At 33.6% G+C, this 144,179-nt stretch overlaps 1 protein-coding gene across 1 annotated transcript; it reads right to left on the bottom strand.

The window, feature by feature from the left end:
- Positions 1-45,865: 45,865 nt before the first annotated feature.
- Positions 45,866-140,840, bottom strand: LOC139863581 (uncharacterized). The gene is made up of 6 exons (XM_071852200.1): positions 140,780-140,840; positions 139,639-140,673; positions 139,416-139,541; positions 47,004-47,112; positions 46,583-46,730; positions 45,866-46,510 (listed from the first exon to the last, which is right to left on the bottom strand). The coding sequence occupies exons 1-6, from the start codon at positions 140,838-140,840 to the stop codon at positions 45,866-45,868; spliced, it is 2,124 nt and encodes a 707-aa protein (XP_071708301.1).
- Between the last annotated feature and the right edge of the window lie 3,339 nt (positions 140,841-144,179).

Raw genomic sequence — 144,179 nt, 5'->3', positions numbered from 1 at the left:
ATATGTTCCTTGGGTAAATATGCAGTAATAGAATCCCACCATTCCATTGCTTCACCCTTGAGAAGTCTACTCGCAAACAGTACCATAGATTCAGGCTCACAGAAACATGCTTCCAACGCTCGTTCTACTTCTCATAACCAATTGAGTATCACTGTAGGGTTTGTGTGACCGCTGTACTCAGGAGTTTTGCAGTCTAGAAACTGTTTATATGTACACTTCTTTCTCGTCTCGGGAATTTGAAAAGGGTATATCATTTGATTTGGAAATGCCTGGTTTAAACGGGAATGGCATTGCGAGGTTTTGATAGGTGGTTTGAGGAAACTGTGACTGAGAACTACCACCGGCTTGAGTATAAAAGTTAGGAGGAAAGGTTGTGTTTAGCGCAGTGGTATTAGGGTTCCATTGCGCCCATTTTTGTTCCAATTCCTTAATTTTCTCCTGAGCTTCTAGTAATCGACTTTGAAGGTTTATAACTTCCTGTGAGGTTTCCTCTTCCGATGACACATGTCCATCTTCATCGGGAGCTCGGAAGGTTCCAGTTTCGGGGGCAGTGGGGCCAGTAGCGTTTGCTTCATTATCTGCCATTACTGCACTACCACAACACTCACACCAATGTTTAGTATAAACTCGGTTAGTATTAACAACTAACACATAACCTGTCCTAATACTCATTTAACCCATTTCCAGCATGTTATGTTTGACATGACTCTACTAAGTTTGGGAACATGACATTTAAATCACAATGCACATGCTGCCAAACTAAGCTCTGATACCAACTTGTGACAATGCTATTTTTTTAAATACGTGGCGGAAGCATTTATTTATTAATTACCAAATACACTTTAACAGTGTCACGAAATCATAACAAAATACATGTTTTAAACGGAAAAGACATAATTACATTCGGTTTACAAAAGAACACAATTCATATGATAAAAGACTTCATCAGAGTTAAACACTGTCAAACATAACATTGGCATGCCCGTCTTCTCCCAAAAGCATTATCTACAAAGCTACAACCTACAGGGAGGAGATGGAGGGGAATTAGCACGAAGCTAAGTGAGTACGACTAACTACAGACAATAGTATACAGGAATCGTCATACTAATCATGTCACAAAATCTAACACACAAACATCACCCAAGTGCCGTCTACAGAGACTATGGCAGCTCGACCAAACCATTAACCACCAGCTGATCGGACTGGGGCTTACCAGAAGTTCCTCTACCACCGTATTGTATATATATAATCCACACACGACGGACGCGTCATTCACATATATATATACCATGATTGTCTAGGCCACCACATGAGGAACCCAACCTGTAGGTAGATCTCTCCTACCGAGGCCACCACACAATTGGGACGCACTGGACTCCAACAGACAAGCATCAACCAACATACAGTCATCACAATGTACTAACACCAAATACCAACACTTAAGCACTTAACAACTGGTTCACCAACCGTACGAGTAACACCCTCACTCATACATTTGAGAACACTCAACCGCATGGGTGACAACTTACTCGTATGTTTGGTCTATGACTGAGCACCCATCAATGGATTAAATGATCTGTACGGTTCATCACACGCGTGACCAGTGACTCGTACGAGTCACATCTCAACCGTACGTATCATTTTAACCAAAACAATAGTTCTCCATATCTACTCACTCGCATGGTTCATGACAAGGTTGACCACCCCAACCGTACGAGTGAAGGCTCACTCGTGCGAGTGATTAAGAACAATAGCAGCAGTTGTTTATACGGGTTTCCACTCAAAATTTACAAAATAAACATCAATACATACAGTAAATTAACACATATCATCATATATTCACTAAAGGATAAGCCTACATCATAAACTCAAACAATAACGACACTAAACGAATACAAAACAAGACATACACAATAAAATCCATTCTTCTGACCAAAATGAAGTTTGATATAGCTTTTTAAAACCTTATCATTGTAAATTAAACTTCAAGACAAGTCCAACGATAGTTTATTCATCGAAAACGAATTTACGGTTTGAAAGTTACAGCCTTTTTAATTTTACCAAAAACTGACCAGTACTCACTCACGCGGACGAGACCTCACTCGTGCGAGTGAGTCCTCAACCGTGTGGTTGAGCCTCAAATGCATGGTCACTCGTACGAGTGACCTGTCAGAAGTGTGGGAGCTGTTAGAACATTCCAGATCGGTGATTTTTGCCATTTTGGCTCAAAAACTCGATTTTTGCAAGATCTAACACCAAAACCACTTCCAAAACATCATATAAACTATATAAAACATATTTCTAACATCTATTGAACATATCAAACACTATAGATCAAGAATCAAGCTTAATTTCATCAAAAACCCATATGAACACAAAAACCTAATTTGAGCAAGAATCACTACATGAATCTATGAGAAGCTTACCTTAAAATGATCACAAAATCACAGAGAACAAGAAGATATGTTTAATTTGAGCTCTAGATCAAAGATTCAAGATTAGGGTTTGATTAGGTGAAGGAGATGAAGGTACGGTGTGTGTGTGGAAAAATCTAGAAATGGGAGGAAGAACACAGTACACTAGCCACTTAATTTAGGTAAATTCCTACACTGTGCGATACACGGGTATTTATCAATTATCTAATAACTTTCGTACATCATTTGGCAACCCAAACAGAGTCCAAATTAAATAAACAAACCTGTTCTGTGACCCTTGTCATAAACTGGTCCTAACCACATCATCAAATAATAAAAATGTTAAATTGAAATAAAATCATATAATAACACAATATAAACTTAAGGGCAAACTAGTAATCTTACAACTAGGCCCACTTGAGGATGTTACAATAAATTTGAGTGAATTCATAGGTTTGTATTCAACATATAATCAGTTTTATAAACCACGATATGTAATCCAAAAAATAAGTATCAAAAGTGTATGCATTCATGAGCACTCGATATATGAAGCTTAACACCACGAGTAGTATACAACTACGTGATTTTCTTTACCCTATATCGTAAACACTGACTAAGTGTATTGTGTACAAAGTAATAAAAATCACAGTATGTAGTACTGAGGCTGTCAAACCTAACGGATCCATCCCTATGATTCGCTTACAAAAGTATTTAACATATTCGAGCTAAGGGATTTTTAGTCTGAACTCATGCATTTCGTATATTAAAATATCGTGTCTAAAATGTAAGTAGTTTCAAAACAACATGTATCTCTTCCCAAAAGTTTATAAAACAGTAAAAGTGGGACTGTGAACTCACCTTGAGTGCTCAAAAAGTAACGCGGTAAGCACAAGTAAAGAAGACGGTTACAACCGTGTAAAGCAACCTAGAGACATGTTTAGGTTGTCACATAATTCTATGTAATATAGATGTTGATTCATAGTATTAGTTGTCCTAATTGCTCATACCAACTCAATTAAGTAGTAAAAGTCAACACATAGTCAATAAAGCTCATGCCAGTCAACAAAAGTCAAACTTGGTCAATGATGGTCAACCTAAGTCAAACACATCAGTAGGTCATGTTACAATGGTCATGGAGTCAAACTCAAGTTAATATACAAGTTTCAGACCTCAGTTTATCGTTACAGTGTTTCTAGCATAATTGTCTTACGGTTTCATGTCAACGATACACAAACAATAGGACATAAGTCAAAATGTATATAACCTGGAAATATGGCACTTGGTAGGTGTTTAGATCATTCATTTACCTGGAAATATGATCATATTTTTGTTCATGATACGTGGTGTTCATGTCGAGACGAGTTCCCATTGCCTGTTGCAATGTTTTCCAAAATCTAGAAGTAAGCCGGCTGTCACGGTCGGAAATAATGGATACATGCACACCGTGTCGAGAAATCACTTCCTTCAGAAAAATCTGTGCAAACTTTTCCATCCTATTCGTTTCTCTAATCGAAAGAAAATGAGCAAATTTAGTGAGACGATCTACAATAACCCAGATGGTGTCATAACCTCCCACAGTTTTAGGTAGCTTAGTGATGAAATCCATGGAAATACATTCTCACTTCCATTGGGGAATTTCCGATTGTGTCAGCAGCCCTGACGGTCTTTGGTGTTCAGCCTTGAGTTTAGCACATGTCAGGCACTTACCATCATAAGTAGCAATGTCAGCCTTCTGATTAGGCCACCATTACAGCGCCTTAAGATCTTGATACATCTTGTAGGAACCAGGGTGAATCGAATATCTTGACTTGTACGCTTCATCTAGCACAAGTTCCCTTAATCCACCAAATTTAGGTAACCAGATTCTATTAGAAAAGTACCGAATTCCATCTTCTCTTGTGACGAATTGTTTATCTAACCCTTTGATAGATTCAGTGACAATGTTCTCGACCTTCATGGCCTCGAGTTGCGCATCACGTATATGAGAAGTAAGATTCGTACGTATAGTCATATTCAGTGCTCTAACCCTAAGAGGCTTATCTATCTCTTTCCTCATCAGAGCATCAGCTACAATATTCTCCTTATCCGGATGGTAGCGAATTTCACAATCGTAGTCATTCAACAATTCCACTCAACGTCTCTGCCTCATGTTGAGTTGTTTCTGATAGAAAATGTGTTGTAAACTTTTATGGTCGATGTAGATTTTACACTTAGTACCATACAAGTAGTGTCTCCACATTTTCAATGCGAAGACCACAACACCAAGTTCTAGATCATGTGTTATATAGTTTTGCTCGTGATTCTTCAATTGCCTAGAGCCATAAGTAATTATTTTGTTTTGTTGCATCAGCATGCAACCAAATCCTTGCCTTGAAGCATCAAAATATATAGTGAAATCTTCAATTCCCTTACGTAAAGATAGTATTGGAGCAGTAGTCACTTTCTGCTTCAACATTTGAAATGCAAACTCATGTTGCTCGGTCAATTCATGTTTCTTAACCTTGTGAGTTAATGTGATTAACAGTCGTGCAATAGTAGAACAACCTTCAATAAATCTTTTGTAGTAACCGGCTAGACCAAGAAATTGCCGGATTTTTGTTGGCGACTTAGGAGTTTCCCAGTTTCTGACCGTCTCTATCTTTGCAAGATCAATTTAAATACCATTGACACTTATAATATGACCCAAGAATTGGACTTCCTGCAACCAAAAACCACACTTAGAAACTTCGCGTACAACTGCTAGTCCTTGAACGTTTTTTAAAACCAAACGCAAATGTTGTTCGTGCTCTTCTATGTTCTTTGAATTCCACAAAATGTCATCAGTGAATACAATAACGAATTTATCAAGGTATGACATACACACAAGGTTTATGAGATCTATGAACACCGTTGGTACGTTCGTCAAACCAAATGGCATCACTGTAAACTCATAATGCCCGTAGCATGTTCTAAACACCGTTTTGGGTATATCAACATACTTCACTCTCAACTGATGATAACCTGATCTCATGCAATCTTTGAGTAGCAGTTGGATCCTTATAACTGATCAAATAAGTCGTCGATCCTAGGTAGTGGATATCTATTTTTCATTGTCAACTTTTTCAACTCTCGGTAGTCGATGCAAAGTCTTATAGATCCATCCTTCTTTTTCACAAACAAGACTGGAGCTCCCCAAGGTGAAGAACTCAGCCTGATAAAACCCTTATCCAAAAGTTCATGCAATTGACTGGACAATTCTTGTAGTTCTGGAGGTGCAAGTATGTAAGGTGCACGTCAAATCAATCTGAAATTTAACTTCACGGTGAGGTGGAAGACCAGGTAACTCTTCCAGAAAGACCTCAAGAAAATCTCTAACAACCGGGACATCTTCGGTGTTCTTAATCACTGGTTCAACTTTGCTCACATGTGCCAGAATTGCAAGACAACCTTTTCTCATGTACTTTTGGACCTTCAAGCAATTAATGAAAAGCAACTGTGTACTATTCTTCTCTCTGTACACCATCAAGATTTGCCGTCTGTAAGAGGAATTTGAATATCCTTCTGGTTGCAAACAACCTCAATTTTGTTGTTAGATGACTAGTCCATTCCAACCACAAGGTCAAAACTTACTAGTTTAATAGGTATTACATCTATAGCAAAAGTCTTAGCCACTAAGACTAGATTACAACCGCGATATATCGTATCAGCTCACATCAAGTTACCATTCCCCAGTTCTATAGAGTACACGTTGTCTAAGGAAGATATATGATTCTTGAGGTTGTGACATAAATCCTTAGATATAAGGCTTCTATCAGCACAAATGTTAAACACTACATAAGAAGTATGATCGTTGAGTAAGGACGTACATGTGACTAGCTTGGGATCATCACAAGCTTCATTGGAGTTGCTGTTGTAATCGGGGTGAGTTATAAGTTTTGTCTCGCATCGGTGGGGGAGGAGTACGAAACACCCTTTATGAGGGAGGGTGTGGATACCTCTCCTGGTAGACGCGTACTGGAAATCAAAAATGTGAGACCGCGTATGGCTGAATGATAGGTAAGTCAGAGGTCCAATCACATAATATCTACTACGGGTTGCGCGAATCGTTACAGGAAATTCAACCTCTAAAAATATACCAGCAATGAGTTTTGATGCATGGTAACTAGTAGTAAATCGTAAAGATTTTAGTAGTGATGAGTAGTACTTAGTAGTGGTAAGTAGTAATAAGTAGCATTAAGTAGTAGCTAGTAATGACAAGTAGTGAGAGATAGTTATCAGTCGTGGCAAGCAATGAAGAGTGGTGTTGAGTAGTGGTTAGCAACGATAAGTTGCAAGGAGTAGAGGTATGAGATGTTAAGTATGTCCAAGCAGTGTCTTCGTAGTGCCAAGTAGTGATCGGTGGTGATGGACAGTGTTGAGTAATGACGAGTTGTGACGTGTATACGTGCTATCAATAGGTCATAATAACAATTAATTCTCACAGTGTATGTCTCTAATCATATTTGAGATTATCGAATTTATATTCTAAGCATATCAAAATAAACTACTTGACTTGCTTCCAATTCCCTATTTTGCAATGTTCGAACTTCTATATGAGTTACCGTAATATAATCCCGATCATTATATTACCCTAACTCATATTTCCATTTGACATTACTCCATAAGTTCAAGATAGCGTGATAAACTTAATACAGTTTAGGTTTTGTGTCGTGCGTATGTACGGTTCGTGATATAATATGTTTAGTCCAAGTCCATATCAGTATAAGTATAAGTGTGTATATGTATATGATATAATATGTAGACATGCATGCAACACAGTAAAGCAAATAGTGTAAGCATGGCGTATAATGATCAATCAAGTAAGCAGTTATAGACTAGACCCACTAATGCGCCCTACAGTTAGACACACTAATACATCCTAGTTCCCTATAACCATTAGCTCTGATACCAAATTTAATACCCCGTCAAATCCATTAACGGCGATGTTAACTCTGGTCCCAGTGCATGGCTTGACTTTTATGTAACAGCAAAGTTCTACAGTAGAAATAAAACATGCAAAACGGGTCAACAATAATGTTGAGTGAATCTACAGTTTTAAGTAAGCAATACAACATGTTAAAGAAACGGTTTTTAGGAAACGTTTATCAGCATAAGACCACAAAGGTTTAGTATCAAAAGTTTTTAAACAACAAATGTCAAGTTTTAAACTGTTTGTAAACAACAATGTCAATTTTCAACTGTGTGAGGTAACAAAATGTTTTGTTTCTCCTGCTTGTAAACCACAAGTTTAAGTTACCAAACATAACGTATGAGACCACCAGACTTCGTAAGTATATATAATCCAATGAGCACTTGAATATAAAGCTTTAACTCCACGAATAGTCTACGACTAAGTGGTTTCCCTTTACCCTATAGAAGCATACACTTGATCATGTGTATATGTGTACGAAGTAATAAGCACCACAGTAGTAGCAATGAGGCTTTCAAACCTAACGGGTCTGTCCCTATGATTCGAGGTTACGTAAGTAATTAAGATATTCAAGCTAAGGGTTTTCTTGGTCAGAACTCATATGTATGAAATTTAGTACTTGTGTCTAATTTGTAAAACAGTAGTAAAAATAGTTTGATAGTAGCATGTATCTCAGCCCAAAAGTAAAAGTGAAAATGAGAATGTAGACTCACCTTAAGTACTCAACAATTAACGCGGTACACACAAGTAAAGAAGACAATTACAACCGTACAAAGCAACCTAGATACATATATAGGTTATCACATAAGTTTATGTAAAATAGGTATTGATCCATAGTATTAGTTGTCCTATTGCTCATACTGACTCGATTAAGGAGTAAAAGTCAACAAAAGTCAACAAGTGCATGCAAGTCAATAAAAGTCAAACTTGGTCAATGATGGTCAACCTAAGTTAAAAAAAACTCAGTAGGTCATGTTATATAAGTCATGGAGTCAAACCAAAGTCAATATACAAGTTTCAGACCTCAGTTTATCGTTACAGTGTATCTTGCATAATTGTCTTACGGTGTCATGTCACCGATGCTCAAACAATTCCACATAAGTCAAAATACATACAACCTGGAAATATGGCACTTGGTACATGTTTAGATCATTCAATTACCTTTTCAAAAATGTACGCCATCATGTCATATCATTTATAGATTTGTATATATCATTCAATTTGCACATAACAGTTTCTGCTCGCCCATCAGTTTTATAACATTTATCATTTATTCTATAAAATGAAAAAGACACATGGTCAGTGGGAGATAATCCCAAACATCTCAAATTTTAAGTGGTAAAAAGATCTAAGCTTTTGATTTATCCAATTTGTACAGTTTTGCAATTAAAGTCGGATGTTCTGATTTAGATAGATTCTAGACATAGAGTGTTACGACCCATATAGCATACAATGCATAAGGTTTCACATGTTGACATACAAATGTAATTTGTTTTTTAACATCCAAATATTAACATATCAGAAGGCCAAGTCTCAAAACAACTTCTATTCAACTAATCATAACGTAAGCATAACATAACGAAAATCCATGATTCTTGAGCATAAAATAAATAGTTTTTCGAGAGCTTTTCAAATATGGAATAATATTTAATAGTTCATAAGTCCAAGTTTCTATCAGATCAAGTTTCAAATTTGGGATTTAACCCTAACACACAAACCGAACAAATTATCGACTAAAATCATACATACAAACATGGACTTGAGCAATATACACTAAATACATATGTAATCATCAATAAAACTGAATTAGAAAGCTAGAGTTACATGTTTTATACCTCAAATAAGCAAATTGTTTATATTAATGTGTAGAGAAAGACGCGGGGAACAACTTTGATCAAAGAAGCACAAGCTAATTCTCAAAAATTGATGGTGATTCAAGGGGATGAGTATGTCGACTTGTTTGGGGGGGTTTTTGGGGCTGATTGGAGTCGTGGAAGGGGTGGGAGAGGAGATAAGATTTGCAGTATTATTTTTAATGATTATCTAGGGCTAGGTTTCCTTATATAACTGTCCAATTAAACAAGTGGGCTTGTAGACTAAGTAATGGACTCCCCATGGGGGATGGTTCGACCGATGGGCCCCTTTAGGGGTGTCCATGGTCCTAGTCACTAGATAATTTCCTTGGTGTTCCGTTACGTGTCGTTAGCCGAAAACGCGAACCTGAATTGTTAAACGTTTAATTCTCGCATTTTAATCTATAAAAATTCTAATAAATTGTAAGTGTCTTAAAACATAATAATTATATGATATAATCATTAAAAGTGAATTACGTTACATTTTGGCTTGCTAGTTCACTAAGTGTGGTTCGTTTCTAGTTGTCGTTAACCAAAACAGAATTCCCGGAACGTTAACAGATCGTTTAAACAAATCCACTAAGTTTAATTTACTAAAAAAATTAATAAATTAATTATATTTTACTACGTTGATAATTATTAAAAGAATTATAAATATTTACTATGAGCATTTCGTTAATTCGAAAAACAACTTTTGCAGTGATCAAAATCGTATCATTTTATTCGTATTTCAATATCTGAAATAAGTTAATTGATTAATATATAATATTATTAATTATAGTAAGCCTCAAAGGATTAAGTATGTATTTATTAAGTTAAACACATAAATTCAAGTAGACATCGTTAAGATTAATTAACAGAATGTTAAATAGAAGTAATGGAAAAAGTAGGGTTGTTACACAATATGCGTAGAGTGGGGCTATCAAACCCTACATATATGTCCTTATGATTCGCGCTTACATATTAACATTTTCGAGCTAAGGGTTGTTTGGTCTGTAACCCATGCAGTACGTATTTTAAATAATTGTGTTTATAATTTAAATCAATTTCAAAATATCATGTACTCTCATCCCAAAAGTTTGAAGCACTAGAAAGTGTTTCTGTGAACTCACATTCGATTGCACAAATAAGTATAAAAAAATGACAAGTAAGCAGAAAACCTTGACCCTTGTACTCAACCTAGAGATATAAGTTGGTTAAATTGTGTCTAATGAATTTGGTCGGGTCATAATGTAAACATGATCCTATTGCTCGAGTCCGACACACAAAGTTAACAAAGGTAAAAAAAGTCAACCAAGGTCGACAAGGTCAACACTAATATAAAAGTCAACCTAATAGTCATCTCAACCTTTTCAGTAAGACACGACATAACCGTCCCAAAACAATCAGTCATATCTCACAAAATAAAAATATAAAAATTCTAAAAATCTCCAGATCCATAGATCATCCAATTATCTTTCTAAAAAGTTACACCATCTAATTGTTTGCGGAGAAAAGTTACAAACAATACACAACACAAGTATCTGCACGCGCAGACAGAGCAAAATATTCATAATTAAATCATCGTGACTCAAAAGCTTTAACTTTCATTTGGAGAATTTTATAAACATCTCAAATTATCACCAGAAAAATAATGAAAGCAATTGGTTTAGTCAATTGGTAGAGTTTATTCATTTAAATTAGACCTTCATGTTTTGACAACAATTCAGAAACATAACATGATTTTGCACGGAGCATAACTTGGTCATAAACATGTTGAAACTAATGGAAAAATCTTCCATTAAAGTCTAGCTTCATTAGTCAAAAGATGAGATTTTAATTCCATACTCACATATTTTATAAGCAGAGGTCGGATTTAGACGAGTATAAAACTACTAATTTTAATTTAACTATAACTCAATAACCGTTTATCGAAAACTTAATTGTGATACATGAAAAATTATCTACTAGACAAATCGAATCCAAAATTAACGCGATTTCTACAGGAAAACTTAAGCATATTTCATGAAAAATCTAAATATGAACATATAACAATCAGATTCCAACATGTGCTTATCTAATTCAAAAAATTCAAATACGAATTTTATATAAAAATCACAAAACATTAAGTTAAAAGCACAAACACATACATACAATCGTACTCGAGCCAAGGACTAATCTATACTTTTAGTAAGCAACAAAATCAGAAAAATAAAAGTTAGGATTTCGAGTGTATACCCTAGAGCAAAATTGAAGATAGTAACGCGTAGAGGAGAAAAAGAGACACACGGATCCTTAATCAATATTGTAATCAAGCAAGTTTTTGATGGTGATTTGAGGTTTGAAAGATGTCGATGATGATGATGATTATGATGATGATGATGTTGGAGATGAGTTCGACGACCACAAGGGAAGGAAAAAAGGAAAAGATGCAGTTAATTATTATGGTGGATTATGGACTAGGTTTAGATTAATTATCGAGAGAATTAAAGGCTTGGGCCAAAAATAAGTAAATGGAAACCCCATGGGAAGGGGGGTTGGCCGACCATGGGCTAGGGAGGGAGTCCATGAGCTTTAATTTGCTAGCTAAATAAGTGTCGTTAACTGAAATCGCAAACCGAAAAGTTAACTGAATGTTTAAACTAGATTTCTCGGGTCCTAAAATTAGGAAATATCTATTTAAATAAAAGAATCCAAAAACTCATAAATGCAATTATTAAAATTAATAATTGGTCGTTTCATTGTCATAAATGACGTTTTTTTTTTCCGGTGGTCAGTAACCGTAATGTTTTCTCGCGTTTTCTAAGTACTTCTAAACCAAATAATACAATCACGGAATATGTAGCACATATTAATCTAGAATGTCTACAAAAGATCACGTATGAATTCATATTATATAAATATATATCAAGTAGAATTCAAGTAGCGTCTTTAAAATATTTAACGAAGAGCTAACGGAAAAAAGTAGAGTTGTTACAATATGTTTTTGTGATCATACTCAATTTTTACAAGAAAACTCACAAGGAAAAAAGAAATAAAAAGGCATTTCTGGATCAGTCAAACACGCCATTTTGGCCTTTGCTAAAAATGAGTCATTTCAACCTAGCGTGTTTCGACTCGTGATCCAATCTACCAGAACCACCCATGTTGCCACTTCTTCATTTTATCGAAGCTTCAAAATCCACATCATCGAAATTATTGTGCAACCTTAATGAACAGGAATCTTCCCTCATCTTGTTTTTCCTCCCCAACTTACCAACATCTTTAACCGCGTCATTTATAAACCCCGCTTCCTTTAACTTTTCCTTATTCAATTTTACCCAATCCCAACAAAATCCATTGCATGATACATGTTAGAAATCGGGTATAGATTGACTGCCGGATTCATTCTTGAATCGTGTAATCACTGTCTCTATAAAGTATTTCGACCCTATGATTGCCTTGGTTGCACGAAATCTTTACAGGGATAAGACAAGAACGCAATCAGTGTTTTTGGCAATGAAATCACTGATCAAATTGTTAGAGAGTATGTGTATTTTCTGTTTATATGTTCATTATGAAAGCAAAAACATATTCCTATATTTATAGGAAGTGAAAAAGGTGCGAGTGAAAGGACGCAACCTTTCAATGTAAATATGCAACTTTTCAACGAAAAGATGCAACTCTTCATTTACATCTTTTAGAAATAACATCACTCTTCATTAAGAGATGTAACCATTCGTGGTTACCTTCCCATGAAAAGATGTAATTTCCAATACCTTATTGAATTAACTCGAACGAGCGTGCACTCCACACTCTCCAAACTCATCATTGAGCTTAATTCGATAAGCCTTTGCTTTCTAGTAAATCCCAATTAACTAAAATAATTGTTGATAATACTAAAATCACCAACAAATCCCCCCATTTTAGTGTAATCCTTGATTTACTAAAATAATACAAACAAACAGAACAAACTAATGCATAAATGAAAAGTTTCAGAAATTGAATTTTCACTTAGTATAATATTTACGAGAATTCGAGTATCAGGGTGTTTCAGAAATTGAACCCTTCCACTCATATGAAAACTATAAAATATTATACACATCAGTTTCTTACATATCCCTAAGACAATCTTGACACTATTATAAGCCATGTGTCCCAATCCTTCAGTGAACATATTGGCAGCTAAGTCCAAAGCTCCATTGAAGCGGTAAAACTTCATGTTCACATAGGTAGCTCTTTTAGTCTTGCACCCGCATATGCAATTTTTCAAAAGAACTATTAAGAAGTTAAACTTCAACCTAACTCCACTTACGGGTCTAAACACATACTTTGGGATCAGTATATTTATGTGTTTCAATCTTCAGAAAGTAAGCTTACCTCATTGAATTCAGCACCTAGCGTTGTACTAGAAGGGAATTGGGCGTCTCACTTTGGAAGATTTAATGGACTTCTTCAATCCTATAACATTAGCCAACTTGTGCGCGCTTCCGGCTAATGCTTTTATCAAATGATCTTGTCAAATTTTGTCGTGACCCAACAAAATCCATAGAAATCACTTTATTCCTGATCAATCCACCAAATAAAGTTTATCTAAGGAAATAGTGTCTATACTTTTCCTTGTACATTTAACTATATGCCTTAGCTAACAGATATCCCAAAATTAGAGATCTAAATGGACATTACTATCTCTTTCGACTTCAATCAATTTCCCTTAGTAATCCTTTAATCCAAGGACTTACTAAATTCTTATTATATCATAAGAAACACGCGTGTACTCAAAGTTAATTGATTGATTAGTCATCCACATGTCCACTTTCAAATTCCATCAATGTAAACCTATAATTTGTACACCCTTGATAATGTATTCCCTTTATCCTTATGTACACAATTATTATCATTACATTGGATAGTGAGATTATAGTTATAAACATACCTTTGTCAATCCACTTTTAGAACCAACAAGTAATGACAACAAGTTTATAATATCAATAATCTCAACAACAACCTTTTGATCCAAGATACCTCATCTATACCAAGTGTAAAATCCAACAACTTGTAGATGTAAAATTCTCTCGACCAATAGTAAACTCAATACAATTTTAATATGCCTTAAGGATTCACATTGTGAACTAAACCATAGTCCATGGTAGGATTTTACAAGTATTAAAGTACTTGAGTCACATCACAATGTAATACTGTGACGATCCGGAAATTTCCGACCAAATTTAAACTTAATCCCTATATGTTTCCAACAAGATAAGCAAAGTTCGTAATGTTGAAGTCTCAAAAACTTCGAACTGTGTCCATGCATGCATTTGACCTTTGAACTGTTCATTTACCCTGTGACTGTCCCCGACGATTCACGAACAACTTTATTGTAAATAAATATGAATATTGAATTAAATATTCGAACATGTTATATGAATATTACATAATTAATAACAGGTAATGATAATATAATAAATGTAAATACAAGTTTAAATATAATTATAAATATTATTATTATTACTTTCATAAATATTAATAATAATATATGTATTATGATTATTATTAATCCAATATAATAAATAGATATAAAGTTTGATATATTTAAATGGTTATCATTAATACTACTAGTATTATTGTTATCTTTATTAATATCATTAATATAATTACTATTAGTATTAGAATCAGTATTAGGAATATTATTGCATATATAGATATGAGGTGTGATAAATAAATTGTTATAATATAATTATTACTAATGTTATTATTACTAATAATATGATTAATAAAAATATTAGTAGCATTATAATTAATATTATTATTATTAGCAAATTTTATTGTAGGTATTATTATCATCTATAATATTAATAGTATTATAAAGTGTTATAATTATTATTTATAACATTGGGAGTATTACTATAGTATAATTATTAATTAATAAGATGGATCATAATTTATAAACACATATATATACATATGAATATATAAATACATGTACATATATACAAGCATATCAAATCAGATACATATATATATGTATATACGCAGATAGTTATACAGCTACAAAATATATAAAGCAATATTTGGTTAGATTAATTAATACAGATTAAGATATATACCAGATAATAGATATATAACAGATAAATAAATAAACACAGTTTTATTGCAAGCAGATATATTACGTGATACTGATATAGCGAGTACTAGTTAACCATCACAATCAATTTATCTTAGTTCCTGCTCAGAATCTGTACAATATTTATTCTATATCGGATTCATTTCAACTAAGAAACAAATTCTGTTAGAAAATCCCTGTTTGCTTTTAGATTTTTCTTGTTGTTATTGTTTCTGTTTTTAGTGCTATCTGATGTATTATGAGACGACAACCAGTTGTGTTTTATAAATAAATCCATTTCATATATTATGAAATCAGTATATATCTTCTACCATTATCAATTACATATTCAATTGGGGAATTTAAAATAGAAATTTTAAAAGGAAACCCATGCCGTTCTCTGTTCTATTACCTTTTAACCAAAACATCGAATTTAAATCCCACTTCAAAATGTAACAATGTAGAGTTGTTAGGATCCTTTCACTCCAACTATCTGCAAAGTATCCAGATCCAATTCATTATATCAAGCTTAAATTTTGGAGTCAAAGTTATTGTATGAAAGTCAACGTCTTTGTTCTTGTCAAAAATTCGAATTCGTTTTGATAGCTTCAGTCAAATTGATGATTGTGAAAGTTTCTATGAGTAATTTGAAACATATTTTGTATTATAATCTTTGTTCAAAACGTCCTAGAAATTCAGATGTGAATTTGAGTCAAACGTGTTCTTCACAAAAGGCAGTAACAGGTTTCTTTTAAGTTTCTTTTATATTTTTTTGGTCTGTTGAATCCAACCCTCATTTCTAATTGTATCTATATCATATCCTACATCATTCCTAAGCTCTTGTTATGAATTTTGACTTCCTGGTCGATCTTATTTTGTGAAGAAGATGAGTAAATGGTGAAAAGAAAATATGGGTTTATATTTAAACAAAGGGGTATTAAAACAGAAATAAATAAGCAGCAGAATGGAAATAGGACGATTAGGGGTTTTCGAGAGGTTGGGGGTTTGATTCCCTGACGGGGCAGTGTATTTTTTTTTAGGCCGAATTACTTGAAGGTAGTTTCATTTATCATTATTATCATTATTATTATTATTAGGTGTATTAATGATTATTATTATTATCATTCTAGTTGTTATTAATTAATATCACTAAAAATTATTAGTATTAGTATTAAGTATTGGTGTTATTATTATTAATATTGTAATTATTATAATTATTATTATCATAAATATAATTAGTATAACCATTATTATTATTATTATCACTAATATTATAAGTATTATTAATGTGTTTACTATCGTTAAAGTTATCATTTATGTAATAATATTATCATTACAAAATTTAAGTAAAGTATCATTTTATTATTATTATTATCAAAATTATCTTTTTTCTTAAAAATTTAACATTTATTAAAGTGTTACTTTTATTAAAATTATCATTATAAAAATTAACATTATTATTATTAATATTACTATCATTATTATTATTACTATCCTTAATTTAGTATATTTACAATTATTAATAAATTTTCTTTATATAGCAATATATTTATTACACATAACTCAACTATATTAATACTTTTATTGGTTAAAATTATATAAAATAAATACATTTAATTAAATAATGAAATATATAAGTATAAATATAAAAATCATATCACTAATAATAATACATACAATTGTTCAATTACAATTATGTGTGTTAATATATATACCAATGTTATAGGTTCGTGAATCCAAGGCCAACCCTGCATTGTTCAGTTTCGTCATATGTATTTTTACTACAAAATACAGTATTGTGAGTTTTATTTGCTCCCTTTTTAATTGCTTTTGCAATATATATTTTTGGGCTGAGAATACAAGCGCTGCTTTTATAAATGCTTTACGAAATAGAGACAAGTGATTAAAAATAATATTCTGCAGATTGATGTGCTAGGTAATTTAGTTACATGTTATAAGAGCATGTAAGCGCGAATCCTAAAGATAGATCTATCGGGCTTAATACCCCCATCCTGTAGGCTGCACTAGACATAAGAGTTAGTGGGCGGATGTTTAGTACTTCGAGGATTATTTATACACTTGCGAGTGTACGTATCTATTCTTTGTGAAGATGACTTATTATATTATTGTTAAGGTTGGTTACTAAGGCCTCAACATAAGCAGAACGGTTTTATACACTTGTGAGTGTACATATATTTATAAATGAAAATCTTGTGGTCTATTAATATATTGAAATGATTGTTATGATAAACCTATGAACTCACCAACCTTTTGGTTGACACTTGAAAGTATGTTTATTCTCAGGTATGAAAGAAATCCTCCGCTGTGCATTTGCTCATTCTAGAGATATTACTTGGAGTCATTCATGGCATATTTCAAAAAACGTTGCATTCGAGTCGTAGAATTTATCTAGATTATTATTAAGTCAATTATAGTTGGATATATTATGAAATGGAATGCATGCCGTCAACTTTCGATGCAAAAAAAGTTTGTCTTTAAAAAACGAATGCAATGTTTGTGAAATGTATCATATAGAGGTCAAGTACCTTGTGATGTAATCAACTGTTGTGAATCGTTTATAATTGATATGGACTTCGTCCGGATGGATTAGGACGGGTTTCTACTGTTGGTATCAGAGCGGTGGTCTTAGCGAACCAGGTCTTATATTAGTGTGTCTAATTGATAGTTGTTTAGATGCATTAGTGAGTCTGGACTTCGACCGTGTCTGCATGTCAATAGTTTTGCTTATCGTTTTTGTCAAAAATCATCTGATTATCATCCTTAGGAAATTACCTGCTCATTATTCTTAGTCTAAGACACGTTTTACTGCAATGACTACATGAATAGTGTATAGACAAAATTCATATATTAGCGTATCTGTTACTGTAGACCTTGCCTGATATCTCTGGTAAATTTTACCGTAATTTAAGGGATCCTGGTACTATATATATATATATCTATGCATATTATGCATTGAGAATACATCCAACTATCAATTGTTGTCACTAAACTCTTCATACCAAAAATCTTTTCTATGATCGCGTAAGATGACCTCTACGAATCGACCACGTTCCTCTGACTCCGAAGACAGCGTGACAGGAGCACATCAACCAATCAACTACCGTGATTACTGGATAAAATGGGGGTGGATTCGCGACATACTCACCCTATGGAGAAGGAAAGAAGGTACTCCATATCATGAACCGAATCTACCACCTAACCTTGGAGTACTCGACCCGCTCACCGGAGAACCTGTTCGCAACACCGTTTATACCCTTTTTGCAAGAATTTTTCGTCTTGAGGCTACCATTAACGGAACTAGAGAAGATATCCGACCTCTACCTCACACTGATAACCAACCAGGGTTAGCAGAAGAAATTAAAGAACTCCGAGCTCGAGTGTTAACTTTAGAGAGCACGGTACACAATTTGCAAGCACCAGCAGTATCACCAACACCAGTAACATCACCAGCCTCAGCACCAACATCACTAATACCACCAACAATAACATCCGCGTCACCAGCTTTGACATCTCATTCTGTACCTCGAGTATAATCATCGTTCTACATGACGTTCTACATCATTTATCTTCATTCGACATAGCGATTATGTAATCCCTAATGTTTTAGAGATTATATATTCTTGTTCTAACGGTAAATCAAATGAGTTTAATATCATATTGACTCATTAAATCCATGATTACTCTGAAGAAAATATATATGTATATATGTTTTCATAAAGATTGTAATTAAAAATTCTTTCGTACAAACTGTTAACGGTGAAAATATTTTCACGGGTAGGTAATACCCGAGGAATATTTAGATTTCACATTAATAAGTTACATTGTACATTCTTCGAATCTGATTCAACCGTCATTTACTATCCTACTTACATCCACAGATATATGTATCCGTTCACCGTAGAATAACCATTTTTATTCAAATTCATACTTGGATTTTGATTTATCAGAATCCAACAAGTGGCATAATGAAGAAAACATTGGACAAAATAAAAATTTGTTAGAAACAAACAAATTAACTATGAGAAAATTTGTTAAGAATCCACGCTAATTGTTCCTAGCTAACTGTTAATTCCGTATTACCTTTTATTTATCGCAATTTTAATTCTCACAATTTTATTTATCGTCATTTAATTTTTGTTATTTATTTTACGCATTTTAAATATCGGGACACGTATACAAGGTTTTGACATATCATATCGACGCATCTATATATATTATTTGGAATAACCATAGACACTCTATATGCAGTAATGCTGGAGTTAGCTATACAGGGTTGAGGTTGATTCTACAATAATATATATAGTTTGAGTTGTGATCGAGTCTGAGACATGTACACGGGTCACGATACGTATTAATTAATTCGAATATTATATATTAAACTATATATGAATTATTGGACTGTTAACTGTGGACTATCAACTGAGGACTACCAACATTGGACTATTAAAATGAATTAAAATATTGATTATAACATATGAAACTAAATAATTCTTCAAGTTTGCCACTTGATTTCATCCTAAACTTCATTTGTATCTTGGCGATTACAATCTGCGTTCAAACTTTTCATGATTCTTGAAAACACCTCAATCGAGAGGATGAACCAACCGCACTTCATCTACGGAAGAAAAGATTGATGCATATAGTTATGCACCTGAAAACACTCAGAACCTGAGTAAAAGTTTAACACGTATCTGTACTAATTCCTTTGACATTGCTATTACCGAAAATAACGTTGCAATTCTTTTTCAAATTAGCTAATTTTGTCACAGCTCCAGCAAATTAACTTCGACTCTTCATTCGAATTTGCTTTATTATAACCTCGATATATAAGTTTGCCTTTCAATATCGTTACCAGAGAACCGTTTATTTTCCATCACATTAGCAGTAAACTTATCAACAACTTTGTTGAACATACCTTCTGAAAAATCATTATATTATCGAAATCCTATCATATAATCATCTGTATCTTATAACAATGATTGTTATACCAAGTACCGAGAACAAGCAATCAGTATTTTGAAATCGCGAGGCGTTACTATATCAATAGTTATAAGTATACATATAACATTTATCTCTTAGAATTATGATCTTCCATTTTGAAATTCTGAAAAAGCACTTAGTCTACAAATCAATACTTCAAATTCTGAAAACTCTGAATACAGCAGCAAAAACTGTACACGACCTTAACAGTCGAAGGTATAAAGATAAAGAATAATTGTGTTTGCAAAGCTCAGAAAAGTTGAAACTGGAAAACGGATTGAGCAAACCATGAAGGAGGCTGTAGACAAATCACAAGGACAAAACTTGTACATAAAGAATCATGATGATTTTGTTTCTGATGAAATCTTTAACGAATACCTTACTCCTTAACCACTCTAAATCATCGTGAATGAATTTCTTCATCACAATTTGATTCTAAAATCCTAAGATATCATCGTATCTTTCTTTATTAATATCCTCAATATTTCTGAAGATAGCTTCATAAATATTCTTATCCGATATTACTTATCTCTCTGCGCTATCTGTATCACATCATAAAGGAAACTGTTTAATTTCTATGTTCTGTAAACCTTCGAGTTTAATATATGAATGTTTTTAAACTAGTGTTGAGAACTGATGTATGAGTTAGTATAATATAATGATACTTGATCAACGTGATTATATTACAGTAAGTCATGCTGAGTTTCTAATGGAACGTGATGATTCACAGATTATAACATCATCATGTGTCATGTTACACGACTCTTACATTCTATATAATATATAAACATATCAAGAAAATAATTTCTTGATAGTTCTATCTTTTCTCTTAAATCCTGGTAATTTAAACAATCAAGATCGTGCTATCACAATTTCTCTCTTATAACGTTAGTCCTGTTCATTCGAAACTTCATACCTACGAATTCTGGATCATTACTCGCTTTACTAAAGGTCGAGAGGAGAATAAAAAGGCAAAGAGCTCCAAAATATAAGAGAAAATATAAAGCCCAATAACAACATGGATGTTACAAATCGTGGATATTAATACGAATAGCAATATAAAGACTCGGGAGAACTAAAAACACTATAAACCTAAGAGCATAGTAGAAGTAGACAGATTCCTCAGGTGGTAGATGAAAAAAGAGAATGACAGATATGAAAGTCAGGAATATATCCAGAATTAAAACTGGATGAAGCATATTGACTGATAATTTGGAAATATGGATTAAAGTATAGAAAATAGGAGTGGTGAGAAATATTGGAACGGAAAAAGTAAATTTATAATGGAAACATCCGACAGAACAATTGAGGCAGATCATCGCATTTAATTATAGAGATTCTAATTTCCTCATTTACCGAAGAATCAGATCTTATAGATTTCAAAGATTTTTTTTTAAATCCCTTGAATTTCGGAATTCAACCGAGACAACGTCAAAAGTTAAAACGAACCTTATTTTCTAAATTCAAACGTGACTACGTCAAAAGTTAAATCTCTATCTCAATCTTTTTTGACAGCTTCACTCGTACGCTTCACATAATCGAATCGTTTTATCTATATTGATAAAACTCTATTTATCAGCTCATATTTGTCATGAAAACATTCCTATTGTTAGCCATGACCACCTCACTCAAAATTTCGGGACGAAATTTCTTTAACAGGTAGGTATTGTGACGACCCGGAAATTTCTGACAAAATTTAAACTTAATCCCTATATGTTTCTGACAAGATAAGCAAAGTTTGTAATGTTGAAGTCTCAAAAACTTTGAACTGTGTCCATGTATGCATTTGACCTTTGAACTGTTCATTTACCCTGTGACTGTCCCCGACGATTCATGAACAACTTTATTGTAAATAAATATGAATATTGAATTAAATATTCGAACATGTTATATGAATATTACATAATTAATAACAGGTAATGATAATATAATAAATGTAAATACAAGTTTAAATATAATTATAAATATTATTATTATTACTTTCATAAATATTAATAATAATATATGTATTATGATTATTATTAATCCAATATAATAAATAGATATAAAGTTTGATATATTTAAATGGTTATCATTAATACTACTAGTATTATTGTTATCTTTATTAATATCATTAATATAATTACTATTAGTATTAGAATCAGTATTAGGAATATTATTGCATATATAGATATGAGGTGTGATAAATAAATTGTTATAATATAATTATTACTAATGTTATTATTACTAATAATATGATTAATAAAAATATTAGTAACATTATAATTAATATTATTATTATTAGCAAATTTTATTGTAGGTATTATTATCATCTATAATATTAATAGTATTATAAAGTGTTATAATTATTATTTATAACATTGGGAGTATTACTATAGTATAATTATTAATTAATAAGATGGATCATAATTTATAAACACATATATATACATATGAATATATAAATACAGGTACATATATACAAGCATATCAAATCAGATACATATATATATGTATATACGCAGATAGTTATACAACTACAAAATATATACATCAATATTTGGTTAGATTAATTAATACAGATTAAGATATATACCAGATAATAGATATATAACAGATAAATAAATAAACACAGTTTTATTGCAAACAGATATATTACGTGATACTGATACAGCGAGTACTAGTTAACCATCACAATCAATTTATCTTAGTTCCTGCTCAGAATCTGTACTATATTTATTCTATATCGGATTCATTTCAACTAAGAAACAAATTCTGTTAGAAAATCCCTGTTTGCTTTTAGATTTTTCTTGTTGTTATTGTTTTTCTGTTCTTAGTGCTATCTGATGTATTATGAGACGACAAGCAGTTGTGTTTTATAAATAAATCCATTTCAGATATTATGAAATCAGTATATATCTTCTACCATTATCAATTACATATTCAATTGGGGAATTTAAAACAAAAATTTTAAAAGGAAACCAAGGAAACCCAGGCCGTTCTCTGTTCTATTACCTTTTAACCAAAACATCGAATTTAAATCCCACTTCAAAATGTAACAATGTAGAGTTGTTAGGATCCTTTCACTCCAACTATCTGCAAAGTATCCATATCCAATTCATTATATGAAGCTTAAATTTTGGAGTCAAAGTTATTGTATAAAAGTCAACATCTTTGTTCTTGTCAAAAATTCGAATTCGTTTTGATAGCTTCAGTCAAATTGATGATTGTGAAAGTTTCTATGAGTAATTTGAAAAATATTTTGTATTATAATCTTTGTTCAAAACGTCCTAGAATTTGAGTCAAACGTGTTCTTCACAAAAGGCAGTAACAGGTTTCTTTTAAGTTTCTTTTATATTTTTTTTTTGGTCTGTTGGATTCAACCCTCGTTTCTAGTTGTATCTATATCATATCCTACATCATTCCTAAGCTCTTGTTATGAATTTTGACTTCCTGGTCGATCTTGTTTTGTGAAGAAGATGAGTAAATGGTGAAAAGAAAATACGGGTTTATATTTAAACAAAGGGGTATTAAAACAGAAATAAATAAGCAGCAGAATGGAAATAGGACGATTAGGGGTTTTCGAGAGGTTGGGGGTTTGATTCCCTGACGGGGCAGTGTATTTTTTTTAGGCCGAATTACTTGAAGGTAGTTTCATTTATCATTATTATCATTATTATTATTATTAGGTGTATTAATGATTATTATTATTATCATTCTAGTTGTTATTAATTAATATCACTAAAAATTATTAGTATTAGTATTAAGTATTGGTGTTATTATTATTAATATTGTAATTATTATAATTATTATTATTATCATAAATATAATTAGTATAACCATTATTATTATAATTATCACTAATCTTATAAGTATTATTAATGTGTTTACTATCGTTAAAGTTATCATTTATGTAATAATATTATCATTACAAAATTTAAGTAAAGTATCATTTTATTATTATTATTATCAAAATTATCTTTTTTCTTAAAAATTTAACATTTATTAAAGTGTTACTTTTATTAAAATTATCATTATAAAAATTAACATTATTATTATTAATATTACTATCATTATTATTATTACTATCCTTAATTTAGTATATTTACAATTATTAAAAAATGTTCTTTATATAGCAATATATTTATTACACATAACTCAACTATATTAATACTTTTATTGGTTAAAATTATATAAAGTAAATACATTTAATTAAATAATGAAATATATAAGTATTAATATAAAAATCATATCACTAATAATAATACATACAATTGTTCAATTACAATTATGTATGTTAATATATATACCAATGTTATAGGTTCGTGAATCCAAGGCCAACCCTGCATTGTTCAGTTTCGTCATATGTATTTTTTACTACAAAATACAGTATTGTGAGTTTCATTTGCTCTCTTTTTAATTGCTTTTGCAATATATATTTTTGGGCTGAGAATACATGCGCTGCTTTTATAAATGCTTTACGAAATAGAGACAAGTGATTAAAAATGATATTCTGCGGATTGATGTGCTAGGTAATTTAGTTACATGTTATAAGAGCATGTAAGCGTGAATCCTAAAGATAGATCTATCGGGCTTAACACCCCCATCCTGTAGGCTGCACTAGACATAAGAGTTAGTGGGCGGATGTTTAGTACTTCGAGGATTATTTATACACTTGCGAGTGTACGTATCCATCTTTGCGAAGATGACTTATTATATTATTGTTAAGGTTGGTTACTGAGGCCTCAACATAAGCAGAACGGTTTTATACACTTGCGAGTGTACATATATTTATAAATGAAAATCTTGTGGTCTATTAATATATTGAAATGATTGTTATGATAAACCTATGAACTCACCAACCTTTTGGTTGACACTTGAAATCATGTTTATTCTCAGGTATGAAAGAAATCCTCCGCTGTGCATTTGCTCATTCTAGAGATATTACTTGGAGTCATTCATGGCATATTTCAAAAAACGTTGCATTCGAGTCGTTGAATTTATCAAGATTATTATTAAGTCAATTATAGTTGGATATATTATGAAATGGAATGCATGCCGTCAACTTTCGATGCAAAGAAAGTTTGTCTTTCAAAAACGAATGCAATGTTTGTAAAATGTATCATATAGAGGTCAAGTACCTCGCGATGTAATCAACTGTTGTGAATCGTTTATAATCGATATGGACTTCGTCCGGATGGATTAGGACGTGTTTCTACAAATACTCTAGACCTTGCTTAATCTTTTCACCACCATGCTATATTGGTCACTTGATGTAATCACATACATCATACCATCAATTTCCAAAGCATACCGGTATTTGAAAACAATTAAGCAACATCTAATCTTCATTTCATATTAAAACATATTTGTTTTACTAACTTATACAATCTTGATGAACCATCAAATGGTTTGTGGACATAACTCACATGAAAAACCCATATACATAGATCATACTACCAATTTCCATAGCATAATTCCACTTTAATACCATTCGGGTATTAGTAGACGATTAAGCAATTTGAAAACCAAATTCTATGTTACTCCGTAACAAATTATTCAACCATAATTCATTTTTAATCTTTGAATGGTAACAAAAATGACCGACATCCAATAATGAAGGTTATATACTCCGCATGAGATTAAGTCTGTGTTCTAACCATGCATCCATTTAACCAAATTAATATGTGGTAATCCTCTAATTACCAAGTAATTTTGGTTGTTAGGTGCGCTAATTCACCCACTTCAAACGATGATTTAACATGCCATGCATGTAATTGTTACACATGTGCCAATCGTCACCAGCACCGGCACAATTTAATTTCATTAACGTACTCCTTTATGGAATTACTCACCGTTAAAGATGAATTACTCACCGTTACAGATTTCGACAATCACGTAAGAATTGTCACAAATAAAAGTTATCGAAATGATGCTTACAATTAAAACCAATGGTTTTTCACAATCAATGGTTTTCCAGAACCAACCGTTACATCTCTTGCGTGTATACTTCAATATCTTGTATGTAACAAAATATTAACTTCCACATACATTGTAAGGTGTTTTTATTATTAGTTAATTTTCAACAGAAACCTTATATTATAGGGGATGATTCTCATACACATTTTTTTGATCCTCACACACCTATTTTAACATTTTGCTCTTCTAATAATATTCAATTGGTGTGTGAGGATCAAAAAAGTGTGTGTGAGAATCATCCCCCTTATATTATTATAAGAAGCACCACTCAAAATGCATTTGTTGGTTACCCTCATCCAATAAATTATTCAAAAGGTTTATTCTGGCGGAGAAACCCTGACTCCGTGTGACTATGTCAAGTTGCAACGAAACCCTCATCCAATAAATTATTTGTCGGTTATGGTGGTTGCAAGTTGCAACGGACCGATATAAACCCTCATCCAATAAATTATTTGTCGGTTATGGTGGTTGCAAGTTGCAACGGACCGATATAAACCATTTCTTTGGTCTCAAAATTCATCAAATTTTACTTACAAACTATTCTTTACCCACAACCACTAATTATCCATTTTTCACATGTAGCAGTAACCGGCAAAGTGTGTCGTATTATAAATAACAAAAGGATAGTTCCGAAAAGTTACCTCTAAATCGACCGTTGTGTCATGACTCGATTCCTACGTAAAGTAAGCCTCGCCATGGGATGTTTCAAACAAGCCACGCTTGATAGTCAAGTAGAAACATACAAATCATCACCGTCAGTCGGAATCACCCTTTTCCCAAACGGATCTGAAACTAGTGGCCCACTTGTTCTTAATTTCTCCAAATAGTTATGCTTCTTATTAAATGAAGTTCCATAACCAGATTGCTCTAATTCATGGTTGATAGTGTCCGCGTATAATCACCACTCTACAAAATTACCCTCTTGATGAGTCCTTAACAAGATCTGTGATTATCCTTGAATGATAAGAATATGATCTTTGGAACTCTCTTATGTTTGAAAAAACAAAACGTCCTTCAGAAGTCACATATTAAGACAAATCAAAGAGATTCCATTGATATGTTACGTTCTTCAATTCACAGATTCTTCACCCATAGTTATTACAAATACTTTATAGATTTGTTAGAAATCGGGTATAAATTGACTGCTGGATTCGTTCTTGAATCGTGTAATCACTGTCTCTATAAAGTATTTCGACCCTACGATTGTCTTGGTTGCACGAAATCTTTACAGGAATAAGACAAGAACGCAATCAGTGTTTTTGGCAATGAAATCACTGATCAAATTGTTAGAGAGTATGTGTATTTTCTGTTTATATGTTCATTAAGAAAGCAAAAACATATTCCTATATTTATAGGAAGTGAAAAAGGTGCGAGTGAAAGGACGCAACCTTTCAATGTAAATATGCAACTTTTCAACGAAAAGATGCAACTCTTCATTTACATCTTTTAGAAATAACATCACTCTTCATTAAGAGATGTAACCATTCGTGTTTACCTTCCCATGAAAAGATGTAATTTCCAATACCTTATTGAATTAACTCGAACGAGCGTGCACTCCACACTCTCCAAACTCGTCATTGAGCTTAATTCGATAAGCCTTTCCTTTCTAGTAAATCCCAATTAACTAAAATGATTGTTGATAACACTAAAATCACCAACAATACATCGGTACAATCTCAAAACAATCTAGCATTGGATGTCGATATCGTCGTTCAAAAAAATCTCAAAACAATCTAGCACGCCTCGACAATCGTTTGACGGAACAAACAACTCCGGCCCAACCGAAACAGGAGTATCGACACATGTATTCGGCCCGATAGCAGGCCTAACCGAAACAGGAGGCAGGTGTCTTTCTAAACACTCTATATTTAAAGTTGAATGTATTGTTACGAATCAATTATTACATCCTTCGTATTTTTCAATTACTACTTTAATTATAGTTATGTAACGAAGTGCTTTGTTGTCCCGAAGATATATACAAATTAAGGTGATTAATTTCTACACAGCTTTAATGATTAAAGTTATATCTTATTTATATGTTATTAATTAAAATATATAAATTATGTTGTGGTGTAGATACCCTCGATGATATAGATATGTTGTCCTGCATTTAGACTTAGAGATTCAAATATTTGAGACTAATGATAGATTTATATGACATATTCATATATATTTTAATAGGTCGTTGGTTAGTTCTCATAGAATTTATCAAAGACCTCGACAAGTTGTCCCGAAGATCTATCCAGATGTACCAAGAAGAAATCCTAGGTATCTGTATAATATTAATTAATAATAGTAATTATATGACAATACTTATAATTTAACTTAAACTGCTAAGGAGGTCTCTGATTTTGTTCTAGTATGCGTTCAGAACACTATAAAATAATTTTCATTTCTTGACACTTTCATTATTTTTAACACTTGTAACACATTAATAACTTGACATATTTTTGACACCTACAAGTACCAGTAAGTTGGTAGCATGGAAAAATATGATGTCAAAAATTTTAGTGTCAAAAATTTTAGTGTCAAAAAATGTAGTGTCAAAATTTTTTGAAATGCCATTAACTTTTTGACACTTTTAAATGTTATTGGGTTTTTGTTTTTGACGTTTTGAAGTGTCAAAAAATTTGTGACACTTATAGATGTCAAAAATATTACAAATTATTCACATGTTAAGGCGTTAAAAAATAATTGAAGTGTCAAAAAATAAAACATTTTTTGTAGAGGAACCACAAGAAGAAGAGAAGAAAAAGGGGTTAAGGAAGTGTGTTAGGTCATATTTTATTGATGTGATTTGTATTCCTAATCCCCTATATGTACATGGTGTCTATCATCTATAAATAGACAACATCTCTCACCATTTAGAGCTTAGCCATCACATAAGCCTTCACAATTAACCTGTCTTCACAATTAACCTCACCCTCACACCTTCACTTTCACACACTTAGCATATTCTCTCTCAACATTGTACACACCTCACTTTATCAATTGTAACTAAATGTGATCTATACTAATTGAACTCAGATCTTCATACTTACTGCTACACTGTTTTACTTACTGATTCATCTACCTATACATACATATCGATACATACACATACTGTTACATCACAAATCAACACGAAATCATGAATTGAAGCAGAATACGTACCTTACATGAGGTATCAGAGCAGAAGAAGCTCTCCTTCATCGATCCAGATCAAATTCACACTTTTATTCATCGATTTCCGCTTCTGTTCTTCATAGTTTGACCAGAGTTGACCAAATCAAGCATCAACAGATTCAGCTATTATTAGAACGAATTGAAACCTTTTTTAGCTTTCTAATCATCACATATACCTTCGTTGATCAATATATCTCTGCTGCAAATCGAAATCAGATCGAAATCTAGAATTATTTGCTCGAAAAGTGAAACAAGCAGGTTTTGGTTCATAGATCGATTTGAAATGATTTAGAGGATTCTGTAAACGTACATGTGTTATAATTCATCTATAGAAGCTATCTAAATCATCAATTTCTTCGTTAAAACATTACAGATCAAAAGCACAAATTCAAACCAAATTTTGGCGCTAATTGTTCATCGATTAATTCACTGTTTTCATGTGTTTAATTTGCTGATTGCTGTTAGATTCTTACTCAGGAAGTCTCGGAGATTACTTAGCTCGATTTTCAGCCATAAACAACAAAGTTTTGAAGTTTTTAGCCGAAAACATCATCGGAAACTTCATACTTTCGCCGGAACCTTCATCTGAAAAATAACCGAATCATCACACGCTCAAGTACACGGTTCATTCAATTAATGCTGAAACGTACTGATTCTCATACGAGTGGTCGAGTGATTATACGATTGAGGATACGAGTGACTGAAAATTGAAAGATTAAAGGTTAAACGTATGAGTAATTAGAACTTTACTGATGATGATGATGAACTGTACGAGTAATTGATTTGGTTTGCTTAAACGTACGAGTAATTGATTTGGGTTGCTTAAACGTATGAGTAATTGGGAACTATGGTTCATCGTGATTTGATTTGGGGATGAAACATCGGCTGTATTTGATTTAGAAGTGATACTATGTGTGGTTTTATTTTGGTTAACAAGGCAATCTGAAACGAACTGTTTTAAAGTTTCAAGAGAAGAATATTTCCGAAAAATAGAACAGCTCACCTGGTTAACACCCTTGTTCATGATAGAAGTTACCCAGGTTCAAATCTGCACAAAGGCATTTTATTTTTGATAATACACATTGACAACAGCAGGTCCAAGTCTCTAGTTCACATATACAGAGGTCCAAGTCTCTAATCCAGCAAATTTTGAGGCCCATTTCGTTTCAAGATAAAAGAACCAAGAATTTTTTTTCCAAAGCCCAACAACCAGATTCAAGTAGTCAATTATTCAACTTATTCCAAGCCCAAGTTCAAATCGACTTCAGCAATAAAGGCCCAAGTTTTAATCAAAACCCATTTGGTTGATTAAAGGCCCATCAACCCTTCAACAAAATAGTTCAGGATTAATCGGGATTTGTACAATCATGGCGAAGTCATTTCATCAAATGGCAATGAATATGTCACCACCTTCATGGTCCGACAAATACGATCACGAAAACAAAATGTGTAATTGGGGTTTGCAAAACAACCCCTTGTGATGCTAAACTTTATGAAATGTGTGTGGGATACAAGTTCTATGATGATGTTGTGAACGAACGCAATGAAATGAAGAAACATATTCAAGAACTTGAAAACAAATTGGAAGATCAACTCTCGAAGCACAAGAAGGATTCGCAGCGTCAAGATGATTCTTTCAAAGAAGAACACATTAGACTTCAAAATGAATTGGCTATACAACGTCAGATGAAATCTAAACTTTACCAGTTGAAATCTCAACTTTCAAAAAGCAAATCACGAGAGGAGCTCTTACAAAAGAAAATGTCTACTCCTCAGAACGACTTAGAGATTCAAGTTCAGTTGTACAAGGAAAGTCAAGCAAAGCTTCAAGCAGAGCTACAAACTCAAAAAGATTCTTTCAGCAAGGAACGGCTCAATTTAGAGACACTGAATAATCGGCTCAAAGAGAACATTGTTCACCTCATAGAAGAAAATAAGACAATTCGGACTCTTCAAGCAGAAAATGGTCATCTCAAGTCCAAACGTGAATTTGATTCAAAGACCATTTTACAACTACGCACTACTGTTGATAATGTTCAGACTCACAATCGAACATTAACTCATGTCTTTGAAAACGCATTTCGGATATGCAACATGAGTTAGATGTTAAATCAACACCAACTCCCAAACCAACAATGGTTTCGATGGGTATACAAGTTGAAATCCAGGAATACAGGAAGCCAGAGATTGAAGAATCAATATGTTCTTTTCCTACAGTTGAGAAAAAGGCTTATTCAACAGTGATCTCCAACGTTACTCAACATCACAAAGTTGTTTCTCACAGACACCGAGTTTATCCCAATTACCAAACCAAAACAAATCAACCATTTCTACAACCTACTTATGGGACATATGGGGAACTCACAGGATTTCGTGATCAATACAGATGGTTTCCTCATACACCAAAGCAATCAAGTTCAGCAAAATCACCCATCAACTCAAACAAAACACCATTTGTTAAAACACCTTCAAAACCAATCAAGTACTCATTCAAAGAGTTACTTTCCCTTAAGCCACAACCCGTGATTTAAGCTAAACCAAAACCTTTTCAAACCAAGATCCAACCTCGATTGAATGCAAGATAAATTAATCACATCGACCAAACCTACAAATTTTACACCAAAAAAAATGACAAAGCAAACCGAAAAACCCACTACCCAAACTTTCGCACCAAATCTCTGACACACAATCTTCCCAACAACACTTCTGACTTCCTATGTCCAATTGAGGGGGAGCATGAGAATGCAGTGATTGAGGAGGAGCAAGATGATTCATCATTCAAGGGGGAGCTGAAGAAAATCATCATGCAAGCTCTTTCTTATACACCTCTCAAATTAATAAAGGCATATCTGAACAACGCACACCAAGGGGAAGAGACAATGTCAGATTCAAAAGAAGATGGTGTGCGTCTGCATTGTGATCAATCATATCCGACAATGGAGAAGTTTCCAAAATAAGAAGTTTGTGATGACCCGAAAAATTTTGACTAATTTAAACCAATTCTCTATATGATTTAATATTATGTAAATATACATACATACATATATATATATATATATATATATATATATATATATATATATATATATATATATATATATATATTATAAGATGTACAAGTAGAACACTAATTGCTACTGTAAAAACGACTTTGCTACAGTAAAACACTATTTGCTACAGTAAAACACTATTTGCTACAGTGAAACCGTATTTTGCTACAGTGCTACAGTGAAAACGAATGCTACAGTAGACACTATTTGATGTCGACGAACTAGCAAACAAAATCGAAAAAGGCGGCCATGCGATCGCATGGCAAAAACACTGAAAACTCATGCGATCGCATGAGCTACAGTAAATGAAAAAGGTACTATAAAAATGCCAGTTTGCTCGACGGATTCTCACATATTTTTCTTCTTCTATATTCAATATTTATATTTATATTATAATTATAATTTTAAATTTAAGTTTAATAATAATAAGGTATATACAAGGGTATTTTTAATTCGGGTTTCAAACCATTTTAAGCTAAGGAAATATTGGGTATTGTTCGGGGTATTGTTCTTGAATCCAAGGTCAACCATACAGTCGTCTACCATCATTACGTTTACACAATTTGCCTACAATATTGAGTCTCAATATTGAACTGTGAGTTATAGTAACACTATTTGATGTCGACGAACTAGCAAACAAAATCGAAAAAGGCGGCCATGCGATCGCATGGCAAAAACACTGAAAACTCATGCGATCGCATGAGCTACAGTAAATGAAAAGGTACTATAAAAATGCCAGTTTGCTCGACGGATTCTCACATATTTTTCTTCTTCTATATTCAATATTTATATTTATATTATAATTATAATTTTAAATTTAAGTTTAATAATAATAAGGTATATACAAGGGTATTTTTAATTCGGGTTTCAAACCATTTTAAGCTAAGGAAATATTGGGTATTGTTCGGGGTATTGTTCTTGAATCCAAGGTCAACCATACATTCATCTACCATCATTACGTTTACACAATTTGCCTACAATATTGAGTCTCAATATTGAACTGTGAGTTATAGTCTCCCTTTTTAAATACTTTAAATATTTTTGGGCTGAGAATACATGCAATTTATTTTAAACGCAATAAGACACAAGTACATACAAAATTCTACACTGAGTTAAACCGAAAATCCCTTAGCTTTGGTAACTAGTAGCTGCCAGTACATAGGATATGGACTGGTGGGCGCGAATAATTGTATATGGATCCATAGGGCTTGACATCCCCGTCCGAGCTAGAGCGCTAGCCTTTTAACGGACGTATGTTATTTGAGTTTAAGACACGTTGGTTTGCGTGTATTAAAACGAATGGGGTAATTATTACTATAGCGTTAAGTTTAGTTAGCAGGGTGCTCTGTTACGTAGAATCTATTGATAAACTTTTGATGAAATCTTGTGGTCTATCTTTATATATGTTTATGACTCGAGCAATTAAACCTATAACTCACCAATATTCGTGTTGACTTTTTAGCATGTTTTATTCTCAGGTCCTTAGAATGCTTCCGCTGTGATGTGCTTGTTGCCTGCATGGAGTCTCTCATGCTTTGTACAAAGTTTATTGCATTTAAAATAAAACTGCGTTGTGTAATAAATAATTGGACTGTGATGTCAACCTGTAAATTAAAGACTTATGTATTTCGGGGTTTTGCTTATACCTAAGCACTCGCCCACATGTTTATAACTTTATATGTTTAGAAAGTCACTTATTTTAATGAATGCAATATTTTATCAAAACGTATCATATAGAGGTCAAAACCTCACTGTGGAATCAATGATTAACGTACTACGTCAATAGCAATTTTGACGGGTCGTTACAGTTGGTATCAGAGCTTGAGGTCATAGGGAACCATAAATTACATTAGTGTGTTTAACTGGTAATTGTTAGGATGCATTAGTGAGTCTGGACTATGACCATATCTGTTTTTACTGATTTTTGCTTATTATTTGGTCAAAAACATTATATGTGATATATTTATATGCTAACGTAATTGTTGTTTCAATTATGTGATAGATGACTTCTTCTAATCCTATCATTTTGTACGACTCGGAATCGGACACTGAATCTATTCTATCCACAACTGAAAAAGGCGTTCCAATACCTATTATAGAAGAAATTGTGTTAGCCGGGGAATCTCAACTCCCGGTAAACCCAAAGGAGGTTCTAACTCCACCAACTCTAGTTTTTCGGAGCCACAGTATCGTTGGCATGGACCCATGATCACTGGAGTAAACGAGGATCGTCTATTTCTAAACAAATATGGACATTGGTCCAGATATACCGCCGACGGGCGGGTTGTGCCGATTACGCCTGGCAGATTTCGGTTCATGACCACCGGTACATATTCTCACAGTTCGTCATCATATTCTCCTACACATGACTCAGACAGTTCGTCATCAGACGAGATCAGTAAGGAGGAGGATTTCGCTAATGAAATAAAAGATATCACTAAGGAGAAATTCCAACTTGCTATAGATAATAAAAACAACCACATTAATAAAAAGTCCTTAATTATTAAAAAGGAACATGACCATTCGATCCGTAACCACCCTTATTGTATTAAACCCACTGAGGCAACGAGTACCTCAAAACCCCAAAAAAAAATAAAATACACTGCCAGAATGTCTGTTGGACCATGTGCACACAAACAATTGGCAGAGAGAACCAAATGGGAAGAAGTTTCTGATAGTTCTGAATAAACGACCTCGCAACCATAAATCTTCCATGCGCTATTCTATTGCTTATGTGTGCTACTCTATCTTGTTATGTAAAATAAGCATATGTAAAATATCAGTATTGTATGGTATTGTATTATTTTGGTTTATTAATAATAAATGCATGGAATGATTATTTGTAGTAATATTCTTATTATTATTATTACATAATAATGTAGTAACTCGCTATAATTTTTCATAGTGGAATATTATTAGGATTTTAGTAGTTAATTCCTTGTACTAGCTATTATGTATGAACTTAACGGGTAGGTAATACCCTGGAAATAATTATAAAATGCTAATAAGAAGAAAAAGCTTTTATAATAATTGGTTCATATTATTAATATGCTACGATTAACTATTGACAACTCATTTTACCTATAATATTCTATATGATTAAATTATATCTGTTGTGTTTATTGAAAAAACATGTCTCAAATGTCGGATGCTGAATTTGAGCAACTAGTCGAGAAACGTGTGAATGAAAGAATTGCTGCAGCCGAGGCAGCAAAAGCAACAGCCGAAGCAGCAGCCAAAGCAGCAGCCGTAAACACAAACTCAAGAAACGGATGCTCATACAAAACTTTTCAAGGATGCAAACCACAGACGTTTAGTGGAACCGAGGGACCAGTCGGTCTAACCCGATGGTTTGAAAAGATGGAGTCCGTTTTCAAAATCAGTAATTGTGCGAACGGAGACAAGTCAAAGTATGCTTCGTGCACGTTGCAAGACGGTGCACTTACTTGGTGGAACAATTATGCTAAAGCAGAAGGAATAGATACGGCATATGATATCTCTCGGGAAGAACTGAAAAAGATGCTAATCGAGGAGTACTGTCCTCGAAACGAGATCAGAAAAATGGAATCTGAGTTACGTAATCTGAAGGTTTTCGGCGCGAATCTCAATAACTATGAAAAGCGTTTCATGGAACTAGCCTTGTTGTGTCCCAAATTGGTGCCAAACGAGAAACGAAAGATAGAAATGTATATTGACGGTTTATCGATCAATATCAAAGGAAATGTTATATCATCCAAACCAAATACGATCCAGGAAGCCATGACAATGGCATACCAACTCATGGACCAGATCACAGAGAGTTCGATTAAGGCACCAATTATCGAAGTCAAGACAACTGAAGGAAAGAGGAAATGGGAAGACTATAAGGGCAAAAGTACTCAACTGAAGAAACAAGAAACTTTTAAAGGTAAACAAGATGGGGCAACTGCTAGTCCAAACTATAAGGGACCTCATCCGTTCTGCAAAAGATGTTACACACATCATGCAGGTTATTGCTAACTGGTCTATGATAAGTGCAACAAGAAAGGACATGTGGCGAAAGATTGTTATGCCACCGTTTCTGAAGTAAAGACAAAACTGACCGATGTCAAGAAATGTTATGGATGCGGGAAGTCTGGTCACTTTATAAATCAATGCCCTGATGAGGAGAAGAACAAAGAACCCGCACGTGGGAGGGCATTTAATGTTAGTACCAGTGAAGCACGTGAGGATCCTAATCTTGTCACGGGTACGTTTACCGTTAATAATCAACTAGCTTCTATTATGTTTGATACGGGTGCTGATAGAAGTTATATGTGTAAAGACTTTAGTTCTAAACTAAAATGTGCATCATTGCCTCTAGACGATAAATATACTATTGAATTAGCTAATGGTAAACTGATAAAAGCCGATAAAATTTGCCATGGTTGCGAAATAAATCTAGCTGGTGAAACCTTCAAAATCGATTTGATACCCGTAGAATTAGGAAGTTTTGACGTAATTGTTGGCATGGACTGGATGTCCAAAACAAAAGCGAAAGTTGTTTGCGCTGAGAAAGCAATTCGCATCCCTCGTAAGGATGAAACGTCATTAATGATTTATGGGGAGAAGAGCAACTCAAAGCTGAACTTTATCAGCTGTATGAAGGCCAAGAAACTTATAAGAAAATGTTGTTATGCTATTCTGGCACACATAAAGAAGATCGATACTGAAGAAAGAAGCATTAATGATATGCCGGTTGTAAGAGAATATCCCGGAGTATTTCCAGAAGAATTACCGGGGCTACCTCCACACAGATGTGTAGAATTCCAGATTGATCTCATACCAGGAGCCGCACCTGTAGCCCGATCCCCATATAGACTTGCACCTTCAGAAATGCAAGAATTACAAGACCAGTGGCAAGAATTATCGGACCGTGGATTTATTCGTCCCAGTTTTTCACCTTGGGGTGCTCCTATTCTGTTCGTCAAGAAGAAGGATGGATCTATGAGAATGTGCATAGATTACCGAGAATTAAACAAATTAATGATCAAGAATCGGTATCCATTACCGAGGATTGATGATTTATTTGATCAATTGCAAGGATCAAGTGTTTATTCCAAGATTGATCTACGCTCCGGATATCATCAGCTGAGAGTGAAGGAAGAAGATATTCCTAAAACCGCGTTTAGAACCCGTTACGGTCACTATGAATTTCTATTCATGCCTTTTGGATTAACTAATGCTCCAGCAGTATTCATGGATCTAATGAATCGCATATGTAGACCGTATTTAGACAAATTTGTCATTGTTTTTATCGATGACATATTGATTTACTCGAAGAACAAGGAAGAACATGAGCAACACTTAAGACTGGTACTAGAGATACTCAAGAAAGAAGAATTGTACGCAAAATTTTCGAAGTGTGATTTCTGGTTACAAGAAGTACAATTTTTGGGCCATGTTGTCAGTAAACATGGAATTAAATTTGACCCCGCCAAGATCGAAGCCATTAGTAAATGGGAAACACCGAAGACTCCAACACAAATCCGCCAATTCTTAGGTCTTGCTGGTTACTACCGAAGATTTATTCAAGATTTCTCTAGAATCGCCAAACCCTTAACTACATTGACTCAAAAGGGAAAGAAGTATGATTGGTCCACGGAACAGGAATCCTCATTCCAGTTATTAAAGAAGAAGTTAACGTCTGCACCCATTTTGTCATTACCGGAAGGAAATGATGATTTCGTGATCTATTGTGACGCTTCGCGCCAAGGTTTAGGATGTGTATTAATGCAACGCACAAAAGTTATCGCATATGCCTCACGACAACTAAAAATTAATGAAAAGAACTATACGACGCACGATTTGGAACTTGGAGCAGTAGTTTTTGCACTCAAAATATGGAGACACTGCCTATATGGCACCAAGTGTACAGTGTACACTGACCATAAGAGTCTTCAGCATATTTTTGATCAAAAACAACTCAATATGAGGCAACGTCGCTGGGTAGAGTTGTTAAACGATTACGATTGTGAAATCCGTTACCACCCCGGAAAGGCTAATGTTGTAGCTGATGCCCTAAGTCGAAAAGAAAGAGTAAAACCTCTTAGGGTCCGAGCTTTGAATATTACAATTCGTACTGATCTCACAAAGAAAATTCAAGCAGCACAGTTAGAGGCTTTAAAAGAAGAAAATGAAAAAGGTGAAATGAGCAGAGGGTTAGAAAAACAGCTTGAAGAAAAAGCCGATGAAACCCTGTATTTTGCTGATAGGATATGGGTACCAAAACATGGTAATCTAAGGCAACTAGTACTGGATGAAGCACACAAAACGAGGTACTCAATTCACCCAGGAAATGGGAAAATGTACCACGATCTCAAGAAGTTTTATTGGTGGCCTAATATGAAGACAGAAATTGCTACTTATGTAAGCAAATGTTTGACGTGTGCAAAGGTCAAAGCTGAGCACCAAAAGCCGTCAGGATTACTGCAACAACCAGAAATTCTGCAGTGGAAATGGGAAAGAATAACCATGGATTTCATTACGAAATTTCCAAGGACTACAAGTAGTCATGATACTATTTGGGTGATAGTTGATCGTCTAACTAAATCAGCTCACTTTCTACCAATAAAGGAGACAGACAGTATGGAGAAATTAGCACGCCTATATTTAAAGGAAGTAGTTTCCAGGCATGGTGTACCTATCTCCATCATATCTTATCGCGACACCCGATTCACATCACGTTTCTGGCAGTCATTACAAAAAGTATTGGGAACTCGATTAGATATGAGCACCGCTTATCACCTACAGACAGATGGTCAAAGTGAAAGAACAATACAAACATTGGAAGACATGTTACGGGCATGCGTGATTGACTTTGGAACCAGTTGGGATCGACACTTACCGTTGGCAGAATTTTCATACAACAACAGCTATCATATGAGCATCAACGCAGCGCCATTTGAAGCACTTTACGGTAGAAAGTGCAAATCTCCTATCTGTTGGAGTGAAGTAGGAGAAAGACAACTTACTGGACCAGAAATTATTCACGAAACCACCGAAAAGATCATTCAAATACAACAACGATTGAAAACGGCCATGAGTCGCCAAAAGAGTTATGCTGATGTAAGAAGAAAACCGCTAGAATTTCAAGTGGGCGACAAAGTCATGTTGAAAGTGTCACCCTGGAAAGGCGTTGTACGATTCGGTAAACGAGGAAAGCTAAGTCCTAGGTACGTAGGACCCTTTGAAATCACCGAAAGAATTGGAGCAGTTGCTTATTGATTAAGGCTACCACAAGAACTTAGTAGTGTTCATGACACATTTCACGTATCAAATTTGAAGAAATGTTTAGCTGAAGAGGATGTCGTAATTCCTCTTGACGAAATACGAATCAATGATAAACTCCATTTTATCGAAGAACCTGTTGAAATCATGGACCGTGAGGTCAAACAATTAAAACAAAGCAAAATACCGATAGTTAGGGTTCGTTGGAACGCTAGACGAGGACCCGAGTTTACTTGGGAACGTGAGGATCAAATGAAGCAAAAGTATCCACATTTGTTCACTGATATCGCTCATAAAACAGGTACTACTCAAAATTTCGGGACGAAATTTTCTTTAACGGGGAGGTTATGTGATGACCCGGAAAATTTTGACTAATTTAAACCAATTCTCTATATGATTTAATATTATGTAAATATACATATATATATATATATATATATATATATATATATATATATATATATATATATATATATATATATATATATATATATATATATATATATATATAATATATATTATAAGATGTACAAGTAGAACACTAATTGCTACTGTAAAAACGACTTTGCTACAGTAAAACACTATTTACTACAGTAAAACACTATTTGCTACAGTGAAACCGTATTTTACTACAGTGCTACAGTGATTTGCTACAGTAACACTATTTACTACATTAAACACTATTTGATGTCGACGAACTAGCAAACAAAATCGAAAAAGGCGGCCATGCGATCGCATGGCAAAAACACTGAAAACTCATGCGATCGCATGAGCTTCAGTAAATGAAAAGGTACTATAAAAATGCCAGTTTGCTCGACGGATTCTCACATATTTTTCTTCTTCTATATTCAATATTTATATTTATATTATAATTATAATTTTAAATTTAAGTTTAATAATAATAAGGTATATACAAGGGTATTTTTAATTCGGGTTTCAAACCGTTTTAAGCTAAGGAAATATTGGGTATTGTTCGGGGTATTGTTCTTGAATCCAAGGTCAACCATACAGTCGTCTACCATCATTACGTTTACGCAATTTGCCTACAATATTGAGTCTCAATATTGAACTGTGAGTTATAGTCTCCCTTTTTAAATACTTTAAATATTTTTGGGCTGATAATACATGCAATTTATTTTAAACGCAATAAGACACAAGTACATACAAAATTCTACACTGAGTTAAACCGAAAATCCCTTAGCTTTGGTAACTAGTAGCTGCCAGTACATAGGATATGGACTGGTGGGCGCGAATAATTGTATATGGATCCATAGGGCTTGACATCCCCGTCCGAGCTAGAGCGCTAGCCTTTTAACGGACGTATGTTATTTGAGTTTAAGACACGTTGGTTTGCGTGTATTAAAACGAATGGGGTAATTATCACTATAGCGTTAAGTTTAGTTACCAGGGTGCTCTGTTACGTAGAATCTATTGATAAACTTTTGATGAAATCTTGTGGTCTATCTTTATATATGTTTATGACTCGAGCAATTAAACCTATAACTCACCAACATTCGTGTTGACTTTTTAGCATGTTTTATTCTCAGGTCCTTAGAATGCTTCCGCTGTGATGTGCTTGTTGCCTGCATGGAGTCTCTCATGCTTTGTACAAAGTTTATTGCATTCAAAATAAAACTGCGTTGTGTAATAAATAATTGGACTGTGATGTCAACATGTAAATTAAAGACTTATGTATTTCGGGGTTTTGCTTATACCTAAGCACTCGCCCACATGTTTATAACTTTCTATGTTTAGAAAGTCACTTATTTTAATGAATGCAATATTTTATCAAAACGTATCATATAGAGGTCAAAACCTCACTGTGGAATCAATGATTAACGTGCTGTGTCAATAGCGATTTTAACGGGTCGTTACAAAGTTTCTCCGTTTCAAGTCAACAACTACGCCTATTCCGAGGGGTAGAGTGCAAGTCGTCAAAGAGACCCCGAGATCCCAAAGAATACAAGATTACAAAGCTGATCAACATTAAATCACATCAAAGGGGGAGATTGTTAGGTCATATTTTATTGATGTGATTTGTATTCCTAATCCCATATATGTACATGGTGTCTATCATCTATAAATAGACACCATCCCTCACCATTTAGAGCTTAGCCATCACATAAGCCTTCACAATTAACCTGCCTTCACAATTAACCTCACCCTCACACCTTCACTTTCACACACTTAGCATATTATCTCTCAACATTGTACACACCTCACTTTATCAATTGTAACTTAATGTGATCTATACTAATTGAACTCAGATCTTCATACTTACTGCTACACTGTTTTACTTACTGATTCATATACCTATACATACATATCGATACATACACATACTGTTACATCACAAATCAACACGAAATCATGAATTGAAGCAGAATACGTACCTTACAAAGTGGTTATGTCCTTTAATAGGAGGATTGTGGATTGTTGTTGGAGCTTCAATCATCGCGTATGCATACTGCCGTATAAATACGTATCAATGATAAAGTGATCTTTACGAGGTTTATATTATTCAACACTCACACATTGGTTGGTTAGTCAACCCTCCCATCATTTATATATATATATTAATCTTTGTAATCACATATCTACCCAACTAATTAATAATATATCAAATACTATTGAAATGACCCGTGAAACCACGGGTTAGTTTAAACGAAGCAGTTTAATGATATGTATTAAGTGAACGTAAATGCTGAAGTTATTTAGTTTAATGACCCGTGGAACCATATAGTCCGACTAAGAAATTCATCAGCTGAACATTTCATCAAACACCTAAAATGCATATTTAACAATCCACATTCAATAATAAGAGATAATATTGGTTGTCATTTTATTTTAAAAGTGTAAATTAAAATATAAATGTAGAATTGGTTCCTTCTGCCTAACTTTTATACCTTATCGTACTCAATTCAAAATAATTAATTAAAATTATTTAAAATTAATAATCAAAATAATTATTAATAAGATTTAATAATAATAATTAAGTAATAAAATTCAATTTTAATTCAAAATTATTTAGATTAATGACATCACCCACCATGCTTAGATTTTTTTCTTTTTCTTTTTAATTTTTTCTTAACAAAGAAATTAGTCTAATAATGACATCATCATTTTAGCAATATAATAGAAACTATAGATATCCAAGTTAAATACTAATACTCTCATATTTACCCATTTCATTAAAAAAAACTAATGAAACAAATTTTGCACAAATTAAATTCCTATTTGTACCAGAAATCAATAACTGGTTTGATTCCAACATTGATCGGAGAGCTTGAAAAGCTCAAAAGCGTTTTATTGTGGCAAAACAACTTAGTCAGGCCGATTCCAGTTGAGCTCGAAAAGTGTACGAAGCTTATTGCGATTAATTTATAGGAGAATTCTTTAACTGGAAGTATTCTAGATACTTTTGGGAACTTGTTGAAGCTTCAAGAACTTCAGTCATCGGTTAATTAATCAGTTACCACATTGAGATTCCTATTTCGATCACAAACTGTATTGAATTAACTCATTTCGAAGTTGATAATAATCAACTTTCTGGCGAGATTCCGACTTTCATTTAGATGTTACAAAGTATGACCATTTTTTGCATGGAAGAATAATAATTTTTTTTTTTTTTTTTTTGCCTGGAAGAATAATATAACTGGTAACATTCGTGAATCTTTCATATATGAGAATCTACAAGTTTTAGACCATTCATATTATCATTTTTTTTTTTTATTATACCATTCCTAACCCTGCTTGTGACGTCACAGGCAAATGTGCACTTTTTAGCCCAAAAAGCGTAAGGTGACTGTGATAGGACAATGTCAAGATTTGACCTCCAATAATCCAAAATGTCAAGTGGAGTGTGTCAAATTTAAGTAGGGTTCACTAGTTTATTTATTTTATTCATTTTATCATATTATATTAAAACATAATTTAATAAAGCTAATTTATTTTATTCAAAAAAAAGTACATCGATTATTAAAAAAAACACACCGAAATTTAAAAAAAAAACATAAAAATAAAAAAAAAACATAAAAATAAAAAAGACATAGTAAAATAAAACTAGTCTTCATCAGTTTGTTCTTCGTCGGTGTCTTGATTTTGTGTTTGCTGTGGGTTGTCGAGCAAAGGCTTAAATTATCTAGGTACATTCGCTTTAGCCTTGTGATGAAGTCTCGTTGTTCCGGTCGGTGATATCTTTGGTTTTCACTGATAAAACACTCGAACCCGTTAAAGCGGTTCGGAGCAGTTCTTGTTGATCAAAAAGTTTAATACTTTTAGTTTATGCTTTTTTATGCTTCGAAATAGCGTTCAAAGCATCCTCCGCTTTTGACGAACGAGACGAACGAGACGATTGACTAGAATTGGAGTCATGTGCTTTTTTGGCCTTCTTTTTAGCCTTGTCACGTCTCATTGGTCTCCGAACAAAATCATCCCTTTTGTATTAATTAAGTAGATTTGGTGGGCTCGTGTCAACACATTGTTGTTGTTCCACTGATTGACGTTGTTGTTTCAAGAAAACTTGATGTTGTTGTTCGGGTGTCAAGATTCGGAATTGAGGCGCAACCAATGGAATTTGTTGATAGTTGTTCAGGTTTGATGAACCACCGCCCGTATAACTACCGTATCAATCGTTGGGAGTATTGGGTCTTTGATATGGGTTTGACATTTTTTTTGGAAAAAAAAGTTTGAAGATTGATGAAGAATGATGAAGGTTGAAGATATATGATGTGAATAAAAAAGGTGAAGATTTAGATTTATATAGGATAAAAATTATTTAATTTTCGGAATTAAAAAAAAAGAAAAAGTGAAATTCAAACGAATGTATATATCCGTTGAATTCGAGGGCCAACCAGGAGCTGACACGCGTCCCTGACGATTCCCTGCCCACCCGTCAAATTTTCAACTGACGCCCTCACGCGTCAGAATCTGACGCCGCGTTAATGGCGTCAGAGGCGTCAGATACGTCCAACTCAGATGACGAGGTACCTAGTGACGCCGCGTTGGAATAAGTCTTATTGAATTTTTGCTTGGCATTTTGAATCGTTGTTTGATATCAGTCAATAAACATACGGACAAAATAGGAATTATATTGATTTCTTCTGTGATATGAATAAATATATGAGAGTTTTCATTATTTAAATGAGTTATATGTGATATTATATTATTTAGTTTGGTAAATGTGTAATTTTAAAATATTAATAAGGGTATAAGACCATTCCAACGGAGTGTTATAGACTATGTCATCGTGGGTTTCATCCGAGGGTGCCGATGGCATTGGTGCCGCCCTCGGTCGCCCTGCATATCGTCGCCCTCACATATTTCATATCGTAGCATAATCGAGTATGGTGTGCAACGGTTCATTTTTAAATTTAACGAGTACATTGCAGTTTATATATATAAATAATATATATATATATATATATATATATATATATATATATATATATATATATATATATATATATATATATATATATATAGACACACACACACACACGATGTATACAGAAAAAAAAAAAAAAACACTTCTCACACACTTCAAAATAAAAAACACATACTTCACACACACATCTTCAAAAATGGTGACAATTCCCCCGATGATCGTCTCGTTCGATGTTTATTACAGAAGTGGATTCGACTACGAATCCAAATTGTACGATTATGAACGTGGTTCAAAAATTTCGTTTAAAGACATTGACTGCTTGAATGTTTAAAGAAAAATGTACCGTTTGAACATACAGACGTGTTATATTATGACGACGATTGTGTTCCGGAATTGTCCTCTCTCTACCTTCGTACCGAGAAACAATGGAACGGTATAAAAGAAACTCTCCTCTTCCGTTCAAATCGAATTTCTCTGTATTTGGAATTTGATGATGATGATGATGTATCATTTGACCCATATGAAGATGATCCATCTCATCCAGATTCTCCTTGAAAAATAAATCGTACGTTTTAAGGTTTATAATTTTAAAATAAAGTAGTAATTGTATTAGGACTTTTTTTGGGTAAAGGGATTTCACCCGGTAAATTTTATTGAACTATGCAAAATTTACAATGAACGCACATGAACGGCCAGGGGACACGCCCCCTAAACCAACGACCAAAACATATGACCAAACAACAATGACCAAACAAAGAAAGAACACCAAAACAACTAGAAATTAAGGCACTTTCCAATCCGCTTTCATCATTTGGACATTATCAGTATTCCTCCATTTAATAGCCATGATCTTCAACCGGACCGTCGAGTAAATTAACTTTTCCACTTTATCGCATGGCAAGCTCGACTTGTTAAACAGTATCCTATTACGTTCCTGCCAAATGTAATAAACGGAAGCTCCAAATAGCAATTTAGCAATAATAACATCACATGATTTACTCTTTGCAACAGGTTGTAAGCTTGACACTACGTCCTTCCATGAACTGCCACCAATCCCAACTTTGGATAGACTAGCACAATAACTCCATAGCTGAGCTGAAAATGAACAATTAAAAAATAAGTGCTCATGCGAGTCAATGATCTGAGAGCATAAAGAACACTGTAGAGGCGAACTTGATATGAATCTAGTCTCCCATGCTTGTAACTTATCTTGTGTCTTTAGTTTCTCGCCCATGAGGAGCCATACCATAAATGAGTGTCGAGGGATACAGTTACCAAACCAAACAATATGATACCAATCTACTGGATTGTGACGAATTCGGATAGAATTCCACACAGCATCAACCGAAAATTCTTGTAAGTCACCCTCGTAATTCCTCCACTTGATAATATCCGACGAGTTACATAACGTCGGCATTACCATGTGCTGCAATTGTGGGTACTTACAACTCTAATCATTCGGCCATAACCACCCATCCTCACTACAAATTTCACGCACCTTTGTTTTCCCAGAAAAGCCAGCGAGGTGAATATCTCTATAAGAAATGAAATTAGCTAGATAGCCAACATCACTCCATATATCATACCATGCAAATGTTGAGCTTCCATCTCCAATTTGAGCAATAAATCGATCACTGATAAGCTCTCTGATTGATATTATTTTACGCCAACCCACACTAGCACCTACTATAGTTGGAACATCCTAGAAACTCCTTCCTTTAAGGCGGTATTCATGGATCCATTTGACCCATAAGGATTACTTATTTGTAAGAATCCGCCAAATATGGGTAACCATAAGAGGGACATTCCAGTCCTTCAATCGTTTAATCCCCAATCCAACCTCTTCTTTCGGCAAACAAACGGTCGCCCATTAAACCTTCGCTTTTCCTTTTTGAAAGTCACTTTGACACCATAAAAACCCTCGCATTAAAGCTTCGATTTCCTTTATGGTAGCCTGAGGAAGAATAAACACCGATTGCCAGTATAATTGCATTAACGTGATAACCGAAATAACAAGCTGCACTCGCCCTGCAAAACACAAGAATTTATTCTTCCAATCTTGTATCTTGTTCTTGACACGCTCAACCTACACCTTACAATCTCTGTGTAACAAACTCGAAGAAACTAAAGGAACTCTGATGTTATGCGAGGCGTATATGAAATAGTGTATATTTTACTAGGAAAAACTATTAAATACGATACAATTTTACACAAGATATTTATTTATTTATAGAATGGATATACTTAAACCTTGCTACAACACTTATAGGCAGTGTACCTAATCGTACAGTAGTGTAGTTTTTAGTAAGTCCGGTTCGTTCCACAAGGAAAATCTTTAAACAAAGCTTAACGCTATATTAGTTTTAATTTATAAAAATACAAATATATATATATATATATATATATATATATATATATATATATATATATATATATATATATATATATATATATAAGTAATATTATTATTATAAAGGGGGGGTTTTTACCATTTAATGACCGGTTTGTCGATTTTAAAACTTTAGTCGCAGTTAAAACCTAATGTAAAATATTAAAAATAAATAAATACAGCGTAAAGTAAATAACGATAATAAAATTGCGATAAAATAAAATTGCAATAATTAAAGAGTACGAAAATTAAAAGTGCAATTAAATATAATGACAATAAATAAAAGTGCGATAATTAAAAGTGCAATTAAATATAAAATAAAGGAAATTAAATATGAAATAAAAGAATTATGCTTATTTAAACTTCCGTAATCATGATGTTTGACGTGTTAATTTTAGTTTTATGCCCATGGGTTAATTGTCCTTTGTCCTGGATTATTTAATATGTCCGTCTGGTTTTTGTCCATAACAGTCCATCAGTCATAACTATAAAGTGCGAGTATCCTCATCAAATTATCCTTATACCCGAAGTCAAATATTTCAACTAATTGGGGACTTAAACTGTAACGAGGTTTTAATACTTTGTTTAATAATTACACCATGATATCGACTGAGTGTAACCCAAGGTTTTAATACTTTGTTATCAATTATGCCAAGTGTCCTTGTACATAATTTCACCCCTGTTTTAATAATTCCATAGACTATTAATCCATTCCCGTGTCCGGTTAAATGAACGATTATTCGTAGATATAAATATCCCGCCCATCGTGTCCGATCGAGTGTATATGGTTATTTATAGGGACGTCCAATTGTAAATCTTTATATTAAAATTAACAAACTATCATTTAGTTAAACAAATATAAAGCCCATTAATAGCCCATAGTCTAATTTCCACAAGTGTCGTTCTTTTGTCCAAACCCCAATTATGGTACAAAGTCCAATTACCCAAATTTAGTAATTAGCCCAACATCATGATTACTTCGATTTAAATAAGCATAATAATAACTTAGCTACGAGACATTAAATTAAAAAGGTTGAACATAACTTACAATGATTAAAAAAAGCGTAGCGTTACACAGACAGAATTTCGACTTACACCCTTACAACATTCGCTAACATACCCTTATAGGCATGTGGGCTGGATATATGGTGCACCAAAGCTCGATTTTTATAGGCATGTGGGCTGGAAAAGAGCCTCATGCGATCGCATGAGTTTTGCCCTTCAGGCTCATGCGATCGCATGGCCAGCTGGAGAGGCTCACATGCCTTTGTTTTTTCTGCCGACGGTTTTAATATATAAATATAATATATATATATAATTTATATAATTAATTATATATTATATTATATTTATACAATCAAGAATAAAGAAGTGATTCTAGTATTTCAAGACTATATTGCTTGAGGACAAGCAACGTTCAAGTGTGAGAATATTTGATAATGCTAAAAACGAACATATATTTCATAGCATTATTCCTCAAAAAAGACAAGCTTTTAGTTGAAATTGTCCTATTTACAAGTGATATTCGGTTAAATAATAAAAGGTGAAGACAAAAGATAGATTCGACGAATTGAAGACGCAAACGACCAAAAAGCTCAAAAGTACAAAATACAATCAAAGAGGTTCCAATTATTGATAAGAAACTTCTCGAAATTACAAGAGTACAAGATTCAAAACGCAAAGTACAAGATATTAAATTGTACGCAAGGACGTTCGAAAATCCGGAACCGGGACCAGAGTCAACTCTCAACGCTCGACACAACGGACTAAAAATTACAAGCTAACTATGTGTATAAATATAATATAATATATAATTAATTATATAAATTATATATATATATATATATATTATATTTATATATTAAAACCGTCGGCAGACTAGGATCCAAACTTGTGTGAGCTGGATTTACGAACTCCGCGACTTGTGGAGTTTGAAGAGCAAGAGTGCCGCGACTCGCGGAGCAGCCAAATTCGAAAATGCCTATAAAAGGCAACGCATTCTGAACGTTTTAAATATCCATCATCAATCTCTCTATCTATATGTAAACGTATATATATCTATATTTATATTTTAATTTTAATTTTAATTTTAAATCCTAATAATAAGGGTATGTTAGCGAATGTTGTAAGGGTGTAAGTCGAAATTCTGTCCATGTAACGCTACGCTATTTTTAATCATTGTAAGTTATGTTCAACCTTTTTACATTAATGTCTCGTAGCTAAATTATTATTATGCTTATTTAAGCCGAAGTAATCATGATGTTGGGCTAAAAAAAATACTAAAATTGGGTAATTGGGCTTTGTACCATAATTGGAGTTTGGACAAAAGAACGACACTTGTGGAAATTAGACTATGGGCTATTAATGGGCTTTATATTGGGTTAACTAAATGATAGTTTGTTAATTTTAATATGAAGATTTACAATTGGACGTCCCTATAAATAACCATATACACTCGATCGGACACGATGGGCTGGGTATTTATATGTACGAATAATCGTTCATTTAACCGGACACGGGAATGGATTAATAGTCTATGGAATTATTAAAACATGGGTAAAATTATGTACAAGGACACTTGGCATAATTGATAACAAAGTATTAAAACCTTGGGTTACACGCAATCGATAACCTGGTGTAATTATTAAATAAAGTATTAAAATCTTGTTACAGTTTAAGTCCCCAATTAGTTGGAATATTTAACTTCGGGTATAAAGATAATTTGACGAGGACACTCGCACTTTATATTTATGACTGATGGACTGTTATGGACAAAAACCAGACGGACATATTAAATAATCCAGGACAAAGGACAATTAACCCATGGACATAAAACTAAAATCAACACGTCAAACATCATGATTACGGAACTTTAAATAAGCATAATTATTTTATTTAATATTTAATTTCCTTTATTTTATATTTAATTGCACTTCTAATTATCGCACTTTTATTTATTATCATTGTATTTAATTGCACTTTTAATTAACGCACTTTTTAATTATTGTATTTTATTTCATCGCACTTTTATTTATCGCAATTTCATTATCGTTATTTACTTTACGCTTTAATTTAAGTTATATTTATTTTTAATATTTTACATTAGGTTTTAACTGCGACTAAAGTTTTAAAAATCGACAAACCGGTCATTAAACGGTAAAAACCCCCTTTTATAATAATAATAATATTACTTATATATATTTGTATTTTTATAAATTAAAACTAATATAGCGTTAAGCTTTGTTTAAAGATTTTCCCTGTGGAATGAACCGAACTTACTAAAAACTACACTACTGTACGATTAGGTACACTGCCTATAAGTGTTGTAGCAAGGTTTAAGTATATCCATTATATAAATAAATAAATATCTTGTGTAAAATTGTATCGTATTTAATAGTTTTTCCTAGTAAAACATAAGCTATTTCATATACACCTCTGCATAACATCAAGTATTTTTGGCGCCGCTGCCGGGGATCAAAATCTAGCTTAAAAACCAGAAGCGCAACGCTAATATAAAAAAAAAGATTTTTATTAAGTTTTATTTAGTTTTTGTAAAAATACATTTCTTTTTAAATATTAAAAAAATATAAAAAATTAAAAACCGAAAAAAATATATATATAAATTTATTTTTAAGATTTTTATTTATAAAATTATAAAGTATTTTTATTTCTATTTTAGTTTTTAAATATAAGTTTTATTTATTTAATATAAATATTTTTTATAATTATTAAAATAGAAAAATAAAAAAAAAATATATATATATATATATATATATATATATATATATATATATATATATATATATATATATAAATATTAAAAACGAAACCTGTAAAATGAAACCACCTAATCTGAAATTTCATACCCCGCGACTCACGGAGTTTGTTGCCAGGTGTACCGCAACTCGCGAAGCCACCCTGACACGAACAGAAACCCTATTCTGCATTAATTACAGTGTAATAATAATTATTATTATTATTTAATTAAAACCCTAATTAGGGTTAGTATTTTAAATAATTAATTAATTTAGTTTTATTTATTTAATTTGCATTTTAAGTTTAATTAGTTTAATTAGTTTATAAAATTAATAGTTTTATAACATAAATAATATAAAAATAATATTTTTATAAAAATTGTACTTTTTACAACTTTTAGTTTATTTTTATATTTTGTCCCATTTTATTCATTTTTAGCGTAATTTTTGTATTTTTCGCTCATTTTTAGTTTTAAGATATAGTTTTTGCCATAGTTATTTTTACTTCTAGATTTTTAGGCTTTGCCGTAAAATCCCTTAAGTGCTTTCTCTTTAGACTAAGATTTAGGTGCTTTAGAATTTTGCGACGCCTTTTTAAGTTTTTGTACCTTTTTAAGTTATTGCCATTTGGGATATAGTTTTTCTTGTAAGCTTTAATATTTTTGGACGCAACTTTTAATTCTTAATTTTTAGTTCCTTTTTAAGTTTCGACACGCTACTTTCTTATTTTTATTTTTCGACACCTTTTACCTATGTATCAATTATCACTCCAATTAGTAATCTCAATTTGCAATTTTAATTTTAAGTTAGTGATAATAATAAGGTTGGGTTAGTCGAGTGTTTTAAAGTTTCATAGTCACTCTTTTTCTTTTTTCTTTTTCGACGCCTTTTATTTTTCAACCCTTTTCTTTTTTGACCTTTTTCGACGCACTCTTTTTCTTTCTTATTTCTCGACATTCTAGTTTTAGGACATAGATTTTTATTCTACTTCTTCTCTAAATTTCTTTAAATTACGAAAATTGTTTTAAGTGGTTAAATTGATAGACATCAAAATTTTCTGGTTCGTAGCAATAGTTGGATTTGTACGTGGACCGGGTTATTGGAGCCAAACAGTACTCAATTATATTGAGACCAAATGAATCCTGCCCCTCTGCTGCATCTTTTGGCTATTCGAAACGTGGGCAAAATCAGAAAAGTCTATTAATTGGATAATTTATATAATTTTTCTTTCCTTTTAAAAACTAATAGGATATTCAGTGAATGCACCGAGCAAGACGTTCACCACCTTTTGTACGTTCACCATCTGTAATAGATTAAGACATCTAGCAAATATTACCGCCGTTGATTTTTCTTTAGAATCGTCATCCAGTCGACCAAGTACTCCAATTCAAATTTTCGATAATCCATTTTTTGAACCCGACCTCACAATTGAGAATCCGAAGAATATTCAGGGACGATTCATAGATCCTGAACCATTAATTTTTCCTCCGGAACCACCAATCATTCAAACAGAGATTGTTGAGGAACGAACCATTAAATCAGAATCCTCTAGTGATTCAGATTCAACAAATTCAATCATGAAAAATCTGGAACCTTTAAGTATGGAAGACCGAATGAGAGCTAAACGCACTGGCCAAGGTCACGCAATTACTCATCCAGACATTAATGCGCCAGATTATGAAATCAAAGGACAAATTCTACATATGGTGACTAATCAATGCCAATTTAGTGGTGCGCCGAAGGAAGATCCAAATGAACATCTTCGTACTTTTAATAGGATCTGCACAAGATTTTAAAATCCGAGAAGTTGAAGATGAACAGATATATCTCATGTTATTTCCCTGGACTTTAAAGGGAGAAGCCAAAGATTGGTTGGAATCGTTACCTGAAGGGGCGATTGATACATGGGATGTTTTAGTTGAAAATTTTCTTAAACAATTCTTTCCAGCATCTAAAGCCGTAAGACTTCAAGGAGAAATTGTTACGTTCACACAGAAACTGAATGAAACTCTATATGAGGCATGGACCAGATTTGGAAAGTTATTAAGAGGATGTCCGCAACATGGTTTAGACACTTGTCAAATAGTACAAATATTCTACCAAGGATGCGACATCACTACAAGGAAAGACATCGATATAGTAGCTGGTGGTTCTATTATGAAGAAAACCGAAACTGATGCTTACAAAATTATTGATAACACTGCTTCCCACTCACATGAGTGGCATCAAGAAAAAGATATCGTTAGATCATCTAAAGCAGCTAGAGCCGATTCTAGCCATGACTTAGATTCCATTTCCGCAAAGATAGATGCTGTCGAGAGACGAATGGAAAAGATGACTAAGGATATACACTCAATACGAATTAGTTGTGAGCAGTGTGGAGGACCACATTTGACAAAAGATTGTCTCAGTATTGAACTAACAATGGAACAAAGAGAGAATATTTCATACATAAACCAAAGGCCTGGAAATAATTATCAGAATAATTATCAACCGCCAAGACCAATCTACAATCAAAACCAGAATTATAACCGAAATGTTCCATACAACAACCAACAAGGTCCTAGTAATCAACAAGTATCTAATAATACTTACAATCAACAAAGACCTAATTTTCAAAACAAACCACCACAACCCGATGATAAAAAGCCAAATTTAGAAGATATGATGACGAAGCTAGTTGAAACTCAAACGCAGTTTTTCACATCTCAGAAACAAACTAATGAACAAAATGCTCAAGCATTTAGAAATCAACAAGCTTCTATTCAAAAATTGGAACAAGAAGTAAGTAACCTAGCAAGGTTAATAGGTGAAAGAAAACCGGGAAGTTTACCTAGTGATAATAATGCTAACCCCCAGAATGAAACAGCTAAAGCCATTACCACAAGAAGTGGTACAACACTTAAACCACCTGAAATACCTGTAATTTCTGATGAAGCTATTCCTACTCCACAAGAACCACAACCTGAACAAGATAAGGAAAAAGAACCGGTAGTTGAAAAGGTTAATGAAGATAACACAGTTAAGGCTAAACCTTATGTTAAACCATACCAGCCACCACTTCCTTACCCGAGTAAAATGAAAAACGAGAAACTTGAAGCCGAGCAATCCAAATTCTTGGATATGTTTAAACAGATAAATGTAAATCTTCCTTTCATTGATGTGATTTCAGGAATGCCTAGATATGCTAAATTTCTGAAAGATCTAATCACAAATAGAAAGAAAATGGAAGAACTCTCGGCCGTTACTATGAATGCTAATTGTTCTGCAGTGCTGTTGAATAAGATACCAGAAAAATTATCGAATCTAGGAAGTTTCACAATTCCATGTTTTCTGGGTAGTCTTAGTTCAATAAAAGCATTGGCAGATTTAGGTGCTAGTATAAATTTAATGCCGTATTCACTATACACTAAACTAGACCTTGGAGAATTAAAACCAACACGAATAAGCATACAACTAGCCGATCGATCAATATAATTTCCTAGAGGGATAATGAAGAACATGCTAGTTAAAGTTGGTACTTTAGTATTTCCAGTAGATTTTGTTGTTCTGTACATGGAAGAAGATTCTCAAGTTCCTCTCATATTAGGAAGACCATTCTTAAACACGGCTAAAGCAATGATAGGCGTGTTTGGTAAGAAACTGACCCTAAGTATAGAGGACAAGAGTGTTACCTTTTCAGTTGATAGAGCAATGCAACAACCGCAATCTGCAGAAGATACATGTTATTATATTAAAACTATAGAATCACATGCAGAATTGTTAGAAGAATTTCCAGAATTACAAGGAACGGGAGAATGTTCTTTAGGAGAAAGTACTGAACCAATTGATGAAACTGAAATGTTAGCTACACTAATGGCTAATGGATATGAACCAACAACAGAAGTAATTCAAATGCTAAAAGAAGAAGACAGATATCGATATAAATCATCGATAGAAGAACCTCCGACATTAGAGTTAAAGCCACTTCCAAACCATTTGGAATATGCTTATTTACATGGTGAATCTGAATTACCTGTAATAATATCGTCTTCTCTTACTGAAAATGAGAAATCACAACTCATTTCTGTGTTGAAAGCTCATAAACCAGCCATTGCATGGAAGATTCACGATATTAAAGGAATAAGTCCTTCGTATTGCACACATAAAATCCTTATGGAAGAAGGTCATAAAACGTATGTGCAACGCTAACGAAGACTAAATCCTAATATGCAAGATGTTTTTAAGAAAGAAATTATTAAACTGCTAGATGCAGGTTTAATTTATCCAATTTCTGATAGTCCATGGGTAAGCCCAGTTCAATGCGTGCCTAAGAAGGGTGGCATGACTGTCATTATAAATGAGAAAAATGAGCTTATTCCTACTAGAAATGTAACAGGATGGCGTGTATGTATTGATTATAGAAAATTAAATGATGCCACCAGAAAAGATCACTTTCCCTTACCTTTTATTGATCAAATGTTGGAAAGATTAGCCGGAAACAGTTACTATTGTTTTCTAGATGGTTTTTCCGGATATTTTCAAATTCCAATAGCACCTGAAGACCAAGAGAAAACCACGTTCACCTGCCCTTATGGTACTTTTGCTTACAAACGCATGCCATTTGGACTTTGCAACACCCCTGCAACCTTTCAAAGGTGCATGATGGCGATTTTTCACGACATGATAGAAGAATGCATGGAAGTTTTCATGGATGAATTTTCAGTCTTTGGTGATACATTTGAATCATGTTTAGTTAATCTTGAACGAATGCTGATTAGATGCGAACAATCGAATCTAGTTCTTAATTAGGAGAAATGCCATTTCATAGTTAAAGAAGGCATCGTTCTTGGACATAAAATTTCAAAGGAAGGAATCGAAGTGGATAGAGCTAAAGTAGATGTAATTGCTAAACTTCCACATCCCACCAATGTTAGAGGAGTTAGGAGTTTTCTAGGGCATGCCGGTTTTTACCGACGTTTCATAAAAGATTTTTCTAAAATTGCCACTCCTATGAATAAACTCCTAGAAAAGGATGCTCCATTCATCTTTTCAGATGAATGTATCAAATCTTTTAATATTCTTAAAGAGAAACTCACTAATGCACCGATCATGATAACACCAAATTGGAATCTACCGTTTGAACTAATGTGCGGTGCAAGTGATTTTGCAATGGGAGCCGTTTTAGGACAAAGCATTGAAAAACGATTTCAACCTATATATTATGCTAGTAAGACGTTACAAGGAGCACAAACAAATTACACAACTACTGAAAAAGAACTCCTTGCTATTGTCTTTGCTTTTGACAAATTTCGTTCATATCTCGTTCTAGCTAAAACGGTGGTCTATACCGACCATTCTGCTCTTAGATACCTATTTTCGAAACAAGATGCTAAACCACGATTAATCCGATGGATCTTACTCTTACAAGAGTTTGATATTGAAATCCGAGATAAAAGAGGAGCAGAAAATCTCGCCGCTGATCATCTTTCTCGTCTTGAAAATCCTAGGAAGTTCTAAATGAATCGGCCATACAAGACAACTTTCCTGATGAATATCTATTGAAGATAGATTATAATGAAATCCCATGGTTTGCAGACTATGCAAACTACTTAGTATGTGGATTCCTTGAAAAAGGATTATCGTACCAAAAATGAAAGAAATTCTTTAGTGATATAAAACACTATTTCTGGGAAGATCCACATTTGTTTAAAAGTTGTCCCGATGGAATAATACGCCGATGTGTATTCGGAGATGAAGCTAGTAAAATCTTAAACCATTGTCACACAGGACTAACAGGAGGGCATTATGAGCCTCAACTAACAGCAAGAAAAGTTTATGATGCTGGATTCTATTGGCCTACAATTTACAAAGACGCACACCTTCTTTGCAAATCCTGTGATGCTTGTCAAAGGGCCGGAAAAATAAGTCAACGTGATGAAATGCCACAAATTATCATTCAAGTATGCGAAGTATTTGAAATTTGGGGTATTGACTTTATGGGTCCATTTACAAAATCTCATAATAATCTTTACATTCTCGTTGCCATTGATTATGTATCTAAATGGGCGGAAGCACAAGCTCTCCCAACTAACGATGCACGAGTTGTAGTCAACTTTTTAAAACGTCTTTTTGCACGGTTTGGAACACCGAAAGCTTTAATAAGTGACCGGGGAACTCATTTCTGTAATAATCAACTTGAGAAAGTTCTTAAAAGATATGTAGTAACTCATAAAATCTCCACCGCATATCATCCACAAACAAGTGGACAAGTTGAAAATACCAACCGAGCTTTAAAACGTATTCTAGAGAAAACCGTAGGATCAAATCATAAGGAATGGTCCATTAAATTGGAGGATGCACTCTGAGCTTTTAGAACAGCCTACAAAACTCCAATTGGAACCACACCTTTTAGACTCGTTTATGGAAAAGCATGTCATCTTCTAGTAGAAATTGAACACAAAGCATTTTGGGCTTTGAAGACATGTAATCTTGATTTACATGAAGCTGGACGACTACGGTTAAGTCAATTAAACGAATTAGAAGAATTCAGACATGAAGCATACGAAAATTCGTTAATCTATAAGGAAAGAACGAAGAAATGGCATGATAAAAGAATCAGAAGTTCAAAAGAATTTAAAGAAGGAGACAGAGTTCTTCTTTTCAATTCACGATTCAAGCTATTTCCTGGAAAATTGAAATCAAGATGGTCTGGACCATTTATAGTCAAAAGAGTTTTCCCATACGGAACGATAGAATTAATAAATTCAAATGGGATTGAATTTAAAGTTAATGGTCACAAAGTTAAACACTACATAGATAGTCCGATGGAAGTCGACAACGAAGTTAATCACAATTTCGATACCACAGCTAACTAAGTGTGGGGAGAATCAAGTCTTTAAAGGATAATATGTATTTCTGTTAGAATTAGATTTCCTGTTTTCGTGTAGTTCTCGAAAATGGAACCCGAATGGTCTTTCCCTAGCAGACCCTAAAGAACTAGTCTTCTCCCCCCATTCTGAATTTTTATTTTTTTAGGATTTACTAGATGAAGACTTCCTGTGAACTAAACCATGGTCTAATGCTACACGCTTTGATCACTAAATGAAATAATGACACACTTCCGAGTGAACTGGTATCAGTAATCAGAGAAAAATTGGACGGAGTAAGAAAAGAATCCAGATGCGAAGATAATAAGTTACAATTTGGTAAAGGAAAATCAAAATCCGCAGCGAAAAGAAGAGCACGACACCTTGAAAGATGTCACAAATGTGAAAAATGGTCACACGAAGGTAAATATTCAAATAATCAAACCTATTCAAATACCGAATTTGTTACTTTATGCAGAGACGGACCGTTCATATGTTTAGAAGAAAAAACATTAAATGCTCGAGGTTACGCATATGTAGCCATGGAAAATCAATTAGTCCGACTATCTTATGAGTGGGCTAGAGCATATCACTAAGAAATCTATTTCACAGGTAAGTTTGTACAGTTTTTATTTTTATTTTTATTTTTAACCTTTTGATAATAAACGCTAATTTGTTCGCTATAAAGTATTAAATTGGTATTCGATGAAATTAGGTCTTGCGACCGAAATTATTGATATCATACAAAAATTTATTACATCACTGCGAAATTTACCGTTTATTCTTAAGGTATAAATATCTTTAATCAATCAACCCAAAATATTTCAAAAATTCGTCATGAGTTAAATTAGGTTATGGAACCGAAATTACTTTACCGAAAAGAGGGGCGTATATTTTTGATAATATTTGATTGATTAAAGTGGGATAAAAGCCAAAAAAGATTTTTAATTTTATTTTTACCATGTTTTTAAAATTAATATATAAATCTTAATTTAATATTATAAACTTATTTAAAATTGTAAATATTTGAAAAATTAATATAAGTTTGTATGTATAAAAATAAAAATTAAATTTAAGTTTGGTGTGAATTTTTAATATTAATTTTTAATTTTATGCATTTTAAATTTAAGTTTGGTGTGAATTTTTAATATTAATTTTGAATTTTATGCATTTTAAATTTAAGTTTGGTGTGAATTTAAAAAATAAAAATTTACTTTATTTCGTTAAGTTAAAAATATGATTTTTAAAAATTCGTCGTAAGTTGAAAACTAGGTGTTAACACCGAAATTATTGTTACCTCATAAAGGACATAAATTGAGAAACAAACCAAAACGTTAGAATTCATTTAAAATGGAATAGAAGACAATAAAAAGGAAAATAAAAGTCAAGTGTGGGAAATTTTTACCAAGTTATTCAAAACATATATCACATATTTTTGTACAAATAATTGAAAATACTTTTGTTTTGAACTAATCTAATCAGTTTTACCCGATTTACTGTAATATATTTGAAAGAAAGATGGATCTACACGATGAATCAATTCCATCATTAAAAGGAAGTAAAGTCTTCCTAAAAAGAAACGCGCTTCTTGATTTAGGTCATGAAGTTGTCGTCCAGATCAGCTGTAGGTTGACGAAAAATCTAGAAAAGTCATCACTAAAATCAGCAGGAAATCCACGGACCTCAGCATCAAACAGGGTCGCCAAGTTATCAGATTTATCCTAACCATGAGAAGGATTTATCTCGTGCAATGGGGGCACCGTGCAAATTAGCTGGGATAAGACTAATGAATCAGATCCCTAGGAAGGATAATCTCCTTAAAGATCAAAAATCAGCTTTTAAGACTGATATTACTCAATCCTAGAGATTGACCTTAAAGATTGAGAATTACAAACTCATGGAATTCAATGATATCTAAACTCGAGCTTGAACGAGAAAATATTTTGATCAAAATTTCAAACCGATTTGTTTTCTAAAAACCCATTTTCAATGCGTTCATTACCATTGAACGTAAAATCCTAGGAATTCACCTGGAATTCATTAGGTCACCTGAACTAAATCGGGTGTCAACCGTAAGAACGGTGGTTGCATAGCATGGTCAAAGACAGGACCTTATGCCAGACAGAAAAATTATAAGGGTGAGCTTTACTATTGCTCCTACAAAGGATAGTAATTGCGTCCGATACGTTATAGACCATAATTAAAAGCATGTCAGGGGACATTGCCTTAACAGTTGCTTGTTCAACGCTTTCCTTTACAACCGGACGGTAGTTTATCGAAAGGTAATATACGGAGCAAGTATACTGGAGTGTTGCTTTCCTAATACAAGGTTAGTAAGTGGGTGACACAAAACCACAAGTTTTGAGCTAAAAATTTCAAATATGAAATACACCAAACCCAAAAAAAAAAAAAAAAAAAAAAAAAAAAATTTGCAAACACCGGTGAAGGGTTATTCTGGAAAACTTATTTAGGGTAAAAACTAGATTTAATTTTCAAAAGATCAAATGTTTTCATAAAGATCCAATTTCCTTAATGGATCTAAATTTTATAGTCATGTGGGACGGTAAACCACATCGTTACTACCATTGTTTATACCGCCGTATAGAAATCACTGATGTACAAAGTGTGAAGAATAAAGAAGTGATTCTAGTATTTCAAGACTATATTGCTTGAGGACAAGCAACGCTCAAGTGTGGGAATATTTGATAATGCTAAAAACGAACATATATTTCATAGCATTATTCCTCAAGAAAGACAAGCTTTTAGTTGCAATTGTCCTATTTACAAGTGATATTCGGTTAAATAATAAAAGGTGAAGACAAAAGATAGATTCGACGAATTGAAGACGCAAACGACCAAAAAGCTCAAAAGTACAAAATACAATCAAAGAGGTTCTAATATTGATAAGAAACGTCTCGAAATTACAAGAGTACAAGATTCAAAACGCAAAGTACAAGATATTAAATTGTACGCAAGGACGTTCGAAAATCCAGAACTGGGACTAGAGTCAACTCTCAACGCTCGACGCAACGGACTAAAAATTATAAGTTAACTATGTATATAAATATAATATAATATTTAATTAATTATATAAATTATATATATATATATATATTATATTTATATATTAAAACCGTCGGCAGACTAGGATCCAAACTTGTGTGAGCTGAATTTACGAACTCCGCGACTTGCGGAGTTTGAAGAGCAAGAGTGCCGCGACTCGAGGAGCAGCCAAATTCAAAAATGCCTATAAAAGGCAACGCATTCTGAACGTTTTAAATATCCATCATCAATCTCTCTATCTATATGTAAATGTGTGTATATATATATATATATATATATATATATATATATATATATATATATATATATATATATATATATATATATATATATATATATATATATATATATATATATATATATATATATATTAATTTTAATTTTAATTTTAAATCCTAATAATAAGGGTATGTTAGCGAATGTTGTAAGGGTGTAAGTCGAAATTATGTCCGTGTAACGCTACGCTATTTTTAATCATTGTAAGTTATGTTCAACCTTTTTACATTAATGTCTCGTAGCTAAATTATTATTATGCTTATTTAAGCCAAAGTAATCATGATGTTGGGCTAAAAAAAAATACTAAAATTGGGTAATTGGGCTTTGTACCATAATTGTGGTTTGGACAAAAGAACGACACTTGTGGAAATTAGACTATGGACTATTAATGGGCTTTATATTGGGTTAACTAAATGATAGTTTGTTAATTTTAATATGAAGATTTATAATTGGACGTCCCTATAAGTAACCATATACACTCGATGGGCGGGGTATTTATATTTACGAATAATCGTTCATTTAACCGGACACGGGAATGGATTAATAGTCTATTCTATGGAATTATTAAAACAGGGGTGAAATTATGTACAAGGACACTTGGCATAATTGATAACAAAGTATTAAAACCTTGGGTTACACGCAGTCGATAACCTGGTGTAATTATTAAACAAAGTATTAAAATCTTGTTACAGTTTAAGTCCCCAATTAGTTGGAATATTTAACTTCGGGTATAAGGATAATTTGACGAGGACACTCGCACTTTATATTTATGACTGATGGACTGTTATGGACAAAAACCAGACGGACATATTAAATAATCCAGGACAAAGGACAATTAACCCATGGGCATAAAACTAAAATCAACACGTCAAACATCATGATTACGGAAGTTTAAATAAGCATAATTATTTTATTTCATATTTAATTTCCTTTATTTTATATTTAATTGCACTTCTAATTATCGCACTTTTATTTATTGTCATTGTATTTAATTGCACTTTTAATTAACGCACTTTTTAATTATTGTATTTTATTTCATCGCACTTTTATTTATCGTAATTTCATTATCGTTATTTACTTTACGCTTTAAATTAAGTTATATTTATTTTTAATATTTTACATTAGGTTTTAACTGCGACTAAAGTTTTAAAGATCGACAAACCGGTCATTAAATGGTAGAAACCCCCTTTTTATAATAATAATATTACTTATATATATTTGTATTTTTATAAATTAAAACTAATATAGCGTTAAGCTTTGTTTAAAGATTTTCCCTGTGGAACGAACCGGACTTACTAAAAACTACACTACTGTACAATTAGGTACACTGCCTATAAGTGTTGTAGCAAGGTTTAAGTATATCCATTCTATAAATAAATAAATATCTTGTGTAAAATTGTATCGTATTTAATAGTTTTTCCTAGTAAAATATAAGCTATTTCATATACACCTCTGCATAACATCACCCACTTTCAAATCCTAAATGTAAAATATTAGTACACAATAATAATAAAAATGATAAAAATTACACAAATATATCCAATAACATAAGTTTAAACATGAAAAAGTCAAAAGATAAAAACATAAAAATCATAAAATTAACCAAATGGAACCAAATCAGTCTGGATAGGGGTTCCAGTTCATCTCGTCAGGTGGGTTCCATTGTTGGTTATAGGTGTTCTGATAGGCTTGGTTATAGTCATACCGGTTAAAGGGTGGTCGGATCTCGGGGCTGTGTGGCTGAAAATAAGCAGGTCGAGTAGGCACGTAATTATTTGGTACCTGATATGATAGCTGGCTCATGATTAGGTGCTGATGAACTAACCAGCTATTGTTTAGGATCAATGTTTGGATCATTTAAGTACCTAAACATGTTACATTACTCAATTTAGCAATAATTCATGATAAAAATCGGCCATAACCTGTTTATATCAAAAAGTCCCAAATTGCTCAAGAACACAAACCCTAGATTTCTAAAAATTTTGAAGTTTTTAGCTTCAAATCATGTTAAATAGCATCAATCTAGGTTATACATGCATAAAATACTAACAATTTAACACTAATTACACTAGAAATTAACAAAATTGCATTAGCTAAAATATTGGTAATTATCACAAAAACTAGAAAATTTATGAGTTTAGGGGTGTAATTTTTACCTTTTTGCTGAAGAATGAGAATCTAGGCATGATTAGAGCAAGAAAAATGACGAATTACGATGAAAAATTGCGAATTTTAGAGGTGATTTGGGAGTATTTTCGTATATGTTGTGTGTGTGTTGGTGTAAAGAGCAGACAGTCGACTGCTTTTGTTTCAGGCCATTTTTTTCTCCCCATGCGATCGCATGGATGCAAAGGGCAAACTCCATGCGATCGCATGGAGTCACGGGTACAGTACTTTCAAGTTTTTTATTTATTTATTTTTATATAACCTTAAACTTTATAAAACATATTATTAATAAAATTTTAAAAATTTGTTTCTTTTTAGGATGAGGGCATTTCGGATCGATGTCCTAGTCTGTCCCTCAACAAAATTTTAAAATTTGTTAATTCAAAGCGCGGTTTTAAAAGTAAAGATTTTTGGGTTTTTTAATGTTTTTGGCATACTTTAGTTTAAATAAGATTAAAAATAATGATAATCAAAGTTCTCGTCCCTCCCTTGGGTAAAGCAATTTCGGTTCAACGACCTAGTCTTCAACTTACGACGAAGTTTAAAAATCATATTTTTAACTTAGCAAAATAAAGTAAATTTTTGTTTTTAAATTCACACCAAACTTAAATTTAAAATGCATAAAATTAAAAATTCATATTTTAAAAATTAAAAATTCACACTAAACTTATATTATATTTTTGTTTTTATACATACAAACTTATATTAAAAATATTAATTTTTCAAATATTTACAATTTTAAATATATTGATTTAAAAAGTTTACAATATCAATTTAAGATTTATATATTAATTTTAAAAACATGGTAAAAATAAAATTAAAAATCTTTTTGGCTTTTATCCCACTTTAATCAATCAAATATTATCAAAAATATACGCCCCTCTTTTCGGTAAAGTAATTTCGGTTCCATAACCTAATTTAACTCATGACGAATTTTTGAAATATTTTGAGTTGATTGATTAAAGATATTTATACCTTAAGAATAAACGGTAAATTTCGCAGTGATGTAATAAATTTTTGTATGATATCAATAATTTCGGTCGCAAGACCTAATTTTATCGAATACCAATTTAATACTTTATAGCGAACAAATTAGCGTTTATTATCAAAAGGTTAAAAAAAATAAAAATAAAAATGAAAACTGTACAAACTTACCTGTGAAATATATTTCTTAGTGATATGCTCTAGTCCACTCATAAGATAGTCGGACTAATTGGTTTTTTATGGCTACATAGGCGTAACCTCGAGCATTCAACGTTTTTTCTTCTAAACATATGTACGGTCCGTCTCTGCATAGAGTAACAAATTCGGTATTTGAATAGGTTTGATTATTTGAACATTTACCTTCGTGTGACCATTTTCCGCATTTGTGACATTTTTCAAGGTGTCGTGCTTTTCTTTTCGCTGCGGATTTTGATTTTCCTTTACCAAATTGTAACTTATTATCTTCGCATCTGGATTCTTTTTTTACTCCGTCCAATTTACTTCTGATTAATTATACTATTTCACTTGGAAGGGTGTCATTATTACGTTTAGTGATCAAAGCGTGTAGCATTAGACCATGGTTTAGTTCACAGGAAGTCCTCATTTCGTAAAAACCTAAAAAAAATAAAAATTCAGAATGGGGGGAGAAGACTAGTTCTTTAGGGTCTGCTAGGGAAAGACCATTCGGGTTCCATTTTCGAGAACTACACGAAAACAGAAAATCTAACTCTAACAGAAATACATATTATCCTTTAAAGACTTGATTCTCCCCACACTTAGTTAGCTGTGGTATCGAAATTGTGATTAACTTCGTTGTCAACATCCATTGGACTATCTATGTAATGTTTAACTTTGTGACCATTAACCTTAAATTCAATCCCATTTGAATTTATCAATTCTACTGTTCCGTACGGGAAAACTCTTTTTACTATGAATGGTCCAGACCATCTTGATTTCAATTTTCCAGGAAATAGCTTGAATCGTGAATTGAAAAGAAGAACTCTATCTCCTTCTTTAAATTCTTTTGAACTTCTGATTCTTTTAACATGCCATTACTTCGTTCTTTCTTTATAGATTAATGAATTTTCGTATGCTTCATGTCTTAATTCTTCTAATTCGTTTAATTGACTTAATCGTAGACGTCCAGCTTCATGTAAATCAAGATTACATGTCTTCAAAGCCCAAAATGCTTTGTGTTCAATTTCTACTGGAAGATAACATGCTTTTCCGTAAACGAGTCTGAAAGGTGTGGTTCCAATTGGAGTTTTGTAGGTTGTTCTAAAAGCCCAGAGTGCATCCTCCAATTTAATGGACCATTCCTTCGGATTTGATCCTACGGTTTTCTCTAGAATACGTTTTAAAGCTCGGTTGGTATTTTCAACTTGTCCACTTGTTTGTGGATGATAAGTAGTGGAGATTTTATGAGTTACTCCATATCTTTTAAGAACTTTCTCAAGTTGATTATTACAGAAATGAGTTCCCCGATCACTTATTGAAGCTTTCGGTGTTCCAAACCTTGCAAAAAGACGTTTTAAAAAGTTGACTACAACTCATGCATCGTTAGTTGGGAAAGCTTGTGCTTCCGCCCATTTAGATACATAATCAATGGCTACGAGAATATAGAGATTATTATGAGATTTTGGAAATGGACCCATAAAGTCAATACCCCAAATGTCAAATACTTCACATACTTGAATGACATTTTGTGGCATTTTGTGATGACCCGGAAAATTTCGACTTATTCTGAACTAAATTCTCAGTATGGTTTAATATTTCTGACACGATAAGCAAAGTCTATGAAGTTGAATCTCAAAATTTTGAACTATTCAATTACCCCTCGATTGTTCTCAACGATTCGTGAACAATTATATGTAAATAGATACATATACTATAACTTGAAAACGTAACAAAGTGTTGAGTATATGATACTGTGAATTAAAATTTATTGGTTTGATTACCTGATCGATATATTTAACTACGGAGATAAAAGATTATGCAAAACGATTGAATTAAAAGATATTTATTGAATCCCTTAAGGATTATAATATTATTACGAGTCTCTGTTGTGAGGTCCACGTTGATTTAAGAAATCGTTCATTTTTAACGATATTCGAAATAAATATTAAAGTGTTTGTTTAAATAACGTAATTTGGACACATACAATAATAAGAAATATTAACTGTTGGAATTAGATATGAATAAACTTGCGATATGTATTTTAAAACGTGTTTATTAATATTGAAAATATATATTTAACAATACGATAAAATATAATATTAACTTGGTCATAAAACGAATTGTTATTATATATATATTAACAAATAACGAGAAGATGATTTATAGAAGTAAATGACCAAAACACTCAAAACTATAAGTTTTATCTCGAGTGGTATAGTTTATGGAAAATTTAAGACTATATTTTGACAAAGGTACGAGTCGCGAAACGTAATGTACAAGTTTTCTCAGCGTACGAAAGGACGTTCGAAAAACCGGAACCGGGACATAAGTCGAGTGATGATGTACGACTTATCGAAACAAAAAGTACAAGTCAACTATGCATGTGAATTTAATATAATATATAATTAATTATATAAATTAAATATATTATATATATAATTAAATAATATGTCGACAAGCAAGAAAACAAACGAAAGTGAGCTGTCCAGACAGGCCATGCGATCGCATGGCATTTGCACTGAAAGCCCATGCGATTGCATGGACATCAGATTCAGCAAACATGTATAAAAGCTCGATCGTTTCTGATTTTTGATGCATTCCATCCATCCATCTCTCTCTCACACTCTTATATTTATATTTATTATTATTATTATTATGATTATTATTATTATTATTATTATTAAGATTAATATTATTATTATTAATATTATTATTATTATTATTATTATTATTATCAGTAGTATAATAATTATTAGTATTATACATAAAATACTACGACGAGGTTATGTCTAAATGATTTCAAAAATGGTTTACGAGCAAGCTAGAGCTAAGGAAATTATGGGTTATTGTCAAGGAGGTTATGGGTAATGTTCGGGGGTATATATATGAATCAAACCTAGTGTTTATCATCTCCGTTGCATCTACGTACTTTTCTACAATATTGAATCTCAATATTGATACGTAAGCACTTATATTTTATCTTTTATATATTAATTGTGTATCTATGTCTAGTGTTCGAGTATATATATTTATACATACTTGTATGCTAAATTTTATCGCTAAACAGTTTATAATGAATCATGAATTAAATACATATATTACTGGTAAAAGGTATATGATATACATGTTTTTGGAAAGCTAGCGAAAAATCAATAACTTTTCATTTAGATATCGAATAGTTTCGAAGAACGAATCAAAAAATATGGTCAACTGAATTATAATTGACGATAATTGGAATTGCTTTTGAATCTACAATTAATATTTAAACAACTTGTTTGTAAGGTTGATAAACTGGATTTTTGAATATTACCAGCCGAGTAAATGAATCCTTATATAAAACATGTCTCGTTTGGTTAAGCAACTGTCAAAATTGACTTTTTGAAACAACTTTGGATAACTTTTGTATGTCGATCTCGAGCATTAGGATTGTGATACACTATGACCTGACCTAGCTTGATAGACATTTAATGACCAACATATGTTCTGTAGGTTGAAATCTACGATTATTTGATTTCCGAGTTTCGGTCACATTACGATGAATAACTTTATGTGCTGCTAAGGTGAGTTTCATATGATCCCTTTTACTCAATATATTTTTGGGCTGAGAATACATGCGACTGTTTATAAATACTAAAAATACTAGATTTATATGCGTGAGTTTCATTGCTCCCTTTTTAATTGCTTTTGCAATCTATATTTTTCGGCTGAGAATACATGCACTTTATTTTAAACGCAATGGATACAAGTACATACTAAATTCTACACCGAGTTTGAACCGAAAATCCCTTAGCTTTGGTAACTAGTAACTGCCGGTTATAAGAACTGGTGGGCGTGAGTAGTTATATATGGATCCATAGGGCTTGACATCCCCGTCTGTTCCAGGTATAGAAACCCTAGCCTGAACTATAAAACAGACGTATGCTATTTGAGTTTAGTACACGTTGGTTTGTGTGTATTGTACATGTTGGTTGCATGTATGTTAAAACAGGGGTACTTATTATAACGTTAAAGCTTAGTTACCAGGGTGCTCAATCTTGTAGAATATTTTGATAAACGTTTCTGGATGAAACAACTGAAATCTTGTGATCCACTTTTATATACAGATTATGCGAAACACTAAAACTATGAACTCACCAACCTTTGTGTTGACACTTGTTAGCATATTTATTCTCAGGTTCCCTAAAAGTCTTCCGCTGTTTGCTTATATGTGATACAAGCTATGTGCATGGAGTCTTGCATGCTTTATTCAAGAAAACGTTGCATTCACAAAACCATCATCATGTATCCATTTTGACTGCATTATCAACGGAAGTATATTTGTAAACTATTATTTACGGTGATTGTCTATATGTAGAAATCATCAGATGTCGAAAACCTTGGAATTAAATATTCATTTATGGTATGCCTTTTCAAAAGAATGCAATGTTTACAAAACGTATCATATAGAGGTCAAATACCTCGCAATGAAATCAATGAATGACGTGTTCGTCCATATGGATTTGGAGCGATCGTCATAGTTGGTATCAGAGCTTGAGGTCATAGGGAACCAGAATTTACATTAGTGTGTTTAACTGGTAATTGTTAGGATGCATTAGTGAGTCTGGACTATGACCGTATCTGTTTTTACCGAGTTTTGCTTATCATTTCTTGTCAGAAATTACATGCTTTTCATTCTTAAGTCGAGACACGTTTACCTGCAACTATTGCATGAATAGTGTATAGAAAAAATTCATATCTTAGCGTATCTGCTAATACATATCTTAGCATATCGGTTACTGTAAACTTTTCCTGACATCTTCTAAAAATTTCTCCGTAATTTATGGAATTTTGGTATTATATATACATATATAAATTATGTATCGGAGAATACCAAACTAAATCCTATAATCTATCTCATATCAAAAATCAATTCTCTGATTATACAAGATGGATCACGTATCAAGTTCGAATTCCTCAGATTTCGACAGCTATTCCGATATGGAATTTGACCTGAGCTCCGAAAGCAGCATAATCGAAATGGATCAGACAATCAGCCATCATCTATTCTGGATGAATTGGGAATGGGTTCGTAGCCTCCTCAATCATTGGAGACAAGAAGAAGGTGATCCCTTCCATCCACCACATTGCCCTATTGGCGATGAACCTGAAGCACTCACCGGCGAACCTGTTCGAGATACCATTTTCTCTCTCTCTCCAAAGTATTTCGTCATGATTATATACTATCACAAATTCTGGATCTTATTCATCCGCTCATCCGAACCGCCAATCACCCCGGTGTAATAGAAGAAGTCAACGAGCTTCGCGCTCGGGTAGTGGCTTTAGAGAATATGGTGCAAAGGTTACAAGCACCAACAGCATCACCGGCATCAACAGTACCATTACCACCATCAACCACAACAGTATCGTAAACCTCAACTTTACAATCCGTTCCACAAACATCGGTGTCATACGCCCTGTAGATACACAGGAATACCAATAACAACAAATGATGAAGTATTGATTCATAACTTCATCAAAAGAAATATTCTGCAGAGAATATGTAGTTTCTAAAAGTTTTAAAGATTATATGTTCTAGTTCTAGTCGAAAACCAGATGAGATTAATATTATGATTAACTCATTAAATCCATGATTACTTCTAAGGAAAATATATATGAAGGTATATTTTCATGAAGATTGTAATTCTTTTGTACAAATTGTTAATAGTGAGAATATTTTAACGGGTAGGTAATACCCGAGAGATTTATAAAGTCACAATTAATATGTTACATTCTTCGAATCTGATTCAGCAATCATCAATTATACTCATTACTTTCACAACGAGATATATTCTTTCGTAGAAATCAAAACAACCATACTCGTTCAAATTCAATTACATATTCTGATTTTAACATATCAGAATCCAAGTCGAAATATAACCGATATCATCTCTCTTAGATTCCTACATCTTTCAAAGCTATACTTTGACTTCAAAACTGTGCTAGAACATCATATATACAATCCGTGTTCAAACCATCCGAAATTTCTGAAAACATTCCAAACAATGAACAATCGAGATGATGATCCAACCACATGATACCCACAATTATGTACCTGAAAAACTCTTGAAACCAAAGTCATAATTTAACACGTATTTGTGTTAGACCTTTTGGCATTTATTAGCTAAAATAACTTTTCAATCCCTTCTAAAATAGACAATTTTGTCACACCCATTTTTCATTCGAATAAGCCTCATTATAATCTTAATATATAAGTTTTCCCTTCGTCATCGTTACCGGGGAACCGTTTATATTCCACCACATTAGCAGTAAACTTACCAACAACTTCATTGATCCTTGATTTTTCGAAAAATCATTATATTTATCGAAACCCCATCATTTACTTATCCGCATCTTGTAACAAGAATTGTCATGTCAATTACTGGGAATCAGCAATCAGTATTTTGAAATTTCGCAGCATGTCTATGCCAACAGATATATGTGTACATATAACGTCTATCTCCTGGACTTACATACTTCGAATGTGAAGTTTCTGAAAAACACCTTAAACTGCAAACTAGTTCTTGGAACTTTGAAAAAGCTGAATGAAGCAGCAGAAACTGTAGACAACCGTAACAGTCAAAAGTTTGATAATAAAAAAATAGTGTGTTGGCAAAGCTCAGAAAAAGAGAAGGTTTGGAACTGGAAAACGGATTGAGCAAACTATGAAGGAGGCTGTGGACAAATCACAAAGACTAAACCTACCTTCAAAGAATCCAAATAATTCAGTATCTGCTGAAGTCATTAACGAATACCTTGCTCCTGACTCTAAACCCTCATGGACAATATTCTTCATCATCCTCTGATATTAGAAATTCTAAGATATCATAGTATCTTTCATTATAAATATCCTCCATATTTCTGAAGATATTTTCATAGCTATTCTTATCTGAAATCATTTATCTTCTTGCGTTATCTGTATCATCATAAAGGAAACTATTTTAGTTTCTAAATTCTGAAACCTTTGAGTTTAAAATATGAATGTTATTGAAGTAGTGTTGGGAATTGAAGCATAAATTAGTATAATATAATGACACTTGATCAACGTGATTATATTACAGTAAGTTATGCTGAGTTTCTAAATGGAACGTGATGATTCATAGATCATAACGTCATCATGTATTATGTCACACGACTCTTGTATTCTATTTAACCTCTAAAAATATCAAGAAAGTATTTTCTTGATGATTCGGTCTTTTCCAGGGTATTCTGGTAATTTAACAAATCAAGATAGTGCCATTACCATTTCTTTCTTAGAACATTAACAATGTTCATTTCGAAATTTAAATCTGCGACTTCTGGACCATTACAAGCGGTGCTTAATCGCAAGAAGAAGAAACAAAAGGACAAAGCTCCGAAACAGAAATTGGGGTATAAATCGCAGCAAATAAAAGAGAGCATTAACTGTGAATGTCGATGATTATAGAAAGACAGAAGCAGGGACTCTGAAAAATAAGGAAAGATATAAAGCCCGACAGCAACACATAAATTACAAACCGTGTATATCAATATGTATTGCAACATAAAGACACGAGAGAATTAAAAACACTATAACCCCAAGGTAAAAGTAAAAGTAAATAAAATCCTCCGGTGGTAGATGAAAGAGAAGAATGACATATATGAAAGTTAGAAGTATATCAAGAATCAGAACTGGATGAAGCATTTCACGATCTTTTGGAAGTATGAAATGAGGAAGAAGATGTAGGAGTGGTGAAAATAATGAAACGGAAGAGGTCAATTTATAGCGAAATAACAGACAGAGCAATCGAGACAGATGACCGCATATAATTAAAGAAGATCTTAATCTCCTTAATTCCCAAAGAATCAAATCTTATTTAGATTACGAAGTTTTTCTATTCCTTAAATTCCGGAAATCAACCGTGACTACGTCACCAGCTAAGGTGAACATGTATTTACTCATCTTCACTATTTTACAATAACTTCTCTCATACGCTTCGAGTAATTGGATTGTTTTATCCATATTATTCAACAGTGATAAAACTCTAGTTATCGACTCATATTCGTCATGAAAACATTTTTATTGTTAGCCATGACGACCTTACTCAAATTTCGGGACGAAATTTCTTTAACGGGTAGGTACTGTGATGACCCGGAGAATTTTGACTTATTTTGAACTAAATTCTCAATATGGTTTAATATTTCTGACACGATAAGCAAAGTCTATGAAGTTGAATCTCAAAATTTTGAACTATTCAATTACCCCTCGATTGTTCTCAACGATTCGTGAACAATTATATGTAAATAGATACATATACTATAACTTGAAAACGTAACAAAGTGTTGAGTATATGATACTGTGAATTAAAATTTATTGGTTTGATTACCTGATCGATATATTTAACTACGGAGATAAAAGATTATGCAAAACGATTGAATTAAAAGATATTTATTGAATCCCTTAAGGATTATAATATTATTACGAGTCTCTGTTGTGAGGTCCACGTTGATTTAAGAAATCGTTCATTTTTAACGATATTCGAAATAAATATTAAAGTGTTTGTTTAAATAACGTAATTTGGACACATACAATAATAAGGAATATTAACTGTTGGAATTAGATATGAATAAACTTGCGATATGTATTTTAAAACGTGTTTATTAATATTGAAAATATATATTTAACAATACGATAAAATATAATATTAACTTGGTCATAAAACGAATTGTTATTATATATATATTAACAAATAACGAGAAGATGATTTATAGAAGTAAATGACCAAAACACTCAAAAGTATAAGTTATATCTCGAGTGGTATAGTTTATGGACAATTTAAGACTATATTTTGACAAAGGTACGAGTCGCGAAACGTAATGTACAAGTTTTCTCAGCGTACGAAAGGACGTTCGAAAAACCGGAACCGGGACGTAAGTCGAGTGATGATGTACGACTTATCGGAACAAAAAGTACAATTCAACTATGCATGTGAATTTAATATAATATATAATTAATTATATAAATTAAATATATTATATATATAATTAAATAATATGTCGACAAGCAAGAAAACAAACGAAAGTGAGCTGTCCAGACAGGCCATGCGATCGCATGGCATTTGCACTGAAAGCCCATGCGATTGCATGGGCATCAGATTCAGCAAACATGTATAAAAGCTCGATCGTTTCTGATTTTTGATGCATTCCATCCATCCATCTCTCTCTCACACTCTTATATTTATATTTATTATTATTATTATTATGATTATTATTATTATTATTAAGATTAATATTATTATTATTAATCTTATTATTATTATTATTATTATTATTATCAGTAGTATAATAATTATTAGTATTATACATAAAATACTACGACGAGGTTATGTCTAAACGATTTCAAAAATGGTTTACGAGCAAGCTAGAGCTAAGAAAATTATGAGTTATTGCCAAGGAGGTTATGGGTAATGTGTAGTGACCCGAACTTTTCCATGTTTATATATATTAATTGAAATTGATATTTACATGATTAAATGTTTTCAACATGTTAAGCAATCAAACTTGTTAAGACTTGATTAATTGAAATATGTTTCATATAGACAATTGACCACCCAAGTTGACCGGTGATTCACGAACGTTAAAACTTGTAAAAACTATATGATGACATATATATGGATATATATATAGTTAACATGATACTATGATAAGTAAACATATCATTAAGTATATTAACAATGAACTACATATGTAAAAACAAGACTACTAACTTAATGATTTTTAAACGAGACATATATGTAACGATTATCGTTGTAAAGAAATTTAATGTATATATATCATATTAAGAGATATTCATACATGATAATATCATGATAATATAATAATTTAAAATCTCATTTGATATTATAAACATTGGGTTAACAACATTTAACAAGATCGTTAACCTAAAGGTTTCAAAACAACACTTACATGTAACGACTAACGATGACTTAACGACTCAGTTAAAATGTATATACATGTAGTGTTTTAATATGTATTTATACACTTTTGAAAGACTTCAATACACTTATCAAAATACTTCTACTTAACAAAAATGCTTACAATTACATCCTCGTTCAGTTTCATCAACAATTCTACTCGTATGCACCCGTATTCGTACTCGTACAATACACAGCTTTTAGATGTAGGTACTATTGGTATATACACTCCAATGATCAGCTCTTAGCAGCCCATGTGAGTCACCTAACACATGTGGGAACCATCATTTGGCAACTAGCATGAAATATCTCATAAAATTACAAAAATATGAGTAATCATTCATGACTTATTTACATGAAAACAAAATTACATATCCTTTATATCTAATCCATACACCAACGACCAAAAACACCTACAAACACTTTCATTCTTCAATTTTCTTCATCTAATTGATCTCTCTCAAGTTCTATCTTCAAGTTCTAAGTGTTCTTCATATATTCTACAAGTTCTAGTTACATAAAATCAAGAATACTTTCAAGTTTGCTAGCTCACTTCCAATCTTGTAAGGTGATCATCCAACCTCAAGAAATCTTTGTTTCTTACAGTAGGTTATCATTCTAATACAAGGTAATAATCATATTCAAACTTTGGTTCAATTTCTATAACTATAACAATCTTATTTCAAGTGATGATCTTACTTGAACTTGTTTTCGTGTCATGATTCTACTTCAAGAACTTCGAGCCATCCAAGGATCCATTGAAGCTAGATCCACTTTTCTATTTTCCAGTAGGTTTATCCAAGGAACTTAAGGTAGTAATGATGTTCATAACATCATTCGATTCATACATATAAAGCTATCTTATTCGAAGGTTTAAACTTGTAATCACTAGAACATAGTTTAGTTAATTCTAAACTTGTTCGCAAATAAAAGTTAATCCTTCTAACTTGACTTTTAAAATCAACTAAACACATGTTCTATATCTATATGATATGCTAACTTAATGATTTAAAACCCGGAAACACGAAAAACACCGTAAAACCGGATTTACGCCGTCGTAGTAACACCGCGGGCTGTTTTGGGTTAGTTAATTAAAAACTATGATAAACTTTGATTTAAAAGTTGTTATTCTGGGAAAATGATTTTTATTATGAACATGAAACTATATCCAAAAATTATGGTTAAACTCAAAGTGGAAGTATGTTTTCTAAAATGGTCATCTAGACGTCGTTCTTTCGACTGAAATGACTACCTTTACAAAAACTACTTGTAACTTATTTTTCCGAATATAAACCTATACTTTTTCTGTTTAGATTCATAAAATAGAGTTCAATATGAAACCATAGCAATTTGATTCACTCAAAACGGATTTAAAATGAAGAAGTTATGGGTAAAACAAGATTGGATAATTTTTCTCATTTTAGCTACGTGAAAATTGGTAACAAATCTATTCCAACCATAACTTAATCAACTTGTATTATATATTATGTAATCTTGAGATACCATAGACACGTATACAATGTTTCGACCTATCATGTCGACACATCTATATATATTTCGGAACAACAATAGACACTCTATATGTGAATGTTGGAGTTAGCTATACAGGGTTGAGGTTGATTCCAAAATATATATAGTTTGAGTTGTGATCAATACTGAGATACGTATACACTGGGTCGTGGATTGATTCAAGATAATATTTATCGATTTATTTCTGTACATCTAACTGAGGACAACTAGTTGTAGGTTACTAACGAGGACAGCTGACTTAATAAACTTAAAACATCAAAATATTTTAAAAGTGTTGTAAATATATTTTGAACATACTTTGATATATATGTATATATTGTTATAGGTTCGTGAATCAACCAGTGGCCAAGTCTTACTTCCCGACGAAGTAAAAATCTGTGAAAGTGAGTTATAGTCCCACTTTTAAAATCTAATATTTTTGGGATGAGAATACATGCAGGTTTTATAAATGATTTACAAAATAGACACAAGTACGCGAAACTACATTCTATGGTTGAATTATCGAAATCGAATATGCCCCTTTTTATTAAGTCTGGTAATCTAAGAATTAGGGAACAGACATCCTAATTGACGCGAATCCTAAAGATAGATCTATTGGGCCTAACAAACCACATCTAAAGTACCGGATGCTTTAGTACTTCGAAATTTATATCATATCCGAAGGGTGTCCCGGAATGATGGGGATATTCTTATATATGCATCTTGTTAATGTCGGTTACCAGGTGTTCACCATATGAATGATTTTTATCTCTATGTATGGGATGTGTATTGAAATATGAAATCTTGTGGTCTATTATTATGATTTGATATATATATATAGGTTAAACCTATAACTCACCAACATTTTTGTTGACGTTTTAAGCATGTTTATTCTCAGGTGATTATTAAGAGCTTCCGCTGTCGCATACTTAAATAAGGATGAGATTTGGAGTCCATGTTTGTATGATATTGTGTAAAAACTGCATTCAAGAAACTGATTTCGATGTAACATATTTGTATTGTAAACCATTATGTAATGGTCGTGTGTAAACAGGATATTTTAGATTATCATTATTTGATAATCTACGTAAAGCTTTTTAAACCTTTATTTATGAAATAAAGGTTATGGTTTGTTTTAATAATGAATGCAGTCTTTGAAAAACGTCTCATATAGAGGTCAAAACCTCGCAACGAAATCAATTAATATGGAACGTTTTTAATCAATAAGAACGGGACATTTCAGTTGTTATCCGAGCGTTGGTCTTAGAGAACCAGAATTTTGCATTAGTGTGTCTTATCTAGTTTGTTAGGATGCATTAATGAGTCTGGACTTCGACCGTGTTTACTTGAAAAATGATTGCTTAACAAATTTTGTTGGAAACTATATATTTTTAACATGTGAATATTATGTGATATATTAATCTCTTAACGTGTTTGATATTATATGATAGATGTCTACCTCTAGAACAAGTCCCGTTGACTCACCTAATAATAATGAAGAGTCAAATGTAAATTGGAATGATTCGTGGACTGATTCACAAGTTCCCGAAGAGGAACCGGAAGAAGAGTCGGAACCGGAAGAAGAATCGGAACCGGAAGAAGAATCGGAACCGGATGAAGAAATAGAACCGGTGGGAGAAATAATAAAACGGTTAAGTAAAAGAAAATCCTCAACCAACCGACCAAGGTTAATTATGGTCAATGGTGTTTCCGCCAAGGAAGCAAAATATTGGGAGGATTACCAATTCTCTGATGAATCGGATTCCGACGAGAATTCCGATGATGTTATAGAAATTACCCCAACTGAATTTAAAAAGGCAAAAGAAAGTAATAAGGGAAAGGGCATAAAAATAGAGAAATCTAATTCCAACCCCGATGAACTTTATATGTATCGTCAACCCCCGAAGTCCTTAAGTTGTAACAATGACCCGGGAACCTCTAAACCACCAGGTTTTTCTAAACCAATGTGGATAACGACGGCTCGTATTAGGGGAACATCATATATCCCTAGAAACTTGGCAAAACGAACCAAAACCGAAGAAGAAGAAACAAGCGAGTCGGAATAAGATAGTTGTATTCGTGTGGTGTATTATAAGTAATATAGTGTGCTTATGCTTTATGATATATGTAAAAATTGCTTGTATTAATAAGTATTTTTATTTTTTTTTTATTTTTATGAATCTAACTCTTGTCTATTTTACAGTATAAAAACACAAAATGGATAGACAACCCAATATTTTAAGAGACCTACCCGGAGACATGATTGATGAAATCTTGTCTAGAGTCGGTCAGAATTCTTCGGCACAACTATTTAAGGCGAGATCAGTTTGTAAGACATTCGAAGAACGTTCCAAGAATGCCTTGGTTTATAAAAGGCTTTCGTTCGAAAGATGGGGGATATCACATTGGGAAATCCATAAGTTACGATGTGTTTACTTTGACGCATATATTGCGGGGAACCCAAACGCTATTTTACGCAATGGGTTAAGAAATTATTTTGACTCAATATATCCGAATATTGGACTTCGTGATTTAGAAAAAGCGGCTAACATGCAACATAAAGAAGCATGTTATGCTTACGGATTAGTAATGTTCGCTTCTCACCAAAGTGAGAACAAGAACATAGGGCTACAACTATTAAACAAAACGTTCCCACAAGTGACGGAGTCGGTAATTGGGGTAAGAAATGAGGTTTTTAGGTTGTTACGGGACTGTTGGACATTACGTAACCCTCGTCCCTTTGACGACATTACAACACGCTGTCTTATCAACGGCCATAACGGTTATGTTCCACAAGACCAAGGATGGGAAGTAATCCTAGTAAAACCAGAATGCATGACTTGTTTCTGGACGTATGAATTACGTGTCTTTATTGCCTTTGCTGAACGACTTGTGTACTAGCTAGAATTATCTTCACAACCATCTTGTATCAAATTTATTGTGTGCTATATTTCATGCTATATGTAAAATAAGCGGTATTGTAAGTTTGTAAAATATTGTGTAAAAGTTTGAACGCGAAATATTATTATAATCAGTTTTTCATATAGAATTGTAGTAGTTGAATTGTATATTAGCTACTAAGTATGAACTTAACGGGTAGGTACTACCCGAATTTAAACTTATAAAACGCTAATATGAAGAAAAAGCTTTTATAAATGAGTTCATATTATGCTACGAAATACTATTAACTACTCTTAATATTCTGTATGATTAACTTGTTCCATTTGACTATTTTGAAGGAAATGGCACCGACTACTCGACATACCGTGAATATGAATGAAGAGGAATTCCGTACTTTCCTAGCTTCAAACATAGCCGCAGTACAAGCTGCACTACATACCAAAAATAACATTGGATCTAGCAGTACAGGAAATCGTGTAGGATGCACCTACAAAGAATTCACTGCCTGCAAACCTTTGGAATTTGATGGAACCGAAGGACCGATCGGATTGAAACGGTGGACCGAGAAGGTCGAATCGGTGTTTGCCATAAGTAAGTGTACTGAAGAGGACAAAGTGAAGTACGCTACGCATACCTTCACAGGTTCTGCGTTAACATGGTGGAATACCTATCTAGAGCAAGTGGGACAAGATGATGCGTACGCACTACCGTGGTCAGCATTCAAGCACTTGATGAACGAGAAGTACCGTCCCAGAACCGAGGTCAATAAGCTCAAGACAGAACTTAGAGGGTTATGAACCCAAGGATTTGATATTACCACGTACGAAAGACGATTCACAGAATTGTGCCTATTGTGTCCGGGAGCATTCGAAGATGAGGAAGAGAAGATCGACGCGTTTGTGAAAGGATTACCGGAAAGAATCCAAGAAGATATAAGTTCACACGAGCCCGCCTCCATACAACAGGCATGTAGAATGGCTCACAAACTAGTGAACCAGATTGAAGAAAGAATTAAAGAACAGACTGCTGAAGAGGCCAATGTGAAGCAAGTCAAAAGAAAGTGGGAGGAAAACGGTGATAAGAATCACCAATACAACAACAACAGCAATTACAACAATAATCGCAACAATTATCCCAACAATCGCAACATCAATCGCAACTACAACAAACGGCCCAACAATAACAACAACAACAACAACAACAACTACAACAATCATCCCAACAATAATAATAACCGCAACAACAACAACAATCAGAAGCAGCTATGCCAAAGGTGTGAAAAGTATCACTTGGGGTTCTGCACCAAATTTTGCAACAAGTGTAAAAGAAATGGTCATAGCGCGGCGAAGTGTGAGGTCTACGGACCAGGGGTTAATAGAACGAAAGGAACAAATGGTGTAGGAACGAGTAATGGCGGAGCAAGTAGTGTCGGAGCAAGTTATGCCAATGTAGTTTGTTATAAATGTGGAAAACTGGGCCACATTATTAGAAATTGCCCGAACCAGGAGAACACGAATGGACAAGGCCGCGGAAGAGTTTTCAATATTAATGCGGCAGAGGCACAGGAAGACCCGGAGCTTGTTACGGGTACGTTTCTTATTGACAATAAATCTGCTTACGTTTTATTTGATTCGGGTGCGGATAGAAGCTATATGAGTAGAGATTTTTGTGCTAAATTAAGTTGTCCATTGACGCCTTTGGATAGTAAATTTTTACTCGAATTAGCAAATGGTAAATTAATTTCAGCAGATAATATATGTCGGAATCGAGAAATTAAACTGGTTAGCGAAACATTTAAGATTGATTTGATACCAGTAGAGTTAGGGAGTTTTGATGTGATAATCGGTATGGACTGGTTGAAAGAAGTGAAAGCAGAGATCGTTTGTTACAAAAATGCAATTCGCATTATACGAGAAAAAGGAAAACCCTTAATGGTGTACGGAGAAAAGGGCAACACGAAGCTACATCTTATTAGTAATTTGAAGGCACAAAAACTAATAAGAAAAGGTTGCTATGCTATTCTAGCACACGTCGAGAAAGTGCAAACTGAAGAAAAGAGCATCAATGATGTTCCCATTGCAAAAGAATTTCCCGATGTATTTCCGAAAGAATTACCGGGATTACCCCCACATCGATCCGTTGAATTTCAAATAGATCTTGTACCAGGAGCTGCACCAATAGCTCGTGCTCCTTAAAGACTCGCACCCAGCGAGATGAAAGAACTGCAAAGCCAATTACAAGAACTTTTAGAGCGTGGTTTCATTCGACCAAGCACATCACCGTGGGGAGCTCCTGTTTTGTTTGTCAAGAAGAAAGATGGTACATTCAGGTTGTGTATCGACTACCGAGAGTTGAACAAACTTACCATCAAGAACCGCTACCCACTACCGAGAATCGACGACTTATTTGATCAACTACAAGGCTCGTCTGTTTATTCAAAGATTGACTTATGTTCCGGGTATCATCAAATGCGGGTGAAAGAAGATGATATTCCAAAGACTGCTTTCAGAACACGTTACGGTCATTACGAGTTTATGGTCATGCCGTTTGGTTTAACTAATGCACCAGCTGTGTTCATGGACCTTATGAACCGAGTGTGTGGACCATACCTTGACAAGTTTGTCATTGTTTTCATTGATGACATACTTATTTACTCAAAGAATGACCAAGAACACGGTGAACATTTGAGAAATGTGTTAGAAGTATTGAGGAAGGAAGAATTGTACGCTAAGTTTTCAAAGTGTGCATTTTGGTTGGAAGAAGTTCAATTCCTCGGTCACATAGTGAACAAAGAAGGTATTAAGGTGGATCCGGCAAAGATAGAAACTGTTGAAAAGTGGAAAACCCCGAAAACTCTGAAACACATACGCCAGGTTTTAAGACTAGCTGGTTACTACAGAAGGTTCATCCAAGACTTTTCCAGAATAGCAAAACCCTTAACTGCATTAACGCATAAAGGGAAGAAATTTGAATGGAATGATGAACAAGAGAAAGCGTTTCAGTTATTGAAGAAAAAGCTAACTACGGCACCTATATTGTCATTGCCTGAAGGGAATGATGATTTTATGATTTATTGTGACGCATCAAAGCAAGGTCTCGGTTGTGTATTAATGCAACGAACGAAGGTGATTGCTTATGCGTCTAGACAATTGAAGATTCACGAACAAAATTATACGACGCATGATTTGGAATTAGGCGCGGTTGTTTTTGCATTAAAGACTTGGAGGCACTACTTATATGGGGTCAAAAGTATTATATATACCGACCACAAAAGTCTTCAGCACATATTTAATCAGAAACAACTGAATATGAGGCAGCGTAGGTGGATTGAATTATTGAATGATTACGACTTTGAGATTCGTTACCACCCGGGGAAGGCAAATGTGGTAGCCGATGCCTTGAGCAGGAAGGACAGAGAACCCATTCGAGTAAAATCTATGAATATAATGATTCATAATAACCTTACTACTCAAATAAAGGAGGCGCAACAAGGAGTTTTAAAAAAGAGAAATTTAAAGGATGAAATACCCAAAGGATCGGAGAAGCATCTTAATATTCGGGAAGACGGAACCCGGTATAGAACTGAAAGGATTTGGGTACTAAAATTTGGAGATATGAGAGAAATGGTACTTAGAGAAGCTCATAAAACCAGATACTCAATACATCCTGGAACGGGGAAGATGTACAAGGATCTCAAGAAACATTTTTGGTGGCCGGGTATGAAAGCCGATGTTGCTAAATACGTAGGAGAATGTTTGACGTGTTCTAAGGTCAAAGCTGAGCATCAGAAACCATCAGGTCTACTTCAACAACCCGAAATCCCGAAATGGAAATGGGAAAACATTACCATGGATTTCATCACTAAGTTGCCAAGGACTGCAAGTGGTTTTGATACTATTTGGGTAATAGTTGATCGTCTCACCAAATCAGCACACTTCCTACCAATAAGAGAAGATGACAAGATGGAGAAGTTAGCACGACTATATTTGAAGGAAGTCGTCTCCAGACATGGAATACCAATCTCTATTATCTCTGATAGGGATGGCAGATTTATTTCAAGATTCTGGCAGACATTACAGCAAGCATTAGGAACTCGTCTAGACATGAGTACTGCCTATCATCCACAAACTGATGGGCAGAGCGAAAGGACGATACAAACGCTTGAAGACATGCTACGAGCATGTGTTATTGATTTCGGAAACAGTTGGGATCGACATCTACCGTTAGCAGAATTTTCCTACAACAACAGCTACCATTCAAGCATTGAGATGGCGCCGTTTGAAGCACTTTATGGTAGAAAGTGCAGGTCTCTGATTTGTTGGAGTGAAGTGGGGGATAGACAGATTACAGGTCCGGAGATTATACAAGAAACTACCGAGAAGATCATCCAAATTCAACAACGGTTGAAAACCGCCCAAAGTCGACAAAAGAGCTACGCTGACATTAAAAGAAAAGATATAGAATTTGAAATTTGAGAGATGGTCATGCTTAAAGTTGCACCTTGGAAAGGCTTTGTTCGATTTGGTAAACGAGGGAAATTAAATCCAAGGTATATTGGACCATTCAAGATTATTGATCGTGTCGGACCAGTAGCTTACCGACTTGAGTTACCTCAACAACTCGCGGCTGTACATAACACTTTTCACGTCTCGAATTTGAAGAAATGTTTTGCTAAAGAAGATCTCACTATTCCGTTAGATGAAATCCAAATCAACGAAAAACTTCAATTCATCGAAGAACCCGTCGAAATAATGGATCGTGAGGTTAAAAGACTTAAGCTAAACAAGATACCAATTGTTAAGATTCGATGGAATGCTCGTAGAGGACCCGAGTTCACCTGGGAGCATGAAGATCAGATGAAGAAGAAATACCCGCATCTATTTCCAGAAGATTCGTCAACACCTTCAACAGCTTAAAATTTCGGGACGAAATTTATTTAACGGGTAGGTACTGTAGTGACCCGAACTTTTCCATGTTTATATATATTAATTGAGATTGATATTTACATGATTAAATGTTTTCAACATGTTAAGCAATCAAACTTGTTAAGACTTGATTAATTGAAATATGTTTCATATAGACAATTGACCACCCAAGTTGACCGGTGATTCACGAACGTTAAAACTTGTAAAAACTATATGATGACATATATATGGATATATATATAGTTAACATGATACTATGATAAGTAAACATATCATTAAGTATATTAACAATGAACTACATATGTAAAAACAAGACTACTAACTTAATGATTTTTAAACGAGACATATATGTAACGATTATCGTTGTAAAGAAATTTAATGTATATATATCATATTAAGAGATATTCATACATGATAATATCATGATAATATAATAATTTAAAATCTCATTTGATATTATAAACATTGGGTTAACAACATTTAACAAGATCGTTAACCTAAAGGTTTCAAAACAACACTTACATGTAACGACTAACGATGACTTAACGACTCAGTTAAAATGTATATACATGTAGTGTTTTAATATGTATTTATACACTTTTGAAAGACTTCAATACACTTATCAAAATACTTCTACTTAACAAAAATGCTTACAATTACATCCTCGTTCAGTTTCATCAACAATTCTACTCGTATGCACCCGTATTCGTACTCGTACAATACACAGCTTTTAGATGTAGGTACTATTGGTATATACACTCCAATGATCAGCTCTTAGCAGCCCATGTGAGTCACCTAACACATGTGGGAACCATCATTTGGCAACTAGCATGAAATATCTCATAAAATTACAAAAATATGAGTAATCATTCATGACTTATTTACATGAAAACAAAATTACATATCCTTTATATCTAATCCATACACCAACGACCAAAAACACCTACAAACACTTTCATTCTTCAATTTTCTTCATCTAATTGATCTCTCTCAAGTTCCATCTTCAAGTTCTAAGTGTTCTTCATATATTCTACAAGTTCTAGTTACATAAAATCAAGAATACTTTCAAGTATGCTAGCTCACTTCCAATCTTGTAAGGTGATCATCCAACCTCAAGAAATCTTTGTTTCTTACAGTAGGTTATCATTCTAATACAAGGTAATAATCATATTCAAACTTTGGTTCAATTTCTATAACTATAACAATCTTATTTCAAGTGATGATCTTACTTGAACTTGTTTTCGTGTCATGATTCTACTTCAAGAACTTCGAGCCATCCAAGGATCCATTGAAGCTAGATCCACTTTTCTCTTTTCCAGTAGGTTTATCCAAGGAACTTAAGGTAGTAATGATGTTCATAACATCATTCGATTCATACATATAAAGCTATCTTATCCGAAGGTTTAAACTTGTAATCACTAGAACATAGTTTAGTTAATTCTAAACTTGTTCGCAAATAAAAGTTAATCCTTATAACTTGACTTTTAAAATCAACTAAACACATGTTCTATATCTATATGATATGCTAACTTAATGATTTAAAACCTGGAAACGCGAAAAACACCGTAAAACCGGATTTACGCCGTCGTAGTAACACCACGGGCTGTTTTGGGTTAGTTAATTAAAAACTATGATAAACTTTGATTTAAAAGTTGTTATTCTGGGAAAATAATTTTTATTATGAACATGAAACTATATCCAAAAATTATGGTTAAACTCAAAGTGGAAGTATGTTTTCTAAAATGGTCATCTAGACGTCGTTCTTTCGACTGAAATGACTACCTTTACAAAAACTACTTGTAACTTATTTTTCCGACTATAAACCTATACATTTTCTGTTTAGATTCATAAAATAGTGTTCAATATGAAACCATAGCAATTTGATTCACTCAAAACGGATTTAAAATGAAGAAGTTATGGGTAAAACAAGATTGGATAATTTTTCTCATTTTAGCTACGTGAAAATTGGTAACAAATCTATTCCAACCATAACTTAATCAACTTGTATTATATATTATGTAATCTTGAGATACCATAGACACGTATACAATGTTTCGACCTATCATGTCGACACATCTATATATATTTCGGAACAACAATAGACACTCTATATGTGAATGTTGGAGTTAGCTATACAGGGTTGAGGTTGATTCCAAAATATATATAGTTTGAGTTGTGATCAATACTGAGATACGTATACACTGGATCGTGGATTGATTCAAGATAATATTTATTGATTTATTTCTGTACATCTAACTGAGGACAACTAGTTGTAGGTTACTAACGAGGACAGCTGACTTAATAAACTTAAAACATCAAAATATATTAAAAGTGTTGTAAATATAGTTTGAACATACTTTGATATATATGTATATATTGTTATAGGTTCGTGAATCAACCAGTGGCCAAGTCTTACTTTCCGACGAAGTAAAAATCTGTGAAAGTGAGTTATAGTCCCACTTTTAAAATCTAATATTTTTGGGATGAGAATACATGCAGGTTTTATAAATGATTTACAAAATAGACACAAGTACGCGAAACTACATTCTATGGTTGAATTATCGAAATCGAATATGCCCCTTTTTATTAACTCTGGTAATCTAAGAATTAGGGAACAGACACCCTAATTGACGCGAATCCTAAAGATAGATCTATTGGGCCTAACAAACCACATCCAAAGTACCGGATGCTTTAGTACTTCGAAATTTATATCATATCCGAAGGGTGTCCCGGAATGATGGGGATATTCTTATATATGCATCTTGTTAATGTCGGTTACCAGGTGTTCACCATATGAATGATTTTTATCTCTATGTATGGGATGTGTATTGAAATATGAAATCTTGTGGTCTATTATTATGATTTGATATATATATATATATATATAGGTTAAACCTATAACTCACCAACATTTTTGTTGACGTTTTAAGCATGTTTATTCTCAGGTGATTATTAAGAGCTTCCGCTGTCGTATACTTAAATAAGGACGAGATTTGGAGTCCATGTTTGTATGATATTGTGTAAAAACTGCATTCAAGAAACTGATTTCGATGTAACATATTTGTATTGTAAACCATTATGTAATGGTCGTGTGTAAACAGGATATTTTAGATTATCATTATTTGATAATCTACGTAAAGCTTTTTAAACCTTTATTTATGAAATAAAGGTTATGGTTTTTTTTAAAAATGAATGCAGTCTTTGAAAAACGTCTCATATAGAGGTCAAAACCTCGCAACGAAATCAATTAATATGGAACGTTTTTAATCAATAAGAACGGGACATTTCATAATGTTCGGGGGTATATATATGAATCAAACCTAGTGTTTATCATCTCCGTTGCGTCTACGTACTTTTCTACAATATTGAATCTCAATATTGATACGTAAGCACTTATATTTTATCTTTTATATATTAATTGTGTATCTATGTCTAGTGCTCGAGTATATATATTTATACATGCTTGTATGCTAAATGTATCGCTAAACAGTTTATAATGAATCATGAATTAAATACATATATTACCGGTAAAAGGTATATGATATACATGTTTTTGGAAAGCTAGCGAAAAATCAATAACTTTTCATTTAGATATCGAATAGTTTCGAAGAACGAATCAAAAGATATGGTCAACTGAATTATAATTGACGATAATTGGAATTGCTTTTGAATCTGCAATTAATATTTAAAAAACTTGTTTGTAAGGTTGATAAACTGGATTTTTGAATATTACCAGCCGAGTAAATGAATCCTTATATAAAACACGTCTCGTTTGGTTAAGCAACTGTCAAAATTGACTTTTTGAAACGACTTTGGATAACTTTTATATGTCGATCTCGAGTATTAGGATTGTGATACACTATGACCTGACCTAGCTTGATAGACATTTAATGACCAACATATGTTCTGTAGGTTGAAATCTACGATTATTTGATTTCCAAGTTTCGGTCACATTACGATGAATAACTTTATGTGCTGCTAAGGTGAGTTTCATATGATCCCTTTTACTCAATATATTTTTGGGCTGAGAATACATGCGACTGTTTATAAATACTGAAAATACTAGATTTATATGCGTGAGTTTCATTACTCCCTTTTTAATTGCTTTTGCAATCTATATTTTTGGGCTGAGAATACATGCACTTTATTTTAAACGCAATGGATACAAGTACATACTAAATTCTACACCGAGTTTGAACCGAAAATCCCTTAGCTTTGGTAACTAGTAACTGCCGATTATAAGAACTGGTGGGCGCGAGTAGTTATATATGGATCCATAGGGCTTGACATCCCCGTCTGTTCCAGGTATAGAAACCCTAGCCTGAACTATAAAACAGATGTATGCTATTTGAGTTTAGTACACATTGGTTTGCGTGTATTGTACATGTTGGTTGCATGTATGTTAAAACAGGGGTACTTATTATAACGTTAAAGCTTAGTTACCAGGGTGCTCAATCTTGTAGAATATTTTGATAAACGTTTCTGGATGAAACAACTGAAATCTTGTGATCCACTTTTATATACAGATTATACGAAACACTAAAACTATGAACTCACCAACCTTTGTGTTGACACTTGTTAGCATATTTATTCTCAGGTTCCCTAGAAGTCTTCCGCTGTTTGCTTATATGTGATACAAGCTATGTGCATGGAGTCTTGCATGCTTTATTCAAGAAAACGTTGGATTCACAAAACCATCATCATGTATCCATTTTGACTGCATTGTCAACGGAAGTATTATTGTAAACTATTATTTACGGTGATTGTCTATATGTAGAAATCATCAGATGTCGAAAACCTTGGAATTAAATATTCATTTATGGTATGCCTTTTCAAAAGAATGCAATGTTTACAAAACGTATCATATAGAGGTCAAATACCTCGCAATGAAATCAATGAATGACGTGTTCGTCCATATGGATTTGGAGCGATCGTCATACATTTCATCACGTTGACTTATTTTTCTGGCCCTTTGACATGCATCACAGGATTTGCAAAGAAGGTGTGCGTCTTTATAAATTGTAGGCCAATAGAATCCAGCATCATAAACTTTTCTTGCTGTTAGTTGAGGCCCATTATGCCCTCCTGTTGGTCCTGTGTGACAATGGTTTAAGATTTTACTAGCTTCATCTCCGAATACACATCGGCGTATTATTCCATCGGGACAACTTTTAAACAAATGTGGATCTTCCCAGAAATAGTGTTTTATATCACTAAAGAATTTCTTTCGTTTTTGGTACGACAATCCTTTTTCAAGGAATCCACATACTAAATAGTTTGCATAATCTACAAACCATGGAATTTCATTATAATCTATCTTCAATAGATATTCATCAGGAAAGTTGTCTTGTATGGCCGATTCATTTAGAACTTCTAATTCGGGATTTTCAAGACGAGAAAGATGATCAGCGGCGAGATTTTCTGCTCCTCTTTTATCTGGGATTTCAATATCGAACTATTGTAAGAGTAAGATCCAATGGATTAATCTTGGTTTAGCATCTTGTTTCGAAAATAGGTATCTAAGAGCAGAATGGTCGGTATAGACCACCGTTTTAGCTAGAACGAGATATGAACGAAATTTGTCAAAAGCAAAAACAATAGCAAGGAGTTCTTTTTCAGTAGTTGTGTAATTTGTTTGTGCTCCTTGTAACGTCTTACTAGCATAATATATAGGTTGAAATTGTTTTTCAATCCTTTGTCCTAAAACGGCTCCCATTGCAAAATCACTTGCATCGCACATTAGTTCAAACGGTAGATTCCAATTTGGTGTTATCATGATCGGCGCATTAGTGAGTTTCTCTTTAAGAATATTAAAAGATTTGATGCATTCATCTGAAAAGATGAATGGAGCATCCTTTTCTAGGAGTTTATTCATAGGAGTGGCAATTTTAGAAAAATCTTTTATGAAACGTCGGTAAAAACCGAAATGCCCTAGAAAACTCCTAACTCCTCTAACATTGGTGGGATGTGGAAGTTTAGCAATTACATCTACTTTAGCTCTATCCACTTCAATTCCTTTCTTTGAAATTTTATGTCCAAGAACGATGCCTTCTTTAACCATGAAATGACATTTCTCCCAATTAAGTACTAGATTTGATTGTTCGCATCTAATAAGCATTCGTTCCAGATTAACTAAACATGATTCAAATGTATCACCGAAGACTGAAAAGTCATCCATGAAAACTTCCATGCATTCTTCTATCATGTCGTGAAAAATCGCCATCATGCACCTTTGAAAGGTTGCAGGGGCGTTGCAAAGTCCAAATTGGATAAAATGGATAAATTATCGGAAATTGGACTGGGCTTACCCATGGACTATCGGAAATTGGATAAATTAAACATGCATCTAGCAGTTTAATAATTTCTTTCTTAACTACATCGTGCATATTAGGATTTAGTATTCGTTGGCGTTGCACATACGTTTTATGACCTTCTTCCATAAGGATTTTATGTGTGCAATACGAAGGACTTATTCCTTTAATATCATGAATCTTCCATGCAATAGCTAGTTTATAAGCTTTTAGCACAGAAATGAGTTGAGATTTTTCATTTTCAGTAAGAGAAGACGATATTATTATAGGTAATTCAGATTCACCATGTAAATAAGCATATTCCAAATGGTTTGGAAGTGGCTTTAACTCTAATGTCGGTGGTTCTTCTATCGATGATTTATATCGATATCTGTCTTCTTCTTTTAGCATTTGAATTTCTTCTGTTGTTGGTTCATATCCATTAGCCATTAGTGTAGCTAATATTTCAGTTTCATCAATTGGTCCAGTTCCTCCTCCTAAAGAACATTCTCCTGTTCCTTGTAATTCTGGAAATTCTTCTAACAATTCTGCATATGATTCTATAATTTGAATATAATAACATGTATCATCTGCAGATTGCGATTGTTGCATTGCTCTATCAACTGAAAAGGTAACACTCTCGTCCTCTATACTTAGGGTCAATTTCTTACCAAACACGTCTATCATTGCTTTAGCCGTGTTTAAGAATGGCCTTCCTAATATGAGAGGAACTTGAGAATCTTCTTCCATGTCCAGTACAACAAAATCTACTGGAAATGCTAAAGTACCAACTTTAACTAGCATGTTTTCCATTATCCCTCTAGAATATTTTATTGATCTATCGGCTAGTTGTATACTTATTCTTGTTGGTTTCAATTCTCCAAGGTCTAATTTAGTGTATAGTGAATACGGCATTAAATCTATACTAGCACCTAAGTCTGCCAATACTTCTATTGAACTAAGACTACCCAGAAAACATGGAATTGTGAAACTTCCTGGATCAGATAGTTTTTCTGGTATCTTATTCAACAGCACTGCAGAACAATTAGCATTCATAGTAACGGCTGAGAGTTCTTCCATTTTCTTTCTATTTGTGATTAGATCTTTCAGAAATTTAGCATATCTAGGCATTCCTGAAATCACATCAATAAAAGGAAGATTTACATTTATCTGTTTAAACATATCCAAACATTTGGATTGCTCGGCTTCAAGTCTCTCTTTTCTCATTTTACTCGGGTAAGGAAGTGGTGGTTGGTATGGTTTAACATAAGGTTTAGCTTTAACTGTGTTATCGTCATTAACCTTTTCAACTACCGGTTCTTTCTCCTTATCTTGATCAGGCTGTGGTTCTTGTGGAGTAGGAATATCTTCATTAGGAATTACAGGTATTTTAGGTGGTTTAAGTGTAATACCACTTCTTGTGGTAATGGCTTTAGCTGTTTCATTCACGGGATTAGCATTTGTATCACTAGGTAGACTTCCCGGTTTTCTTTCACCTATCAACCTTGCTAGGTTACTTACTTCTTTTTCCAGATTTTGAATAGAAGCTTGTTGATTTCTAAATGCTTGAGCATTTTGTTCATTGGTTTGTTTCTGAGATGTGAAAAACTGTGTTTGAGATTCAACTAGCTTCATCATCATATCTTCTAAATTCGGCTTTTTATCATCGGTTTGTGGTGGTTTGTTTTGAAAATTAGGTCTTTGCTGATTGTAAATATTATTGGATACTTGTTGATTACTTGGAACTTGTTGATTGTTGTATGGAATATTTCGGTTATAATTCTGGTTTTGATTGTAAATTAGTCTTGGCGGTTGATAATTATTCTGATAATTATTTCCAGGCCTTTGGTTTAGATATGAAACATTCTCTCTTTGTTCCATCGTTAGTTCAATACTGAGACAATCTTTTGCCAAATGTGGTCCTCCACACTGCTCACAACTAATTCGTATTGAGTGTATATCTTTAGTCATCTTTTCCATTCGTCTCTCGATAGCATCTATCTTTGCAGAAATGGAATCTAAGTCATGGCTAGAATCGGATCTAGCTGCTTTAGATGATCTAACGATATCTTTTTTTGGTGCCACTCATGTGAGTGGGAAGCAGTGTTATCAATAATTTTGTAAGCAACAGTTTCTGTTTTCTTCATAATAGAACCACCAGCTGTTATATCGATATCTTTCCTTGTAGTGATGTCGCATCCTTGGTAGAATATTTGTACTATTTGACAGGTGTCTAAACCATGTTGCGGACATCCTCTCAATAACTTTCCAAATCTGGTCCATGCCTCATATAGAGTTTCATTTGGCTTTTGTGTGAACGTAACAATTTCTCCTTGAAGTCTTACGGCTTTAGATGCCGGAAAGAATTGTTTAAGAAATTTTTCAACTAAAACATCCCATGTATCGATCGCCCCTTCAGGTAACGATTCCAACCAATCTTTGGCTTCTCCCTTTAAAGTCCAGGGAAAAAACATGAGATATATCTGTTCATCCTCCACTTCTCGGATTTTAAATAGTGTGCAGATCCTATTAAAGGTACGAAGATGTTCATTTGGATCTTCCTTCGGCGCACCACTAAATTGGCATTGATTAGTCACCATGTGTAGAATTTGTCCTTTGATTTCATAATCTGGCGCATTAATATCAGGATGAGTAATTACGTGACCTTTGCCAGTTCGTTTAGCTCTCATTCGGTCTTCCATACTTAAAGGTTCCAGATTTTCCATGATTGAATTTATTGAATCTGAATCACTAGTGTAATGACCCGAACTTTTCCTTGTTTATATATATTAATTGAGATTGATATTTACATGACTAAATGTTTCCAACGTGTTAAGCAATCAAACTTGTTAAAACTTGATTAAATGAAATAAGTTTCATATAGACAATTGATCACCCAAGTTGACCGGTGATTCACGAACGTTAAAACTTGTAAAAACTATATGCTTACATATATATGGATATATATATAGTTAACATGATATTATGATAAGTAAACATATCATTAAGTATATTAACAATGAACTACATATGTAAAAACAAGACTACTAACTTAATGATTTTGAAACGAGACATATATGTAACGAATATCATTGTAACGACATTTAATGTATATATATCATATTAATAGATATTCATACATCATAATATCATGATAATATAATAATTTAAAATCTCATTTGATATTATAAACATTGGGTTAACAACATTTAACAAGATCGTTAACTTAAAGGTTTCAAATCAACATTTACATGTAACGACTAACGATGACCTAACGACTCGGTTAAAATGTATATACATGTAGTGTTTTAATATGTATTCATACACTTTTTAAAGACTTCAAGACACTTATCAAAATACTTTACTTAACAAAAATGCTTACAATTACATCCTCGTTTAGTTTCATCAACAATTCTACTCGTATGCACCCGTATTCGTACTCGTACAATACACAGCTTTTAGATATATGTACTATTGGTATATACACTCCAATGATCAGCTCTTAGCAGCCCATGTGAGTTACCTAACACATGTGGGAACCATCATTTGGAAACTAGCATGAAATATCTCATAAAATTACAAAAATATGAGTAATCATTCATGACTTATTTACATGAAAACAAAATTACATATCCTTTATATCTAATCTATACACCAACGACCAAAAACACCTACAAACACTTTCATTCTTCAATTTTCTTCATCTAATTGATCACTCTCAAGTTCTATCTTCAAGTTCTAAGTGTTCTTCATAAATTCTAAAAGTTCTAGTTTCATAAAATCAAGAATACATCCAAGATTGCAAGTTTACTTCCAAGTTTTCTAAATCCATTCCAAGTAATCATCCAAGATCAAGAAACCTTTGTTATTTACAGTAGGTTATCTTTCTAATACAAGGTAATAATCATATTCAAACTTTAATTCAATTTCTATAACTATAACAATCTTATTTCGAGTGGAAATCTTACTTGAAATTGTTTTCGTGTCATGATTCTGCTTCAAGAACTTTCAAGCCATCCAAGGATCCTTTGAAGCTAGATCCATTTTTCTCATTTCCAGTAGGTTTATTCAAGGAACTTGAGGTAGTAATTATATTCATAACATCATTCGATTCATACATATAAAGCTATCTTATTCGAAGATTTAAAACTTGTAATCACTAGAACATAGTTTAGTTAATTCTAAACTTGTTCGCAAACAAAAGTTAATCCTTCTAACTTGACTTTTAAAATCAACTAAACACATGTTCTATATCTATATGATATGCTAACTTAATGATTTAAAACCTGGAAACACGAAGAACACTGTAAAACCGGACATACGCCGTCGTAGTAACACCGCGGGCTGTTTTGGGTTAGTTAATTAAAAACTATGATAAACTTTGATTTAAAAGTTGTTCTTCTGGGAAAATTATTTTTCTTATGAACATGAAACTATATCCAAAAATCATGGTTAAACTCAAAGTGGAAGTATGTTTTCTAAAACGGTCATCTAGACGTCGTTCTTTCGACTGAAATGACTACCTTTACAAAAATGACTTGTAACTTATATTTCCGACTATAAACCTATACTTTTTTTGTTTAGATTCATAAAATAGAGTTCAATATGAAACCATAGTAATTTGATTCACTCAAAACGGATTTAAAATGAAGAAGTTATGGGTAAAACAAGATTGGATAATTTTTCTCATTTTAGCTACGTGAAAATTGGTAACAAATCTATTCCAACCATAACTTAATCAACTTGTATTGTATATTATGTAATCTTGAGATACCATAGACACGTATACAATATTTCGACCTATCATGTCGACACATCTATATATATTTCGGAACAACCATAGACACTCTATATGTGAATGTTGGAGTTAGCTATACAGGGTTGAGGTTGATTCCAAAATATATATAGTTTGAGTTGTGATCAATACTGAGATATGTATACACTGGGTCGTGGATTGATTCAAGATAATATATATCGATTTATTTTTGTACATCTAACTGTGGACAACTAGTTGTAGGTTACTAACGAGGACAGCTGACTTAATAAACTTAAAACATCAAAATTGTAGCGACCCCGACAAATCGTCAAATGACGGCGTCATCTACGTATGGTCCCATTACATGGTCGTAAGTCTTTATAACAAAGTTTGACCGAAAAATATGTCGCATTCATTTCATAAATAAGGATGTTTCAAAGTTTACAAAAGTAGTTTCCATAACAAGTACATAACAATGTTTAGAGTTTGTATGAAACACGTGCGACACAATTAAAAGTAGTCAAAAAGACGCTCCACGTATGTAAGTATACTCGACATCCAATGCAAGTATCAAAAAGTATGAGCGGAAGCATATATCACCTAAGTTCAAGGACCTGAGAAAAACATAGAGAATCTGTCAACGAAAACGTTGGTGAAATCATAGGTTTAAATAAGTAAGTGAGTAAAAGTAAGTTGAACCACAAGATTTGCAACATCGATAAAGCCATAGTACATTCTAAAAGTTAATATTCACGAGCACTCAATTATCAAAGCTTAACATTCCGTCCGTTGAACCCCGTAATAATAGTGTTAGAACATACACTGTTTCCCGAAAATATATTTCACCCGTAGACGGTAGCGAACCGTCCGAAGTGAGGGTTTGTCAAACCCATATGGCCATATAACATAAGTTCTCGCTTACACCATCTGATGTAACTAATGATAATCGAATTGAGGATTTGTGTTCAAACTCGTATGTAGAATGTTTATTTTCCCTGTACTTGTGTTCACGTAGTTTAAAAGAACGTTTATGTTTTCTCATCCCAAACGTAAGTTCAAAAAGAGTAAAAGTGGGACTATGATCTCACCTTGTATGCACGAACCAAAAAGTACTTCGACAAGTAACGTGTGCAAAGAACAATGCTAGTCTTGACCTAAACAAATAGGTTGTATCAATAATGATAGTCACGAAGGGTCAAAGATGTTCAATTAGTCCTATGGCTCAATACGACTCGATCAATATAGCATGTGAATCAAATCATCAAGTTTCATGCAAGACACAAGTATAAAAGCATGTTAGAAAGATTGCATAATTAATTGATTAAGTTTGACAAAAAGTCAAACTTGGTCGAGTCAAAGTCAACGAAAAAGTCAACATGTTCGGGTCGGGTCCCGGACTATTTTTCCATGCTAATTATTCATATGCAAGTATATTAAAACAAGTTTCATGTGAATCAGAGGTCGGTAGCTAGTCAAACATTTCACGTGAAATGGGACCAAGAGGTCAGAATCTGGCCAGGTGATTCTGCGCGCCGCGCGGGGATGGGGCGCGCCGCGCCACTACCTGGGCAGAGAATTTTGGTCAGTTTTTCAAAGTGTGCACGAACCAAAACCTTTTCTAACACAACTCTTGACCCGCAAACACTTATAACGCCTATCATACATCGTTGGAAAGGTATTTTGACGAGTAAACTAACTAAACACATATCATCAATCAAACTTCCACTTGCAACAACCAAAAACCGCAATTAATGTTCCTCATTCAATGCATACAAGTCATAAATGCAATTTAATGATTTGGCAACCAAATTACATGAACGATATGCCGTTTCGAAGGTAATTAAGCATACAACACAACCTAACACTTACAATTAACATTATCAAGCATTTAATGCATCAAGATTCAATTTACTTCTATCAAACCCTAACCCAAAATCACAAATTCAACAATCATGATTATGAAACTAATCCATGTCAACCTACATACCAATTTGAAGCTAGTGATGTTAGGAACACAATTAAAACATGAACTTTCATCATCAAACAACATATGAACACCTAAAACTCAAGATTATGCAAGTGTTCTTTCATAATGAACTAGTTACATCAAAATTGCAAGAACAAGCATACAAATCACATAATCATACTAGACTTGAGCCATAGACACTAATTAACAACTTTATAACTCAAAAATCTCAAGAACACATAAAATTAGTGATTTTAGAAAGTTACCCAAAATTGATGAAATAAGTATGGAATCGAAGAGGAGATCACGAGGAGTTCAAATATGTAATTTGTTTTGATTGAATCCTTCTTGAATGAATTTGGATGATGATTTCCTTTTGATGAAATTAGAGAAAAATATGGAAGTATTTTAGAAAAAGAGAAATGAATGGATAATGGTGGGGAGGTGGTTGACTTAGTCAAAAGCTAGTCACCACTTTGGTGTTTTGGCGGAACTAGTCCCTCGAGTTCGGTTGCGGGTGCGTTAAATTACCTAAACATGATAATTTAAAACGCGTATTAACGAGAGGTGTTATAAACATATAACGGAACTTAAATAGCTAAACGGAAAATTGACGGAAAAAGGCGGGATGTTACAAAAATGTATTAAAAGTGTTGTAAATATATTTTGAACATACTTTGATATATATGTAAATATTTGTTATAGGTTCGTGAATCGACCAGTGGCCAAGTCTTACTTCTCGACGAAGTAAAAATCTGTGAAAGTGAGTTATAGTCCCACTTTTAAAATCTAATATTTTTGGGATGAGAATACATGCAGGTTTTATAAATGATTTACAAAATAGACACAAGTACGTGAAACTACATTCTATGGTTGAATTATCGAAATCGAATATGCCCCTTTTTATTAAGTCTGGTAATCTAAGAATAGGGAACAGACACCCTAATTGACGCGAATCCTAAAGATAGATCTATTGGGCCTAACAAACCCCATCCAAAGTACCGGATGCTTTAGTACTTCGAAATTTATATCATATCCGAAGGGTGTCCCGGAATGATGGGGATATTCTTATATATGCATCTTGTTAATGTCGGTTACCAGGTGTTCACCATATGAATGATTTTTATCTCTATGTATGGGATATGTATTGAAATATGAAATCTTGTGGTCTATTATTATGATTTGATAATATATAGGTTAAACCTATAACTCACCAACATTTTTGTTGACATTTTAAGCATGTTTATTCTCAGGTGATTATTAAGAGCTTCCGTTGTCGCATACTTAAATAAGGACGAGATTTGGAGTCCATGCTTGTATGATATTGTGTAAAAACTGCATTCAAGAAACTTTTTTCGTTGTAACATATTTGTATTGTAAACCATTATGTAATGGTCGTTTGTAAACAAGATATTATAGATTATCATTATTTGATAATCTACGTAAAGCTTTTTAAACCTTTATTGATGAAATAAAGGTTATGGTTTGTTTTAAAATGAATGCAGTCTTTGAAAAATGTCTCATATAGAGGTCAAAACCTCGCAACGAAATCAATTAATATGGAACGTTTTCAATCAATAAGAACGGGACATTTCGGTTGGTATCCGAGCGTTGGTCTTAGAGAACCAGAAAATTTGCATTAGTGTATCTTATCGAGTTTGTTAGGATGCATTAGTGAGTCTGGACTTCGACCGTGTTTTCTTTAAAAATGATTGCTTAACATTTTTGTTGGAAACTATATATTTTTAACATGTGAATATTATGTGATATATTAATCTCTTAACGTGTTTGATATTATGTGATAGATGTCTACCTCTAGAACAAGTCCCATTGACTCACTTAATAATAACGAAGAGTCGAATATATATTGGACTGATTCACAAGTTCCCGAAGAGGAACCGGAAGAAGAATAAGAACCGGAAGAGGAGGAAGCGGAGGAGGAGGAACCGGAAGAAGAAATAGAACCGGTGGGGGAAATAATAAAACGGTTAAGTAAAAAAAAATTCTCAACCAACCGACCAAGGTTAATTATGGTCAATGGTGTTTCCACCAAGGAAGCAAAATATTGGGAGGATTACCGATTCTCCGATGAATCGGATTCCGACGAGAATTCCGATGATGTTATAGAAATTACCCCAACTGAATTTAAAAAGGCAAAAGAAAATAATAAGGGAAAGAGCACAAAAATAGAGAAATCTAATTCCAACCCCGATGAACTTTATATGTATCGTCAACCCCCGAAGTCCTTAAGTTGTAACAATGACCCGGGAACCTCTAAACCACCAGGTTTTTCTAAACCAATGTGGAAAACAACGGCTCGTATTAGGGGAACATCATATATCCCTAGAAACTTGGCAAAACGAACCAAAACCGAAGAAGAAGAAACGAGCGAGTCGGAATAATATAGTTGTATTCGTGTGGTGTAATATATGTAATATAGTGTGGTTATGCTTTATGATATATGTAAAAATTGCTTTTATTAATAAGTATTTTTTTATGAATCTAACTCTTGTCTATTTTACAGTATAAAAACACAAAATGGATAGACAACCCAATATTTTAAGAGACCTACCCGGAGACATGATTGATGAAATCTTGTCTAGAGTCGGTCAGAATTCATCGGCACAACTATTTACGGCGAAATCAGTTTGTAAGACATTCGAAGAACGTTCCAAGAATGCCTTGGTTTATAAGAGACTTTCGTTTGAAAGATGGGGGATATCACATTGGGAAATCCATAAGTTACGATGTGTTTACTTTGACGCATATATTGCGGGGAACCCAAATGCTAGTTTACGCAACGGGTTAAGAAATTATTTTGACTCAATGTATCCGAATATAGGACTTCGTGATTTAGAAAAAGCGGCTAACATACAACATAAAGAAGCATGTTATGCTTAAGGGTTAGTAATGTTCGCTTCTCACCAAAGTGAGAACAAGAACATCGGGCTACAACTATTAAACAAAACATTTCCACAAGTAACGGACTCAGTAGTTGGGGTGAGAAACGAGGTTTTTAGATTGTTACGGGACTGTTGGACATTACGTAACTCTCGTCCCTTTGACGACGTTACAACACGCTGTCCTATCAACGGCCATAACGGTTATGTTCCACAAGACCAAGGATGGGAAGTAGTCCTAGTAAAACCAGAATGCATGACTTGTTTCTGGACGTATGAATTACGTGTCTTTATTGCCTTTGCTGAACGACTTGTGTACTAGCTAGAATTATCTTTACAACTATCTTGTATCAAATTTATTGTGTGCTATATTTCATGCTTTATGTAAAATAAGCGGTATTGTAAGTTTGTAAAATATTGTATAAAAGTTTGAACGCGAAATATTATTATAATCAGTTTTTCATATAGAATTATAGTAGTTGAATTGTATATTAGCTACTAAGTATGAACTTAACCGGTAGGTACTACCCGAATTTAAACTTATAAAACGCTAATATGAAGAAAAAGCTTTTATAAATGAGTTCATATTATGCTACGAAATACTATTAACTTTTAGTGACCCGAACTTTTCCATGTTTATATATATTAATTGAGATTGATATTTACATGATTAAATATTTCCAACATTTTAAGCAATCAAATTTGTTAAGACTTGATTAATTGAAATATGTTTCATATAGACAATTGACCACCCAAGTTAACCGGTGATTCACGAACGTTAAAACTTGTAAAAACTATATGATGACATATATATGGATATATATATATATATATATAGTTAACATGATACTATGATAAGTAAAAATATCATTAAGTATATTAACAATGAACTACATATGTAAAAACAAGACTACTAACTTAATGATTTTTAAACGAGACATATATGTAACGATTATCGTTGTAAAGACATTTAATGTATATATATCATATTAAGAGATATTCATACATGATAATATTATGATAATATAATAATTTAAAATCTCATTTGATATTATAAACATTGGGTTAACAACATTTAACAAGATCGTTAACCTAAAGGTTTCAAAACAACACTTACATGTAACGACTAACGATGACTTAACGACTCAGTTAAAATGTATATACATGTAGTGTTTTAATATGTATTTATACACTTTTGAAAGACTTCAATACACTTATCAAAATACTTCTACTTAACAAAAATGCTTACAATTACATCCTCGCTCAGTTTCATCAACAATTCTACTCGTATGCACCCGTATTCGTACTCGTACAATACACATCTTTTAGATGTATGTACTATTGGTATATACACTCCAATGATCAGATCTTAACAGCCCATGTGAGTCACCTAACACATGTGGGAACCATCATTTGGCAACTAGCATGAAATATCTCATAAAATTACAAAAATATGAGTAATCATTCATGACTTATTTACATGAAAACAAAATTACATATCCTTTATATCTAATCCATACACCAACGAACAAAAACACCTACAAACACTTTCATTCTTCAATTTTCTTCATCTAATTGATCTCTCTCAAGTTCTATCTTCAAGTTCTAAGTGTTCTTCATATATTCTACAAGTTCTAGTTACATAAAATCAAGAATACTTTCAAGTTTGCTAGCTCACTTCCAATCTTGTAAGGTGATCATCCAACCTCAAGAAATCTTTGTTTCTTACAGTAGGTTATCATTCTAATACAAGGTAATAATCATATTCAAACTTTGGTTCAATTTCTATAACTATAACAATCTTATTTCAAGTGATGATCTTACTTGAACTTGTTTTCGTGTCATGATTCTGCTTCAAGAACTTCGAGCCATCCAAGAATCCGTTGAAGCTAGATCCATTTTTCTCTTTTCCAATAGGTTTATCCAAGGAACTTAAGGTAGTAATGATGTTCATAACATCATTCGATTCATACATATAAAGCTATCTTATTCGAAGGTTTAAACTTGTAATCACAAGAACATAGTTTAGTTAATTCTAAACTTGTTCGCAAACAAAAGTTAATCCTTCTAACTTGACTTTTAAAATCAACTAAACACATGTTCTATATCTATATTGTATGCTAACTTAATGATTTAAAACCTGGAGACACGAAAAACAACGTAAAACCGGATTTACGCCGTCGTAGTAACACCGCGGGCTGTTTTGGGTTAGTTAATTAAAAACTATGATAAACTTTGATTTAAAAGTTGTTATTCTGAGAAAATGATTTTTATTATGAACATGAAACTATATCCAAAAATTATGGTTAAACTCAAAGTGGAAGTATGTTTTCTAAAATGGTCATCTAGACGTCGTTCTTTCGACTGAAATGACTACCTTTACAAAAACGACTTGTAACTTATTTTTCCGACTATAAACCTATGCTTTTTCTGTTTAGATTCATAAAATAGAGTTCAATATGAAACCATAGCAATTTGATTCACTCAAAACGGATTTAAAATGAAGAAGTTATGGGTAAAACAAGATTGGATAATTTTTCTCATTTTAGCTACGTGAAAATTGGTAACAAATCTATTCCAACCATAACTTAATCAACTTGTATTGTATATTATATAATCTTGAGATACCATAGACACGTATACAATGTTTCGACCTATCATGTCGACACATCTATATATATTTCGGAACAACCATAGACACTCTATATGTGAATGTTGGAGTTAGCTATACAGGGTTGAGGTTGATTCCAAAATATATATAGTTTGAGTTGTGATCAATACTGATATACGTATACACTGGGTCGTGGATTGATTCAAGATAATATTTATCGATTTATTTCTGTACATCTAACTGTGGACAACTAGTTGTAGGTTACTAACGAGGACATCTGACTTAATAAACTTAAAACATCAAAATATATTAAAAGTGTTGTAAATATATTTTGAACATACTTTGATATATATGTATATATTGTTATAGGTTCGTGAATCAACCAGTGGCCAAGTCTTACTTCCCGACGAAGTAAAAATCTGTGAAAGTGAGTTATAGTCCCACTTTTAAAATCTAATATTTTTGGGATGAGAATACATGCAGGTTTTATAAATGATTTACAAAATAGACACAAGTACGTGAAACTACATTCTATGGTTGAATTATCGAAATCGAATATGCCCCTTTTTATTAAGTCTGGTAATCTAAGAATAGGGAACAGACACCCTAATTGACGCGAATCCTAAAGATAGATCTATTGGACCTAACAAACCCCATCCAAAGTACCGGATGCTTTAGTACTTCGAAATTTATATCATATCCGAAGGGTGTCCCGGAATGATGGGGATATTCTTATATATGCATCTTGTTAATGTCGGTTACCAGGTGTTCACCATATGAATGATTTTTATCTCTATGTATGGGATGTGTATTGAAATATGAAATCTAGTGGTCTATTATTATGATTTGATATATATAGGTTAAACCTATAACTCACCAACATTTTTGTTGACGTTTTAAGCATGTTTATTCTCAGGTGATTATTAAGAGCTTCCGCTGTCGCATACTTAAATAAGGACGAGATTTGGAGTCCATGCTTGTATGATATTGTGTAAAAACTACATTCAAGAAACTTATTTTGTTGTAACATATTTGTATTCTAAACCATTATGTAATGGTCGTGTGTAAACAGGATATTTTAGATTATCATTATTTGATAATCTACGTAAAGCTTTTTAAACATTTATTGATGAAATAAAGGTTATGGTTTGTTTTAAAATGAATGCAGTCTTTGAAAAACGTCTCATATAGAGGTCAAAACCTCGCAACGAAATCAATTAATATGGAACGTTTTTAATTAATAAGAACGGGACATTTCAGTTGGTATCAGAGCGTTGGTCTTAGAGAACCAGAATTTTGCATTAGTGTGTCTTATCGAGTTTGTTAGGATGCATTAGTGAGTCTGGACTTCGACCGTGTTTACTTGAAAAATGATTGCTTAACAAATTTTGTTGGAAATTATATATTTTTAACATGTGAATATTATGTGATATATTAATCTCTTAACGCGTTTGATATTATGTGATAGATGTCTACCTCTAGAACAAGTCCCATTGACTCACCTAATAATAATGAAGAGTCAAATGTAAATTGGAATGATTCGTGGACTGATTCACAAGTTCCCGAAGAGGAACCGGAAGAAGAGTCGGAACCGGAAGAAGAATCGGAACCGGATGAAGAAATAGAACCGGTGGGGGAAATAATAAAACGGTTAAGTAAAAGAAAATCCTCAACCAACCGACCAAGGTTAATTATGGTCAATGGTGTTTCCGCCAAGGAAGCAAAATATTGGGAGGATTACCAATTCTCCGATGAATCGGATTCCGACGAGAATTCCGATGATGTTATAGAAATTACCCCAACTGAATTTAAAAAGGCAAAAGAAAATAATAAGGGAAAGGGCATAAAAATAGGGAAATCTAATTCCAACCCCGATGAACTTTATATGTATCGTCAACCCCCGAAGTCCTTAAGTTGTAACAATGACTCGGGAACCTCTAAACCACCAGGTTTTTCTAAACCAATGTGGAAAACGACGGCTCGTATTAGGGGAACATCATATATCCCTAGAAACTTGGCAAAACGAACCAAAACCGAAGAAGAAGAAACAAGCGAGTCGGAATAAGATAGTTGTATTCGTGTGGTGTAATATATGCAATATAGTGTGCTTATGCTTTATGATATATGTAAAAATTGCTTGTATTAATAAGTATTTTTTTTTTCTGAATCTAACTCTTGTCTATTTTACAGTATAAAAACACAAAATGGATAGACAACCCAATATTTTAAGAGACCTACCCGGAGACATGATTGATGAAATCTTGTCTAGAGTCGGTCAGAATTCTTCGGCACAACTACTTAAGGTGAGATCAGTTTGTAAGACATTCGAAGAACGTTCCAAGAATGCCTTGGTTTATAAAAGGCTTTCGTTCGAAAGATGGGGGATATCACATTGGGAAATCCATAAGTTACGATGTGTTTACTTTGACGCATATATTGCGGGGAACCCAAATGCTATTTTACGCAATGGGTTAAGAAATTATTTTGACTCAATATATCCGAATATTGGACTTCGTGATTTAGAAAAAGCGGCTAACATGCAACATAAAGAAGCATGTTATGCTTATGGATTAGTAATGTTCGCTTCTCACCAAAGTGAGAACAAGAACATCGGGCTACAACTATTAAACAAAACGTTCCCACAAGTGACGGAGTCGGTAATTGGGGTAAGAAATGAGGTTTTTAGATTGTTACGGGACTGTTGGACATTACGTAACCCTCGTCCCTTTGACGACGTTACAACACGATGTCTTATCAACGGCCATAACGGTTATGTTCCACAAGACCAAGGATGGGAAGTAATCCTAGTAAAACCAGAATGCATGACTTGTTTCTAGACGTATGAATTACGTGTCTTTATTGCCTTTGCTGAACGACTTGTGTACTAGCTAGAATTATCTTCACAACCATGTTGTATCAAATTTATTGTGTGCTATATTTCATGCTATATGTAAAATAAGCGGTATTGTAAGTTTGTAAAATATTGTGTAAAAGTTTGAACGCGAAATATTATTATAATCAGTTTTTCATATAGAATTGTAGTAGTTGAATTGTATATTAGCTACTAAGTATGAACTTAACGGGTAGGTACTACCCGAATTTAAACTTATAAAACGCTAATATGAAGAAAAAGCTTTTATAAATGAGTTCATATAATGCTACGAAATACTATTAATTACTCTTAATATTCTGTATGATTAACTTGTTCAATTTGACTATTTTGAAGGAAATGGCACCGACTACTCGACACACCGTGAATATGAATGAAGAGGAATTCCGTACTTTTCTAGCTTCAAACATAGCCGCAGTACAGGCTGCGCTACATACCAACAATAACCTTGGATCTAGCAGTACAGGAAATCGTGTAGGATGCACCTACAAAGAATTCACTGCCTGCAAACCTTTGGAATTTGATGGAACCGAAGGACCGATCGGATTGAAACAGTGGACCGAGAAGGTCGAATCGGTGTTTGCCATAAGTAAGTGTACTGAAGAGGACAAAGTGAAGTACGCTACGCATACCTTCACAGGTCCTGCGTTAACATGGTGGAATACCTATCTAGAGCAAGTGGGACAAGACGATGCGTACGCACTACCGTGGTCAGCATTCAAGCACTTGATGAACGAGAAATACCGTCCCAGAACCGAGGTCAATAAGCTCAAGACAGAACTTAGAGGGTTACGAACCCAAGGATTTGATATTACCACGTACGAAAGACGATTCACAGAATTGTGCCTATTGTGTTCGGGAGCATTCGAAGATGAGGAAGAGAAGATCGACGCGTTTGTGAAAGGATTACCGGAAAGAATCCAAGAAGATATAAGTTCACAAGAGCCCGCCTCCATACAACAGGCATGTAGAATGGCTCACAAACTAGTGAACCAGATTGAAGAAAGAATTAAAGAACAGACTGCTGAAGAGGCCAATGTGAAGCAAGTCAAAAGAAAGTGGGAGGAAAACGGTGATAAGAATCACCAATACAACAACAACAGCAATTACAACAATAATTGCAACAATTATCCCAAAATCGCAACATCAATCGCAACTACAACAAACGGCCCAACAACAACAACAACAACAACAGCAACTACAACAATCATCCCAACAACAATAATAACCGCAACAACAACAATCAGAAGCAGCTATGCCAAAGGTGTGAAAAGTATCACTCGGGGTTCTGCACCAAATTTTGCAACAAGTGTAAAAGAAATGGTCATAGCGCGGCAAAGTGTGAGGTCTACGGACCAGGGGTTAATAGAACGAAATGAACAAATGGTGTCAGAACGAGTAATGGCGGAGCAAGTAGTGTCGGAGCAAGTTATGCCAATGTAGTTTGTTATAAATGTGGAAAACCGGGCCACATTATTATAAATTGCCCGAACCAGGAGAACACGAATGGACAAGGCCGCGGAAGATTTTTCAATATTAATGCGGCAGAGGCACAGGAAGACCCGGAGCTTGTTACGGGTACGTTTCTTATTGACAATAAATCTGCTTACGTTTTATTTGATTCGGGTGCGGATAGAAGCTATATGAGTAGAGATTTTTGTGCTAAATTAAGTTGTCCATTGACGCCATTGGATAGTAAATTTTTACTCGAATTAGCAAATGGTAATTTAATTTCAGCAGATAATATATGTCGGAATCGAGAAATTAAACTGGTTAGCGAAACATTTAAGATTGATTTGATACCAGTAGAGTTAGGGAGTTTTGATGTGATAATCGGTATGGACTGGTTGAAAGAAGTGAAAGCAGAGATCGTTTGTTACAAAAATGCAATTCGCATTATACGAGAAAAAGGAAAACCCTTAATGGTGTACGGAGAAAAGGGCAACACGAAGCTACATCTTATTAGTAATTTGAAGGCATAAAAACTAATAAGAAAAGGTTGCTATGCTGTTCTAGCACACGTCGAGAAAGTACAAACTGAAGAAAAGAGCATCAATGATGTTCCCATTGCAAAAAAATTTCCCGATGTATTTCTGAAAGAATTACCGGGATTACCCCCACATCGATCCGTTGAATTTCAAATAGATCTTGTACCAGGAGCTGCACCAATAGCTCGTGCTCCTTATAGACTCGCACCCAGTGAGATGAAAGAACTACAAAGCCAATTACAAGAACTTTTAGAGCGTGGTTTCATTCAACCAAGCACATCACCGTGGGGAGCTCCTGTTTTGTTTGTCAAGAAGAAAGATGGTACATTCAGGTTGTGTATCGACTACCGAGAGTTGAACAAACTTACCATCAAGAACCGCTACCCACTACCGAGAATTGATGACTTATTTGATCAACTACAAGGCTCGTCTGTTTATTCAAAGATTGACTTACGTTCCGGGTATCATCAAATGCGGGTGAAAGAAGATGATATTCCAAAGACTGCTTTCAGAACACGTTACGGTCATTACAAGTTTATGGTCATGCTGTTTGGTTTAACTAATGCACCAGCTGTGTTCATGGACCTTATGAACCGAGTGTGTGGACCATACCTTGACAAGTTTGTCATTGTTTTCATTGATGACATACTTATTTACTCAAAGAATGACCAAGAACACAGTGAACATTTGAGAAAGGTGTTAGAAGTATTGAGGAAGGAAGAATTGTACGCTAAGTTTTCAAAGTGTGCATTTTAGTTGGAAGAAGTTCAATTCCTCGGTCACATAGTGAACAAAGAAGGTATTAAGGTGGATCCGGCAAAGATAGAAACTGTTGAAAAGTGGGAAACCCCGAAAACTCCGAAACACATACGCCAGTTTTTAGGACTAGCTGGTTACTACAGAAGGTTCATCCAAGACTTTTCCAGAATAGCAAAACCCTTGACTGCATTAACGCATAAAGGGAAGAAATTTGAATGGAATGATGAACAAGAGAAAGCGTTTCAGTTATTGAAGAAAAAGCTAACTACGGCACCTATATTGTCATTGCCTGAAGGGAATGATGATTTTGTGATTTATTGTGACGCATCAAAGCAAGGTCTCGGTTGTGTATTAATGCAACGAACGAAGGTGATTGCTTATGCGTCTAGACTATTGAAGATTCACGAACAAAATTATACGACGCATGATTTGGAATTAGGCGCGATTGTTTTTGCATTAAAGACTTGGAGGCACTACTTATATGGGGTCAAAAGTATTATATATACCGACCACAAAAGTCTTCAACACATATTTAATCAGAAACAACTGAATATGAGGCAGCGTAGGTGGATTGAATTATTGAATGATTACGACTTTGAGATTCGTTACCACCCGGGGAAGGCAAATGTGGTAGCCGATACCTTGAGCAGGAAGGACAGAGAACCCATTCGAGTAAAATCTATGAATATAATGATTCATAATAACCTTACTACTCAAATAAATGAGGCACAACAAGGAGTTTTAAAAGAGGGAAATTTAAAGGATGAAATACCCAAAGGATCGGAGAAGCATCTTAATATTCGGGAAGACGGAACCCGGTATAGGGCTGAAAGGATTTGGGTACCAAAATTTGGAGATATGAGAGAAATGGTACTTAGAGAAGCTCATAAAACCAGATACTCAATACATCCTGGAACGGGGAAGATGTACAAGGATCTCAAGAAACATTTTTGGTGGCCGGGTATGAAAGTCGATGTTGCTAAATACGTAGGAGAATGTTTGACGTGTTCTAAGGTCAAAGCTGAGCATCAGAAACCATCAGGTCTACTTCAACAACCCGAAATCCCGGAATGGAAATGGGAAAACATTACCATGGATTTCATCACTAAATTGCCAAGGACTGCAAGTGGTTTTGATACTATTTGGGTAATAGTTGATCGTCTCACCAAATCAGCACACTTCCTGCCAATAAGAGAAGATGACAAGATGGAGAAGTTAGCACGACTGTATTTGAAGGAAGTCGTCTCCAGACATGGAATACCAATCTCTATTATCTCTGATAGGGATGGCAGATTTATTTCAAGATTCTGGCAGACATTACAGCAAGCATTAGGAACTCGTCTAGACATGAGTACTGCCTATCATCCACAAACTGATGGGCAGAGTGAAAGGACGATACAAACGCTTGAAGACATGCTACGAGCATGTGTTATTGATTTCGGAAACAGTTGGGATCAACATCTACCGTTAGCAGAATTTTCCTACAACAATAGCTACCATTCAAGCATTGAGATGGCGCCGTTTGAAGCACTTTATGGTAGAAAGTGCAGGTCTTCGATTTGTTGGAGTGAAGTGGGGGATAGACAGATTATGGGTCCGGAGATTATACAAGAAACTACCGAGAATATCATCCAAATTCAACAACAGTTGAAAACCGCCCAAAGTCGACAAAAGAGCTACGCTGACATTAAAAGAAAAGATATAGAATTTGAAATTGGAGAGATGGTCATGCTTAAAGTTGCACCTTGGAAAGGCGTTGTTCGATTTGGTAAACGAGGGAAATTAAATCCAAGGTATATTGGACCATTCAAGATTATTGATCGTGTCGGACCAGTAGCTTACCGACTTGAGTTACCTCAACAACTCGCGGCTGTACATAACACTTTCCACGTCTCGAATTTGAAGAAATGTTTTGCTAAAGAAGATCTAACTATTCCATTAGATGAAATCCAAATCAACGAAAAACTTCAATTCATCGAAGAACCCGTCGAAATAATGGATCGTGAGGTTAAAAGACTTAAGCAAAACAAGATACCAATTGTTAAGGTTTGATGGAATGCTCGTAGAGGACCCGAATTCACCTGGGAGCATGAAGATCAGATGAAGAAGAAATACCCGCATCTATTTCCAGAAGATTCGTCAACACCTTCATCAGCTTAAAATTTCGGGACGAAATTTATTTAACGGGTAGGTACTGTAGTGACCTGAACTTTTCCATGTTTATATACATTAATTGAGATTGATATTTACATGATTAAATGTTTCCAACATGTTAAGCAATCAAATTTGTTAAGACTTGATTAATTGAAATATGTTTCATATAGACAATTGACCACCCAAGTTAACCGGTGATTCACGAACGTTAAAACTTGTAAAAACTTTATGATGACATATATATGGATATATATATATATATATATATATATATATATATATATATATATATATATATATATATATATATATATATATATATATATATATATATATAGTTAACATGATACTATGATAAGTAAACATATCATTAAGTATATTAACAATGAACTACATATGTAAAAACAAGACTACTAACTTAATGATTTTTAAACGAGACATATATGTAACGATTATCGTTGTAAAGACATTTAATGTATATATATCATATTAAGAGATATTCATACATGATAATATCATGATAATATAATAATTTAAAATCTCATTTGATATTATAAACATTGGGTTAACAACATTTAACAAGATCGTTAACCTAAAGGTTTCAAAACAACACTTACATGTAACGACTAACGATGACTTAACGACTCAGTTAAAATGTATATACATGTAGTGTTTTAATATTTATTTATACACTTTTGAAAGACTTCAATACACTTATCAAAATACTTCTACTTAACAAAAATGCTTACAATTACATCCTCGTTCAGTTTCATCAACAATTCTACTCGTATGCACCCGTATTCGTACTCGTACAATACACAGCTTTTAGATGTATGTACTATTGGTATATACACTCCAATGATCAGCTCTTAGCAGCCCATGTGAGTCACCTAACACATGTGGGAACCATCATTTGGCAACTAGCATGAAATATCTCATAAAATTACAAAAATATGAGTAATCATTCATGACTTATTTACAAGAAAACAAAATTACATATCCTTTATATCTAATCCATACACCAACGACCAAAAACACCTACAAACACTTTCATTCTTCAATTTTATTCATCTAATTGATCTCTCTCAAGTTCTATCTTCAAGTTCTAAGTGTTCTTCATATATTCTACAAGTTCTAGTTACATAAAATCAAGAATACTTTCAAGTTTGCTAGCTCACTTCCAATCTTGTAAGGTGATCATCCAACCTCAAGAAATCTTTGTTTCTTACAGCAGGTTATCATTCTAATACAAGGTAATAATCATATTCAAACTTTGGTTCAATTTCTATAACTATAACAATCTTATTTCAAGTGATGATCTTACTTGAACTTGTTTTCATGTCATGATTCTGCTTCAAGAACTTCGAGCCATCCAAGGATCCGTTGAAGCTAGATCCATTTTTCTCTTTTCCAATAGGTTTATCCAAGGAACTTAAGGTAGTAATGATTTTCATAACATCATTCGATTCATACATATAAAGCTATCTTATTCGAAGGTTTAAACTTGTAATCACTAGAACATAGTTTAGTTAATTCTAAACCTGTTCGCAAACAAAAGTTAATCCTTCTAACTTGACTTTTAAAATCAACTAAACACATGTTCTATATCTATATGATATGCTAACTTAATGATTTAAAACCTGGAGACACGAAAAACACCGTAAAACCGGATTTACGCCGTCATAGTAACACCGCGGGCTGTTTTGGGTTAGTTAATTAAAAACTATGATAAACTTTGATTTAAAAGTTGTTATTCTGAGAAAATGATTTTTATTATGAACATGAAACTATATCCAAAAATTATGGTTAAACTCAAAGTTGAAGTATGTTTTCAAAAATGGTCATCTAGACGTCGTTCTTTCGACTGAAATGACTACCTTTACAAAAACGACTTGTTACTTATTTTTCCGACTATAAACTGATGTGCGAAAAGTGGTATATGAATTATCGTATGGAAAATACCGGTTTTAGAGATTGCTACACACTAACGGGCAGTGTACCCGATCGTGTAGTAGTATAGTAACTGGTTTAGTTCCGTGTATCGTTCCAAGGACAGTTATATCAGTCAAACTAGAATTAGAAACTATATTATGATTAACTAAGTGAATGAAAGTTAAAAGTACAAGTTTTATGTTTTGGTGGCTATTTAACGATTTAGCCAAATCAAAGAAGGTTAAATGTAAAAACAATATTTTTGTCTTTTAAGTTTATGAAATGATAATAAATGCAAATAAAGCAAGTAAGATAGTTTTGAATTAAATCAAAGAGATGAAATGTTTATCTAGATATTTTACCCTCGGTATTGGATGTATTTTTAGATATTAAGTCCTGATTGAATAATTATGTGTGTAGTTATCTAATAGGTTCACTAAGAGTTCTCTCGGATAAACACGCAAATACAATAACAAGATCAAGGGTTCCCTTTTCACTATGGTTCTTGTATTTGTAATCAAATAACTATAAGCATGCTAATCACCTAAATCGACTCGCCAAGAGTTCTCTTTAGCAAGTACTCAAACTAGAATTACTAAGCGAGGGTTCCCTATTACTTAGACCTTTTCGTTTGTGACTAGTTGATCAACAAGATCAAAGACTTGAATAACAATTGTCTTTGCGTTCGCTCTACACAATTCATTCCTATTTTGTTTAACCGTTTTAATCTAGTTTACCCCCTTGGTCCGGTTTAGCAAACAATCAATCTAAGACAAGTTGATTGTAAATCAATATGATACATCAACAAGAGTTCTCTTTATCAACAACATATCAATTAACTAGATACAAATGATTTTAACAACAATAAGCATGGTTCTTAATTCAAGCTTCAATCTATCACGCATAATACATTCAATCAATAAGATTACATCCAATACCTTGGTTATTAATCTAGACAAACATTATAGAAACTAGCCAACAATCATGGTAACAGACAACAATACAATCAATTTATTAACTGAAATCATTGCTGAGAACAAGTAAATAACCTACAAGAACAAGAGTTCTTGGATGAAGAAGGTTTTGATGGATGATGCCTTGATGTTGAGCCTCTTCAAAGAGGTTGGAGTTCTCCAATTTGCTCCTGAAAATCGCCTCTAAACTCTCTGGTTCGTATCTCCTCTTTTGAAACAGTCCCAAAAATGAAGCTTTAAAGTGGAGAAATTAGGTAAAAAGCAGAAAAGTCGGGTACACCTACTACGGGACGTCGTCCCAAAAGGCAGGACGGCGTCCCACAAAACACGACAGGACGGCGTCCTAATAATGCTAGATGGCGTCCCAGATAAAAGGCCAGGACGGCGTCCTCTTATGCTAGACGGCGTCCCGAATGGTTTTTAGGCACTGTTTCGTTTTCTTTTCAATATTAGTTCATTTGGACGAAGCCTAACATATCAGAAGCCTTGTTTTATCATTTTAGAGTGCTACCTTGACCCTAACTCGTATCGGGATCGACCAATGTCATAAATCATCAAAATTCTTTGCAGATCATTCTTCCGATACAAATTCGCGCATCTTGGCTTATCACTTGTAGATCACCTTCATTATCTTCGATTCTAGAGCGTTTTAAGTGATATTGCGATAGATATATATGATGTTATTGAGCAATATCAAAACACCCCACACTTAAACCTTGCCTGTCCTCAAGCAATTCTTTCGTTACAAAGTAGAACAATATCAAACATAATCACAAAATATAGATTACAAACATTACATGAATTACTCGAAGCACACGAAACACACACGTTGATATGAAACACAACACACACTATATGAAACACACGCTTTAAGTATAGTACACTTTTATTGAAATCACACGCAAGCTATATACACAATGGAAACACACACACATTTTTGGTAGATTAGAGCCAAGTATCCGAAAAATTTGATCCTAGGGAAATCAGGACCTTGATGAAAACGTTTTATGGTTTTGAAAATATCATGCTAGTTTTTAATACTAGACACGTTTTCCAATTTTGTCGGATTTTCTGAATTTTGAAAAATGAGTGCGGGTTTCCCGCTATTGGTCAAGCCAATCCCTCCCACGGTACCTAACATCGCGAGATGTCGGTAGAAAATAATGTGCTTAGGAGGATACACATTACGTCCGGATATCATCGATAATCATGAGGTAATCATCTAATCCGTTAAGTCAATCATAAAGATTGAAGTTCATCAGGCTTAAAAGCTGATATATTACCTTTCTGGAGGTTATCCTTCCGGGGATCTGATAAATCACTAACATTTTGTGTATACATGGTGCCCCCCCGTTTTACTAGTTAATCCCCCTCATTGAGACAAACCTTGACTACCAGTTTCCCTGTTTGACGTTGAGGCCTGGTAGATTTCCAGTCAATGTTAGTAATGACTTTTCAAGAGTTTTTGTCACCCTACAACTGGTCTGGACTACATCTTCTGAATTGAATCAGTAAGTGTGTCATTCGGAAGACTTTACTTCCTTGAGGATGGAACAGATACATCCTATTGGTTATAATAGGTGGTCGGATGCAACATTGTCCTTGTTAGGAGAAACAATGAGGATCGTCCTTAAGGTTTTCGATCTGGCGCGAGATCCGGTTTCCGACCACGCTATACAATCACCGCTCTCTCACGGTTTACACTCGTTTTGGTACAAGTGACCTACAAGTTAGCTTACTAAACTAGTAGGATTTTCATTCAAATAATTGAATGATAGTGCAACTTCAAAGACTATTAATAATTTAAAATGTAAACCAACATTTATTTTCTAGATTTTAAGACCATAATGTGTATAACGTGGTTTTTGGGCTTTTAATCGTTTTTAAGGCTTACATGAAAATTTTAAAATTTTATAATAAACGCCTTAATTTTTGTGAAACGAGTTCCCGATAAATTTCTATTCCCCACCCCACACTTGAGATCATGCAAGGCCCTCATTGCATGAAATCATAAAAAAAAATTAAATTTAGAGGGCAAAGTGATAGCGTGATTGTAGAAATTTCCAATTTTTTAACCTGTAAATAATGGAACAAGCAGACGGATGCCGCTGAACTTACTGCCAGCATAAGAGCATCGTCTAGTCCGCGATTATCATCATACATACATCATAATATCAAATGTCGCTGAACTTAATGCCAGTCTTTGAAGTTCAATCATGCTGCACAAATAAACAAACCACACAAATCACAATAAAAATAACGGTGTTTTTACAACCACATCCGTTTATCAAACCACACCATTAGTATATTATTACAAACCGAAATTGTATCAAAATACATCACACAAATAAAATAGTCTAAAAACAAGGTACAAAATGATCCAATAGGCATGCAGGCCTAGTTATCAAACGGCCAAAAATAATTACCCGAACCATCTCTGTACGGGCGTCCCTGTGGATATTGCTGCTCAAATCTGTTCCGAGCATCCTGCAACGCAGCGGTATTATCATAAATCGGGTGAGGCGGAGATGGGTTTTGAGGATCCGTGTAATATTGGGGTGTCAGACGTGTCGTCCCATAGTACTGCTCGGGGTTGGAATAAAACAACTCTGAGTTATGGTTATTCCAATCAATACCATAACTCATCCATCCCTGATCGTGCACTTGAGCAATCTGTCGTTGCTCCATTCGCTGCTGACTATCCCACATTCGATCGTTGTGCATCCTTTGTTCGTTCGGGCTCAACCTCATGTTATTAACACTACCAACCAAACTGTCCCAACTTGATTGGGACGGATGCCACGGAACCTGTTCACCCACATTAGTCTGTGCCTCCATTTCTGCCTCCTCTTCCTGCCGTTGCTCTTGCTGAACACCACTGCCACTTGCGTCACCTGCACCAACTGCCACAAAAGGCACCAAATGCCCATTTCTATCTTTCATAATGATTTCAGCATTAATATAAAAAACCTTTTTTAATGGTTTCATTACGCTCGTGTACTCCTGTAATCTACTGAAATCAATGTTAAAATGTCGGGCAATTCGGGTGATGTAGTGGCCTCCCAGAAGTGGCTTCCGTAGCCGTGTCTCAGTTGCAATGGCAAGGAAATAATTACCGATTAGCCCAAGAATGTCGGTATAGGAACCCCGCTTGATTTGATCCATAATCCACAAATCTAATGTTTTCACCTTCTCATTACCCTCAATCCTCGCATTAAACGTGCATGCGATGAGTCGATGAAGCAGCCTATCATCCCGGGCTGCGATTTCGTTGTACCTGTGCTTGCTTGATCTAAAATGTGCAGGCGCAATATTTGGCTTACAAATTCTGCGCCAATAAGAGGTGTCATCAAAGACATGCCGGCCAACGTAATCAGAAGCCCGCAAATATTCACCTAACTGATTATCGGTGAATTCCTCAAAAATTCCCAGAACTCTACAAAGCTGTAAACTGCTTATACCCCTATCTTGGCCCCCGAGACGAAACTGTAGAAACTCATTCGATAAATAATCGCTGACATTGTTAAACCGCATGGTAGAGTAAAATTCTTTAAGCAGCACCGGATAGATTGGTTCATTGATGCTAAAAACCTGTTCCCAAACGTGGGTGACTACTCTACCGTAAGGAATGGCGAGTAAATTAGAAACAGGTCGGCGCATGCCCGCCTCTTCCAATGGCCCCCAGATAAAATACCAAGTGGCATTAATCGGCCTGCGGTTTATTCTCTCAAACGTTTCGGTGTAGTCTTCGTCGTTCTGAACCCGTGTTAACCAAACTCGAGGATCATTTAGATCCTCCTCCGCTTCTTCTCCGGAAGACGATGATGAATGATGTTGTTGTTGTGGTGGTGGTGGTTGTCGTGGAGGAGCCAAACCTGCTGTCCTTCCTCTTTTTGCCGGTCCTCCTCTGCTTGATTGTCCCTGCAAAACATTATACACCAAACCAAAAGAACATAGAAACCGTTGTGTTAATGTTAGCTAAAAACATAACCGAGTAGCAGGAGAACTTCATCATTCAATTCCTAGTTCAAAAGCATTATGATTCATTTAAACGAAAGTGCATGTTCACAATTTTAAACCAAAGTCAACCAAAGTCAACATTAATTCGTTAATACACCTTCAAAAAAAAAAAAAAAAAAAAAATTTGAAAATCATAACTTCACAATGTAACACAAACTTAGGACTCAAAGATTCAAGTATGTTGTGTCATAGGTCATAACATTTAACTTTGCATTCTAATCATATTCATCACAAATCATAATACAATTTTCACAATTTTTAGCTCAAATGACCATCTTAACATCATACATTATGGCATTCCATTCCATTAATTTGATTCAACAGGCCCTTACAAATGAAAAACAAGCATACACATTTCATAAATTCATTACAATTCAACAATATGCTTAGAAATTCATTAACATTCAAAAATGACCCGGCCAAGTTGACATCAACATCACCAACACAATCATATACTTCACAAGAATCATAAACATCATACATAAACTCAACATCATAAATTAAGCATCCCAAATTCGGATTTAATTTCTACAAACCCTAGAATCATGAACAAACCCTTAAAAACATGTAATCTTTGCAAAATAAACACATTAAGGGCAATTAAAACATCTAAGGCATGTTAATCTTAATAATAATCATGCAAATCAAACACCCCACACTTATCCATCACCAATTTATAGATATAGACATACAATTCAAGTAATGGATAAAGAAAAGTGTAAAAATGGAGTATCCATACCAAAAAGTTCATGATTTAAAGCTTGAATTTGAAGAGGAAATCGCGAATTTGAAGTAGAAATTAGGGTTTTTGGAGAGTGGTTCGGGTTAGGGCAGAGAGAAATAGAGAAGAGTGTGTTTTGTGGATGAAAAATGAGTGGGATAAGTGTTAAAACGTATTTTTTTTTCTGACTCAGGGGTTGGGACGTCGTCTTGGGAACCTAGACGGCGTCTAGGCTAATGAAACGAGACGGCGTCTTGCATAGTGGGACGGCGTCTAGAAGTTTAAACTGGGACGGCGTCTTGCATAGTGGGACGGCGTCCCAATGTGCTAAAACCCACTGACCTGATTTTCTGAGTCGTTCGCGTTTAGGGGTCATACGTTAATCATTTTGTACCAAACTAAAATTTAACGTGCACACAATACAAACCTAATTACAATCGTGAACCATTCTTTTACGAGTCGTTCACCAAACTCGTCCCCGTTTTGATTTAGGCGTTTTTCTTGAAGTTGAGGCTAACCTCATCCTCAATTTCCAGGGGACCATCAACATAGTGTTTGACCCGGTGGCCATTCACTTTAAAAGTATCACCTTTCCAGTTTACCATTTCAATTGTACCATAAGGGTACACCCTTCTAACCACGAATGGTCCCGTCCATCTGGACTTAAGCTTTCCTGGTGATAACTTGAAACGGGAGTTATAAACAAGGACACGATCTCCTTCCATGAATTCTTTTGGATGTTTCAATCTTTTGTCGTGCCATTGTTTGGTTTTTTTCTTGTAAATTAGAGAGTTGTCATAGGCTTCAAGCCTCAACTCGTCTAATTCGTTTAATTGGGTCAAACGTAACCGACCCGCTTCTTGGTAATCCAAATTGCATGCCCTTAATGCCCAATGTGCTTTATGTTCAATCTCCAACGGGAGATGGCATGCTTTTCCGTATACCATACGGAAAGGAGTTGTTCCAATCGGTGTTTTGTAGGCCGTGCGAAAGGCCCACAATGCATCGTTTAACTTGGTTGACCACTCTTTTGGATTGGCACCAACGGTCTTTTCAAGTATGCGTTTTAATGACCGGTTGGTGTTTTCTACTTGCCCACTCGTTTGGGGATGATAAGATGTCGAAATTTTATGGATTACTCCTTATCTTTTCAACACCTTTTCCAATTGCTTATTGCAAAAGTGGGTGCCCCGGTCACTTATAAGAGCTTTTGGTGTGCCGAACCTAGAGAAAAGTTCCATCAAAAAGTTTACCACTACTCGGCCATCATTTGTTGGTAGAGGTTTTGCCTCCGCCCATTTAGAAACATAATCTATGGCGACAAGTATGTAGAGGTAAGAATGAGATTTTGGAAAGGCGCCCATAAAGTCAATTCCCCAAACATTGAACACCTCGCATACTTGGATGCTTTGTTGAGGCATTTCATCCCGTTTAGTTATTTGACCAGCCCGTTGGCACGCGTCACAAGCTTTACAGACAGCGTAGGCATCTTTGAATATGGTAGGCCAATAGAAACCGGCCTCGTAAACTTTCTTCCCCGTGATTTGGGGACCAAAGTGCCCACCTGTTGGACCAAGGTGACAGTCAAGCAGAATTTCAGTGCATTCCTTCCCCGAAACACACCGACGGATTATCCCATCGGGACACTGTTTAAAGAGATATGGGTGTTCCCAAAAATAGTATTTTAAGTCACTAAAGAATTTCTTTCTTTTCTGGTGTGACATACCGGTTTCTAGGAATCCACTCGCAAGATAGTTGGCAATGTCTACAAACCATGGATCATCAATTTTCTCAACCCTCATGAGATTTTCATTAGGAAAATTATCTTGGATAACTGTCTCATGTAGAACCCCAAGATTCGGGTTCTCAAGTCGAGAAAGGTGATCGGCAGCTAGGTTTTCGGCACCCTTTTTATCTTTTATATCGATGTCGAATTCTTGCAAAAGCAAGACCCAACGTATTAAACGGGGTTTAGCATCTTGCTTAGAAAGCAAGTACTTTAATTCAGAGTGGTCTGTGTAGACAACCATCTTTGCTAGCACCAAATAGGATCGGAATTTGTCAAACGAAAAGACGATTGCAAGGAGTTCCTTCTCGGTGGTAGTGTAATTAAGTTGGGCTCCTTGCAGTGTCTTACTAGCATAGTAAATGGGCTTGAAATGTTTTTCTATTCTTTGCCCCAAGACGGCACCAATAGCAAAGTCACTGGCGTCACACATAAGTTCGAATGGTATTGACCAATTCGGCGATATGAGAATCGGTGACTGCGTGAGCTTTGCTTTAAGAAGATTAAAGGCGGTAAGACACTCGTCCGTAAAGACAAATGGAGCGTCCTTCTCAAGAAGTCTGTTCATGGGAGTTGCAATTTTGGAAAAATCTTTAATGAACCGCCGGTAAAAACCGGCGTGCCCCAGAAAACTTCTAACACCTTTCACATTCGTTGGTGGTGGTAATTTGGCTATTACTTCCACTTTAGCCCGATCCACCTCAAGACCTGCACAAGAAATTTTATGACCCAATACAATTCCCTCTTTTACCATAAAATGGCATTTTTCCCAGTTTAGTACAAGATTTGATTCTTCACACCTAATCAACATACGCTCAAGATTTTTAAGACATGAGTCAAAAGAATCACCGAAGACTGAGAAGTCATCCATGAATACTTCCATAAAATCTTCAATCATGTCATGAAAAATAGCCACCATACATCTTTGGAAGGTAACAGGAGCATTGCATAAGCCAAAAGGCATACACCGATAGGAGAAAGTACCATAAGGACATGTAAAGGTCGTTTTCTCTTGGTCCTCGGGTGCTATAGGGATTTGGAAATATCCCGAGAAATCGTCAAGAAAACAATAAAAATTCTTTCCCGCTAATCTTTCCAACATTTGATCAATGTAAGGAAGGGGAAAATGGTCTTTTCAGGTAGCATCATTTAATTTCCTGTAGTCAATGCATACCCTCCAACCCGTGATAGTCCTGGTAGAAATTAATTGGTCGTTTTCATTTGTGACAACGGTCATGCCACCCTTTTTGGGCACGCATTGGACCGGACTCACCCAAGGACTATCCGAAATTGGATAAATAAGACCCGCATCTAGGAGTTTTACAATCTCCTTCTTAACAACTTCTTGCATATTGGGGTTGAGTCGCCTTTGTCTTTGTACACACGGCTTATAGTTATCTTCCATTAATATCTTATGTGTACAATAAGAGGGACTTATACCCTTGATGTCATGAATTTTCCATGCTAGAGCCGTTTTATGGGCTTTTAACATGGAAACAAGCTTAGATTTCTCACTTACAGAGAGTTCGGATGAAATGATCACCGGGAGAGTAGAACCTTCTTGTAGGTAAGCATATTCCAAGTGACTTGGAAGTGGCTTTAGTTCCAAAACGGGAGGTTCTTCAATCGTTGTTTTACATCGGTATTCATTCCCTAAATCCAACTTTCTGTACTCTTCATCATTTGGCTCATACCCGTTAGCCATCAAAGTGGTCAACATCTCCACTTCTTCCACCATTGTTTCATCATCACCTTCCGCAAAAATGCATTCTCCTGTACCGTGCAATTCTGGAAATTCCTGCAATAACTCCGAATACATGTCTACGGTTTGCAAATAATAACATTGATCATCAGTAGACTCGGGGTATTGCAAGGCATGGTCAACGGAAAAGGTAACCTTCATATCCTCAATACCAAGGGTCAATTTCTGTCCATGAACATCTATCATAGCTCTAGCGGTATTGAGGAAAGGTCGACCTAATATAAGAGGCACACGTGTGTCCTCCTCCATGTCTAGAATTACAAAATCAGCCGGAAATACTAGGGTACTGACTTTTACTAACATATTCTCTAAAATTCCACGAGGGAATTTAACAGAGCGGTCTGCTAGTTGGATTGCCATTCGAGTTGGTTTCAGTTCCCCGGGGTTTAGCTTAACATATAATGAATAAGGCATTAAATTTATGCTAGCCCCTAAATCCGCTAATGCTTTAATGCATTCCAAATCTCCCAGGAGACATGGTATGGTAAAACTTCCAGGATCAGCTAACTTTTTTGGTATTTTGTTCATCAAAATTGCTGAACAATTTGCATTCATGGTGACGGATGAAAGTTCCTCCATTTTCTTCCGATTAGTAAGTAAGTCTTTTAAAAACTTAGCATACATGGGCATACCTGAGATTACATCAATGAAAGGAATGTTTATGTTAATTTGTTTAAACATATCTAGGAATTTCGACCTTTCGGCCTCTAGCCTCTCTTATTGTTGTTTTCTTGGGTATGGGAGCGGTGGTTGATATGGTTTCACTACGGGTTTTTCCCGTTCTTCCTTTTCAACCACTTTTTCCGGCTCCTTAACCGGTTCATCATTTTGGTTCAATGGAACCCTGAAATCAGAATTTTCGGGCATTTTTGGAGCATCGTATGCTAGACCACTCCGTGTGGTGATAACATTTGCGTGCTCATTTCGTGGGTTTTTACTGGTATCGCCCGGTAAACTACCTGGTTTCCTCTCGCTCAGTAAATTGGCTAAACCACTCATTTGTTTTTCTAAATTTTGAATTGATGCTTGTTGGTTTCTAAATTGATGTTCGTTTTTCTCGTTGGTTTGGTTTATATTTGTGACAAGCTGAGTTTGTGATGTAATTAACTTTTCCAACATACTCTCTAAATTTGACTTTTTCTCTTCATGTTGGGGTTTTTGGTAAAAACCCGGAGTTTGTTGTTGGAACCCACTACCTGACCCTTGTTGAAAATTGGAAGTTTGACCTTGAGGGTTGTAGGGGTTGTTAAAGTTCCGGTTAAATTGGGCTCTTCCCTGAAACTGGTTATTATTTCTTTGGCTTATGAAAGCCACTTCTTCTTTTTGAGCCATGGTTAACCCGGCATCACAATCTTTTCCTAAGTGGAGACCTCCACAGTATTCACAACCTACTTTCATACTATGGATTTCCTTGGTGATTTTGTCCATGTTTCGGACAACACCATCTATTTTCACACCTAGGGAGCTTAAGTCATCATAAGCACCGGCGCTTTGGACTTGAGCATTTCGAGTAATTGGGCGTTCTTGATGCCACTCATGAGAATAATCGGCTAGTTTCTCGATTATCTCATAAGCCTCTTGCTCGGTTTTGTCCATAAGAGAACCACCGGCCGCTTGGTCAATTGAAATTCGGGTTGCTACATCACAACCTTTGTAAAAGATTTGGACCTTTTGAAAGGTATCCAAACCATGGTTTGGACAACCTCTTAGCATTTTGGAAAATCGATTCCATGCTTCGTACAGGGTTTCCATCGGCTTTTGACAGAATTGGGTAATTTCGTGTTGGAGTCTCGCGGACTTGGATGCTGGAAAATATTTCTTAAGAAATTTTTCCAACATACCATCCCACGTTTCTATCGTAGCCTCGGCCAATGAATCTAACCAACTTCGTGCTTCCCCTTGGAGTGTCCAAGGGAAAAGTCTTAATAATATGGCCTGGTCAGTTTCTGGTTTAAGTTTAAATAGAAGACATATCTCTTGAAAGAGACGAATATGTTCGTTTGCATATTCATTCGGACCTCCACCAAATTGACACCTGTTATTAATCATTTGAAGAATAGGTCCTTTTATTTCAAAAGTTACCTCACCAGTAGGTGGAGTAATAGCACTACCTTGTCCGGTCCGGGTTGCTTTCATCTTTGCTGCCATTGATTGTCGTAGTACCAACGGTCTTTCTCCTTCCATTTCAAAATTTGGGGGTTGAACAGGTTTACCAAAGTCTGAATATCGAGGCTTGGTCGTACTTGATTCTGAATCAAAGGTTTCTTGCTTTGATGAAGATTCAAAAATTTCAAGTACTTCTTTTGAAATCCTACCAAGCTTTCTATCAGGTTCTGTAAACGGTGTGAGTAATGGAGATTCTGAACTTCGGGTATGTGGCATATGCGACCTATAAACTGTCAATCACACAACTAACAAAAATTATTAAACATACCGATTCTATAAGTTTAAAGATCAAAGATTATTAAAAATTTAAAATAATTAAGAAACTACTTAATCACAAATCAGTTAATAATTCTATTTTGACACAAAACTGTCCCCGGCAGCGGCGCCAAAAACTTGATGTGCGAAAAGTGGTATATGAATTATCGTATGGAAAATACCGGTTTTAGAGATTGCTACACACTAACGGGCAGTGTACCCGATCGTGTAGTAGTATAGTAACTGGTTTAGTTCCGTGTATCGTTCCAAGGACAGTTATATCAGTCAAACTAGAATTAGAAACTATATTATGATTAACTAAGTGAATGAAAGTTAAAAGTACAAGTTTTATGTTTTGGTGGCTATTTAACGATTTAGCCAAATCAAAGAAGGTTAAATGTAAAAACAATATTTTTGTCTTTTAAGTTTATGAAATGATAATAAATGCAAATAAAGCAAGTAAGATAGTTTTGAATTAAATCAAAGAGATGAAATGTTTATCTAGATATTTTACCCTCGGTATTGGATGTATTTTTAGATATTAAGTCCTGATTGAATAATTATGTGTGTAGTTATCTAATAGGTTCACTAAGAGTTCTCTCGGATAAACACGCAAATACAATAACAAGATCAAGGGTTCCCTTTTCACTATGGTTCTTGTATTTGTAATCAAATAACTATAAGCATGCTAATCACCTAAATCGACTCGCCAAGAGTTCTCTTTAGCAAGTACTCAAACTAGAATTACTAAGCGAGGGTTCCCTATTACTTAGACCTTTTCGTTTGTGACTAGTTGATCAACAAGATCAAAGACTTGAATAACAATTGTCTTTGCGTTCGCTCTACACAATTCATTCCTATTTTGTTTAACCGTTTTAATCTAGTTTACCCCCTTGGTCCGGTTTAGCAAACAATCAATCTAAGACAAGTTGATTGTAAATCAATATGATACATCAACAAGAGTTCTCTTTATCAACAACATATCAATTAACTAGATACAAATGATTTTAATAACAATAAGCATGGTTCTTAATTCAAGCTTCAATCTATCACGCATAATACATTCAATCAATAAGATTACATCCAATACCTTGGTTATTAATCTAGACAAACATTATAGAAACTAGCCAACAATCATGGTAACAGACAACAATACAATCAATTTATTAACTGAAATCATTGCTGAGAACAAGTAAATAACCTACAAGAACAAGAGTTCTTGGATGAAGAAGGTTTTGATGGATGATGCCTTGATGTTGAGCCTCTTAAAAGAGGTTGGAGTTCTCCAATTTGCTCCTGAAAATCGCCTCTAAACTCTCTGGTTCGTATCTCCTCTTTTGAAACAGTCCCAAAAATGAAGCTTTAAAGTGGAGAAATTAGGTAAAAAGCAGAAAAGTCGGGTACACCTACTACGGGACGTCGTCCCAAAAGGCAGGACGGCGTCCCACAAAACACGACAGGAAGGCGTCCTAATAATGCTAGACGGCGTCCCAGATAAAAGGCCAGGACGGCGTCCTCTTATGCTAGACGGCGTCCCGAATGGTTTTTAGGCACTGTTTCGTTTTCTTTTCAATGTTAGTTCATTTGGACGAAGCCTAACATATCAGAAGCCTTGTTTTATCATTTTAGAGTGCTACCTTGACCCTAACTCGTATCGGGATCGACCAATGTCATAAATCATCAAAATTCTTTGCAGATCATTCTTCCGATACAAATTCGCGCATCTTGGCTTATCACTTGTAGATCACCTTCATTATCTTCGATTCTAGAGCGTTTTAAGTGATATTGCGATAGATATATATGATGTTATTGAGCAATATCATAAACCTATACTTTTTCTATTTAGATTCATAAAATAGAGTTCAATATGAAACCATAGCAATTTGATTCACTCAAAACGGATTTAAAATGAAGAAGTTATGGGTAAAACAAGATTGGATAATTTTTCTCATTTTAGCTACGTGAAAATTGGTAACAAATCTATTCCAACCATAACTTAATCAACTTGTATTGTATATTATGTAATCTTGAGATACCATAGACACGTATACAATGTTTCGACCTATCATGTTGATACATTTATATATATTTCGGAACAACCATAGACACTCTATATGTGAATGTTGGAGTTAGCTATACAGGGTTGAGGTTGATTCCAAAATATATATAGTTTGAGTTGTGATCAATACTGAGATACGTATACACTGGGTTGTGGATTGATTCACGATAATATTTATCGATTTATTTCTGTACATCTAACTGTGGACAACTAGTTGTAGGTTACTAACGTGGACAGCTGACTTAATAAACTTAAAACATCAAAATATATTAAAAGTGTTGTAAATATATTTTGAACATACTTTGATATATATGTATATATTGTTATAGGTTCGTGAATCAACCAGTGGCCAAGTCTTACTTCCCGACGAAGTAAAAATTTGTGAAAGTGAGTTATAGTCCCACTTTTAAAATCTAATATTTTTGGGATGAGAATACATGCAGGTTTTATAAATGATTTACAAAATAGACACAAGTACGTGAAACTACATTCTATGGTTGAATTATCGAAATCGAATATGCCCCTTTTTATTAAGTATGGTAATCTAAGAATTAGGGAACAGACACTCTAATTGACGCGAATCCTAAAGATAGATCTATTGGGCCTAACAAACCCCATCCAAAGTACCGGATGCTTTAGTACTTCGAAATTTATATCATATCCGAAGGGTGTCCCGGAATGATGGGGATATTCTTATATATGCATCTTGTTAATGTCGGTTACCAGGTGTTCACCATATGAATGATTTTTATCTCTATGTATGGGATGTGTATTGAAATATGAAATCTTGTAGTCTATTATTATGATTTGATATATATAGGTTAAACCTATAACTCACCAACATTTTTGTTGACGTTTTAAGCATGTTTATTCTCAGGTGATTATTAAGAGCTTCCGCTGTCGCATACTTAAATAAGGACGAGATTTGGAGTCCATGCTTGTATGATATTGTGTAAAAACTGCATTCAAGAAACTTATTTTGTTGTAACATATTTGTATTGTAAACCATTATGTAATGGTCGTGTGTAAACAGGATATTTTAGATTATCATTATTTGATAATCTACGTAAAGCTTTTTAAACCTTTATTGATGAAATAAAGGTTATGGTTTGTTTTAAAATGAATGCAGTCTTTGAAAAACGTCTCATATAGAGGTCAAAACCTCGCAAGGAAATCAATTAATATGGAACGTTTTTAATCAATAAGAACGGGACATTTCATAACTACTCTTAATATTCTGTATGATTAACTTGTTCCATTTGACTATTTTGAAGGAAATGACACCGACTACTCGACACACCATGAATATGAATGAAGAGGAATTCTGTACTTTTCTAGCTTCAAACATAGCCGCAGTACAGGATGCGCTACATACCAACAATAACCTTGGATCTAGCAGTACAGGAAATCGTGTAGGATGCACCTACAAAGAATTCACTGCCTGCAAACCTTTGGAATTTGATGGAACCGAAGGACCGATCGGATTGAAACGGTGGACCGAGAAGGTCGAATCGGTGTTTGCCATAAGTAAGTGTACTGAAGAGGACAAAGTGAAGTACGCTACGCATACCTTCACAGGTTCTGCGTTAACATGGTGGAATACCTATCTAGAGCAAGTGGGACAAGACGATGCGTACGTACTACCGTGGTCAGCATTTAAGCACTTGATGAACGAGAAATACCGTCCCAGAACCGAGGTCAATAAGCTCAAGACAGAACTTAGAGGGTTACGAACCCAAGGATTTGATATTACCACGTATGAAAGATGATTCACAGAATTGTGCCTATTGTGTCCGGGAGCGTTCGAAGATGAGGAAGAGAAGATCAACGCGTTTGTGAAAGGATTATCGGAAAGAATCCAAGAAGATATAAGTTCACACGAGCCCGCCTCCATACAACATGCATGTAGAATGGCTCACAAACTAGTGAACCAGATTGAGGAAAGAATTAAAGAACAGACGGCTGAAGAGGCCAATGTGAAGCAAGTCAAAAGAAAGTGGGAGGAAAACGGTGATAAGAATCACCAATACAACAACAACAGCAATTACAACAATAATCGCAACAATTATCCCAACAATCGCAACATCAATCGCAACTACAACAAACGGTCCAACAACAACAACAACAACAACAACAACAACAACAACAACAACAACAACAACAACAACAACAACAACAACAACAACAACTACAACTACTACTACTACAACAATCATCCCAACAACAATAACAACCGCAACAACAACAATCAGAAGCAGCTATGCCAAAGGTGTGAAAAGTATCACTCGGGGTTCTGCACCAAATTTTGCAACAAGTGTAAAAGAAATGGTCATAGCGCGGCGAAGTGTGAGGTCTACGGACCAGGGGTTAATAGAACGAAAGGAACAAATGGTGTCGGAACGAGTAATGGCGGAGCAAGTAGTGTCGGAGCAAGTTATGCCAATGTAGTTTGTTATAAATGTGGAAAACCGGGCCACATTATTAGAAATTGCCCGAACCAGGAGAACACGAATGGACAAGGCCGCAGAAGAGTTTTCAATATTAATGCGACAGAGGCACAGGAAGACCCGGAGCTTGTTACGGGTACGTTTCTTATTGACAATAAATCTGCTTACGTTTTATTTGATTCGGGTGCGGATAGAAGCTATATGAGTAGAGATTTTTGTGCTAAATTAACTTGTCCATTGACACCGTTGGATAGTAAATTTTTACTCGAATTAGCAAACGGTAAATTAATTTCAGCAGATAATATATGCCGGAATCGAGAAATTAAACTGGGTAGCGAAATATTTAAGATTGATTTGATACCAGTAGAGTTAGGGAGTTTTGATGTAATAGTTGGCATGGACTGGCTGAAGAAGATGAAAGCAGAGATTGTATGTTACGAAAATGCAATTCGCATTGTACGAGAAGGAGGAGAACCCTTAATGGTGTACGGAGAAAAGGGCAACACGAAGCTACATCTTATTAGTAATTTGAAGGCACAAAAACTAATAAGAAAAGGTTGCTATGCTGTTCTAGCACATGTCGAGAAAGTACAAACTGAACAAAAGAGCATCAATGATGTTTTTGTCGCAAAAGAATTTCCCGATGTATTTCCGAAAGAATTACGGGACTACCTCCACATCGATCTGTTGAATTTCAAATAGATCTTGTACCAGGAGCTGCAACAATAGCTCGTGCTCCTTATAGACTCGCACCCAACGAGATGAAAGAACTGCAAAGCCAACTGCAAGAACTATTAGAACGTGGTTTCATTTGATCAAGCACGTCACCATGGGGAGCTCCTGTTTTGTTTGTCAAGAAGAAGGATGGTACATTTAGGTTGTGTATTGACTACAGAGAGTTGAACAAAATTACCATCAAAAACCGTTATCCACTGCCATAGAATTGACGACTTGTTTGATCAACTACAAGGCTCGTCAGTTTATTCAAAGATTGATTTACGTTCTGGATATCATCGAATGTGAGTAAAGGAGGATGATATTCCGAAAACTGCTTTTAGGACGCGTTATGGTCATTACGAGTTTATGGTTATGCCATTTGGGTTGACTAATGCACCAGCTGTGTTCATGGACCTCATGAACCGAGTGTGTGGGCCATATCCTGACAAGTTTGTCATTGTTTTCATCGATGACATACTTATTTACTCAAAGAATGATCAAGAGCACGAAGAACATTTGAGAAAAGTGCTAGAAGTATTGAGGAAAGAAAAACTGTATGCTAAGTTTTCAAAGTGTGCATTTTGTTTGGAAGAAGTTCAATTCCTCGGTCACATAGTGAACAAAGAAGGTATCCAGGTTGACCCGACAAAGATCGAAACCGTTGAAAAGTGGGAAACCCCAAAAAATCTGAAGCATATACGCCAATTTTTAGGATTGGCTGGTTACTACAGAAGATTCATTCAAGATTTCTCCAAAATAGCAAAACCCTTTACTGCATTAACGCATAAAGGGAAGAAATTTGAATGGAAGGATGAACAAGAGAAGGTGTTTCAATTATTGAAGAAAAAGCTAACTACGGCACCTATATTGTCATTGCCTGAAGGGAATGATGATTTTGTGATTTATTGTGACGCATCAAAGTAAGGTCTCGGTTGTGTATTAATACAACGGACGAAGGTGATTGCTTATGCGTCTAGACAATTGAAGATTCACGAGCAAAATTATACGACGCATGATTTGGAATTAGGCGCGGTTGTTTTTGCATTAAAGACTTGGAGGCACTACTTATATGGGGTCAAAAGTATTATATATACCGACAACAAAAGTCTTCAACACATATTTAATCAGAAACAACTGAATATGAGGCAGCGTAGGTGGATTGAATTGTTGAATGATTACGACTTTGAAATTCGTTACCACCCGGGGAAGGCAAATGTGGTAGCCGACGCCTTGAGCAGGAAGGACAGAGAACCCATTCGAGTAAAATCTATGAATATAATGATTCACACTAACCTTACTACTCAAATAAAGGAGGTGCAACAAGGAGTTTTAAAATAGGGAAATTTAAAGGATGAAATACCCAAAGGATCGGAGAAGCATCTTAATATTCGGGAAGATGGAACCCGGTATAGGGCTGAAAGAATTTGGGTACCAAAATTTGGAGATATGAGAGAAATGGTACTTAGAGAAGCTCATAAAACTAGATACTCAATACATCCTGGAACGGGGAAGATGTACAAGGATCTCAAGAAACATTTTTGGTGGCCGGGTATGAAAGCCGATGTTGCTAAATACGTAGGAGAATGTTTGACGTGTTTAAGGTCAAAGCTAAGCATCAGAAACCATCAGGTCTACTTCAACAGCCTGAAATCCCGGAATGGAAATGGGAAAACATTACCATGGATTTCATCACTAAATTGCCAAGGACTGCAAGTGGTTTTGATACTATTTGAGTAATAGTTGATCGTCTCATCAAATCATCACACTTCCCGCCAATAAGAGAAGATGACAAGATGGAGAAGTTAGCACGAATGTATTTGAAGGAAGTCATCTCCAGACATGGAAAACCAATCTCTATTATCTCTGATAGGGATGGCAGATTTATTTCAAGATTCTGGCAGACATTACAGCAAGCATTAGGAACTCGTCTAGACATGAGTACTGCCTATCATCCACAAACTGATGGGCAGAGTGAAAGGACGATACAAACGCTTGAAGACATGCTACGAGCATGTGTTATTGATTTTGGAAACAGTTGGGATTGACATCTACCGTTAGCAGAATTTTCCTACAACAACAGCTACCATTCAAGCATTGAGATGGCGCCGTTTGAAGCACTTTATGGTAGAAAGTGTAGGTCTCCGATTTGTTGTAGTGAAGTGGGGGATAGACAGATTACGGGTCCGGAGATAATACAAGAAACTACCGAGAAAATCATTCAAATTCAACAACGATTGAAAACCGCCCAGAGTCGACAAAAGAGCTACGCAGACAGTAAAAGAAAAGATATAGAGTTTGAAATTGGAGAAATGGTCATACTTAAGGTTTCACCTTGGAAAGGCATTGTTCGATTTGGTAAACGGGGGAAACTAAATCCAAGGTACATTGGACCATTCAAGATTATAGATCGTGTCGGACCAGTAGCTTACCAACTGGAGCTACCTCAACAACTCGCGGCTGTACATAACACTTTCCACGTCTCGAATTTGAAGAAATGTTTTGCTAAAGAAGATCTCACTATTCCATTGGACGAAATCCAAATCAATGAAAAACTTCAATTCATTGAAGAACCCTTCGAAATAATGGATCGTGAGGTTAAGAGACTTAAGCAAAACAAGATACCGATTGTTAAGGTTCGATGGAATGCTTGTAGAGGACCCGAGTTCACCTGGGAGTGTGAAGATCAGATGAAGAAGAAATACCCGCATCTATTTCCAGAAGATTCGTCAACACCTTCAACAGCTTAAAATTTCGGGACGAAATTTATTTAACGGGTAGGTACTGTAGTGACCCGAACTTTTCCATGTTTATATATATTAATTGAGATTTATATTTACATGACTAAATGTTTCCAACGTGTTAAGCAATCAAACTTGTTAAGACTTGATTAAATGAAATAAGTTTCATATAGACAATCGATCACCCAAGTTGACCGGTGATTCACGAACGTTAAAACTTGTAAAAACTATATGATTACATATATATGGATATATATATAGTTAACATGATATTATGATAAGTAAACATATCATTAAGTATATTAACAATGAACTACATATGTAAAAACAAGACTACTAACTTAATGATTTTGAAACGAGACATATATGTAACGAATATCGTTGTAACGACATTTAATGTATATATATCATATTAAGAGATATTCATACATCATAATATCATGATAATATAATAATTTAAAATCTCATTTGATATTATAAACATTGGGTTAACAACATTTAACAAGATCGTTAACTTAAAGGTTTCAAATCAACATTTATATGTAACGACTAACGATGACTTAACGACTCAGTTAAAATGTATATACAAGTAGTGTTTTAATATGTATTCATACACTTTTTAAAGACTTCAAGACACTTATCAAAATACTTCTACTTAACAAAAATGCTTACAATTACATCCTCGTTTAGTTTCATCAACAATTCTACTCGTATGAACCCGTATTCGTACTCGTACAATACACAGCTTTTAGATGTATGTACTATTGGTATATACACTCCAATGATCAGCTCTTGGCAGCCCATGTGAGTCACCTAACACATGTGGTAACTATCATTTGGCAACTAGCATGAAATATCTCATAAAATTACAAAAATATGAGTAATCATTCATGACTTATTTACATGAAAACAAAATTACATATCCTTTATATCTAATCCATACACCAACGACCAAAAACACCTACAAACACTTTCATTCTTCAATTTTATTCATCTAATTGATCTCTCTCAAGTTCTATCTTCAAGTTCTAAGTGTTCTTCATAAATTCCAAAAGTTCTAGTTTCATAAAATCAAGAATACTTCCAAGATTGCAAGTTTACTTCCAAGTTTTCTAAATCCATTCCAAGTAATCATCCAAGATCAAGAAACCTTTGTTATTTACAGTAGGTTATCTTTCTAATACAAGGTAATAATCATATTCAAACTTTAATTCAATTTCTATAACTATAACAATCTTATTTCGAGTGGAAATCTTACTTGAAATTGTTTTCGTGTCATGATTCTGCTTCAAGAACTTTCAAGCCATCCAAGGATCCTTTGAAGCTAGATCCATTTTTCTCATTTCCAGTAGGTTTATCCAAGGAACTTGAGGTAGTAATGATATTCATAACATCATTCGATTCATACATATAAAGCTATCTTATTCGAAGGTTTAAAACTTGTAATCACTAGAACATAGTTTAGTTAATTCTAAACTTGTTCGCAAATAAAAGTTAATCCTTCTAACTTAACTTTTAAAATCAACTAAACACATGTTCTATATCTATATGATATGCTAACTTAATGATTTAAAACCTGGAAACACGAAGAACACTGTAAAATCGGACATACGCCGTCGTAGTAACACCGCGGGCTGTTTTGGGTTAGTTAATTAAAAACTATGATAAACTTCGATTTAAAAGTTTTTCTTCTGGGAAAATTATTTTTCTTATGAACATGAAACTATATCCAAAAATCATGGTTAAACTCAAAGTGGAAGTATGTTTTCTAAAACGGTCATCTAGACGTCGTTCTTTCGACTAAAATGACTACCTTTACAAAAACAACTTGTAACTTATATTTACGACTACAAACCTATACTTTTTCTGTTTAGATTCATAAAATAGAGTTCAATATGAAACCATAGCAATTTGATTCACTCAAAACGGATTTAAAATGAAGAAGTTATGGGTAAAACAAGATTGGATAATTTTTCTCATTTTAGCTACGTGAAAATTGGTAACAAATCTATTCCAACCATAACTTAATCAACTTGTATTGTATATTATGTAATCTTGAGATACTATAGACACGTATACAATGTTTCGACCTATCATGTCGACACATCTATATATATTTCGGAACAACCATAGACACTCTATATGTGAATGTTAGAGTTAGCTATACAGGGTTGAGGTTGATTCCAAAATATATATAGTTTGAGTTGTGATCAATACTGAGATATGTATACACTGGGTCGTGGATTGATTCAAGATAATATATATCGATTTATTTCTGTACATCTAACTGTGGACAACTAGTTGTAGGTTACTAACGAGGACAGCTGACTTAATAAACTTAAAACATCAAAATGTATTAAAAGTGTTGTAAATATATTTTGAACATACTTTGATATCTATGTACATATTTGTTATAGGTTCGTGAATCGACCAGTGGTCAAGTCTTACTTCCCGACGAAGTAAAAATCTGTGAAAGTGAGTTATAGTCCCACTTTTAAAATCTAATATTTTTGGGATGAGAATACATGCAGGTTTTATAAATGATTTACAAAATAGACACAAGTACGTGAAACTACATTCTATGGTTGAATTATCGAAATTGAATATGCCCCTTTTTATTAAGTCTGGTAATCTAAGAATTAGGGAACAGACACCCTAATTGACGCGAATCCTAAAGATAGATCTATTGGGCCTAACAAACCCCATCCAAAGTACCGGATGCTTTAGTACTTCGAAATTTATATCATATCCGAAGGGTGTCCCGGAATGATGGGGATATTCTTATATATGCATCTTGTTAATGTCGGTTACCAGGTGTTCACCATATGAATGATTTTTATCTCTATGTATGGGATATGTATTGAAATATGAAATCTTGTGGTCTATTATTATGATTTGATAATATATAGGTTAAACCTATAACTCACCAACATTTTTGTTGACATTTTAAGCATGTTTATTCTCAGGTGATTATTAAGAGCTTCCGCTGTCGTATACTTAAATAAGGACGAGATTTGGAGTCCATGCTTGTATGATATTGTGTAAAAACTGCATTCAAGAAACTTTTTTCATTGTAACATATTTGTATTGTAAACCATTATGTAATGGTCTTGTGTAAACAAGATATTATAGATTATCATTATTTGATAATCTACGTAAAGCTTTTTAAACATTTATTGATGAAATAAAGGTTAAGGTTTGTTTTAAAATGAATGCAGTCTTTGAAAATCGTCTCATATAGAGGTCAAAACCTCGCAACGAAATCAATTAATATGGAACGTTTTTAATCAATAAGAACGGGACATTTCAACTAGAGGATTCTGATTTAATGGTTCGTTCCTCAACAATCTCTGTTTGAATGATTGGTGGTTCCGGAAGAAAAATTAATGGTTCAGGATCTATGAATCGTCCCTGAATATTCTCCGGATTCTCAATTGTGAGGTCAGGTTCAAAAAATGGATTATCGGAAATTTGAATTGGAGTACTTGGTCGACTGGATGACGATTCTAAAGAAAAATTAACGGCGGTAATATTAGCTAGATGTCTTGATCGAGTTACAGGTGGTGAACGTACAAAAGGTGGTGAACGTCTTGCTCAGTGCATTCACTGAATATCCTATTAGTTTTTAAAAAGAAAGAAAAATTATATAAGTTATCCAATTAATAGACTTTTCTGATTTTGCCCACGTTTCGAATAGCCAAAAGATGCAGCAGAGGGGCAGGATTCGTTTGGTCTCAATATAATTGAGTACTGTTTGGCTCCAATAACCCGGTCCACGTACAAATCCAACTATCACTACGAACCAGAAAATTTGTATGTCTATCAATTTAACCACTTAAAATAAATTTTCGTAATTTTAAGAAATTTAGAGAAGAAGTAGAAAATTCTATGTCCTAAAAACTAGAATGGCGAGAAATAAGAAAGAAAAAGAGCGCGTCGGTATTAAAATTGGAGAAATAAGAAAAGAAAAAGAGTGACTTATAAAACTTTAAAACACTCGACTAACCCAACCTTATTATTATCACTAACTTAAAATTAAAATTGCAAATTGAGATTACTAATTGGAGTGATAATTGATACATAGGTAAAAGGCGTTAAAAAATAAAAATAAGAAAGTAGCGCGTCTAAACTTAAAAAGGAACTAAAACTAAAAATTAAAAAGTTGCGTCTAAAAATATTAAAGCTTACAAGTAAAACTATATCTCAAATGACAATATCTTAAAAAGGTACTAAAACTTAAAAAGGCGTCGCAAAATTCTAAAGTACCTAAATCTTAGTCTAAAGAAAAAGCACTTAAAGGATTTTACGGCAAAGCCTAAAAATCTAGAAGTAAAAATAACTATGGCAAAAACTATATCTTAAAACTAAAAACGAGCGAAAAAAATACAATAAGTTATCCTAGAACAATTAAAAAGGTACAAAATATAAAAATATACTAAAAGTTGTAAAAAGTACAATTTTTTATAAAAATATTATTTTTATATTATTTATTTAATAAAACTATTAATTTTAGAATTTATATAAACTAAATAAACTAAATATATAAATTAATTAAAACTAAACTAAACTAATTAAAAATTAAAAACCTAATTAGGGTTTCTAATTAAATAATAATAATAATAATTACTCCTTAATGATGCTGGTTGCAGACAACTGTGGCGTGTCAGCAGAGCTCATGCGATCGCATGAGTTCTAAGTTACCCGGCCATGCGATCGCATGGGCAAGGATTTCGGGCCAGTGACTAGGCTGCTACAGTACTGGACTCGAGTGTTTTTATTTTATTTTATTTTTTTCTGTTTTGATTTTATGTTTTAAATAAATACAAAATATTTAAATAAAACTTATATTTTTATAAACTAAAATAAAAATAAAGAAACTTTATAAAACTTATATATTTAACAAACTCTTAAAAATATTTATATATTTTTTTTCTTTTTATATTTTCAAATATTTAAAACGTATTTTTACAAAAGCGTATTTTTTATAAAAGTAAACTAAAAATAAAAATCTTTTTTTTATATATATAGCGTTGCGCTTCCGGCGTTTAAGCAGAAATTCGTCCCCGGCAGCGGCGCCAAAAATACTTGATGTTATGCGAGGCGTATATGAAATAGTGTATATTTTACTAGGAAAAACTATTAAATACAACACAATTTTACACAAGATATTTATTTATTTATAGAATGGATATACTTAAACCTTGCTACAACACTTATAGGCAGTGTACCTAATCGTACAGTAGTGTAGTTTTTAGTAAGTCCGGTTCGTTCCACACGGAAAATCTTTAAACAAAGCTTAACGCTATATTAGTTTTAATTTATAAAAATACAAATATATATATAAGTAATATTATTATTATAAAGGGGGGTTTTTACCGTTTAATGACTGGTTTGTCGATTTTAAAACTTTAGTCGCAGTTAAAACCTAATGTAAAATATTAAAAATAAATACAACTTAATTTACAACGTAAAGTAAATAACGACAATAAAATTGCGATAAAATAAAATTACGATAATTAAAGAGTACGAAAATTAAAAGTGCAATTAAATATAATGACAATAAATAAAAGTGCGATAATTAAAAGTGCAATTAAATATAAATAAAGGAAATTAAATATGAAATAAAAGAATTATGCTTATTTAAACTTCCGTAATCATGATGTTTGACGTGTTAATTTTAGTTTTATGCCCATGGGTTAATTGTCCTTTGTCCTGGATTATTTAATATGTCCGTCTGGTTTTTGTCCATAACAGTCCATCAGTCATAAATATAAAGTGCGAGTATCCTCGTCAAATTATCCTTATACCCGAAGTCAAATATTCCAACTAATTGGGGACTTAAACTGTAACGAGGTTTTAATACTTTGTTTAATAATTACACCAAGATATCGACTGCGTGTAACCCAAGGTTTTAATACTTTGTTATCAATTATGCCAAGTGTCCTTGTACATAATTTCACTCCTGTTTTAATAATTCCATATACTATTAATCCATTTTCGTGTCCGGTTAAATGAACGATTATTCGTACATATAAATATCCCGCCCATCGTGTCCGATCGAGTATATATGGTTATTTATAAGGACGTCCAATTGTAAATCTTTATATTAAAATTAACAAACTATCATTTAGTTAAACAAATATAAAGCCCATTAATAGCCCATAGTCTAATTTCCACAAGTGTCGTTCTTTGGTCCAAACCCTAATTATGGTACAAAGCCCAATTACCCAAATTTAGTAATTAGCCCAACATCATGATTACTTCGATTTAAATAAGCATAATAATAACTTAGCTACGAGACATTAAATTAAAAAGGTTGAACATAACTTACAATGATTAAAAATAGCGTAGCGTTACACGGACAGAATTTCAACTTACACCCTTACAACATTCGCTAACATACCCTTATTATTGGAATTAAAATTAAAATTTAAAATTAAAATTATAATATATATATATATATATATATATATATATATATATATATATATATATATATATATATATATATATAATACGTGAGAGAGTTGGATGGATATATGATATATGGTGCACCAAAGCTCGATTTTTATAGGCATGTGGGCTGGAAAAGAGCCTCATGCGATCGCATGAGTTTTGCCCTTCAGGCTCATGTGATCGCATGGCCAGCTGGAGAGGCTTACATGCCTTTGTTTTTTCTGCCGACGGTTTTTATTATATAATATAATATATATATTAATTTTAAGAATTAATTATATATTATATTATATTCATGTGCATAGTTGACTTGTAATTTTTAATCCGTTGTTTGAGAGTTGACTCTAGTCCCGGTTCCGGATTTTCGAACGTCCTTGCGTACAATTTAATATCTTGTACTTTGCATTTTGAATCTTGTACTCTTGTAATTTTGAGATGTTTCTCATCAATAATTGGAACCTCGTTGAGAGTTGACTCTGGTCCCGGTTCCGGATTTTCGAACGTCCTTGCGTACAATTTAATATCTTGTACTTTGCGTTTTGAATCTTGTACTCTTGTAATTTTGAGACGTTTCTCATCAATAATTGGAACCTCTTTGATTGTATTTTGTATTTTTGAGCTTTTTGGTCGTTTGCGTCTTCAATTCGTCGAATCTGTCTTTTGTCTTCACCTTTTATTATTTAAACGAATATCACTTGTAAATAGAACAATTGCAACTAAAAGCTTGTCTTTCTTGAGGGATAATGCTATGAAATATATGTTTGTTTTTAGCATTATCAAACTCCCAAGTATTTAACAGGAAGTGTGTCTTCGTCAAAAGGAAGAATGGCCTGAATTATCTCCTTCATACGTTGCGAGACATTACAAAAAAAACAGTACTTTTAGCCATACTGGGCGCAATCCCCGAGCACTGCTGGAATTCATTTAAAGTCTTCGCAATAACTCGCACCGACTCAGAATAAGCATGCAAGAAAAAGAATAAGTCATCCGCAAAGCATAAATTAATTAAGTTTAATTTCTCACATTTTGGATGAAACCGAAACCGATCCACACTGCTCATATGCTTTTGAAGAATCAATGTCAAAAACTCCATCACCAACGTAAATAAATAGGGCGACATGGGGTCCCCTTGACGAAGACCCCTTTTGCCTTGAAAAAAATCATGCATGTTACCATTGATGGTAATAGAAAAAGGACATAGAGGATACACAGCTCATAATCCATTTGACCATCATTGAAGGGTAACCAAATTGACCAAGAATATGCTCCAAAAAACTCCAATCAACTGTGTCATAGGCCTTCTGAATATCCAATTTAAAAGCACATCGAGCAACCCCTCTATCAGTATGATAATCCTTCATCAACTCCTGAGTAAGAAGGATATTATCAGAGATCCTTCGACCAGGAATGAAAGCTGATTGATTACTATTAATGACTTCATCTAGACTAAACTTGATTCTATTCGTGATGATTTTACTAATACATTTGTAGATAACGTTGCAACACAAAATTGGGCAAAAATCAGTCACTAAACTCGGCGTCTTCACCTTTGGTAACAACGTAATCACTGTATGGTTTATCTCTTTTAGGAGCTTACCATTGTGAAAGAAGTCAAGAACAGCCCTAGTCACATCACCACCGATAACATCCCATGAAGACTTAAAAAATTCAGCATTATATCCATCCGGGCCTGGCAATTTATCCGACCCAATGTTAAAAATAGCATCTTTTACTTCCATTGGAGTGACATCTCTGATCATCTCAGTTGCCACATCTATAGATATAGTATTATTGAACACCACATCTGACACCATGGACACTGGTTGAGAATCACCTAAGAATTTTTTATAATGATCCACGAAACACTCTGCAACCACAGCACCTTCTATACGCACCCCCGCAGTATCAACAATGGACTGAATATGTGTTCTGTGAGTACGAGCCTTGACGACACTATGAAAGTATTTAGAGTTGCAGTCTTTAGCACGTAACCAGTCGATTTTTGATTTCTGCTTAAGAAACAATTCCTCCTCTATAATAGCCTCATTAAATTCACGTAAACATGCCGCTTCAGTTTCGCAACACTCCATAGAATGAGGATTTTTGTCCAGGTTAATCTTCGCCAAATCTAGCTTCTCGCGCAATTCTACTACCCTTTTATGTAAATTACCACACTGCCATGCTAGCTTTCGTAACGGTTTTTCAATGCCCGAAGTTTTTTCACAACTCTGAACATTGAACAACCATGGATCTCCACTTCCTAATGTTTCTGAACCGTACCCTTGAACTCATTATGCTTTGTTATAAAATTGCAAAACTTAAATGGCTTTACTCTTGAATTAATATTTCCCGGATCTTAAGAATTGCATGACTATGATCCGATATACGGTAAGGTTGGAACACCGCAAATGCATTGACATATTCGCTTAGAAATATATCATTCGCCATAACACGATCAATCTTTTTTAAAATTCCTTTCGAAGAATTAGGCCGCTGGTTCCATGTGAATTGAAGACCAGTACGTCAGTCATTCGAATCTTTTCAACACATTCCTTAAATTCTCGCATTGCTAACGTATAACAACCCTCACATTTTCATACTTGAATTGACTAATTTGCCGCTAGAGTTGTTATCCATACTTAATATACGATTAAATTCGATGTTGATTAAATATTTATTTTTTTCGATACGTTTTGTTAACTAAAGTTTATACTAATTATATAAAATAACTTTAGTTAATATTATTATTAATGTGTATTATATATAAAACTATATGTAACATAATTATTAATTAAATGATAAGTTATTTTAATCATTATTTATATTTTTAGCTTATAAAAAAATAATATTTTCTTTTATAAATTAAATAATGAGCCCATGAATTTTGACTAAATATTTTCAAAAACAAAAACTTATTAAAAACATTTTTAACATATTTTTATTTATTTGTCAAAATTGGCACCTTTATTTTATTATATTTTTTTTCTTTTCACCAACCATTTTTACCTATAAATACCAACCTAAAACTCATATATATTTTCACACAACCCCTAAATATTTCTCTCCAAATTTTGAAGAAATTTGAGGTACTTTCTTTTCCTTCTTTTTATTTCATTTTTTTTCCCGATTTACATAAAATAATATATAAATCGGATTAAATAGTTATAAATAATTAAAATTAGTACAAATAACTTTTACAGATTCTATTAATCACATATAAGATATTAAAGTCAAAATATTTATTTATATGTTGTGCTATATATTTATTTTTATTTTTGTTTCGGTTAGTACATACATATACTATAAATCAATAAAAATTAGTATATGTACTTAAAAACTGGAAAAAATATTTTCATAACTTTAAATTAACATAAAAAAAATATTAGAATTGAAATCAAAATTTATTTACTATTTTATATATATATTCTATATTTTAATCAAAACTGCTATATATATATATATATATATATATATATATATATATATATATATATATATATATATATATATATATATATATATATATATATATATATATATATATATATATATATATATATATATATATATATATATATATATATATATATATATATATATAAAATAGATATAAATGATATAAAATATTAAGATCAGTAAGGATTGTATAAAAATTAGTTGGAACTTTTAAGGAACATGTGAAAATGATTTTTAGAATTTTTGGAATATTATTTATATTTAATTACAAATTACTTATTAATTAAACACAAAAACTATGAAAAATTCGTAATAAAATATTAAACAGTAATAAAAATAATTATAATTTTTTTTAGATTATTATACTTTTATAAACAAGTGAAAATTATAAAAATTAAATAAATTGGTCGATTATTTTTTAAATAGAATTTACTTTTGCATTATTCTAAACCGAGAGAAATAATAAAGAAAATACAAAATAAATACAAACGTGTATTAAATATATTTTTATAAAAAAATTTATATGATTAGTAGCATCACTAGATACTGTAAAAAAATATAAAAATTAATTTTAATTTGTTTTTCCTATTTATTTAATTATAGGCCGACTAGAATGGTTAAATAATTAAAAAACATTAAATAAATAATATTTTGATATGAAATTTGATTTAATAATTTTTATAACATTTTTACAGAATATAAAACCTGTAAAAAAAATATAAAATTATTTATTTAGGTTGATTTGATATTTATTACCTAATTAATTTTGATTTAATCTAAACCGAGAACATATGCAAAGAAAAATGGAAATAAATATAAAAACTTGGAAAAATTATTTTTGTAAATGTTTATACTGATTCATATGCCTAACTAGAGTTATAAAAATTATGAACATAATTTTTAGATGACTAATGGAATTAATCAACAAATTAAATCGTATATGTATATAATTTGGCTAAAATAATTAAATACATATAAATACATTAATATTATATTGTTACTATTATTATAAAATATCAAAATAATACTTATAATAACTAATTAATTCCTTTCCCTATTATACATACATATACTTTATTAATTCATAAAATACAATAATATATATAATAATAAACCTAAACTTATATACACTTAAATAAATAATAAAGATAATCGAATTATTAATACGATAACAATAAACTTATCAATATCATATTATTAATACATAAACATGTCGTATTTCTATACGCACATAATGGGTGAAGGTTATGATCAAAAGATAACGTATGACTTATACGAACTCACTGCTATTTACGGTAAAGTGGATGATGTCTAGGTTGCCATAATGGGAATAAGGTTTTCATAACTGTTTTACAACTTTTGGGGTGAGACACATGCTTGCTTTATAACTGTTTTACGCTTAGACACAAGTACTAAATTGTTAACTATGCTATCATGCTTTGATTCATGCTAAATCCCTACCGTAATATCGTTAATTGTTACGTTTAAATGCAAACTTAATTATTGTGAGTAGGCCTATTGAGAGTAACGTCTCTAACCATTTTACCGTTGGTCTTTGGTTTCATAATAATGATTCCACGACACTTACAGTACAAGGTGTTACAGGGTAAATTTTGTTTAGTAGTGATATTACAAACTGCATCAACACTTTTAGATTGATATTTCTATATCAATCAACTTTAAACTAAATCTTGTGATCTATCATTATTATCAAAATCATTGTTTATGATAAACCTATGAATTCACCAACCTTTTAGTTGACACTTTTAAGCATGTTTTGTCTCAGGTACTTATATATTATGCTTCCGCTGTAGAACTTTGATGTACTTAGAAGTTAAGCCATGCACTGGGACTAGAGTTAACATCTGCGTCAATGTCGATTTTGATGGGGTGTTACAGTTGGTATCAGAGCGGTGGTTGTAGGAAACTAGGCAGTCTTAATGTGGATAACCCAGATTAATAGGGTGCATTAAAGTCTAGTCTACATCCTGACCTATAGCTTTAAGATATTATTACTTGCATTATACATATACATATCTCTTATTCTGTAACTCCGGGAGAAAACTCCCATTGTGATTCAAAATATTCTATAACTCACGCGAGTTATCTTTATAAACCTACCTTGGTTAAGGGAACCAAGGGATATCACTCATGATTTATGAAATTCTTGACATTCCTATGTCATCTATCATGGTTTTGTGTATTACATATGTATTACATGAAATATTATCTATGATTTTTGAAATTTCTATGTTTGTTACTACTCATACTCAAACGTATATAACTCCCTGTTATATTGCGTATCTATGTGCCCTTATGCCTTTGTGCATT

This window comes from Rutidosis leptorrhynchoides, chromosome 8, assembly GCF_046630445.1.
Source record: "Rutidosis leptorrhynchoides isolate AG116_Rl617_1_P2 chromosome 8, CSIRO_AGI_Rlap_v1, whole genome shotgun sequence".
Classification (NCBI taxonomy): domain Eukaryota; kingdom Viridiplantae; phylum Streptophyta; class Magnoliopsida; order Asterales; family Asteraceae; genus Rutidosis; species Rutidosis leptorrhynchoides.
This window is presented reverse-complemented; position numbering and strand designations above follow the sequence as displayed.

Bases quoted from the DNA above. Each gene is read 5' to 3' on its own strand.
- LOC139863581 (XM_071852200.1), bottom strand. From the start codon at position 140,840: ATGGCGAATGATATATTTCTAAGCGAATATGTCAATGCATTTGCGGTG. The intron at 139,542-139,638 runs GTTACCCTTCAA...ATTTTTTTCAAG, and splicing joins GCATATTCTTGGTCAATTTG to GCAAAAGGGGTCTTCGTCAA. The intron at 47,113-139,415 runs GTGAGAAATTAA...TGTGTTTTGCAG, and splicing joins GTTTCGGTTTCATCCAAAAT to GGCGAGTGCAGCTTGTTATT.